At 42.8% G+C, this 142132-nt stretch overlaps 12 protein-coding genes across 18 annotated transcripts; 8 read left to right on the top strand and 4 right to left on the bottom strand.

Annotated features, from left to right (window-relative positions):
- Positions 1 to 12561: 12561 nt before the first annotated feature.
- On the bottom strand, positions 12562 to 20505 carry LOC121500630 (histone H2A type 1-C). Of its 4 annotated transcripts, none has more exons than XR_005990427.1 (3): positions 20045 to 20505; positions 17482 to 17637; positions 12562 to 12805 (listed from the first exon to the last, which is right to left on the bottom strand). XR_005990427.1 is itself a non-coding variant. In XM_041772518.1 (2 exons), the coding sequence occupies exon 1, from the start codon at positions 20439 to 20441 to the stop codon at positions 20049 to 20051; it is 393 nt and encodes a 130-aa protein (XP_041628452.1). In that variant the 5' UTR covers positions 20442 to 20505; the 3' UTR covers positions 12562 to 12805; positions 20045 to 20048. The 4 variants fall into 4 exon arrangements, 1 of the variants encoding a protein (XP_041628452.1); XR_005990426.1 differs by having other exon boundaries at positions 17482 to 17640; positions 19929 to 20504; XR_005990425.1 differs by lacking the exon at positions 17482 to 17637 and having other exon boundaries at positions 19929 to 20504.
- A 239-nt stretch (positions 20506 to 20744) lies between these two features.
- Positions 20745 to 23053, top strand: LOC121499636 (histone H2B type 1-C/E/F/G/I). 2 transcript variants are annotated; one of them, XR_005990194.1, is made up of 3 exons: positions 20745 to 21164; positions 21525 to 21757; positions 22238 to 23053. XR_005990194.1 is itself a non-coding variant. In XM_041770505.1 (2 exons), the coding sequence occupies exon 1, from the start codon at positions 20775 to 20777 to the stop codon at positions 21153 to 21155; it is 381 nt and encodes a 126-aa protein (XP_041626439.1). In that variant the 5' UTR covers positions 20745 to 20774; the 3' UTR covers positions 21156 to 21164; positions 21525 to 23053. The 2 variants fall into 2 exon arrangements, 1 of the variants encoding a protein (XP_041626439.1); XM_041770505.1 differs by having other exon boundaries at positions 21525 to 23053.
- Positions 21641 to 41089, top strand: H1-6 (H1.6 linker histone, cluster member). The gene is made up of 2 exons (XM_041770503.1): positions 21641 to 21757; positions 40131 to 41089. The coding sequence occupies exon 2, from the start codon at positions 40451 to 40453 to the stop codon at positions 41087 to 41089; it is 639 nt and encodes a 212-aa protein (XP_041626437.1). The 5' UTR covers positions 21641 to 21757; positions 40131 to 40450.
- A 1863-nt stretch (positions 41090 to 42952) lies between these two features.
- Positions 42953 to 43841, bottom strand: LOC121499638 (histone H4). The gene has a single exon (XM_041770507.1). The coding sequence runs from the start codon at positions 43265 to 43267 to the stop codon at positions 42956 to 42958; it is 312 nt and encodes a 103-aa protein (XP_041626441.1). The 5' UTR covers positions 43268 to 43841; the 3' UTR covers positions 42953 to 42955.
- Positions 43842 to 48862: 5021 nt separating this feature from the next.
- On the bottom strand, positions 48863 to 56958 carry HFE (homeostatic iron regulator). 3 transcript variants are annotated; one of them, XM_041770500.1, is made up of 7 exons: positions 56307 to 56952; positions 54217 to 54480; positions 53778 to 54077; positions 52744 to 53019; positions 52501 to 52614; positions 51487 to 51519; positions 48863 to 50451 (listed from the first exon to the last, which is right to left on the bottom strand). In XM_041770500.1, the coding sequence occupies exons 1-7, from the start codon at positions 56404 to 56406 to the stop codon at positions 50339 to 50341; spliced, it is 1200 nt and encodes a 399-aa protein (XP_041626434.1). In that variant the 5' UTR covers positions 56407 to 56952; the 3' UTR covers positions 48863 to 50338. The 3 variants fall into 3 exon arrangements, 2 of the variants coding, with proteins under 2 accessions (XP_041626434.1, XP_041626435.1); XR_005990192.1 differs by having other exon boundaries at positions 50344 to 50451; positions 52787 to 53019; positions 56307 to 56955; XM_041770501.1 differs by lacking the exon at positions 48863 to 50451 and having other exon boundaries at positions 51479 to 51519; positions 56177 to 56958.
- Positions 56959 to 62535: 5577 nt separating this feature from the next.
- On the top strand, positions 62536 to 64235 carry LOC121500962 (L-lactate dehydrogenase B chain-like). Its single transcript, XM_041773050.1, has 2 exons — positions 62536 to 62578; positions 63561 to 64235. The coding sequence occupies exons 1-2, from the start codon at positions 62536 to 62538 to the stop codon at positions 64169 to 64171; spliced, it is 654 nt and encodes a 217-aa protein (XP_041628984.1). The 3' UTR covers positions 64172 to 64235.
- A 12015-nt stretch (positions 64236 to 76250) lies between these two features.
- H1-2 (H1.2 linker histone, cluster member) lies at positions 76251 to 78812 on the top strand. The gene has a single exon (XM_041770502.1). The coding sequence runs from the start codon at positions 76543 to 76545 to the stop codon at positions 77182 to 77184; it is 642 nt and encodes a 213-aa protein (XP_041626436.1). The 5' UTR covers positions 76251 to 76542; the 3' UTR covers positions 77185 to 78812.
- An 8202-nt stretch (positions 78813 to 87014) lies between these two features.
- On the top strand, positions 87015 to 87413 carry LOC121499637 (histone H2B type 1-B). Its single transcript, XM_041770506.1, has one exon. It carries the CDS (start codon positions 87015 to 87017, stop codon positions 87393 to 87395), a length of 381 nt encoding a protein of 126 aa, XP_041626440.1. The 3' UTR covers positions 87396 to 87413.
- Positions 87414 to 97678: 10265 nt separating this feature from the next.
- LOC121499635 (histone H2A type 1-B) lies at positions 97679 to 98131 on the top strand. Its single transcript, XM_041770504.1, has one exon. The coding sequence runs from the start codon at positions 97695 to 97697 to the stop codon at positions 98085 to 98087; it is 393 nt and encodes a 130-aa protein (XP_041626438.1). The 5' UTR covers positions 97679 to 97694; the 3' UTR covers positions 98088 to 98131.
- Positions 98132 to 99013: 882 nt separating this feature from the next.
- LOC121499640 (histone H3.1-like) lies at positions 99014 to 104036 on the top strand. Its single transcript, XM_041770509.1, has 2 exons — positions 99014 to 99356; positions 103674 to 104036. Exons 1-2 carry the CDS (start codon positions 99028 to 99030, stop codon positions 103993 to 103995), a joined length of 651 nt encoding a protein of 216 aa, XP_041626443.1. The 5' UTR covers positions 99014 to 99027; the 3' UTR covers positions 103996 to 104036.
- A 3867-nt stretch (positions 104037 to 107903) lies between these two features.
- LOC121499639 (histone H4) lies at positions 107904 to 111694 on the bottom strand. The gene has a single exon (XM_041770508.1). The coding sequence runs from the start codon at positions 110799 to 110801 to the stop codon at positions 110490 to 110492; it is 312 nt and encodes a 103-aa protein (XP_041626442.1). The 5' UTR covers positions 110802 to 111694; the 3' UTR covers positions 107904 to 110489.
- Positions 111695 to 114508: 2814 nt separating this feature from the next.
- Positions 114509 to 115193, top strand: H1-1 (H1.1 linker histone, cluster member). Its single transcript, XM_041772288.1, has one exon. The coding sequence runs from the start codon at positions 114526 to 114528 to the stop codon at positions 115171 to 115173; it is 648 nt and encodes a 215-aa protein (XP_041628222.1). The 5' UTR covers positions 114509 to 114525; the 3' UTR covers positions 115174 to 115193.
- Positions 115194 to 142132: the final 26939 nt, after the last annotated feature.

Consider the following 142132-nt stretch of genomic DNA (forward strand, 5'->3'; position numbering starts at 1 on the left):
TAATATCCACATACAAGAGAGCAGTTGAATGAACTAGGGCATACTTGCAGAATTGAGGAATATGCAGCTACAAAAATGAGTGAGAACGATCCCTATGAAGTAATAAGGAGTAAATTCCAGGATGTATGACTAAATGAAGAAGCCAAGTGCACGAGTATCCACAGTATGATACCCTCCATAAGCGAAAGAAGAGGATATAAGAGTTCACATTTTCTGCTTAGTTATGCAGAAGATAGACAGGAAGGATAAACCAAAAACAAAGGAGATGGGTTATTTATGGGGGAGAGTTAGAAAGGAGTAAAAGAAGGGAGAATGGCAAACAGAGTGGCAAGGATGAGGAGGGAACGGTTTATTGAGTATGTCTGTGCAACTCTGACTCTTACAACTATAGTAAGGTTTCACATACTAGCAAAATAAACTATTAAAAGTGATAGGATTGGGAAAGGAACCCAACACGGAATGTAAGCACTAACAAATGAGCCAAGCTGTATTAACTCAATAACATAATAACACTGAAAGGGTGTAATCTAATAAAAGTGTTTCAGGGATATGGATTAACCATTCTGAAACTACCGATGTGTCTACTAGAATTGACCAACAAAGTAAGTATATTGTAGAAAATGACATGTAGTGTTCTTACTGGTGGAAAGACAAATATTTGGTAGAAATGAATCTTATGGGCCTGGATTAGAACCAGAGGTATATCTACAGTTATATAGGTACAGAGACATAGTGTCTGTGCTGGATTAATATACACATGTATTTCCTTGCTCTGTCAGCTGACAGGGCCCATAAGTAGTGAGACCCTTGCAGCAATCAGCACACCTGATACACAATCTTTGACTTTTAAGCATTATTCTCCAATAGAACCAGGTCTTCTTGGATAACTGATTGATTCCAAGGATGGAGCAGGGAAAATACAGGATGGACCTGGAACATCTTATGGTACCAGAAGACAAGGAAATGTTTTTAAAATATGGAAACGTCATGCCAGCCAGTCTTAAGGAGCAACCAATGGCCAAAACTGGTGCCATTTGAGCAACAAAATAAAAATGGATAATATTGAACTTTTTAATTCCTCAAATAAAATATGTATCCATCAATAAATACAGACATAAAGAGAGGGGATAACTCTGCCCTGTTGCAGATACAGTCTGCAAGTGGATTCTAACATCACTTGGTGAGCATTTAAGGAGCAATAGGATCTTCAGTCTCAAGAGTGTCTTCCCTAAGACACCTTTCAGCTATGAAGCAAAGGTAGAAAGTGTACAGTGGCTAATCTCAGCAGGCATCACCTTCACGAAGTGAGCCAGGTAAACATGACAAGTAATAGGACATATTGACAGTGAAATCCTTGCGTTGAGAAGACACTTCCTCATTTTTGTGATAGTTACTGGCAGAAATGCACAAACTCACTCCAATGATAAAACATCAGACAAACTCAAATCGAGTGGCATTCTTTAGAATAACTATAAATCCTCCTCCAGTGTGAAGGCCATGAAAGACAAGGACAGACTACAGAACTGTTATTAGATTTGCAAATACTGAGGAAAGCAGTAATTTAATTCAGTGTAGGATGCTGAATAAGATCCTGGAACAGAAAAAGGACTGGGGTGGAAAAGTTTGTCAATTTGAAAAAAAGTCTAAAGTTTAGTAAATAATATTGTTCCAATGTCTACTTCCTGTTCTTTTGTTTTATATTGTTTTCTTGCATTTCCTGAATTTTTTGTACAATGGTTATGGAAGTCATTAACTCTAGGGGAAGTCAGTTGAGGGATATAAGGGAATTTTTGTACTAGTTTTGCAACTTTCTTGTAAATCTAAAATTAGTTCAAAATAAAAAGTTTTCTAAACAAGTTTCTCTTCACATTTCATCATGATATAACATTTTTTTCATAGAAAGGGAAAATATGGCTAAATATGACAGAGATTATCTATAGCATTGGAAATGTAGATGATTTTTATTCTTGTGCTCAAGCTTTTATGTTTTTTCAAAGTTTCTACCATAAGCATAGATTACTTTATTATTAGCAAACAACATGTTTCTCTCAAAAATATAATAAATTTTTCTTTTTAATGTCTGCTAAATTTCCCAGACATCCAAGTGATATAGTCTGTACCCTCTTTCTACACTTTATCTGGACTTTCATTCTTTCATTGAAATTATTTCTTTTTATCTAAGATTAATCATATGATAATAGATAATATGCATAGATTATATATATATATATATATATATATATATATATATATATATATATGTGTGTGTGTGTGTGTGTGTGTGTGTGTGTGTGTGTATCCATGAACTTTATGGTTTAATTTGTTCTGGTTTTGAAAAGTATATATAAGAAATCATAGTGTGTTTACTCTTTTGTGTCTTTTTCCCCCCTTGATAGGAACCATCCATCTGAATTACATTGGGACAGAGAGCTTGAGTTTGTTGATTTGCACTGTTTTATATTTCACTGATAAATGTGGCTCAATCTATTTACTTATGTAGCTTGTTGCTCATGAACATTTTCATGGTTGCAAGATGAGGCAAATTTAATTTTCCAAAGATGATTGCAACAGTTTCTCCTAACCCACATTCCCTTCTCCAGCATGTCTTGCCTCTTGTGCTCTCATCAAATCTAATTCTTGGTCCATTGAATCTGAGCTTGTGACAGCTTGCATCAAGAGAGTGTGGAGAAAGTAAGGCCTTGCTCTTGAGCAACACTGGTTGTGCCTTATTTTCTGGAACCCTCAGACTTCCATCTCGAGCTACCTCCATGAGAATGTTGGTGATTTTGGAGCTGCCGGGCCATGAGAAAGCCCAGTTGTGTTGGAGACCGTGTCTGGGTGCTTTGGTCTGCTGTCCTAATATTGGAAACATCCTAGTTCAAGAGCCAGAAATATGAGAGGAGTCCCAGTCCCGGTTATTCCAACTGGCAGTGGTCAAATCTTTTCAGCTGAAGTCCCAAACATCATGGCAACAGGCCAACTCCATTCTGTTCTACCTAAAATCCTGATCCAAAGAATCTGGAGATATAATACAATGGTGGTTGTTTTTAGCAAATTAAGTTTGGGCAGCCCGGGTGGCTCAGTGGTTTAGCGCCACATTCAGCCCAGAGTATGATCTGGAGATCTGGGATCGAGTCCTAAGTCAGGCTCCCTGCACGGAGCCTGCTTCTCCTTCTGCCTGTGTCTCTGCCTCTCTCTCTCTCTCATGAATAAATAAGTAAATAAAATCTTAAAAAATAAAAATAAAGTAAGTTTGAGGTTCTTTATAACTTAAATAGTAATTAGGTTTCAGTTTATGTTCATATGTTTATTAGCAGATCAGGTTTTGTAAAAAAACTATTTTGGGCCATAATCTGCATTAAGAAATACATTTTATATCATTATGCTCACACTCACTTAACTGCATGCATGCATGCCCTAATTGCAAAGCAAAACAAAGTAGTAGGTATGCCTTTTTGATGAAATTTGTTCTGCTACCTTCTCTTCTTCCCTTCCAGGCCCTTCCGTTTCCTTTATCCTCTCTATTCAGTTTCAACAAGGCTGATCACAACCAGCTGAACTGATTTTATCAAGAATGTGTCTCATTCAACAGACTGAAGGAAGCCTGTGTTAGACAGCTGCAGTTTAAGAGGTGGCCTTAAACTATTTTTATACCTTATAAAGTATTTATATATCATGTACATATTTCTCTATATTATGTATTTACATTAATAAGTTCTAAACTCAAATTGTCCATTGGCTCAAGGCTAAATAAATCAATAAAATAAAAACAAAAAATAGGGAAAGAGTAAATCTAATTAATCTAAACTTAATTTGGATGTGGAAGCATATTGAGACTTTAAGAATCTACTTGTTTCAAGATGAAAGCCTGAGAGAGGTTAATGATTTGCCCTCTGGGTTGCCAGCAAGGAAAACCTACGGTATTTGAGTGAGAGAAGGATCATTGTAAAAGGTACAGGTAAAGAGCATTTTGGATCTGGGGATAAGATGAAGGATTGGAATGTCCTTTCTTGGCTTAGAAGAGCTTAAGAATATAAAACATAAATATCTATATATATGCTCTTAAGAGTCAAAACACAGATTCCTTAATCCTCGCAAGATCCCAGCAAATACTCTCTTCTGTCTGGAAAGAAAGATCCTAGAGAAACAATGACTTCAGAAATATTAACTACCTCTTCATTAACCTTGATATTGAACTCATGATCATTTTCCTAATCAATCTCTTCAGCATCTCTTTATTCCATTATGTTACTGGTGTCTTCAGAATGGATGGCTCAATGAACAAGAATAGATTGCATTTCCTCACTTTCCCTAAAGTCTTTATCCATGATACTTCTGATTACTATTTTCTCAGCATCCCTTTACTTCCCTTCTTCACTCCCCCTGAATTATATGCATTGGCTGTTTGTAAATGTGACATCTATGCATTTACACAGACGGTTAATTCCTACATGGTGGCACTTTGGCATAATGGTTAAACAGAACCTTGTATAGTTGTCTACTGCTGCATAACAAATTATCCCAACATTTAGTGGCTTAAAATAATAATAAGCATTTATTATCTCACATAGTTTCCATGGGTCAGGAATTTGGGAGTGACTTAACTAGATAGTTTAGATTTGGGATATCTGGTGAGATGGGAGTCAAGATATTACTGGGGAGTGGAGTCATCTGAAGACTTGACTAGGGCTGGAAGACTCAATTCCCAGATGGTTCATATAGTTCCCATGGGTGTCAAGTCAGTGCAAAGTCCTCAGTTCCTTGGCCTCTCTGTAAGGCTACTCTAGGACTCTCTATATTGCTCCGATCTCCCCAAGTGATCCAAGGGAGAAAAACTGAAATCACAATATCTTTTATGACCTAACTTTAGTAGTCACAATATTAGTTACATAGGTCAGTCTTTCTAGTTTGGGAAGGGAACTATCCAAGTGTGTGCACACCAGAAGGTGAGATTATGAGGGCCATCTTAGAATCTGGCTATCATAGTTCTGGAGACAGATGAATCCATTTCAAATCCCAATCCTATCACTTACTAGGTTTATGACTTAAAGAAATTTATTAAACTCTATTTCTCAATTTTCTCAGGTTTAAATTTGGGATGACAGTAGTATGGTAGATTGTACTATTATTCCCAAATTTTTGCTGCACATTTTGGAGAATTATACATCTCTGCCCATCAATATGGATTTATAATACACCTCCCTATGTGAGGAGTATAATTCCCCACCACATCAACATCGGTCATTACCACATGAGTTGCTTTGCTTGATAAACTATGAAAAGTGACATGTGCCCACTTTCCAGCATAATCATTAACAGTGATAAGATCCCTTTATGTCATGTTCAACCTGGGTCCTTATATGAAGAAAATGTGGAATGGAGCCATGACTGATCCACAAAGAAACACAATGTGAGTTTGAAATAACCTTTGTTATTGTTATGAACTAAGATTCATTATTTGTTGTATAATATGGCAAAAATCTAATTGATTTAACTATTATCTACTCAGTAGGAGTATTGCTAGGATTAGATGAGGTCATTTTTTTGAAGTGCTTTAAAACTGTTTCACACATAGTAAGTAGCCATACGTGTTACTTATGACTATGATTATACAATCCTAATTCACATGAACTGAGTTTATAAGCCATGCTAATTGAGGAAACAAAGGCAGAAGGAAATGTAGATAAGATTAAATGTCCTTACACTCTGCCTTTCTCAAGTATTTGAGGGTTATGGGCTGTAGGTTATCATGCTATTAATTAATTTATAATGAGATACACTTGATATTAAAAATAAATATCAGACGTGTGCTTACTTTCTGGTCAGAAGGCCAAGATACAGATTAGAGGATATTTTTTGAGCATCAAATTATAATAAGGGATGTTTTTATCATACAATGGTCTCTGAATCAATCAGCATCTCCAGTCCAGGGACACTTGTGTACTGTGTTCTCATTTGTGGGAAAGATGTGTTGAACAAGTCATCATTCTTGAACTCTTCTTTTTATAGCTGACCACAAACTTTCCTTTTCTCAGATTTTCTCTCACATGAACTTTCTGGACTTCTAGTAACCACATAAGTAACTTATATAACTTATAGTAACCCAAGGTGTTAAGCTACAAGAGTTTACTTGTCCTTTCTCTCTTCCTGGTAAAATTATTCCAATGATCAGCTCCTTGACCATTTGTAATTTATTATTATTCCTAGTACAGTGAAATGTTATTTTTATATTTTTAAACTTTATTCTTAAGCCTTCTTCTTTGATTTGGGGGTAGGGAAGAAAGCAGGGGGTCCAGTAGGAAATGGAAAGCAATTTGTAAGACTATATACTTAGTTTATGAAGCCCTAGCATAATCCTTGTCAGCTTCACCCATGGTCACCACCAGTAACATTCCCTTCTCTGACATGGACAACTCAGGGTTTTCAATTTTGTTTATTTTCTTCTCCTCCCTCCCCCCACAACAAAATACACACTTTGGTTTCATATAAAGTGCTCCCAATTCATTTCCTGATTAGAATATGGTTCCTAAGCTTTCTCTATGGTGAAATTCTGAGATGTAAGAGATCACAGATGTCACAAAGCCTACCATGTTCTCAAACAGAAAACATGAGCCCTGAGTGGTAAAACTCTATCCTGAAGAAGCATCCATCCTCTGGACTTCCAGCAGCATGAGGACCAGGGCAGGTATTTAGCACTAGAAAATGCTGTAAACACTGCTCTGTACATCAGTCGTTCAAGAAAGAGCAATGTTCATCAGCTGTGTTTGATCAGTTCAGTTAAAAAAGAGAAAAACCACTCTAGGGATTTCATATAGAAGGGATTTACTTGAGATAAGTATATATACAGATGATGAAAGAGTCGAGAAACCAAAAGAAGGGTGAGGAGTAACCCAAAGATAAGCAGCAGCAAGAAGTTGCCACCTCTCCAAGGGCTTCCAGGGACAAAAGGAAGAAGAGGGGATAACTATCACCTGGGTAGGAGTTGGGGCTGGAACAGCACAGGCTGGGGTGGCAGGAGCTGAGACCACCAAAAGAAGGGCCATCTGATGAGACTGAGCCAGTGTACCAATGAGGCTGGAGAAACCCCAGGAATTGAAGAGGGAAAGAGGGGGAAAGTGCCCTGGTCCCACCATTGTGTAGCACCAGTGTCTCCCATTACTCAAATCTACTGGAAACCAGAGAGCAAAGGAGCCTGGGAAATGCAGTTTCCAGTGACACTCAGCTGCAGCAGAGTACACAGGCAGAAATGCAAACAAATAGTTCTGCAATTTTTGATGCCTGAACATATGACCCAATCTGCACCCAACCAGGTCCCCTGTGTGTGAAAACAGAGATGCACTTCCATTTTTCAAGATGCTGAGCCACGAAGACAGTTTCCCCTTGTTTTAAACAGGTGGTGATATATTCCTTGTGATAGGCATTCTCTAAGTTGACCCTCAAAGATCCTTGCCTCTGAAGGTTCATACTCCTGGGTTATCTCAGGTCGTGATCTCAGGATCTGGGATCGAGTCCCACATCAGGCTCCTGCGAAGAGCCTGCTTCTCCCTCTGCCTATGTCTCTACCTCTTTCTCTGTCTGTGTCTCTCTGTATCTGTATGAATAAATAAATAAATCTTTAAAAAAATAAAATCAAATATCTTCTTGCTTTCTTAAAAATGAACGTTTCTCTCAGAAATTCTCTCTCTTAGAATGGCATAGATCACCAAAAAATAAAATAATTAGTAGAGTTTTATTTCTGGCATGCCTTAGTTAAAGACAAAGCCATGGAAGACATTATGAAATTGGTGTAATGACTGAGGCAAATCAAACAAACCTCCAAAGAGACAGACAGTTCTTAGCTCCTTGCGATATTAGAACACTGGTATCATTGTGTCATAAAATAATATGACTTGGGCAAGTTATTTATGTCTCTGTGTCTCGGTCTCCTACAAAATGGGATAAAGATAGCACCTCTATCATAAACTCCTTATGAAAATAAAAATAAGTTAGTGCTTGGCCTATCATGAACATTATAAGCTAATTAATGAAACGAGATAGGAGTTCCATTCCTCACAACCCAACTCTAGTTTGGAGAGCAGTAAATTTGGGTACAGGAACGTTTGTCTGGACCTGAGGCACAGCGTCTGAGTAGATCCCAGCAGCATGGTTCCTGATGATGGAGCCAGAGGACTGCTCTGCACTACTGCTTCACAACACAGATGCCTGCAACCGAAGCCCAAGCTGCGCTCCTTGGAGACTGGGTCCCACTGGAGCATCCACGGAGCCCAGGAGTGGTTGGGTCTATGCATATTTCAACACAGGCCACCTAGGGTAAAACCAAAAAGGTGCTTTTCAAAGGTGCTCCTTGAAAAACAGATGATGCTAAGTGGCAAGGAAAGAGAGATTGAGGGCAGAGGTGGGCAGTAGAAGGGAAGTCTACAGAAATAAATGGAAATTTACAGAAATAGCAGTTGGATCCTAGCTTTCATGAAGGACATTTGGGAAGATAGACACAAGGAGATTTAAATAATGTTTTAAAAGTTAGATCCCAACCCCTTAGTGAAAGCTATCCATTCCTGTCCACTGACTACCACCCCTAAAGGTCATGTGACCCCTACCAGGTCTTCCTATTTGGGGTTCTCATTGGTCCTGTGTCCACTGGCACTGGGGGCCAGAAGGCTGCTGGTTCAGTGTCTGTTCTCATGCCACGTTCAGGGGGCTCATTCCTGGGGAAGGAGGCCCTGTGCCCAAAGGGGCTGTGCTCCAGAAGGGCGCCCACTGTCTGTGCTGTTCCCTCTGCAGAGAAAGCATGAAAGCAGACTTGAATAGAAGAAACATTTTCTGTGTGGGTGTCAGCTGGGAACAGCAGCCTCCCAGCACTTAGGAACACTGGCTGATCCTCCCACAGGGAGAGAAGCAGCCATTGTTCTGGGTTCATTGCCAAGCAACCCGCAGGAGGTCCCTGGGGTCACTGGCTAAACAGCCCTGTTGTGTCCTGGCCATGCCTTGCTCATGGCATTCCTAGTACTGTGGTGACAGTCCATGCTCCCAGAGTCACTACTTGCCAGACTATGGCCACTCTCCCGCTCTGGAACTAGAATGATGTGGGAGCAAAAAGGAAGTGAGGGGTGAGGCAGGTGAGTATCCATCTGAAGAATGTTCTAGATTTCCTCATAGAACTTGGAAGGTAGATATGAAAACTCAGCTGATGAGTAACAATGCAGAAATAGACATGGCAGGCATAGATTGTGGGAGTGTGGGGTTGAAATCAGCCCAGAAGCATGGCAGCTGAGGCAGGACCCTTCCAGGTAGGAAACTAGTGTAGGCCAACAAGTGTGTCCTTCCTGGGCATGAGCAGTGAGCATTCCCGGCAGAGGTGTGTCAGTTGGCATCTCACAGGTGGCTCTCCAGAAGGAAGCAAAACACCCTAATGTGGAGCATGTACTAATTCCCATTGGTAAATAGTGCCACTCTGGCCACCTTCGGGCTACTGAGGATACACTCAATGCAGAGAAGAAAGAAAGGAAGGAAAGATTCCAGATGGCAGGTAGATGGGCCATGGGAGGCTTGAGAAAGTGAAGACGTCAGGGCCGAAATATAACTCAACGTGTGGACGTGTACAGAGCACTGAGTTCTTTAGTGACCACTCACAAGACCAACTGTTTCAGAGCCCTGGTCTCTCCATTCTCAACCTGAATGGACTGAGCTACAGGAAACAGAAGTTTCCTCTGTGGGCTACCCTCGTGAACTCTGTCTTCCCATAGGCCCACCTGCTCAAGACCCTTCATTTTTCTTTTCTTTTTCTTTCTTTTTTTTTTTTTTAAGATTTTATTTATTTATTTATTTGAGAGAGAGAGAGAGAGAGAGAGAGCAAGTAGGGAGAGGAGCAGAGGGAAAAGGGAAAAGCAGACTCCATGCTAGGCACAGAGCTGGACACAAGGCTCGATCTCAGGACCCTACCCGAGATCATGAACTGAGCTGAAACCAAGAATAATTGGCTTAACTGATTGAGCCACCAAGCCACCTTTTTTTTCTTTAAAGATTTTGTTTATTTATTTGAGACAGAGAGAGAAAGCGAGAGTGAGCTGCGGGAGGGGCAGAGGGAGAGGCAGAAGCAGACCCTGCTGCTGAGCAGAGAGCCTGATGTGGGGCTTGATTCCAGGTCCCAGGATCATGACCCGAGTCGAAGGTAGATGTCCAACCGACTGAGCCACCCAGGCACCCAGCACCTTTCTTTCTAATAGCCTCCTGAGTTTTCCTTTTCTCTGTCAAGGTTGCTCAGATACCCAGTCGGGATGAATTCTCCCTATCGAGGGACCAAGGGGAGTGCAGACATGAGTGGGCAGTGTGTGGGGCATCCCTGTCTTGGGAGGCTCTGTTCTTGGAAGGCAGCTCAGCTGAGTTTAAAAGGCCCACCCAGGTAGCCGGGGCTGCTGCTTCAGTCCACGGGAGAGTCCTGGTGGGAGGTGAGTGGGAGCATCTCCTGTCACCTCCACACTGTGTGTCTGTCAGACTCCCTTCTGGGAACCTCTTCCCGGCAGAGGCCCAGCTGCCACCAGAAACAGGTAGTGTTCCAGCTCTGTCAGTCCTTAGCAGAAACCAGCGAATCCTTGGGGGAGTCCCAGCATCCTCTCTACTTTTGCTTTCCTGCTTTCAGAGATAGACAGATGGATCCATCCATGATAGGTAGATAGATAGATCTCCATCAACATAGTTTTGCACATGTTTATATTAGGCTTTACAAGGAACAATATGCTTTTAAAAAAAGATTTACATATTTAAGAGAGAGAGCTTGGGCTCACATGTGTATGTGCAGACAAGTGGTGGGGAGGGGCAGAGGGAGAGGGAGAACCTCCAGCAGGTTCCCCCATAAGAGTGGAGCCTGACCCAGGGTTCCATCCCACCACCCTGAGATCATGACCTGAGCGGACATCAAGAGTCAACCGCTTAACCAACTGCACCACCCAGGCGCCCCTGAACCCTGTGTTTTCTCATATGCCACCTCATTTGATTCATTCTTAAAACTCTGAGAGGTGTTGTCCCATTCCAGAGATGAAAAGTTTAACCCTCAGGTATGGCAGGTCACTTACTCCCAGTCAGACAGGTAGTTATTGGCACAGCTGGAACATGAACCCAAGTAATTCAGCTCCAGATTCCCATGCCTTTCCAGAAGGTATCCCTGCATGTCTGCTGTGTGTAGATGTATCTGTGTGTGTGCAGCTGCATGAACCACTTGGTATATGGATTTGTTATATAGAAGCCTCCTTCTGGGATCCCTGGGTGGCGCAGCGGTTTGGCGCCTGCCTTTGGCCCAGGGCGCGATCCTGGAGACCCGGGATCGAATCCCATATCAGGCTCCCGGTGCATGGAGCCTGCTTCTCCCTCCGCCTGTGTCTCTGCCTCTCTCTCTCTCTCTCTCTGTGACTATCATAAATAAATAAAAATTAAAAAAAAAAAAAAAAGAAGCCTCCTTCTTACAACCCCACCTTATGAAGTCATCAGCTGTTTCTTGACTGACCAGTGTATGCCAGCAAAGTCAGGCACCATGGGGACAGTTGGCCATATGGCAATGCACCAGGCAGCCCCCCGGCCCACAGCACAAGCAGACTTTACAGTGTAGCACAGGTATTTTCAAAACTTGACCTTAGAAACAAACAAATACACAAATAGACAAAACTTGACCTTGATTGAAGAAAAAAGAGCAATAAGGAGACAGATGCAGGGAAATTGGAAGAGTGTGTTTTCTGACTCCTGTGAAGAGGGCAGGAAATGGCCATCTCACTTGGGAGATGTCTTAAGCAGGTAATTGATGAAACTGCCTTCCTGATTCCATGTACCACCTTTTACTTCCTCATAACTGCCTGGAATTTGGGGAATCTGTTATTATTGCAATATATTATCTATGATTCTCACTAAAGAAATGGTGTGGAAAGTTAAATAATCTTATTTGTGCTGTTCTTTTGAGCTTCAAACAATTCATACATGTGTTTTTTTTTTCATTGTCATAGTCTCTTAAGGTATGTATTACCTCCATACTACAGATGAAGAAATCGAGGCTCAAAATTACTAACTTGGTTAAGACAATTTCGTTTCTAAGGCAAAGAACCTGAGTCCAACCCGAAAGTGATTGTTGGCTGTTCACTTTCCACAACCCCAGCAGAATAGGAGGACAATTTCAGTTGTGTCATAAATCAGGGCTTATCACTCTAGCATTGTTTTATGTGCCCACCAACAGGGGACAGGTCACATAAACTAAGATGCATTGACACAGTGCAATACCATAGGACAGCATACAGAAAGCTCCCTGCTTTCACATCTGGAAAGTTCTCCAAGATAATTGTTATGGACAAGAGCAAGTGCAGAATTATGTCTATGGTCTGCTATCTTTTAGCAATGAAGGCAAGGGGGTATGGGGCTTGACTCACATCTGCATGAATTAACAATGGCGGATAAATAAGAAAACGAATGGCTACCTAGTGGGATAAACCAGTGGAGGAGTGGATTCTCATTAAATATATTGTTATCTTGATTTGTTTGAATTCTCTGAATATATTACTTACTCAAAACATCAGACATATTTTGTACTAAAGAGAGCTTCCCTTTAATCATGTTTCTCTCCCCTTCCTCTCCTTATCCCCAAGGCATATGTATGTGTACACACAGAGACATAAACCCAGAAAAGTTTTCAATAGGAAAAAATTTGCAGGTGCAGAAGCAATCAGTGATGTCAGAACACTGGCACCATCCATTCATTTATTGCTGAGAACCGATGAGTTTCACAGACTCGCTTGACCCAGAGATCTCTGTAGTGAGAAGCTCTTGAAACCTAAGGAAAGAGTAGAAACCAAAGTAAATGTAGTTAGGAACTTCTTTCTCAGCCATCCTCAACACATGCAGCAAAATTTACAGACTCGTTTCTGGTATCAGCCCTTCTCAGTTCCTCACAGAGAAACTCCCCATAAAAGGACCCAGGTTCCCAGGGAAGATACTCTCATTTTGCTTTCAGGCAGGGTTGCCTGTTTAGCAAATACAAATGAAAGATGCTTGGTTAAATCTGAGTTTCAGATAAATAATTTTTGTTTTACTATAGTATGTTTCATGCAATATTTTGGAGCACATTTAGTCTAAAACAATTATTTGTTGCTTATTTGCCATTTAGATTTAACTGATCACCCAACATTTTATTCTTTTTAAAAGAGTATTTAATTTTTTTAAAGATTTTATTTATTTATTCATGAGAGACACACAGAGAGGCAGAGACATAGGTAGAGGGAGAAGCAGGCTTCCTGTGGGGAGCGCAATATGGGACACAGTACCAGGACCCCAGGATCACGACCTGAGCCAAAGGTAGATGCTCAACCACTCAGACATTTAGGTGCCCAGAGTATTTATTTTAGAGAGTGAGTGAGTGGGGAGAGGGGCAGAAGGTGAAGGAGGGGTAGAAAATCACTGTGCTGAGTGCTGACCCTGAGATCATGACTTGAGCTGAAATCAAGAGTTGGACACTCCACTGACTGAGCCACCCAGGCGCCCCAAGCATCCTGTATTTTATCTGGCAACCGTATATCCTCGGAGCCACCTGGAGGAAGTTGATTAAGTGCTCTTGAACATGTTAGCCCAGAAGGACAAGGATAGGTACTCCCAATGCTATTGATAGAACTTTCTGGAAGGATAGAAGTGTTCTATATCTTTGCTGTCCAGTAAGGAGCCATCAGCAACTTGAAATGTACTTAGTGCAACTGAAGCCTGAATTTTTAATTGTTTTATTTAAATTGAAAATGTCACATGTGGCTAGTGGCTACTGTATTGGACAGAGCAGCTTTAGGACCAGTTACATACCAGTTACATATCTCCCTCCAAAATGAGCAACTGGAATTTAAGGCAGAGTGATGGTTAACATGGTACACAACCCAGGAATAAACCAAGTCCCTGCAGTTTAGTGATTATTCCCTTTCTGTGCAGATACAAGTTTTGTTGTCAGCACATTCATTCTGGGTATTTACTGAAGATCTATTATATGGGGAGGAGGTGAAGTGCTGGGGTAGAGAGACACAGAGGATAGAATTCTTCAAAAACACCCGGGAAAAGAGCGTGTTAACTGGATAATCTCAGCATTAGAATGTAAAAGCCAGCGAGGTGCCCTTCTGTGCAGAGCAGACATTGTGAGTGGATGAAAAGCACTGATTTTGTCACACACACCAGCTGTATGACTCTTTTCTTTCCACGATTCAAAGCAAACATTTAGTTACCACAGACCAGTTAGCAGTAGCGTATTCAAGAGGATTCTTTTATGCATGATAACAGCCAGCAGAGAACAGGCCCTTAGAAGAATGGAGGGCTTCCAGAGGGTTATCATGAGACATTAAGTCTGGAGAGGTTAGTGCACAAAGCTGGGAAGAGGTTAAGTGTGGAAAGCAAGTGGGCATGTTTCCCCATTTCACTGCATGCCTGGAGACTGCAGAGGGCTAGCAGACAAGGTGTGGACAGCGGTTAGTGGGCAGACAGCTTTCCATAGAAATTCAGATCACTGTGTGCTGGGCTCAGAGAAGGCCTCTCTGGGCTACAATATCCATCCCCTGTTCATTCGGCAGAGTTGAGTGGTCTCCTCGTGCCAGGCCCTCTGCTGTAGACAGAACAGGTCCCTAACTTGTGGAGCAGAGGATGTAATCAGAAAAGGCAAAGGGAAAGGGATCCAATAAATAAATCGTGGGCTATTTTTTAAAGAATCTAAACAGTGATAGTAGAATGTGATCTGAGGTGAGAATTGAACAGAGAGGTTACTTTTTTTATTTTACTTTTTATACTTTCAGTTACAAGCTTACTACATGCTCATTTTTACACTTTACACTCAAATGCTTATAAAAGTTAACAATCTCACCTCATATGACCTTACATGGTGGGGCTTTTGTTTCTAGATGGCAGGCACCCTTTTTTTTTCCAAGTGTCTAATTTTTTTCCCTGTTTGGTTTATTTCATTATTTATTTAGTACTAATTTGTTGTACAAAGGCCAAATGTCTAATAATACATTCAAATACACATCACCAGGAGAATTTTTCAGAAGATTAAAGGCAGTGGCAATTCATCATCCTCAGCAGGCCTACGTATTATTAGTTTCAGTATCCCTTTGTTGCTGTTTTACACAAAACTGAACTACCAGAAAGGTTAACTTTTTTTTCCCCTCAGATGCACTGGCCATTTGAATTTAATAATAGACACCAAATATCCTGTTTGGTCTTTTTTTCTATTATATTGTGTCTTAAATTTCCTTTTAGCCTATGTGGCTCATGTCCTTTCTTACATGGTTTTGTGTTTCCTGCCTTGCTTGATAGCAACATCTACCCCTCAAAACACACACACACACACACACACACACACACACACGTACAAAACTGAGGTTAAAGTGTTTCCTGAAATTTCATCTAATGTTTGCCTTTTGTATTCAGATCTGTAATCTGTCTGGGTAGGTCTATTTCAGACAGGCCTGAAGGTGGAGAAGGAGCTTGCTGGAAGACACATTGGAGCATAGGTATTTCAGAGAATAAGAGTGCCAATGAAAGTGTCTTGAAGCAGCAAAAAGCTTGACAGGAGGGAAGAGACTAGTATGGCTGGAACAGTGAGATGGAGATGAAGTCCAGGACATGGGCAGAGTCCAGAGGTGGTCTTGGGTGGCTCCTCAGGTCATGATAAAGGAATGTGGAGAATAGATCAAGACATATGTTGGGGTGTAGGTGACATGACCTAAGATAGTCTAGATTTGTGGAGATGAAGGGAAGGGGGTGAGGCTCAGTTTTAAAATTTTGGCTCAATCAAATGGCTTTAAGGCTGTGTCACTTCCTGAGCTGGAAAGATAGGAGGAAATAACAGGCTTAGAGACCACAATGTCAACTTCTGTATCTTAGATGTATTCAGGCTGAGAAGAGAGTTCCAAGTGAAGGTGTTAAGTAGAAATGTGTATACACACATTTGCTGTTCGAAGGAGAGGTCGGAGCTGGAGATGTAAACTTGGAACATTACGGCATCTAGCTAGCCTTTGAAATGCACTACTGATGAAATCATCAAGAATAGGAACTAGTGGGGCACCTGGGTGGTTCAGTTTGTTGAGCGCCTGCTTTCGGCTCGGGTCATGATCCCAGGGTCCTGAGATCAAGTCCTAAGATGGAATCCCGGGATGGAGCACCAAGTCAGGTTCCCAGCTGAGCAGGAAGTCTGCTTCTCCTCTCCTTCTGCCCCTCCCCTTGCTTCTTCTCTCTCTCTCTCTCTCTCTCTTTCTCTCTCTCTCCTTCCCTCAAATGAATAGATAAAATCTTACAAAAAAAAAAAAAAGGAACTAGTACCAAAATCCAAGGTTCTAAAATTTAGAGCACATCATTGTCTGACCTTTTGAAATAGGCCTTTAATACAAGAACAATTTGCTGTAGTGCCAAGTCAAGCCCAGTACTTCCAGCTCTGGCTATCTCCAAATGTAGGAGGGAATGGACATGCTCACCTGCCACCACCTGGTGTCCCTGACAATGAGGAATGTGGTCAAGGTTGAAACTCCAACTGGCAGACAAACCACATAGGGCAACGAGTCTGAAGCTTAGCACACTTGCTTCTTTCAGAAGGAACCTCAACTATAATGAGGTACATTACTCCTAAGCCCCTAAGGGATGCTGGTTCTGTCGGCCCTGCCCAGACTACAGTTTAAGCAAACAACTGCAATATAATGTAGTCCAATGAAGTTCTGATTTTTTTTTTTTTAGGAGGGCTACACTAATTTCATGCCTGCAACTTCACTTTATTTTCAAGTTTGCATGCCATATTCTACATATGAGGCCTTATTTCCGATTTCAGTATATGCCTGGGGAATTCTCAGTGAAATTCCTAATAATCTCTAATAATACACACACATTATATTTAACAGGAATATTTGCACTGATAATTACAACTTAGGATCAAAAGACGACAAACCCTTAGATGGTAATGTCATTGACCTGAAAATACATATATAATTTTTATAACTAATTATAAAATATATCATATTCCTAAAAAAAAAACAACCAACCAACCAATTCCAATGATCACAGAAAAATTGTTAGTGACTGTGCGGTGGACAGAGGAAAGGAAATCTGCCTAGATGATTTGGAAATATAAAATGGGATTTTCTAATTGGTAATACTGTATCATACTGATCTGCTTTGTTGGTAATGTCCTATATCACCAGATAATGATTCTGTCTTAGCCTCACGTCTCAGTAAATCCCTGAGATCAACTTTTTGTCCCTGGTGTCCAGGTGTCTTCAGTAATTGGGAGGCCTGGGTTTATCATTCTCAGGAATTTGTCCCAGTTGAGATGATCCTCCCCAGGACCCTTGAGGCATGGCGGGTGGAGACCCGCCCAATAGTTGGAAACCAACTGAAACTACTGAGAGTTTATTGCTCACTGGAGAATTTTCCAAAGACATAACTAGGGCTTTTGGATATAAACAGTGAGGTTTCAAAGTAGAAGGGAAAGAAGCATACTTGAGAAGAGGAGCTAGAAGATCTCTGAGGCGTGTCCTCTGGAGAGCCTTTTGGCTGTAGCTCTTAGGTAAGAGCTGGTCAATTGGCACCTTCTGTGTTTCTTTGAAGCTCCCCAAATAAGGTACCAGTGCAAATTAGATTTTCAGAAGAGATTTTCTACTGGAAAGAGATGTTATTAGCAACCTGTTAGTCTGGTGTCTAATTACCGTCTCCTCTAGAACAAAGTGTTTCCTAATGGCCCAGCCATTGACTCAGCTCAAAATTTACACAATGCCTAATTTTCAAGTGTTTATGGTCTATGTTGACTTAATAAGTTAACAAGATGGGGTCTTTGACTTTAAGGAGGTCTTGTCCAAGATGAAACAAACAAAATTAACACAATGTATTATTCATCAATCATATACAAAGTTTTGTTACTGGAGCCCAGAAAGAATAATTCAAAGTCAAATCTAACTCCTTCCTCCATTCATCACAGAAAATTAGTTTATCAAGTCCTGTAGCTCTTTACCAAACCACCTCCAGATCTGTCCCCTTGATTCAAAAGTGCATTTGCTTTCCCCAGGTTTACAGTGCTAACCCACCGCCAAGATTCACCTTCCTTTCTGTAGATTCCAGGGGGAACCCCGCTCCTCCTTCCCTTAAATTCTTCAGTTTAGTATGCAACCGGTAACATTCTGGTATGTGGACAAAGTTAACGCATCATGTATTGAGTTTTTACTGGTTTCATTCTTTTGACAATAATCTCTTAGGGAGCAGTGTTCACAGACCAGCCAGCGTTAAAGTGCTTGGCTTCCTGACCTTGGGACTTAGACAAATTTTTTATGCTCTGTTCCTGTTTCCTCCTCCTTAAAATCCAGGTAGGGATAGCACCGACTGCTGGAGGGTTGGGTTGCATGAATTTTCTGGAAGCATGAACTGTGCCGGACACAGTAATGCTTAGTAAGTGTTGGCCATTACTCCTGAGTGCCTGCTGAGCCTACTCATTTCATCATGAGGTGAGCGAAGGTGAGCAGGAAGGAAGGAATGTAAGCCCGGGAGGTGGAGGCATCAAGCCCAAGGTCACGCACCTGGTCAGTGCTGGAGCCGGCTTCAAAAGCAATCTGGAAGGTTAATGAAGAGGATTGCTAGGCTTATACAAAGCGATCTGACCTAAGGAGCCATGCTCTCCAGCATACAAGAAATTGAGTGGAATAACCCAGTCGCCTGAGTAGACCCCTAGCCTAGAACGCTGTGAGGCCAGACATCCCCGGAGTGAAGATTTGCAGTCGGGCTACATATAAGAATCGTTAACAGCTAGCTCCAAGGGAAATTCTAACCTGTGGCCACTTCCTGCCACTTTTCCTTCCCCAGACTCACAGACACTAGCCACTTTTTTCCCCTGATGATAGCAAGGCCAAGGAAGGGGAGGCGGGGCTGGGGGCAGGTGGCAGGCGGGAGGGGGAGGAGGAGGAGGGCGGGGGAGGGTGGGGGCTGCCTCCAGACCACTTTACGAGCTGCAATATTTAGAAAGTGGGAGGCGCGTCCAGGGGGGGAGTTTAGGTTTAGATTATCTCCCGGGCTCAAACAGCCTTTGAAAAAGACATGGTTTTTGCTTGGCCTGTCCGAGTCTCTGCGCGCAGAGGGAGGCCGAAACTGCGGCCCACTCATTCTCCAAAGCATCAATCAAGTCATCCTGAAGAAACACTTAGTGAAATTCGACCCTACAGAATAAGACCGTAGGAACTTTTGCACGGCCCCCAGATTGCTACTTTTGGAGCTGGAGCAGCTAAAGTACTACATCCTTGGGCTGCCTTATAAATATAGACATTTGAGCCTCGAAATGTAATTCACTCCAGTTCGTTGACTGTTAGGCACTGATCTAGGCTAAGGGCTTTACGTGGTTTAGTTGGCACAAAAAATGCAATTATGACATCACCAACTTACGCCGATTTAGAGAGGACACACCCGAGAAACTAGCCCCAAATACGATTACCTTGTGAACAGGGAGAAGGTGCAATTCGAATCTGGATCCACTCAGTGTTGTGACCCACCTTATATGAACGCCGAGAAGTCCTTTTTCAGAGGACTTTCACTGCCTTAGGCTTCAGGGATTGTTTTACAACTTACAGGGGCAGAATCTAACTCTTTTACAACTTAGTTAACAAGGGTTGCTTGGAGCCGAAGACGAGGCGTATAAGAGGGTTGGCGTAGGGACATTACCGTGCTACTCGGTTAGTTTGATTTCAAGAGCACCCAAGTTTGCAAGACAAAATTTAGAGGCCGCGGGAAGAGTTCTGCGGTTAAACCACTCCGTCTGATAGGCGTGCATTAGGGAGGTCACCAAGTACATTCAATGGTCAGATGCTAGTCAATTTGCCATTTCCCATTATTGATAGACCAGCATCTTGACCTCTTTCTCGAAACCGGAGAACCCTCTATATCCTACTTTGGCAAAAAGCTGAACTTACCTTTTCCCATTTCCTCCCTTATCTAAAGTGCGGCATTAGCTCTTCCTTTGAATTGGTGGGGGGCTCTGAAAAGAGCCTTTGGGTTTGAAAGCGTTTCCGAAAACTCAGAAGTTTACCAAATCACTTCCCCTTGGCCTTGTGGTGGCTCTCGGTCTTCTTGGGCAGCAGCACGGCCTGGATGTTGGGCAGGACGCCGCCCTGCGCGATGGTCACGCGGCCCAGCAGCTTGTTGAGCTCCTCGTCGTTGCGGATGGCCAGCTGCAGGTGGCGCGGGATGATGCGCGTCTTCTTGTTGTCGCGGGCCGCGTTGCCCGCCAGCTCCAGGATCTCGGCCGTCAGGTACTCCAGCACGGCCGCCAGGTACACCGGCGCGCCCGCCCCGACCCGCTCCGCGTAGTTGCCCTTGCGGAGCAGGCGGTGGACGCGACCAACGGGAAATTGCAGCCCAGCACGAGAAGAACGAGACTTCGCTTTGGCCCGAGCCTTGCCGCCCTGCTTGCCACGTCCAGACATCGTAGACTAGAGGAGACGCCAACACAAGAAAGCTATTTATTTGCCAAACAAACCTAGCAGTGAAGTAGGTAGAAACATGGCTGCTTTTATAGACATTTCCTGGGGAGTAAGTCCGGGTGTCTGATTGGCTAATAGCTAGACTCAGTCAAGTAACCAATAAAAAAGCTCTATTTCCATACCTTATTTGCATAGTTCTGCCCATGGATGACAGCCTCGCTGCTTGTCTTCCAATGAACTAAGACTCTGTCTGCATCCTTCATTAGCATAAAAGCCCTATAAGTAGCAGAGATTCGCTTCCTACTTTCATTTCGCTTCGGACACTGAGGTTTTGATATGCCCGAGCCCGCCAAGTCCGCGCCGGCCCCGAAGAAGGGCTCCAAGAAGGCGGTGACCAAGGCGCAGAAGAAGGACGGCAAGAAGCGCAAGCGCAGCCGCAAGGAGAGCTACTCGGTGTACGTGTACAAGGTGCTGAAGCAGGTGCACCCCGACACGGGCATCTCGTCCAAGGCCATGGGCATCATGAACTCGTTCGTCAACGACATCTTCGAGCGCATCGCGGGCGAGGCGTCGCGCCTGGCGCATTACAACAAGCGCTCGACCATCACGTCCAGGGAGATCCAGACGGCCGTGCGCCTGCTGCTGCCCGGGGAGCTGGCCAAGCACGCCGTGTCCGAGGGCACCAAGGCCGTCACCAAGTACACCAGCTCCAAGTAAACGTGCTAAGTAAGCGTCTCCTTCCCCAAACCCAAAGGCTCTTTTCAGAGCCACCCACCGATCTTATCAAGAGAGCTGTAATTTACACTTAACATAAGTTTTGCATGATGACAGTTGGGGCAAAGTGTCCGGCTCTCATTAGAAAGTCCTTAACACTTGAGAAAATTTGTAGCATTTTCTCTTACTGGTAGGGGGCAGTACAGTGCTGAAGTTGATGTTAATAACTGCCAGAATTTATGTGCCAAACGTTAGGTCCTGTTAGTTACTCTATGCCCCTAGGGTTGATCTCCATTAGAACTCCTGTTAAGAGTTTGCTCAGTTTGTCGTAATTTTGTTAAATCTGACGATACAAATTTACGATCTTTATAGGTGTCTGGTGGCTTAGTCAGGATCGACCTCCTTTGGAAGGCTCCAGCTCAAAATTGCTGGGTAACTTGTCTCCCAGGGAGCTGAAATGGCGGAGGAACGAGGTGGGACGACAGGAAGGACGCCTTTGAACTGGGCACACTCAAGAGTCTCCCAAAAGAGCTTTCACTTAACATATCGCCGGTAGTCTGCAGGCTGGGAAATCCTACTTTAAGCACTTGAGAACTTCGCTCCAGGTAAAGATTTTGAGGTGAACGAAGCCCTTTCTCAACATTTGTATTATCCAAGTCTGGAACACATTTTCAATACTTCTGAGTGAAATTTGCTTTTTCTATTAGAAACGGGAATATAAGGGGAATAAGTTTTGTTACAAAAGAACACAAAGTCTTGTACAATTTTGGGTAAAATGTGTGGCTTAGATTAGCAGGTTACTTAACATAAGGACCTCATGATCTTAAACCAGCAAATTTCATTAATATTTGGGAAGAATCCTAAGGGCTTGCCCGGCACTAGACAGGCTTCCATTGGAACACAGCTCTGATTGCCTAACTTGGAAGAGTTGAGAAATGGTATAGCCCTGGACTAGTTAAGGTGGACGTGATAATGCAGGACAGATAGTTGGAGAGGTTTGTCACACTAGCTCCTCAGCCCAACTGTAAGGTTTCCAGAGTCCTTCAACAACTGAAATTGGATTTTTTTTTCCCCTGTGTGCCTAGCGAACCTGCTCAAGGACTGATGCTCCAGTTCAGGCTGACCCTGACCTAACTGCCAGCTAATCAGGTTATCCAAAAACTGTGCAGATTCACTATTACCAGCCTGACTACAATGTTTTGTTTTTTGTTTGTTTCCTTCTTTTCTCTTTTATAAAAATTCTGGTTTGCCATTTGTTGGATGAGATAATTCTATAGCTTGTTCTCCCTTTTATACAAGCAATGGGCAGGCTAATCATTAACTACTTGATCATTTATTTCTGAAAAATCACCAAGACGTTTACTGAAGTCCTGCCATAGGACTCAACAGAAATGTGTGACCTGGTGAAGTGCCTTGCCCAGTCCTGGGCAGTTTGAATTTTATGCTTATCTGCCTTTGGTTCTTGCATGCTGAAATGTATTCTTGCCCAAATTTGTTTCTTATTTTGGCTCTTATTCTGATGGCACTCTGCCAGTTGGTTACACATTAGTGCTTTTATGTCAGATCGTTAAGCGATTTAGTTGGTGGCAGAGGATAGGCAATCTGAAGTCTAGTTCTTGTGCTGATCTTTTTTAGGTTGATTGTCTTTGGGGATTCTGATATTCTTTAGCATTTGAGAACACATGAGCAGGAAGTAGGTGTTTTTCCTTCTGGCCTTTAATGTGATCCACTGAGTTTGGTGTTTTGTGTTTGTATACTGTATGTAGATTCCTGAAACTGAAGATACTTGCCTCTTTCTTCCTTTCAAAACGATCTTTTCCGTGTTTACTCATTATGTATCCAAATAGTTGTCAATATCTGCAAAAATAAAGTTTCTGCATCAAAAAAAAAGCAAATATAAATTGGCAATCTGTAATAACTTTTGACTTTCATAAAGTGGCTAGGCCTTACAGGAGACTGATGACAGGAAAGAAAAGTTAAACAAATCTCCAACATGCAGGGGCCTGTCTCTTGCTCTGCGGAAGCCTCTAAAGTTTATGATTCAGTAATTCCAAATTATTATCCCTTCAGGCTCTTTAAGTAAGGTTAGAGAGAAGAGAGAAGAAACATGGTATTATAAATCAGATTACTGAGCCATACAAAAAGAGAAGGCTTGGGATCCCTGGGTGGCGCAGCGGTTTGGCGCCTGCCTTTGGCCCAGGGCGCGATCCTGGAGCCCCGGGATCGAATCCCACGTCGGGCTCCCGGTGCATGGAGCCTGCTTCTCCCTCTGGCTATGTCTCTGCCTGTGTCTCTGGCTCTGTCTCTCCTTCTATCTCTCAAGAATAAATAAATAAAATCTTTAAAAAAAAAAACAAAAAGAGAAGGCTTCCAATACTTTTATAAAATAAACACTTAATGGTTTCTAAATCTTAATGTGTTTATTGTGAGAGCTATGGCACTGGAAAGTAGAATTTCCTACAAAACTTAGAAAGATATCAGCAGTTTACTCATATTCTCAGTGTTGGCTGAGAGATCTCTGCTCTTAATTACATCTGTTTCTCAATGATACCTTTGTGTTTTTTAAAATCTGATTAACACACTTAAATCTGGCTCTGTTTTTCCTAACTTTAAGTTTTATTCTGGTTTCGCCATTAGCTCCTCTAACTTCCACAAAGATTGAGAATATTTTTGTTTTATGAATACAAGTCAATTTGAGCAAGTCGTCTATCTCAGCAGGAAATTAGTAAATTGTAATGCAAATTCGTTTTAAATGGCTTTACATAAACACTAAAAACCATGATTTAAAGAGAAATTAGGAGCTAGAGGGTATTATGCTAACTAATCGAGATAAGTCAGTCAGAGAAAGACAAATAGCATATAATGTCACTCTTATGTGCGATTTAAGAAACAAAACATAGGATCATAAGGTGAAAAAAAGAGAGGAAAACCTCTTGACTAGAGAACAAACTGATGGTCACCAGAGGGGAGGTGGAGGATGGGGGAAATAGGTGATGGGGATGAAGGAGGGCACTTGTCATGATGACCACAGGCTGTTGTATTGAACTGCTGTCCCTGGAACTAATATTACACTGTATGTTAATTAACTGGAATTCAATAAAAACTTTAAAAAAAGAGAGAAATTCAAATCAAAATAAAAATTCTCCTGATGCTTTAACTGTGCTACCTCTTTAAATTGTAGCTTAGAGAAAACAGGAAAGTTTAACTGAATTTAATTAGTGGTTTTAGTTGACAGGTTATAGTAATAAGAAACAAAACAGAACTTCTCTATTTTGGAACAACTTAAATTTTTTAGTTCATCGTATATATAATTTCATAGGGAAAAATCATATATTTTAAATTAAGATTACTAATTTTGCTTTAAAAATGGTCTTATGTCCTTTTCTTTGTTATTGTCATGAAATAAGAATAATGTTAGTACCATATTCTAGTTCATACCAGTCTGGGGTTTATTTTCTTTTAAAAAAAACAAAACAACTCATTAACTCGAATTTACTAAATTCCTTTCACTAGGTTTACTAGTTAGAAGAGTTAAAAATCATTTTATTTAAAATTATACTTCTGTATATTATGCATTGAGTTAAATTAAATCACAATAATGTCATTTTTAAAACAGCTAACATTTATAAAGTTGCATGCAAATCATAAAAGCTCAATGTGTCAGCTTTAATGCTGAATTCATAATCCATAGATAACTCTAAGAATTGAGTGCCCAATCTTTGGATACCTGGACAATTTCTAAATTAGAGGATACAAAATATACATCCCTAAAAACAATTTGATCTATGCAAGTCTCATATTTTTACACAGTTTAGAATGTTCCTGAAGAAAAATCCAAGTAGATTTTTACTGTTATGTTTTAACTTTATTCTCTATAACTCAATCTACATAATAGGTCAGAGATGAGAACGTCCCTTTGCTCAAGGCTCAAGAGTTGACATATTTACTTATAGTAGATATGCCTGGGGGTTGTTCATTTGCTTTCCCTTGTATGAAAACCAAGGGGTTTTCTTCAGATGTCTCAGTCAATATAGGGGCAGGAGTCAGGGAAGAATAATAACTCAGAAGAGGAAGAGGAGCAACTAAAGAAAATCTGAGTGGTTAAAATTAACATGACACTTACGAAAATACCTCACATTGAAAATACCTCACATACAATGCGAGAAACAGCCTTTCAAGGTTTCATTACCATCAGTACTATAACAACAATGGTCTAGTCTGATTTCTAAAAATAAAATCAAATATAACCAGCCCTTCATTAAGAATTGGCTATCACAAATCTCCCATACTGTTTGTGTAGCCCCACCATTTTCAGACTTTCTAATCATGTAACAAAAAATAACTCCAGTGATAAACCAGTTCCAAATTTTACAAATCTGTTGATTAGCCCAAAGACTGGACAAATGATTGAATCTTGCCTTCTCTATAATTAATAGAAATTGCAAAAGTGTAAAGTTGGATCAATGCTTCAAACCAAACCTCAAGAACCATGTTAACAAATCACTTTCATGTTATTGTTAAAATATAGGGATTTTTTTCCCCACCTGGTATTGCCTTTACTACTTGTAAATGATAAAACTGAGAGTAAAATAGTTTCAAAAATCTGTATAAAAATATTCTTATTGGATAGATCACATCAGTCCACTCATCTGGTAATAGAAGAGAATTTAAAGTAAAATGTGCTCAAAATAACTTTAACTTAGCATGCCAGTATTTTTGTCTAATCATGATAATGTGTCCATGCCTAAATATTCTCATAAACCCTTATCATTTGAAATTGTACCAAAAGATCCATGTGACTTGGTTTTTCTTCTCTTTTGACATGTTTTGCTTTGGGGCATTCTGATATTGTCAGATATTACCAATGACTAATGTTAACTACACTCTCATAATTGAACAAATGGAAGAAGATGTCCCCAGATACACTTCTATATAATATATCATTAAAGACTATATTAAAGGAGACTTCAAGAAGTGTCAACTTTAGGATGTGAGGGTGATTTGACTGCGACATCTATCACCCCATTGATCACCAGGGTTAATTTGGCTGATATGGCTGGGCAGGGGGGTGTTCTCTTTCTCCCTCACTACTCCATGTATGTCCCTCCTGGATCTGCACATTCAATGAAGGAGGACAACTCTCTGATGGAGGAGGACTGCTCTTTTGTCAAGGGTATAGGTGTAGCTGTGCTTCCCTGCTAGAACTTCTAAACAAGCTCTCAAGGTCCAAGCTTCCAAGATTCCAGACACCTCCAAATGAGGCTCTGCATGTGGTAGTTTGCCTTTCTAAAAAGTTAGATAAAATAAAATATTAAAAAACTCAACTTTATAGCAGTGGTGGAAAGGGACATTATCAGTACTTTTAACTAAAAATATTGCTTTAATGCTCTAGGACAGATGGATATTTAATTCCCACTGCAAACACTTTAAAATCTCACCACTTGGATATACATTCCCATTGAAAACACAATCCTGAGACTCATTAAAACCTCTCCAGAAGTCTGGAAGTAGGAAGCTCTTTCCTAAGTTCTACAGGTCAAGATGAGATCTAGAGTAGACCACATCTTCCTTCTTTGTCCTCTTGTGTTATTGTTTTGTCTTTTTCTCCATTATCAGTCTTTCTAAGGATTAGATTTTGAATTTGCTCTTCCCCAGTATTAAATAAAGTAAATTCCTCAGAGCCTAGACCTCTACACCTTGACTAGAATTTCCTAAACAACGATAGATGCTACATGATTTATTTCTGACTATGGCTCAAGTTACAATTGAAACAATAATTAGGAAAAATGATATTTGTTTAAGTGAAGTAGATCAAAATGACCTTCGAGAACTATTCTTCTAAATAAGACACACCAGGGGTGCCTCTTCACTCAGTCAATTAAGCATCTGTCCTGGGATCAAGTCCCACAGCTGGCTCCCTACTCAGTGGGGTGTCTGCTTCTCCCTCTGCCTGCTGCTCCCTCTGCTTGTGCCCTCTCTCTGTCAAATAAATAAATAAATACAATCTTTAAAAATAAATAAATAAGACATGTAAATTAAATACTTGGAGACTATATGGATTTCAAATACTTCTTAATATATTTGTGATTGTCCTCATAACTTTTTTGACCAAAGTGGGGAGTTGAGCAATTCCAATGTGGGAAATAGTGCAGATATGGCCTTTCCACCCACAGTGGAAATGCTAAGGGTTGGATGAATATATTTTGCAAAGGCAATCTGTCACATGCTCCATAGACAACCTTGAGAGTTTTAAAGAATCACTAACTGTTTTCTTTGAGAATCCTCTTTAGTCTAGCTTAGAATAGATTGTCTATACTAAAAATGATGCACAAATATGATATTCTATTCTTATTCTGCAGGCTTTTTCTCCCCTCTGTTATATAATCACTTTTTTTTTAAACTTTATTGGATGAAATCAATCTATTGTTTGATATCCTTGTACGCAAGAAAACAGTGTGCTAATAATTAACTAAATGTTTTTGAGTTACTGTTTGAAAAACCTCACTCTGAACCAGTAGAGTGGTAATAATTACTTACTAAGGAAAATGGGGTGAGGATTAAATGAAACAGCAGATATAAAATACTTGTCCCAGAAATGGTATCATGACACTAAAATGGCTCCATGATGAAAAAAGTGTCGTCTCTAGAGGATGGACCTTCTAAATTTGACCCCCACCTCACTACTTATTAGCTGTGAGACTGAGGCAAGTCCATGTTTCATGTCTGTGTTCTCATTTGTGTTCTTGAGGATGATGGTAATAGCACCCACCTAGACGTTTGTAAATATTAAAGATCTTGAATGTGTAGAAGGCATTTTGGAGAGTGACTGGCACAATGTAGACACTCAGTGTCTGCTATTTAACAAGTTTAATTTATAACCTTCTTTCTACCTATAGCCCCTAAGGCAGCTGGTGACCGAAGACCCTGGTCAAAGCCAGTTTTTCATAAATCATGGGAATTTCACAAGATGTTTGATATAAAAGGAATGTCAACTGGGGTGCCTGGATGGCTCAGTTGGTTAAGGGGTTGGTATTAACTTGGGTCATGATCTCATGAGTCGTGGGATCCAGCCCTACCTCATGCTCCACAGGGAGTCTGCTTGAGGTCCTCTCTCTCTCTGTCTCTCTCTCTGCCCCAACCCCCCACTTGTGTGTGTGTGTGTGTGTTTCTCTAAAATAAATAAATAAATAAATAAATAAATCTTAAAAAAAAGAAAAAAAGAAAAAAAGAATGTTAACTGATTCCACTGTGTTTACCTTGGTCCAACAGGTTGAAAGAAAATGAATTTTTTCCCCATGCATACTTAATTAACTCTCTAGGCATATTCCTAAAGACATAAAGTCTTCCAGATTTGGAAGGGCGCATGGACTCAGCGATTTGCTAGCTGTCCCAGCAGTCCTCAATTAAAAGGCATTAAATATTAGCTTTTCCAAATTTTCACCCTGTGCCATCCTGGATGACTAAGCATAAAAATAAACTGGGCCGAATACACATCTGCTGGTGACATTTCTAGGCCAAGACATTGCAGGCTCTGATGAAATTTTCTGGCCTCTGACAATAAACTTGACGTATTTTTTTTTTAAAGGTAAAATAAAAACTTTATTTTTCTTATTCTTTTTTTTTTATAAATTAATTTTTATTGGTGTTCAATTTACCAATATACAGAAAAACACCCAGTGCTCATCCCGTCAAGTGTCTGCCTCAGTGCCCGTCACCCATTCCCCCCACCCCCCGCCCACCTCCCCTTCCACCACCCCTAGTTAGTTTCCCAGAGTTAGGAACTTGACGTATTTTCAGGTGTTCTGGGTTCATTACAATTTAGGAAAGAGAGTAAATCTGGGAAAGGAGCTACTTTCTTGCTCTCTTACCTCAGTTCTGAGAGGGGAAAAGTAAGACTTTGGTTGGCTAAGTTGAAGACTTATGTGGCTTTATCATCCCATGAGCAATGTGTATGGTACTTACTACAAGGCCTGTTTCATCATCTTATTATGGGTTTTCATGGTATTACATCTCCCAGCTGTAGGCTTTGGCCAGAAGAAGGAATAATCTGATGGGGCTTATCTCCTTCCATATGCCTAGACAATGACCTGTTGGGGTAAAACCTTGATCTAAACACTTACAGGCCTCAACTTGTTTCCAGACTATATCAAGTTATCCAAGTAAATGAATTGGATTCAAAAGCAACAAGGATAAAACTTTGTTCTTGTTTCTCTTTTCTCCCTCCTCCCCTCTTTTTCGCCTTTATTTTTCTTTTCACTTTTTGCCCCTCTACCATTTATTACTGGCACAAACTCAGGTGAGGGACAGCTTATAAAAATATAAAAATTGGAGCACCTGGGAGCTCAGTTGGTTAAGCGTCTCTTGATCTCAGCTCAGGTGTTGATCCTTGGGTTGTGAGTGCAAGCCCCATGCTGGGCTCCACAATGGGTGTGGAGCATACTTTAAATTTTTTTTTTTAATTTATAAGGATTAAAGATTAAAATGTGCCCCTTTTACTGTTGGACTTGCTTAAATAGTTGGGGTGATAGATATTGGGTGCTAAGTTTAAACACACATACACACATCTGGGCTTCCATGAACTGAACTCAGTTCACGTGCTGGTCTGGAATGGGCCTGAAGGACCTGGCTCTCTTGCCTTCAGGATCCTCCGAACGACAAGAAACACAATTTGAACAGGGGCTTTCCCTGCCCAGTGTCTGGGATCTCCTTCTCCCTCTCTCTTTTTGTGTTCCGGATTGCAGCAGATTTGCACACACCCTGCTCTCCTGGTTCCCTGCCTCCCACTTGTACTGGACCTCCATCTTTTTATTTTTTTCTCCCCTTCCTGCCTAGCAAACTCCAACTTATCATCATCTTGCATATATCTTCTAGCTCACCAATGCCCCCGGGGAGGTTTCTCTGACCGCCCCCTCTCAAGGGTTCGGTGTGATCATTGCTCAGTTTGCAATTATTTGTTAACTACTTAACTAGTTGTCAGGTCCAATAGGCTCTGAGTTTTGATTTGGTCACCACAGCATCCCAGGATCTGTTACCGGGCTCAGCACAGGGTCAGTGGACATATATGACTGAATGAATGAATTCATTGAATAAACTTTTTGAATGCCAACTGTGTACCAAGTTCACATGTGTATATCATGAATAAAATCACAAAATCCCTTTGCCCTGGGAGGTGGGACTATGGGATGATAAAACTGAAAGACATAATGACTCCAGGCAGGAGGCTCCAGTGTATGTGGGGCTTGAAGGCACCTGCATGTGGGGTGGAAGCTGTTATGCCCAGTGTTTGTTGGGGGATAATATTTGCTCATCATTGACTAGGAGACCAGATCTAGGATCAAGGTGCTACTACTACAAATGGCAATGTTGAGTATGCTTCATTAGACGACCCTCAGGTCAAAACAAGGTATGTGATACTTTCTGTTGTAAGAAACAGATTCCTAGTGCTCAGTGGTGAACTACGGTAACAGTTGTCAGCCATTTACATGATATCATATAATATCCTGTCACAAAGGTGATGGGACAGCAGCACAGACTTGCCAGAGAAACAGGGGACTGACTGTAGATGAGCTATGTGGACCAGCAGAAAAGGAGCTGATGGATGCGGAGCAAGTAAGCTCAGGAATCATAAGGTCCAGTTCCCTTTTGGTACCCTCTCCTCTCCTTCCCTATTCCTCTCACCCTTCTGTCCCTTTGGGGGCCCACAGTGGCTTTTCATCAGCCAGTGCCAAGGGCCAGCACAGAGAGAATGAGGACAGAGTTGGGAGGACATAAGTAGGGAAATTCTTCCTTTTCTCCCCCCGCCCCCCTGCCCTGAAGGACCATCCTCTGCCTCTTCCTCCATTCTCAGTGACTGTCTCCTTGGAAAGTCACTGCTATCAGGGAGCTGACATCTCGGCTGCAGAAGACAAACAACAAACAATTGTTATGATACGTCATTATACAGCATGTGAGAAAGGAGTAAACCGGATGGGGAGGGATGGGAGAGAGCAGGGAAAAGTGGCTCAGGCATGGCAGTAAATGCAATTTTTATATTTTCACTAACAAACACGCTTACTCTAACCATAGATGCGGGCCCTGGGATAGCACTTAGTGTGTCCCAGGCACCATTCCAAATGTTTACTCTATGAGCTCAATGAATTCCCCAAAAATAACACATTAGCCAGAAAGCATATAGGGATGAAGTCCTTGCAAGAAGAACCAGTAATGGAGGGAGGAGGTGAAATCGAAGCCCTGTTCTTCTACCTTTGGAGTGTTCTGAGTGCTTATCCCTCCTTTTCTGGTACTCAGGTCAGTGTCTTCATTTTAGTGTGAGCTTGTGAGGTTGTGTGTGAGTGTGAGGACACGGAGGGCTGTGGTTCCCTCTAGCACAGGCTTTGAATCTGGGGCCTTTTCAACAGTGTTTAAGACAACATGTGGCACTCAGCATTGTTGAGATCACTGTACTTGAAGCCACAATAATTCTGCTATGTACTATGGGAACATCAGGAGTCACATCTGGAGTCTGCAGAGTTAGTTGGTCAGTGGTTTGTGGGGGAGACTGCCCCTTACCAGCTAAGGAGAGGCCTGCCTTCCCCTTGCCCACCCCACCACTGCTACCAGCTTCTGCTTCTTAAACTCTACTGGAATGTGACTCCCATCGCACTTTTATAAGTGCATACAAAACAGGCAGCAAAAAATCTTTGTCTTTGTAAATGAAATGATCACCTTGGTGTTAACTTTGTCAAGCATGGGTTATAATTAGGAGTCCTTAGATTTGCCAGGCATGCAAACACTTGCCACAGAAACCCCTGTCTCCCGGCCCAAGTAACATATCAGTCCACAAGTATAAAACGGGATTCTCTACTGAGCAAACCCTGCATACATTTTCTTGCATGGGATTTGGCCACCTGTAGAGGATAAATCAGGTTTGCCTTTGTTTGCTTGTCAAGAGAAGGAGTAAAAGTGCATTTTATAACATCCAAGAAACAGACTAAGCAGTTATTTGGGTACATTTCCATCAGATATGTTTCATTTAACTTATTTAACAGCTATTGGGGATGACCTCATCTGTTAGCAGCCCAGAGGGATGAGCAGCTGAGAGAAGGGTGGCTTCTGGGAACAGTTTCAATGGCTCCGTGTGGGAATAACAAGCTTGAACTGTAACCTGTGGTCCTATAACTGTAACCTCCTTCCTGAGGAAGGACCTTCCTCATCCCTCACAGGCAGTTCAAGCTGAGTGCTCACCCTCAAGCACCCCACCTTAGACAATCTCCACCACCTGGCCTTTGTCACCGTGTCTCCTTTGTGAAAAGCCCTAACCTGACAAATTTCTATTCTCCATGCAAGACTTAGCTCAGGGGTGCCGGCGTTGCTCAGTTGGTTAAGCATCTGCCTTTGGCTCAGGTCATGATCCCAGGGTCCTGGGATTGAGGCCCCAGGAGGGTTCCCTGCTCAGCAGGGACTCTGCTTGTCCCTCCTTTTGCCCCGCCCTCTGCTTTGTGTGGACTCTTTCTTTTTCCCTCTCTCTCTCTCTCTCTCTCTCTCTCTCTCAAATAAATAAAGAAATAAAATATTAAAAAAAAATAAAAAGACTTAGCTCAAATGTAACTTAAAGGACACTAGCTAGACCATATTCATCCTTTACTTAAGAGTATACATAAGACTCCAGCACCAAATGGTATGAGTTTACTACTGAGAGTCACCATCCAACAGCTGTATCACCTGAGAAATGCAACCTTAATTTTCAGTCATCTACACAGCAGAGAGAATGACCTACTAGGTACCTCATAAGGTTGCTGCAAGATTAAATGCATTGGTATCTATAAAGTGCTTAGGACACCGCCTAACATAGAACAAACTCCCTGTGAGATTAGCCATCCTCATTATTGCTGTTGTTCTCAGAGTCAAGTACGATATTAGGTAACTGATGAATTATAGAATTCAATTGATCATTCAGTCTTTCTCTTTTCATAGGAGGAGCAGACAGATCTTAGACATCTTTACCAACCACTGCTCATTGCTAAACATCATTGCATCTCACACATACAGCAACAAGTGATGCTATAAGAAGATAAATGGAAATATTTTTAACAATCATGGAAGGATCAGTAAGAACCTGGCTAATATATTTTTTTCCAAGTATAAAAATGTTGAATGTTTATTGTAGAATTTTGTAAAAAGAGAAATATATAAAGAAAAGGAAAATAACTTAGTATCTCCTTTTAATATATAAATGACAAATATGTATAGGTAAATGTGAATACATATGATACACCTATAGTGCATAAAGTATATTCAGTATCATGCCGTATATGCACATATATGATTTTCTAGGTAATTTACTTAGAAACACAATTTTTAATGGATATATCATTACTCACATAAACAGTCCTCTGTTATTAGCTATTTAGATTGAAAATTATATTTCAAAGTTTTTTTTTTAAGATTTTATTTATTTATTCATGAGAGACACACAGAGAGAGGAGAAACACAGACAGGAGAAGCGGGCTCCCTGCTGGGAGCCCAATGCAGGACTTGATCCCCAGACCTGGGATCACACTCCGGAAGCCATAGGCAGATGCTCAACTGCTAAGCCACCCTGGTGTCCCAGTTTTTCAAAGTTTTTTATTTTTTATTTTTATTTTTTATTTTTTTTATTTATTTTTTTTTCTTTCATTTTTTTTTTCTTTTTTTTTTTTTCAAAGTTTTTTAAAGTAATCTCTACACCCAGTGTGGGGCTTAAACTCATGATCCTGAGATCAAGAGTTACATACCCCTCTGATCAAGCCAACCAGGCACCCTCTGAGTTTCATTTTTATGCATTATAGATCAAACAGATCACATATCTTTTTTAAAAATATGTGATTATCTCTTTAAGATAGACTTCTAGAAATAGAAACACTAAATCACAAGGTCACAACATTTTTTAAGACTCTTAATATAAACATTACCAAATTGCCATCCAGAAGGACCATGCCAATTTATAAACCCAACGTATTATGAAAATCTCTATTTTACAGCACATGTATTTACACTGATAATTTTTTTTAAGCATCAATAGCTTGACAGGCTAAAAAAATTTTTTTAAATGTCATTTCCTTCATTATTAGTGAGGGTACTTTCCCCCCATGTTTTCATTAACCATGATCCCATAAGAAATGAACTGCTGCTCATGATCACAATCATTCCATGGAAAGGCACCATATGTAGAGTAAGCAGGCTTTGAGGTTAAGACCAAAAATTGGTATTTAGCAAGTGCCTCCTCTGTTCAGGACTATACTGGAATAATAAACTACATTTGGTTGTGTGTGTAACTGAACCTACTTTTATCTACATTGTCTCTTACAAGCCTCCTAATGACTCCATGAGAAAGGTGTCTAGTGTCGATTGAAATATGTCCCCCAGAATTCATATGTTGAAGCCCTAATCCCAATGTGATTCTATCTGGGGATAGGCTTTAGCAAGTATTTGAGTTTAAGAAGTTATAAAAGTGAGGTCCTAGTCAAATAAGATTGATGGCCTTAAGAAGAGGAAGAGGGGAAGATAGTTCTGGCATGCATGTAGCAGAGAAAACCCATTTGAGTACAGAGCGAGAAGGCAGCGATAGACTAGGCTAAGAGCTCTCACCAGAATTTGACCATTCTAGCACCCTGATTCCAGATTTCAAGTCTCCAGAGTTATGAGAGAATAAGTGTCTATTGTTTAAGCCACCCAATCTATAGTTTTTTATTCTAGTAGCCTCAACAGACTAAGACAGTGGCATTTGCTGTGACTCACAGACAAGGAAAGGAAAGGAAGAAAACTCAGAGAAATAAAATTATATTTGGCTATGATCACAAGGGTCAGAAACAGGCAAGGTTGGAAGCTTACCCAGTTCTTATTCCAAGGCCAGGGCTCCAGCATGCAGACAACAGAGTCTGAGGGCCAAGAACCACATGTTTCCAGAGCCAGTAGTAAACTAAGACTCGTCATCAGAAGATGGATGTTTAATCTTAAATAAATATGCTATGGCTGCTCATGTTTGAAAATCATTGAACTTCATGCAAAACTCAAATGCAAATTGTGTGCAAAACCACTTTTGCCTACCCAGTGGAAAATGATATAAAGCCTAAAGATATTCTTACAGCATTGGGATTTGTATGTGTGGTAGATAGGCTCTCAAACTGGTCCTAGAGTAGTGCATCAGACAGGCAAATAAACTGGAAAGATATATAGAAAATGTTTTTTTTTTTTACTCTATATTTTTTTAAAGATTTTATTTATTTAGTCATGTGAGACACACAGAGAGAGGTAGAGATATAGGCAGAGGGAGAAGCAAGCTCCCTGTGGGGAGCTTAATGTGGGACTCAATCTCAGTACCCCTAGATCATGACCTGAGCCAAAGGCAGATGCTCACTGAGCCACCAAGGTGTTCCTTTTTACTATATTTTTAAAAGATGTATTTATTTATTTGGGAGAGAGGGAGGGTGGGTGGAGGGCAGAGGAAAGCAGAGAATCTCAAGCAGATTTCGCATTGAGCATGGAGCCTCACCCTGGGCTTGATCTCATGACCCTAAGATACCAACCTGAGCTGAAACCAAGAGTTGGGAGCTTAACTGCCTAAGGCACCCCTAAAATGTATATTCTTTTAAAAATAGAAGAAACATAGGAGATAAAGATGGAAATTGGATTGACTATATGTCCATCCATTCACCCAATAGGTCTGCATAGATGAGCCCCTCCCACACACTAGGCATTGTTCTAGAAGTATTCAGTAATATGCATGGTAGACCAAAATCCCAGGCCCATGAAATTTGCCTGCTCATGGAAAGGTACTATCCACTGAATCAATTTTGAATGTATTGGGCTACCCTTCATAGAAATCCATGTAATAAATAGTGCGTTAACCAGAAAGAGATTTGTTTTTCCCAATTAGCAGGAGAGCTCAGCTGGTTTGTCAAGGTCCGTGGGGGAACTGCCAATTCTACCCAAGCATTCAGGTTTCTTCTAGTATCCTTGCTCTCAATCATGCAGTTTTCATCCTCTGTGTAGTTTTCAACTTCATGGTTCTCTTTAACTCCTTGGGAGGGCAAATCTACACCCCAGGTTGGAAGAAGGGGTAAAAGATCAAGGGGAAATAGGCATGTGCCATCTGAGTCTACCAGATCATTATTGGGAAATTTAAAAAAAAGACTTCCTGCTTTTTTTCTGGTGATTCCATATTCTGTATTAAAGTGCAACAGAAAATTCACTCCAAGTGATAATGCTTGTGTCTCCCTACTTTCAAAGATTGGCTTGTTAGCATCCATGTAGCTTGGGAAAATCATTTCAGTCACCTAGCGATGACATGTTCACAGAAAGGTTTTAGATATAAGTTTATGGTGTTTGCATTATACATATGGGTCACAAATTAAGAAACAGCATGAAATGAGTACCTGTCTTTGTTTACACATAAATAGCTAATAAGAGAGGTCCGAATATCAGGAAGAACAAAAATAGATGACCTGAATGGCTCCTCCAGGGGTTTTCCAGTTTTGCAAATAGCTTTTCTTGGAGGTCTGGCTCTTCCTGTGCTTTCTAATTAGATTGCAGTGGGTTAATTCCTCTGTCTTCTGAGAAGTTTCCAGAACTCCTTCTGAAGGTGTGCTGTTTCATAAGGAGAAGTGGAAACAGACTGAACCAGTCATTCAGGTCCATGTGACTCAACAGAGGACATTTTCCCTGCCCCCTCTCAAAGGGATTTCTCCGTCTTGAAACCTTGAGCAGATTATTGTTTTGGGCACTGATTTTGGTACCAAATAATTGTTGTCATTGTGTATATTTAACTCTTATCTCCCAAATAAGGAAAATGGTAATTTCTTTAGTTTATAGACCAAGTAATATTTATTTCTTTATTTAAAAAATGTCAATTTTATGGAACAGCATCATCTCTGCATTTGATATTTAATACCTGATGATTGTAAAGACAATTTTTACAAACCATGGAATTGTACACATGCCCTTTTTACAAAACAAACAAAATAATTACTCAATAGCTGAACAAATAATCAAAATAGAATGATTCAAAAATGAAGAGATCATTTGAAAAAGAGGTAAGGTTTAGTGTGAAATAATGTTTATTAAACATAAATGAAAACCAAATACAAAGTTCAAAAATAGCTATTGCAAAAAGAGGAAACATATGAAAAAGGGATACGTTTTAAAAGGTAGGCCTAAATCTTAGATACCAGGAAAATCCAAGAAGCCTATAGGGTAGACAGGTTGGTAGGTGAATGTCTGCTAATCTCACTGAACAGAGCGAAAATCTATAGATACTTTTATATTAGTCACACACACATATACATAGAGAAATATAAACATTTTTAAAAGATTTTATTTATTTGATAGAGAGAGAGAGAGAGAGAGAGAATACACACACACACACACACACACACACACACACACACACATATATGAGTGAGGGTAGTGGCAGAGGGAGAGGGAGAAGCAGACTCCCTGCTGAGTAGGGAACCTGACTCCAGGCTCCATCCCAGGACCCTGAGATCATGACCTGAGCTGAAGATAGACATTTAATTGACTGAGCTACCCAGATGCCCCTAAACATTTTTTAAACATTTTTAAAACATTTTTAAAACATTTTTAAACAAATGTTTTAACATTTTTAAACATCTTTTAAAACAATGCACTAGAATGTTAAATTAATATTAAAAATGGGCTGTACAGTTTCCAAGTTTCCATATCATGAGAGAATAAGTTTATTATATTTTAAAAAGAAAACAGTTCTTTTATTTTGTGACTGTTTTCCTTACTTCATTATTCAGAAGTTCAGAAGTTAGGCTAGTGAAAGTTGATCTAAGGAAATGTTTACAGCAGTATTATTTCAATAATGAAAGTTCAAGAAGGTTGACATTCCCACAATAGAAAACTTTCCAAAATAAAATCACAGTATTGCTACACACACACACACAAATGCTATAAAAATGTGATTACATGAACAACAGTTCTGACATATTAAGAGGAAGGAAAAAAGAAAAAAGACCCAGCAGGGGTGATATACATAGCCAGAGCCTTTTGAAGTGAAAGCATCCTGCATCTTAACTCTAAGAACTTTGGCAAGTTTTCTGACTTTTCTGTTACTCAATTTCTTAACTATAAAGTTAGTTTCTATATTTTTTTCATTTTTTGAAGGGGAAAAACTTGGGATGATGATTGACAAAGAGTAATAAGCACTATGTGTGTATGTGTATGGAAGCTCTAAGACTTCTAATGCAAAATATGAATCATGGTTCTTTCTCTGGCTCTTAAATTATGGAATGTAATAACTTTTTTAATTCTTCAATTCTTTGTTACTTTTAAAGCAATGGAATGCTATATTCTGTAAGTCTATAATTATAAGGATCAATCCACTTCACAACCTGGCTCCTAAGTACAAGTACTCAGGGGTCACAGAGGATTAGAAAAACCAAACACATGTTAAAACATAGGGTCCTCGGTAAAACGCACCTGTAACCTGCCTTTGAAGAAAGATTTTTCAAATTTAGGGTCACATTAGTGCATTAGTTGGGAAATCAATCCCACAGTTTGCAACCAGCATTTTAAAAAATAGATTATAATACATCAGAATGCAAGCACTTAAGTTGGTATTGTTTTCTGAATTTTTGTTTCAGGTGTGTATATAAGCATGTGCCCGTGAGACAGAGAGGCAGAGACTTTGCTACCTCACTTTGCAACCAGAAGTTGGAAAGTCTCATCATTTGATATCTGCCTCACAAATATTTCAAACCTACTCTCCTTCCCCACACTGTCTCCTTAGGTGAAGCCCTTGTCTTTCTTTTGAGACTATTACAACAGACTATCAACCTCTGACATTGGCTCCTTTCCAATAATTAGTTTTTATGTGAAAAATCTAAAAAACAAGACAACCACAAGAAAAAAAAATACACAGATCCTCTTCTTTTTTTTTTTTTTTTAATTTTTATTTATTTATGATAGTCACAGAGAGAGAGAGAGAGAGGCAGAGACATAGGCAGAGGGAGAAGCAGGCTCCATGCACCGGGAGCCTGATGTGGGATTCGATCCCGGGTCTCCAGGATCGCGCCCTGGGCCAAAGGCAAGCGCCAAACCACTGCGCCACCCAGGGATCCCCACAGATCCTCTTCTTAAAAACTTCCCCCGCCTGTAGAATAACAAATTTCTCATGCAAACATTTGGGGGTCTCCACAAGATGGTCCTTTTGGGATTTTCCTCTGCTGAAGCCTGAGCTTTGGCCACGTTGCATTGCTCTCTCACTATCCTCCTGGAAGGTCTGGCCATGATGAATAAACTCCCATCTGGATCCCTTACAAAGGCAAGTCCTAGGACAAGCCCAAAGAAGTATCCTGGATCCTGTTCCAATAATTCTTCTCCTGCTTCGGAGGCACATCTGCTAGCCCAGTCCTCCTAGAGATCTGGGTCTCTAGTTCTCACTGAGCACTTCCCGACACCCTTCTTAGAGTTACTGTGTGTGTGTGCTTGGCATTTAGGAGGTGGAGGGGGTTGAAGTGGGGGTGGGGATTGACTTAAGGAAATCGGAAGCAAAATTCAGTTGAGGACACCAGCCACAGAGGTGACCTGATTTGGGCTACAGAGGTATTGTGTGTTAAATCCACGTTACTTACTGCATTCTTGAGGGTGTTTTATCAAGCCATGGGGATGGGGAACCAGGTTTAAATCACAACCCACATGCCTGGAGATTATAGCTTATTAGATTGTGTTTGCCCAAGTAAAGTCGTACTCTGCAGTTTTCTGGCAATTCTACAAGTATCTTTTAAGCACACAGTGAGACATTTAAGAGGTCTGTGTTACTTGCTTCACATACATAAATAATTTTCAATAAAAAATCAGTGTGTGAATAATTTATTTTCTCCACCGATTGCAAGCCAGCTGTTTGGAAAACCACTCAGAAGAGCTAAGGTAAGCCTCGTCCTCAAAATTACTTTTAAATTCACAAGGAAAAGGGGATATTTTCTTCTTCTCCTTAAGGTTGGCTGAAAATTGGGAGACTTATTGTAATTGTTTTGGCCTTCGGGATCATTTCTCATGAAAAAGTGAACAGGCCTGGGAAACCCGAGTCTCCACGGATCATCCAGCAGCAAAGCCTGGGTGATGCTGCCCAGAGGATTTGTGTGGGATCCCATTTTTTGGGGTGAAACAAACACAAACGCTCCTTCCCCGGGGGGCGGGGCGAGGCTGGGGGATGAACCAATCACAGCACGCCCTGCCCTATATAAGGGCTTGAGGTCCTGAGACGTTTCACGCTTTTCAGGGCCTGTGCCCTGGTGCCGTTAGCCTGTCTTCCTGTGATGTGTGAGACGGTTCCAGCGGCTGCAGCTGGCACTGCTTTGGCTTCTATGGAGAATCCTTCAGCCAAGAAGAGAGGAAAAAAACCAAGGGGCATACCAGAGGCCGCCCCCAAGGCCCCAGGCCTCTCTGTGTCCAAGCTGATCATGGAAGCCCTCTCCGTGTCCCAGGAGCGAGCAGGTATGTCCCTGGCCGCGCTCAAGAAGGCGCTGGCGGCCGCCGGCTACGACGTGGAGAAGAACAACAGCCGCATCAAGCTGGGCCTCAAGAGCCTGGTGAGCAAGGGGACCCTGGTGCAGACCAAGGGCACAGGCGCCTCGGGCTCCTTCAGGCTCAGCAAGAAGGCTCTCCTTCCTACACCTGCCAAGGTCAGGGTCAAGAGGCTGCCTTCCACCAAGACCAAGAGGCTGGTCTTGTCCAGGGATTCCAAGTCTCCGAAAGCTGCCAAGACCAACAAAGCCAAGAAGCCCGGGGGGGCAGGCGCACTGAAGGCTGCTTGTAGTGGCAGGAAGGCCAAAGGCGCCAAAGACAAACAGCCCCCGAAGAGCCCAGGCAAGGCCCCCACTGGGAAACCCAAGGCGGCCAAGCCCAGGCTCAACCAGCAGAAGGTCAACCCGCGGAAGGCGGTGTCCAAGAAGTGAGCCAGAGCAAGCCCCCTCAACGAACCCAAAGGCTCTTTTAAGAGCCACTCCCAAGTGCTTTAAAAGCGGCATGGCACTGAACTTGTAGAAGCTTCTATACGGTCACTCATGAGGTCTCTTAGTAAGAAGTAGAAAGGGTCTTCTATTTCAAAGTCCTTTGCCTCGTCGAAAAGTGGGTTGCTGCACACTATAGTTAGAGTAGGGCACATGGCCTTGGATAACCTCCATACTTCTCCGGGCAGACTAATGCTTAAGGTCATGCATGGAGGTCAGCTCTGCCCAAACCAGACTTCTTTCTGAGTGGTTACGTTGCAGTTTGATCTTTTATTTGGTGCTGTTGTACTAAGTAGGGTTTCATAACTGTCTACAACTTTCTGGGGGTCAGTACCTGGGAATCGAATCAACGATTTGGACTGGGGGGTTTTAAGTCATTGAGGGAGTTTTTCATTTGGTAAAAAGTAATACTAAGTTTACAGTTGAAAGCATACTGAAATAACATTCTCATTCCCAAAATACTATAGTTACATTTAAGAAATTGGTTTGATAATAGCTTTAGTCGAATACAATTGTTAATTTTTTTTTTTTAAGATTTTTTTTATCGTGAGAGACAGGCAGAGGTTGAGAAGCAGGCTCCCTGCGGAAACCCCATGTGGGACTCCATCCCAGGACTGAGGGATCATGATCTGAGCCCAAGTCAGACATTCAACCACTGAGTCACCCAGGTGCCCCTAATTCTATGTATTTTATGAAGAGAGTGTGTAGGCTTGTCCAAATTGTGTTCCACAAGCTGAGAAATATTAAGCCTTTATGGAAATATTGCAGCTGCCAAGTTAAGGTCCAAACTGAACTAAATCACAAAAACTATTATTAGGTTCTCCAAGGTCCAAGTTAAAGCATTTCTCATTTTAAGCAAAATTAGTTTTTCTGCTTTCACTTAATTGGGGATTTAGCACTCCTAAAAATTACTATATTAAATTGATGGTGTTAATCTTATTTTGGGCCTTGGGTGTTTGGGGCAACCTTGAACAAAGCCCAACACAAAACTTGTATATGCAATCTTGCATATATAATCGTTAATATACAAGTTTGTACTACAGATAACTCACTAGGGCCTAGCCTTTCTAAACTCATTTATGTAATTGGGCCTCTGACAATGGGAAATGAATAAGCATAGTGGTTTAAGGTTGTATAGAAATCAACCACAGCCCCTGCTTGCTTGGGTATGGAGGCCAGTTTGCTTTCAGGCTGGCAAGGCCTCAAGTCCCGAGTGCAGCGGCCACGCCCACGAGAGGGCTGACCCGACTCCGCCAGGCCGCCCGCAGGTCCCGAGCAGTGCTCCACTCTGTCCAGAACTGGCCCTGCGATCCCGAGTGCCTGGCATTCAGCAGCCTAAAAAAAGTTAAGTTTTTCCTACAGTTCAGTTCCGGGGACAGCTATTCAACCCTTTTTAGCCAACAGAATATTGCCCTCTAACTCCCGCCCTTTCAGCTTCCCTCCCGCGGACACCGGAGTATCATCCAATCATCCCTTGTTCCAAAGTACCTTCGGTGACACGTACCGCCCTGCGTTCTAAACCAATTATTAGCGGGTAAAACTCACCCATTTCTACCCCGAAGCCACTTCACTTTACATAATGGACTTTCTTATAATATTTTGCAAAGAATAACTTTTCTGTGGCGCTATCCCATTATATGCGAACCCCTGCATAAACGTTTACGAGCATACGATGCAGAAATCCTGTACGTAATACGGAGGGAACCTCCATAACCCTGACGATTTATACCAAGCACAACAGCCCCTTAAATAATCTCGTGGGCGGCCCTGAAAAGGGCCTTGGTGTTTACGAAAATGGCGGATGCGGCGCACTCAGCCGCCGAAGCCGTAGAGGGTGCGGCCCTGGCGCTTGAGCGCGTAGACCACGTCCATGGCCGTGACCGTCTTGCGCTTGGCGTGCTCCGTGTAGGTGACGGCGTCCCGGATCACGTTCTCCAGGAACACCTTGAGCACCCCGCGGGTCTCCTCATAGATGAGGCCCGAGATGCGCTTGACGCCGCCGCGCCGGGCCAGCCGCCGGATGGCGGGCTTGGTGATGCCCTGGATGTTGTCGCGCAGCACCTTGCGGTGGCGCTTGGCGCCGCCCTTGCCCAGCCCCTTCCCGCCCTTGCCGCGACCAGACATGGTTGCCGAGAAAGTGACGATTCTGCCGGCGCGCAGCCCTTTAAATAGGATATTTGCGGACCTGATTGAGAACAGCACGCCCTGATGGTTTTCCAAATTAGGTCAGCATGGGGGCGGGACAAGAAGACATCATTACCATCTCGATGTTTTGATTGGCCAGTGCAACCTCACTCTTCGTCGGAGCGTCTTCGCGGACGCACAGGTTATGGCTCTTATTCGGCTGAAAATTTTCTTTCCTGCGGTGTTTCTTCCTCGCGCGTTTGCAAATTTAATGTTTTTACCAGGTAAAGCCGCTGAAAAAAAGAGAACCACTCATCGTTTCTTCTTATTCCCGCCCAATAACTAATAAATTACGTAATTCCTTAGGGGAAAGGATGTAGAGGTAATATGTGAAGGATGGAGGATTTATAGGTCAAGGGACCTTCCCTCTCGTTCTTTTAATATTCCTATTTAACTGTCGCATGTAGAAGGCCTTCTTTATTCTGGACAAAGTGTAAGCTTGGCCATCTAAAAGCTCTGGCTCCACGTTTGGAAACAAAAAAAACGAATAATTGCAAATTAAAAACTTCTTGTTCTCTTTCAGACATTTATTGGGTGACTCCTGTTTCTACAAGTCTGGGAGAGAACCTGGGAACCTAAAGATAAGCTTGGACATCCCTCCCCAAGGACCCTCTTCCAGGCCTGCTGGGCCTTCTTGATCTGCCTGCAATTCCTAATAAGCTCCCCTTTCCTCCTCAACTGATGCCTTTTCAAAATTTCTCTGGGTTTAGAGATGAGAACAAACGTTTTGTTGAGTTGGGGGTTAATTGTAGGGCAGGGCTAATACTTGATTAAGGTCATTACAAAGCCTACAGGGCCCTCCCCTGGAGGGCCTTTGATAAGATTATTGGTGTTTTAAACAAGGCTAATCCCATTAAGTTAAAAATAAAAAAAAAGAATAGATCAGAATTGGATCTGAATGTGATTGGGAGAAGCCCTGTCGAATCAAAATTTTCTCCTTAGCCTCTCACAGCTTTTGAAAATGTCTATGATCAGATTTACTCTAGTTGAAACAAGGTTTAACCTCTGTCCATCCTGGTTAAAGAATAAATGCCTATTTTGGATACTTAAAATGATTCCATGGACCGAGACAGATCACATATTATATATAACCTCCTAATCTTTCAGGTGAAAAGAGAGAAGAGTCCCAGGAGAGGGTAGAAAAGCTCTGAATGGCATATGATTTGTAACACTTCTGGAATTATTAAGTAGTTATACTCTTTTCCAGATTGAGGGTTTTTAGGTTCCTGATTTAACCCTCCCCCCACTGCAAACAGATACTTTATAAGGGGACTTAGCTAGGAAGAAATGTCAAACATTATAGAGAAAAGGTGCTGGGTCTGAGGTTATAAGTAAAACTGAAATCTCAACATGATTTTTAATTCATGGAAAGAAATAAAAATACCACGTATATAATATGATAATCTCATGCAAAAATCTGTGGTGTGAGCCACCCTTGTTAGGCATCCCAGCAAATGCCCTCTGCAACTCAACCAGAGGTTTAGGCCAGCTTTCCCTCAATTTTATTTTGTCCACTCTGTCATTAATAAAACTTCACTTTTATTTTGACACCTTATTCCTTTTTCTATTCCCTTCTCCTGATGTCCTCTTTTATAAATTTTTCTCAATGACATTGACTCAAAAATCACAAATGTCAGGATAGAAATATTTAAAAGGCATACACATACAGATATATATTAAAAATGGATCCTTCCACTCTGGGAAGAGTACAGGTCCTACTTGGTCATAAGGCTTGGCAAAGCTGGTGCTCTCTCTGGAACCTGTAGATCTGGTTTTCTTTTTACCTCCCTCTCACCCTCAAAGAGAACCTGGCTTAAGAGAACCCCATTCATTCAACATGTGAGGTAAGCCTTTCAGCTAGAAACCCTACAAATTGTGGCTAATAGGTCACATCATACATTTGAACGAATAAAACCATGATGTTAATCAAAAGTCTTATAAAAATATGAAATGCCCACAACACCCTCTGCAGCAGACTAACTCAAAGTATCAGAGCTGAGGAATGGTATATGTATATATGATATGATGTATGTACATATGTATGTATGTATAGTATGGTATATATAGAATGGTATATGTATATATTCATATATATATATGGTCAACAAATAATTCTGATACTTGCTCAGTGTTGAGAATTCCCAATATACATCATCACTTTTTTTAAAAAAAATATTTCATTTATTTATTCATGAGAGAGGCAGAGGGAGAAGCAGGCTCTCTGGGAGGACCTGATGAGGGACTGGATCTCAGGATGCTGGGATTATGACCTGAGCCAAAGGCAGACAGACGCTCAACCACTGAGCCACCCAGGTGCCTCTACATCATCACTTTTACATGTGGGAAATCCTAGGGAAGAAATATTTTTTATTTATACAGTTGAAGAAAGGTGTAAGTTCAACCTGACCCAACTTAGTTTCTAGGGCTTTATAAAAACATTATTTTCAAGCATTTGGGGATATCACTCCTGGTCTGGGACAGATGGCTTCCAGCCACTGGCTGATGGATCTTATTGCAATTTAAGGCTTCAATGCATTTCTCTTTTCCATCCACCTAACCTTTTTCTTGGTATGAATACCCATTGCCTTATTCACTTTCCTTAAATTTAATTTTCATTCCCATTGGCATATCTGTGTCCATAACATATACCATATCTTTCCCTACTTGCTCTCCTTCCTGTTCTAGAAAATAGTCTACTTTTTCCTTTCAGTCCAAACATTTTACTGTAAGTTTTTATCCCTTCTACTCCCTGCCGTCTTTGTGTGGTGTGGCCTTGCTCCTATTCTCGGTTTATTTTGACCTATCAAAAGAAAGTTCCTTGGACAGAGAATTTCGGTCAATATCTTTACTTATACATTTATTTGTTTCAAAATATTTATGTGTCTAATTAAATTTGATTTTCAACATTCTCTGGAATGCTTTCTTAATCACATACACAAAGCACAAAAAGTATTTTACACTTGTTTTAATGGTGAAATTAAATGTGATTAATTAATTAATGTGATTCCACACATACCCAAAGGAAAGACCATTAAGTGTTACATCTGTATTTAAAACAGATGCTCCCTCTTGTACATATTGTCAAGACCAAAGGTGGCAGTATCAAAGTTGGTTATTGACTGCTTTTTGAAAATGCCATTGTGGTAACTGTTTAAGGAATAAAGTTCAGGATGCTTATTCAACCCATAAAGTAAGGTTAACCAAGGAGACTTACACTGGGGGTTATACAGATACAGGGACTTACCCACCCCACCCTTACCCCGTCCCACCAAGAGTACACAGAAGACTCCAAAAATCTTTTTTAGACTCTTAGGATCAAAACCTAGACTTTCATATTTAAAAAATAACAATACTTAAAAAACAACAACAACAATAGTTTCTACCCAAATCTGATGAATAAAATGATTCATAGGTGTTTCAAGGCTATTCATACCCAAATTTCTGCCTTAATGGTAAAGAGAATAAATAGAAATTTGAATTTATTCATTAAAAATTTGTTCATTAGGAAAAAAAAATCCTTAAATTAAAAAAATACACCTAAAGAAAACATTTCCACATATTTATGAAAAAGTTATAGGGATATGGCAAATTCTGAAATGTTAAAACAGATTTTCTCCTCACTGCAGCAAATATCAGAGGTGTTGCCACCAGGAGCATTTCAAAGACATGGTAACAATGCTACACAACATGTTTTCTTGACACAGAAACAGGTATTACAGAGTGGTTATGGCCTTGACTCTGAGCCAGATGAGCTAGAATAAAAGTTGAGCACAAGAATTTTCTAGCTGTGTAACTTTCAGCAAGTTATGCAACCTCTCTGTGCTTTCGTTTCCACACTACAAAATAAGGGTAATGAAATAACCATGGTTCTTCACTGGATTCTTCAGAAACAACATACCAAACAAAGGCCTGGTATCTAGTAAGTGGTAATCATTATTTGCTGAAAAAAATAAATAAAATAGTTTTAGAAAACATTCATGCCATGGAAGGCATGCATGCAGGATGTCAAGTCAACCCAGACTTTGTAACAAAACTGTCACACAAATTTATTAATAATGAATCATTAACACTGATTCCAAAAGAGAAACAAAAACATAATGTCCCAAAGTCTACAGAAGGAATCAAAGCCTCAAATATGTCCGTCAATTTGAAAATCTTAAATGTTTAAAGTCACATGTTCTTGAGTTCTGGTCATTATTAGATTAGAGAGTGATTAGAAAAAACTGATAGTTTAAAAATGGTAGCTTATAAGAATTTTCCAGCATTTTAGAGAAGGCCTTATGTTTTCAAATGCGTATGTGAAGAATGTTTTGTGGATCAAGCACACTCAGCCCTTTAAGACTATATTGTTAAAACATAGCCAAGAATTTTTGCTTGTATCTCCCAGCAGATCTTAACCAATGACGGCACCTGAACTTCAAACATTAACAAAGGTTTTCTTCTGTTCTGTTCTCAGCTCAGGTAGCTCAACGGTGCCCTGTGATCGAACTAGCTGGTGACTTGTTTCTTATTTCTTCAAATTCTCAGGGGTTTTTCCCCCACAAAGGATCTCCAGTGCACACCTCTTCTCCATCTACCTCTCTCCGTGCCAAAAACTCGCCCCAGCTCTATTCAGTCACATGACCTCTGTGACACTTTCCACCATAGCCACCAGGTGGCACCCTTCTCTACCGCGTTTTGTTTGTGGGTGGTTTTGCCAGAGGCAAAATAGGATCAAGAATTTAAAATACAGGTCTTTGATTTTTTTTTTTTTAGATTTTATTTATTTATTCATGAGAGAGAGAGAGACAGAGAGAGAGGCAGAGGCATAGGCAGAGGGAGAAGCAGTCCCCCTGAGGAGCCCAATGCAGAACTGACCCCAGGACCCCAGGATCACAACCTGAGCCAAAGGCAGAGGTTCAACCACTGAGCCATCCAGGTGTCCCTGACTTTTTAAATGTAGTTGACCTTAAGCATTGATGAACAAGGGCAGAAAAATTAGGCTAAGAAACACTCAAAGAAAATAGAGCTTTATAACTCCCATTATAAAAAGAAAGGTAACAGGCTACAGTTGCCAATGGTTAGCAAATCTGCCACTGTGAAGACTAGCGCGTTTCTGGAAATCTCAGCCTGTGTGAAAGAAAACCAATATAAAACACACCACCGCCTAATTAATTGTAACATACTCTTAATGAGCTAGAAGAGCAAGGGAAGCTTTTTGGCAATCTGTTCTGAGTACAGAATGATATATAAAGAGAAAGAATTTGGGCACCTGGATGGCTCTGTCAGTTGAGTGTCTGCTTCTGGCTCAGGTCATGATCCCAGGATCCTGGGATCGAGTCCCTCATCAGGCTCCTTGCTCAGCAGGGAGTCTGCATCTCCCTCTCCCTCTCCTCCCTTGCTTGTGTTCTCTCTCTTCCCCACTCACTCTCTTTCAAATAAATCTTTAAAAAAAATAAAATAAAGAGAAAGAATTTGTCAGTGTGTTTGCAGGTAAAATAACCAACATATTACAGCTCCGATGATAATGTTTCTAGAATAAGGAAAAACAATTAATTTAGCTACCAGAGTTTAATGAAGACATTCCATAAAGCAAAATGTAAAAAAATTGGAAACAGTATCAATGTCCCACCAATGACCCAATGATTAGATTGATTAGTCCGTTACATTGATAAGTACATGAGAAAAATCATGCAGGGGCGCTCTGGGCTCTGTGCTGGACATGGAGCCTGCTTAAGATTCTCTCTCTCTCCCTCTACCCATCTCCCCCTCTAAAAAAATGTGCAGTTACACAACAGAATTAATTGTATGTTTATTAAAATATATTTCTTGATTTTATATGTATTTGTTGATTTTAATATAGCAGTACTGAGAGGAAATACACAAATAGTTAATAGGGTTTATCACTAACTAATGGAATGATAGTTTCAATTTAATTCATTTTCAGTTTTTCTACAATAAGCACAAATTACATGTACTTTTCTCCATTCAACTTTAGTAACCTTCTGTTAAGCACACTCAACCCTGTAAGACTACATTGCTAAAACATAGCCAAGAATTTTTGCCTGTATCTCCCAAGAGAACTTAACCAATGTTTTCTTTTTTTAGAAAAAAAAGTTAAAAAAAAATGGTTGAGGTCTCTTTGCCCAAATTCAATACCCACCAAACAAACTGTTGAGCTTTATTTGATCTTTTGAGGCACCTACCCTCCAAGACAGAATGCCTTGTTCCAGAGTTATGCAGATAAATGTACAGAGCAGCATAAAATAATCACATGCCATCTGGGTGTCTATGTTAGTATTCTTTTGAACATGGTCAGATGAATTACTTTTCCAGAATCCAGTAATTCCTGAGCAGCCTGGTTAAAGCAGTTTCTTTTTTTAGATTTTATTTATTTATTTGAGAGAAAAAGAGCACTAGCAGGAAGTTTGATTGGTGTAGGGGCAGAGGGAGAAGCCAACTCACTGCTGAGCGGGAGCCTGATGGGGCTCAAACCAAAGACCCTGAGATCACAGTCTGAGCTGAAAGGCAGATGCTTAAGCACTTAACCGACTGAGCCACCCAGACATCCCGATAGGTTTCTTTTTTTAATATGCACAATTGGGGAAGAGAACCAGACTCTCGGGAACCCCAGGAAGATGCCAGGGTATCTCCAGGCCACTCAGTGGCTCCCATTTTGCCATCTTTAATATGACAGAGGTTGCTCTGTTTCATGGAGGGAAATGCCACCAGGGTTCTGACTCTGGAGGCACCAGCAGAGCAAAAATAGTTCAAGGTCCACCATAACCACTAACTGGCACCACCGATTACCGTCCTGACCCTGGGGCCTAGGACAGATGCCAGACCGAGCAGACGGGTGGTGGCAGACCAGCGAGATCCACATCCTGGAGTTCTCTCACCAGAGACTTTGAAAGGAAATGACTGAGCTTATTTTCTGCTGTTTCCCTCCATCTTGGTCAAGCTCACTGAGCAGTAAAACACTGGGACCACAGAAGAGCCATGTCCCTCCTTTCTCCATTTCCTGGGCACAGTTCAACCGTCTGGATGCAGTGGTGTGTGAGATGGATCAGAGTCAGACTGACGAGCTGGAAATCTGCCTCTAGCCCTGGCAGGCTGTGAGACACTCCGTGCTTCATTTTCTTCATCTGAAAAAAAAAAAAAAAAAAAAAAAAAGGATGATAGTACTGACATCAGAGAATTATTGTAAGAATTATAATGCATGTAGGTGCTCAGAACTCAGTCTGGCAGAAGGTAATTCTATTTATTTATTTATTTACTATTTTTTTAATAATTGTCAGCCACCTTATCATCACCACCATTATCCTCGTGATCATTTTCCTTATCATTTCTTTAGCAGAGAGCAAGTAGGAAATTACTGTGTTATTTCAAGCCTGGCATACCAGAGAGGAATTGTGAATGCATTAATGTAAATCATGAATATGAAGGAATCTATGTGATGCTTTTCCACCAATTAGAAAAAGCCCTCCTCAAGACTCTTCCCACCCACTTTCTGGAAAACTATTATAAATAAACACAGGCATCCACAATGGCTCTTCTGGGAAAGGCGCCTTCTTGGGTTGTGCAGTGCACGGCCTTCATTGCTGTACAATGACCCTTTTCACCCTCTGATGGAAGAGACCACAGGGCTTGGTGACAGGTGAATTACTGGAAAACAGAGAGAAAGAGACAGAGAGAGACAGAAAGAGAAAGAATCAAAAGGAAACGAATGGGCCTAGGAAATGCCTAGATGTGTGTGCAAAATTCTGGTAAGGATATGAGAGTTATGTCCTGAGGAGAAAGTTCATCTCTTTTCTCAAATGTTGAAAGGAACTTGTGAGTCCCCAAAATTTCAGGAGCCCCATTCCAGAGGTAGGAGATGAGATGACATGGGCCTATGGAGCCTGCAGTCATGCAGAAATGAAGGCAGACTCTAGAGGCAGCTCGAGATTCAAGAGAGGCAGTTCTGCCCTGAGCCAGCGCTGGGACTCACTGGCCTGCAGGAACTCAAAAACCTAAGTGGGAGAAACTTCTGAAAGATGAACAAGGAAGGCAGTAAGCAGAGAGTTCCTGGGGCAGCTCCCATTTGTTGGGCATGCTTCTGCCCTGGAGCTGGAGGAATGTCACAGGGGCATTCTCTCTCTGAGTCTCCCCCAGGGGCCTGCAGGCTGTCCCTCACTTACATTCGGCCAGCACGTAGTCACCCATGGCTCCTCCTGTAGAGACAAGAGACAGGAAGGGGCATCACAGGCCGAGCACCTGCTGCCTCATCCCTGGCCTTCGCCCCCCCTCACCCATTCACCGCCACTGGGACCACTGCTGCCTGGACAGCTCCCAGGGCTCCCACAGCCTCACCTCTCACCTTGCTTATTAGCTTCTCCCCGGCTTCCTTGCCTCCCAATCTCACCTCCTGACACTCCTGCTCCAACTGCCGACTCTGTACACCTGACTGTCCCTGTCCTGGCTTCCCAGGGCCCCTCAGCTGCCATCCTGGAGGCCCCCAGAGCTCTGCATGGCTGGCTTCCATCTGTCCCTCTTTCCCCCACACCACAGATGCTCGGGAGGCAGGAAGGCGCCCTGGTGACTGACAGGATGAGGCACAGTCATTTCTCACTTCCCCCTATGCCTCATGCTTGGCCATTTGCATGGTGGCTCCAACTGTGTAGACCTCCTCCCCCTGTTCCCCACTCCTTCTGGAGCAATCCACCTCACGGCCCAGAACACCTTGCCAATCCCCAGCAGAACATGGCCATTCCTTCCTTTGACACCCCAGAGAATATTCTTTGTGTTTACTTGTGCTATGGATCTTGTTGCTCTCTAGATGTGGGTTCTGAGAATAGCAACGATGATGAATTCAACCTTGGAGCCTGAGCACTACTTTATATAGCATCTTACAAAACAGCAGGTGCTCACAAGAAGTTTGTCCACCTTGGAGCTTTCATTCTGGGGAAAAGCATGAATCACAACCACAGCAAGGGTACGGGGAGAGGGTCCTCACCTTTCTGACATGGGCAGAGTATGGCACTCCACTCCTGGGGTGGCAGTGGAACCAGTGTTCCCAAAGAGAAAACGGGGAAGAGGCCTCCCACGGATGCCTGCCAAAGCCACTTTGCCCTCCCCCGTGGCCCCACTTCCTGATGAATTATTATGTCCTGGATTCAGAGGGACCAGGAGACTTCCTCCTCCTCCCTACTCACTTGAAGCCTGCCTCTTTCTTAAGATTCTGAACAGAATTCCAGTAAAAAGGACGATGATGCAAACAGCAATCCCACTGATGATGCCAAAGACCAGCGTGCCGGACATCGGGGCCTCTGAAAGAGCAAAAGCTAGTTCAAGCTGTAACCATGACCCCAGCCTCATGTAGAACCCCCTCACTGTCACGCTAACCCCTCTGGTTCCACCCACAACAGATTTCCTTAGCACCTGGCTCCCAACCATACCCCAACTGGCAGTGAGGGGCTGATCCAGGCCTGGGTGCTCGACCTGGCAGGTGTATCTCTGCTCTTCCCCAGGGGCCACAGCCAAGGCTACCCATCTCTGGTAGGTCCCATCCCCGTTGGGCAGCACATCCTTAGGCTCAACATCCTCGGCATCCAGTGGCTGCCTGTCCTTCAGCCACTTCATGGTGATGTTCTGGGGGTAGAAGTTCAGAGCCTGACACCGGAGGGTGGTCACTGCCGAGGTCACATGATGAGTCATCTTCACCAGAGGGGGCACTGGACAGGAAGGAGGAAGGCTCTAGAGAGGGGAGCTTTCTACCCTTTCCAGGAAGCCTCAAACTTTCACTTCCCCTCCTCTCTGAGTTAAAGGAAGAAGACAACCTTATTCAGACAAAGCTGTAGGAGAGTCACCATTTTGTGCCTAAACCATGTGGCAGGAACCAGCTCTGATGTGGTGCTACAGGGACAAAAGTCAAGACCATCCTCCCGTCCCCTATACAAATGTGTGGACCTGTAGCTCATGGCTTCTGCTCTTTGTCAGTACAGGAAATTGAATCAGATAAAATCACCCTGTAAGTGGATTGGGCTGAGTAAGCCCTATTGGCAAATTCTACTTATTGGTTTCAACCCAATAAGTATTCAGGTGAGAAGGGGCCCCGGAAGATTGGCAGCCTTCAGGGACCATCTCTTCTTTAACCACCAAAGGATTCTCCTACTCTGACTGGTTGTCTCCCTGGGTAATTTCTTGACTTGGCATTAATGTGATAATTGATATCTCTGAATTTCTAAAAGGTGTAAATATGCACAGTATATTTAAATCAAAAGATCACAGATACTTCTTCCTCAGCCACATGTAGGGAGGAAATAAAATGAAAACCATGGCTCTTGGCTGTATCCTCAGACCTCAGGTCCTGCCCAGAGAGTCCCCCCTCGGCACCCCCTCAGCAACCCCTGCCTGGGACCTCGCCCCGCGCCCCCTTCACCACATCAGGAAAGTACAGGGTGGGGAGGGCAGAAGGGCACTTCCTCCATACCTTGCCGGTCTAGAACCCCTCTTCCCAGCTCCAGCAGCTGCCGCAGCTGCTCAGGACAATCCCTCTGCAGGTAGGCCCTGTTCTGTTTGGCCCGAATCTTGTTCACTTCCCACTCCAGCTTGGTGGCCTGGGCCTTGGGCTCCGCTGCTCTCCAGTCCAGCGTCTCAGGGCAGAATTCCAGATGGTTCTGTCCGTCATACCCATACTTCCAGAACCCTGTGGTGCTGTTGTCCTCTTGCACCTCACAGCCCAGGATCACTTGCAGGGTGTGGGACTCCGACGATACCCCGAGCTTCGTTACTGAAACCAAAGGAGGAAGCCCCTGTCTCAGCATGCCCAGGGCCCAAAGGACCGCAGACTGCCTGCTTACTCCCCCAGATGCCTCAAGGTAGAGAAATACTCTGCCCATGTCAGAAAGGTGAGGACCCTCTCCCCGTACCCTTGCTGTGGTTGTGATTGTCCATAATGGTCCAGAAGTCGACGATGAACATGTGATCCCACCCCTTCAGGCTCTGACTCAGCTGTAGCCACAGCTGGCTGGCAGCCCCTGTCCGGACCCACTGGGCACGAGGCTCTGCACGGCGACTCTCGTGACTGTAGGACACGAACAGCTGGTCATCCACGTAGCCCCGGGCCTCAAACAGGGGCAGCCCAAGGTCTGGCACTGAGGCACCCATGAAGAGGTAGCGCAGAGAATGGGATCCTGGGGAGAAGGCAAGAGGACATCTCTATGCACCACACGCAGGGCTGGGAGGCCAAGGGACCACAGCCCTGAGATCAACTCGCTGCACCTGCTGTGTCTGGGCCCACCCCATGTAACCAGAGGTGCAGTGCCTCTCGTCTCTCCACCACAGGCCTGGGTGCCCTTGCCCTGTGCAGCTGTTGTCACCCCCTCAGAACTTCCAGTCTCTGCCCTGCTTTGCACATTTAGGGCAATCTCCCCTGCAGCCAACAAACTCCATAAGATCCTAGAGGGTCTCCAGTGGGGCAGCTGAGCTCAGGAGTTGATGCTCAGGGCAAATTAGATCCAAGTCCAGAGGAATGTGCTATTGGTCCCCACAAGAGAAAAGTATCAGTGGCCCCGAGGTGGCAGTCTCTGCTTCAACTCAACTTGCCGGGTCCACTCAGCTGGCCTAGGGAACACTGCTTCCAGGTGGCACCACCCCTGCTTCCTTCAGATCTCTGTTCTATTGCCAGCCTGAGAGAAGCCTGCCCTAGCTCCCTATCTCACCTGTCCTTACAGCTCCTACTGCTACCTGGTGCTCTGATTCCTTTTATTCGTTTATTGTCATCCCCTGACTAGAATGCAAAATATTAGAGGGCAAGGACTTGGCTCCCTGCTATCTCCCCAGGGCCTGGAACAATGCAACAGAGGCTCTGTATTCCCTTTATACGTGCGAACAAAGAATATTTCTGTTCCACATCCAGTTTATGTGTCAGCCTCTACTGTGGTGTGACATTTAAGAACCACAGCTAGGGAGACCCCCGGTTCTGCCTCCAAAGCCCAGGGTAACCTTGAACAAAATCACCCAAGAGCAGGTCATGCCTCATTCTTGTCATCTAGAAAATGTGGATACACATTCCATCTACCCTCCAAGTGTTGTTCTGTGACTGTGTAAAAAGGTATGTAAGGAGTCGTTGTCAACAGAGATTAGGAACAGTTGGTGGTACTTCATTTTACATCAGAGAACCAGATCGCCTAAATTCTTTCTACCCTGGGGAAGGAACCTAACCAGAGGGCCAGACAACACTAGTAAAATCACCCCAGGACTGGCTCCTGCCTCCCAAATGTTTAGTCGATTTGAACCAGATCACAGATAGGAAGGTGATTTAAACCTGAGTTAAGTGCTCCTTATCATCACGCTGCACCCTCTAGCAAGGGCCTGTTAACTATACGTGGCACGATAAATAGACATAGCAAACCAACACCCCCTCCCCCGCTGAAAAGGAGAACTGTTGCGTTCAGTTCAAAAGTCCAGAAATCACAGATGTTACTTTTTCCAGAGAAAAGAACAACCGCCAGGAGTCCGTGAGGCCAGGGTTGTCGGGAGACCAACCCCACCCCGAGGTCGAAAGGCAAGGCCGGGTGCAGTGCGCACCCGCACCCGGTGCAGCCCAGGCCTGCGGCCCTCCGCCAGCCCGGAGCCCAAACCCCCGGCCGGGCCTAAAGCGTCTTTGCGGAGAACTTCCTGTTTGGGGACGACCCGACCGGGGAAACAAGACAAGGCCAAAAGCGGAACAAGAGCGCCCAGATCCGAGTCTGAGGACCCAGGAATCCGAGCTCAGCTGGCAGGAGAAGCGCACAGATTTGTAGTTAAAGGCGTCGCAGGCGGCGGGTGGGGGCGGGGGCCGCGGAGGGGAGCGCTCCAGGGGAGGGGACCCACAGCCGCGTCTGGCACCTTCGGCGGAGCCCTCCCGGGAGGGTCCGGCAGAGGCCGCGCTACGGCCGCGCGCTCCTCGCGCCCTGGGCGACCCCGGGGGCTCCGCCTGGCGGATTTCGATCTGGTCCCCGCCGCGGCCCGCACTCACGCGGAGGCCGCCGCTGCGCGGCCACGGTCCGCAGCTGGAGCAGCAGGAACAGGAGCAGCAGCAGCAGCAGGCGCCGCGCGCGCCGCGCCCCCGGGCTCATCTCCGCTGCGGCCGCGCGTCCCGAGCTTCCCCGCCTCCGTGCGGCGGCGGCGCGGGCACGGCCAGCAAGTCAGCCTGGGGCCACCGCCCGGGCTGCGGGGATGCCAGGCAAAACTTCCTGGCCAGTGCGATCCTGTTCCGGGCCGTGGGGGAAAAGAGACTCCAGAACTCGAACTCTCCTCAGTCCCAAGCACTTGCTGGTGAAACCTTCCGTGACCCCGCTGTCCCTGGGAAGTATCAGTCCTAAGGGGACGACGTCACTGGTGGAGGAAAGTATACTGCACTTTTTCTGATCTAAATAGTCACATTTCTGATATTCAATATCTAGGAAGTAGGTACTTTAAAAATTCAGTGGTACGTTTTCAAAATTTTTATCTGAAGTTCAATTTGCCAGTCTTGTTATTCAATTTAAAATATGATTTCTGGGTAAACCTTTCATCTTATTCCCACATAAGAAATAATTAAACTCCTAAGTTTAACAGAGTAGAACCTCTTGAAACATCTTTCACAATTCACAAGGTTAAATTAAATTTCACAAACTTAATAACACATTGGAATCACCTAGAAAATCATTAAACTTATTGATGTGCTGCTTTTTACCCTCAGCTACTGATTTAATTGGTGTGCACTGCTACCTGGGGATTGGAATTTTAACCCCTCCCACCCCATGGGCACACACACAGTTTGGGAACTACTGTTTACATACTTCCAAACATATTAACAAATTTAATACATCTGATTTTCCTAAAACCTTTAAATACCTAATAAATCCAATGAGCAATATTTTTGTAAGCATGTATGCCAATTTTGGCCATCTGAGGAAAAAATTCAAACTTGGAAATTGGAGCCTATCTGTAGGGGCATATGAAATGCAATTGGGGAAATGTCCAATACAGTTGACGAGTGGTTGGGGTTGATTGTAATATTCTTTTTTCTTGGTAACAGTTTTATTATCAAGATTTAATTCACATACCATATGATTCATCCACCTAAGGTGTAAAATTCAGTAAGTTTTAGTATTTTCACAAAGGCATATAACTATTACCGCAGTTTTAGAACGTTTTTCATCCTCTCCACAGAGAAATCTTGTGCCTTTTAGACATCACCTCCAAATCCCTCTACCTCTCCCACCCTACCCCAGGCAATCACTAATCTACCATCTCAATAGAATTACTTCCTCTGAATATTTCATACACATGGAATCATAGAATATGTGGTTCTTCACTATTGGCTTATTTAACATATTATTGTCACGTTTCTTTTTCATGCACAATAAAAACTCCATTTCCAGACCCTCTACCATCTCTTGAGGATAGTTGGGGATGGGGGAGGGGGGAGGTCAAACATTCCAGGCTTCTATTCATGTCTTGGTTTGATGGTGACCCTCATCTAGGGACCACCAGGAACACACCCAGAGTCATCTCATTAGAACAAAAGACACTCCTACCACCCAGGAAATTACGAGTATTTCAGGAACCCAATGTCAGGAACTGATTGAGAGTCCAACATATATTTTCTCTTATCTCATAGTGTGGATATTCAGTTGTCCCAGCACCATGTGTCGAAAAGATTATTCTTTCTTTACTGAATTGCTTTGGCACCTTGTCCTAAATCAATTAACTGTAAGCATGAGGATTTCTTTCTAGACTCTCAGTTTTATTTCATTGATCTATATTCCTGAAAGTATGTATATCACAATTAAGGATTCTTGTTCAATGAAGGTTACCATGGGTAAAGTTAATTAACAGCTGATAGAATGGCAGAAAGTTATATATGATGTTGGAAACAGAGGATTAGTAATTAGAAGAGAAAAGGAACTCCTCTAAATCAAGAAGACCAAGGCAGGGGATCCCTGGGTGGCTTAGCGATTAAGCATCTGCCTTTGGCTCAAGGTGTGATCCTGGAGACCTGGGATCAAGTCCCATGTCAGGCTCCCTGCATGGAGCCTGCTTCACCCTCTGCCTCTTTGTCTCTCATGAATAAATAAATAAAATCTTAAAAAAAAAAAAAAAAAAGACCAAGACAGAAATCCCAGATCAGAAATGAGTGAAAAAAATGAACAAGAAATTTACATACAGAAAAATCCAAAGCACTTCGTAAAACTAGGTAATGAAAAGGAATATATCATTTTTGTCTCTTAGGGTGTTACTAATTAGAAAGTTGAATACTGCTCAGTTGTTGTGTGGATGTGGGTGTGCAGACTGAGGCTTCAACTCCATTCCAACCCTTTCTAAAGATTTCCTCAAGTGTATCCCATAAAGGGATATGTCTGTGTATGACCGGAAAGTGCAGGCAGAGTATCCTTCACTGAGAGAGGAAAATGGGTAAAATGAGGACCAGTACCATATGGTATTGGAAGAAACCAAAGACATTAGTTTAGTAAATTAAAAATGCATGCAATGCAAAACAAGGACATTCTCCAGCCAAGGACAGTTCCAACCAAAATTACTCATTTAACAAAGGCAATCTGCAAAGGTGGGGTTGGAGTGGGATACAGTGGCAGAGAGGGATACATAAATAGGTTAAACATACACATACGCACACTCCTTTGTGTATGTGTTCTCGGGAAGAAATAGGGGATCCTGGAGGATTGGGGGCCGGAGCCGTCTACACTTCCTGGACAGCAAGTGGCCAGGGATAAAAGGATATTGGAGACCATAAATGCTGTGTCGCCTGGGTCCCCAGCAGCTGGCAGTGCAGAAGAGATTGACAGCAAGCGCTGCTGTGAGCCTTCTTAGCTTTCCTATCTGACTGGAATAGCTTTTCCAGAGAACGCCAATTCCAGCCATGGCCAAGATGTTTGCTAAAATGGGCACTGGAGCAATGATGTTCATGGAGTCTGATGAAAGCTCTGTTTGAGGTTCCATGGTACTGAATTTGGCTTCTTTTCACACCTCACCAGGGTGTGAGATTCTGGGTCCTTTGTGTCAACCATCTGCTCAGGTGAATAATATGCCAGAGCCACCCTGGGCTACTGACCCTGACAGCCTAGACCTTCACAGCATGTGCTAGTGGTGGCCCCATTCGGGCCTCAGTGCTCAGTGTGCCAGGGGTATGTGGTTTCTTCTCCTAGAGGGATAGTCACATTCATCCAGCACCGACAGGTTCCATTCTTGTTGGGCCAGCACTCTCTCTTGTCTGAGTGCAGGCCTTCCTGGTCCCCTAGCAAGGAATGGTATCAGTGTGGTAGCACAGAGGAAGAACCACAGGGCACCATACCACTGTGTCCTGCCAAGAGGTCCTGTGATAGGTCACATATACTGAAGGGGGTTCGGAAGAGCAGGGGTGGGAGGAAGAATGGGCCCTGGGCCCTCCCTTCTGAGGTATTAGCATGCTCCCCAAGACCAGCAACCACTTGTAGGCTGGCTTCAGCCCCTCACATCTCGGGAGAAACCCTTGTGGATGGCAGACATTGTGGGTTGAAATGCCCCACTAAAATGGTTGAAGTCCTAACTTCCCATACCTGTAAATGTGACCTTCTTTGAAAATAAGACTTTGGGTAGCCTGGGTGGCTCAGGGGTTTAGTGCCACTTTCAGCCTGGGGTGTGATCCTGGAGACCCGGGATCGAGTCCTGCGTCAGGCTCCCTGCATGGACCCTGCTTCTCCTTCTGCCTCTCTCTCTCTCTCTCTCTCTCTCTCTCTCTCTGTGCCTGTCGTGAATAAATAAATAAAATCTTTAGAAAATAAGACTTTTTATAAATGACCAAACTAAGATAAGGGCATTAGGATGGGATCTAATCCAATAGGACTGACATTGACCCAGAGAAGTTCACAGAAGGAAACTGTGAAGACACAGGATACACCTGAGCACAGGCTAGATGCTAGGAGAGGGACAGATTTTCCCTCACATTATGCAGAAGGAACCAATCCTGCTGACACTTTCAATCCAGAATTAAACCCCCAGAACAGTAAATTTCAAATTGTCTAAGTCCTGCTTATCATCTGAGGAGAGAAAAGGAAAAGGAAATACAATTTGCAGAATGCTAACCCTGTAGTAAGGATCAGGCTAGACTATATAGGAGAAACTTACCCTCAATATCCTAAAAAAAATATATTATCCTGGGACACCTGGGTGGCTCAGTCAGTTAAATGCCCGATTCTTGATTTCAGCTCATGATCTCAGAGTCCTGGGATGGAGCCCCGCATCAGGGAGCCTGCTTCTCCTTCTCCTCCTCCCTCTACTGCCCCCCACTCTCTCTCTCAAATAAATGAATTAAATCATATATATATATATATATATATATATATACATACATATATACACATATTATCTCTATTTGCAAATGGGGAGTTGAGGGTCTTGCCCAAATTCACAGAGGCAAAAAACTCTGTGAACTCACAGAAATGAATAATTTTTTTTGCCTTAATAACTACAATAGAACCCTTAGAGAGCAACTATACCAGGTTGGACAGAAGCTATATTTTATTCCACCTCACTCCTGGTTGTTCCTTTGCCACCTTCTGAAGCAAGTGGTCTCAAGCTAGGGTGAATTCCTAGGAAGGCTGGGATTTGTTAGGATAACTTGTTTTTCTGTCTTCCTCTGTACGTTCACACAAGGAAACATGTATTGGGCCCTTTTCTGGTGCCCTTTCACCTGGTGGCTCCCCTGGCTGCTCTCCCGGCCCCCAGTCCTTCAAGCAGGGTCCACAGGATGGTCACTTTCCAGGCCAAGAATGTTTGTTCCTCTCTCTTCTCCTTCCTTTAAACTCCTGCTAAACAGTGAACACAGTGAGCTTGCTCTATATGGTGTAGCACTGTTGCCTCGTATTAAGTACTCAATGAATATGTGTGGATGGAGTAAATGAGCAATGAATGAATGTCCAAGGTCAGACTGTGAAGCCAACTGAAATCCACTTGGAAAGACTTCCTGGCTCTCTATATTCTCAGGGCACCTGGTACATGTGAACACTACAGAATACATTGCATAGATTTACAAGTATATATTAATATGTTACCTCTTGCAGTAGATTCATCACTGCCTGAGACTCTTTTCTTCTTGATAATCCTATTGCTTTGTGGAGTAACCAGCACAGAGCTACACAGTTGCTTCTATCATAACACAGTGTATACATTCCTGAAAGACTTCATAGTCTGAAAAAAAAATTACACTCACTTTCAATAGGGTTCATGGTAAGCTAGGAGGGGGCAGACAATTCGAAACTCTTTAACAGGGGTGCAAAAGGCAGGACTAACTGCTTTCCCCCATATGCTCAGAGTGGATCATTCGTTAACTCAGAACCTTGCACTGATACTCAGTTCAATTAATTGATGGATGATCATTAAATAGACAATTAGATACATTTCCTTTTATTTTTGGTAAGATTTTATTTATTTATTTATTTATTTATTTATTTATTTATTTATTTATTTATTTATTTGAAAGAGAGAGCAAGAGCTTGTGTGAGGGGAGGCACGCCTGGGTGGCTCAGTAGGTGACTCATCTGCCTTCAGTTCAGGTCATGATACCAGAGTCCTGGGATGGAACCCCACGTCGGGCTCCCTGCTCAGCAGTGAGCCTGCTTCTCCCTCTCCCTCCACCTCTTTCCCCTACCCCTCTCCTGCTCAAGCTTGCTTTCTCTCTCTCTCTCAAATAAATACATTTTTCAAAAAACTAAAAGAAGGAATGAATGAGCTCAGGAACACAGAAGGAGAAGCAGACTCCCCACTGAGCAGGGAGCTCAATGCAGGACTCAATCCCAGGGTCCTGGTATCATGACCTGAGCCAAAGGCAGATGCTTAATTAACAGACAGAGCCACCCAGATACCCTTACTTACCTTTCTAAGTAAGATAGAATACTGAGATACCTTTTAAGCAGTATTTTAAGTTCATATGCTTTTGCTTTTTATTTTATATGCCCTAGAGAGACTGTATTTTTTGGTCTGTTAAGGAGCATGTTTACTTTTTCCACTTGGAGGAGCTCTACATAAACATTCATATGCTTAGCATCCCAGGACAAGAGGAAGAGTGCAGGGCAGACAGAATCTGTGAAGAAATAATGTCTAAAAATTTCAAAATTTGGTGAAAAGACATACACTGCATAAAACCCAAGTAAAATGACCAAAGAAACTCATGCCAATCACTTTGTAATTAAAATTCTAGAAAGTAAAGATAAATTGAAGAATCTTAGATGCAGCCAGAAAGAAACAAGGAATGTGGGAACAATGATGATGGTGGGTTGCTCATCTGAAAGAACAGAGGTCAGAAGCGAATGACACACACTTTTGGGGTATTGAAAGAAAAAAAATATTAACTTCAAATCCTTTAGGTAGAACTACCTTCAGGAATGAAGGAAAAATAAAGACATTCTCAGATGTAGGAAAACTAAAAGAATTTTTTGCTAACAAAAATGACTGAGAATGACTAGAGAAAGTTCTTGACACAGAACAGAAATGATAGGGCACTTGGGTGGCTCAGTGGTTGAGCGTCTGCCTTTGGTTCAGTTTGTGATCCCAGGATCCTGGGGTCAAGTCCCTCATCAGGTTCCCCACAGCAAGCCTGCTTCTCCCTCTGTCTGTGTCTCTGCCTCTCTCTCTGTATCTTTCATGAATAAATAAATGAAATCTGAAAGAAAAGAAAAGAAGAAAAGAAAAGAAAAGAAAAGAAAAGAAAAGAAAAGAAAAGAAAAGAAAAAAAGAAAAGAAAAGATACAAGAAGGAATCTTAGAGTACCAGGAAGAAAGAACCAAGAATGGGAAGACCAGAAGTATGGGTAAACACAATAGATTGTATTTCTCGTGAGTTTTCTAAATCATATTTGGTGATTGATACAAAAATTGTAACACAGTTTGATACTCAATACAATATTTTTAAATAGCAAATATAAAAATGAAGGGTCCGTGATTAACATGAGGTAATAGTTCCTAGTAGACTATGAAAAGTCATATACATCGTAAGACCCAAGAGTAGGGATCCCTGGGTGGTGCAGCAGTTTGGCGCCTGCCTTTGGCCCAGGGTGTGATCCTGGAGACCCGGGATCGAATCCCACTTCGGGCTCCCGGTGCATGGAGCCTGCTTCTCTCTCTGCCTCTCTCAATCTCTGTGACTATCATAAATTAAAAAAAAAAAAAAAAGAGTAAACACTGACAAAACTGTATAAAACATACACTCAAATATATTATAAATAAATCAAGATATAATCTTTTTTTAAAAAAAGAACAAAACAAAAGCGATTCCAACCCAGTGGATATTCTTACATATGTTACCTGGAAACTAAGTGGACTACCCAAGCACCGTGTGATTGGAAGTGGGTGTAATCTGGATTCTGCTAGATTTCGCTATCTTATGGCTGAAAAACTTGGCATTCATCCCAGCAGCTGCCATGGATGGATTTTGGGCGAACATGGCGACTCAAGTGTGGCTGTGTGGAGTGGAGTGAATGTGGCAGGTGTTTCTCTTCAGGAACTGAATCCAGAAATGGGAACAGACAACAACAGTGAAAATTGGAAGGAAGTGCATAAGATGGTGGTTGAAAGTGCCTATGAAATCATCAAGCTAAAAGGATATACCAACTGGGCTATTGGATTAAGTGTGGCTGATCTCATTGAATCCATGTTGAAAAATCTCTCCAGGATTCATCCAGTGTCAACAATGGTGAAGGGGATATATGGTATAGAGAACGAAGTCTTCCTGAGTCTTCCTTGTATCCTGAATGCTCGGGGTTTAACCAGTGTGATCAATCAGAAGCTGAAGGATGATGAGGTTGCCCAGCTCAAGAAAAGTGCAGATACCTTGTGGGATATCCAGAAAGACCTAAAAGATCTGTGACTTCTGGCTTCTAGGCTGTAGAAATTTAAAACCATGATGTGATTAACTGTGAGTCTTTAGTTTTTCATCCATATATGTGGATCACGGTTTGCTTTTATCTTCCTAAATATGTGAATCTGTGCTCACAGAATCAAAGCCCATGCTTGCAGTATGAGCCTTGAACAAATAAAATTAACTACCGTAAAAAAAAAAAAAAAATAACCCACAGAATGGTGACGAAAAAAAAAACCAAAAAACAGAGGAAACAAATAATAAACACAGATCTAAACCATCACAGGTCAAAAAATCACCTTAAATAGAAATGGTCTGAATACCTAAATTAAAACAGAAATTGGCAGAGTGGCTAAAAAACACTAGAGTTCTTACCTTTATCTATCTATCTAGAGTTCTTAATTCTTAATTTCTTCTCCTCTGATCAAATTTGCATTTCCCATTTCAGGAAATGTCTCTGCCTTTCATTCCATGGCTAAGGCCGAAATAACTCACATTACTTTCAGTGTCTCTTCCACTGGAATATAAGCTCTACCAAGCCTTTGATTCATAGATATAGATATTATTATGGGTTGAATCATGCCCAGTCCAAAAAAAATTAAAAACATTTTTAAAAAGCTATGTTTGAGTTCTAATTCTTAGCACCTGTGAATGCAATCTTACTCAGAGATAGGGTCTTCACAGAGGTCATCAGGTTAAAATGAGGTCATTAGGGTGGGCCCTAAACCAATATGACTGGTGTCCTTATAAAACAAGGGAAATCGGCACAGAGGCATCCATGCTTGGAGAGAAGAAGAAGACCATCTACAAGTTGAGGAATGCTTGAGGCTGCCAGAAGAGGGACTCCAGGGGCAGATTCTGTTTCTCAGTCCTCAGAAAGAACCAACCCTTTCAACAACTTGGTTCTAGATATCGAGCCTCCAGAATCAGGGACAATACACTTCTGTTGGCTCAATCACCCAGCTCACAGTACTTTGTTACAGCAACAAACTAAAACGAGCTAAAGCTATTAGCTTAAATATTTATGGCACTTGACTCAGTGCTTTACACACAGTAGATACTAGATTAAAAAAAATTGGTTGACATATATAGTAGGAGACACAAGCCTGGGTATTGGTATTCTAGGAGACCAAAGATGAAGGAGCTGGGAGATGTGAGGATGCAGATTCTCTTCCAAAGCCCTATTTTTAGTTTTGTGTTCACCTTTGTAGTTAGCTGTGCCTGATGCCTCTGAGCCCAGACTCTCCCTGACTGAAAATCAACGAAGGAAAACCCTCAGTCTCCTGCCCAGCTGGATTCCAGCAGTTGCCTGGCTGTTGGTGCAGGGAGGTAATGTGGGCATCCAAGTGCCTCTTTCACAGGGTTCTAGTCAATCTACCTATTTCCGGTCTAGCTCACCACCCTGACTACAGAGATACTTGGTGTCTCAAAGACTCATGTTTTTCTAGGCTTCTATTGTGGGGAATTTATTTGTTTCTTATTGGTTTAGTCACCTTGCAGGTGGTGAACACAGCTTTCTCTGGTCTGGCAAGGCATTCATCCATCTGCTCTCTGACTTCCAAAATTACATCTCCAAAATTACATCTCTCATGGGTTGTTTCATCTCCCATTCTCTTCATCTTTTAGGGTTTATGCTTTCTTTGTAAAATCCTTAACTGTAAAAGGGTAGGGTTTGAAGAAGGATCAGAGACTGACAGGTGTCCAGGCATCATGGTTCCTTTAAATAAAAAAAATGCAATGTAATAGTGGTAGAATGAACTGAATTTGCTAGGAACCTTGTATGAGCCTTCTGTATACCTGATCTCATTTCATTTTCAAAGTTATCTTTTCCTCTATCAAGGAGTTGAAAAGGTATGCCCTATTAAATTAAACAGCCAAGTAGCAGTGTCCTGGAGTTCTACTGGATTATAATCAGTAGGAGAAATAGGTGAAGGTGTAAAGGTCCACAACTGGAATGACAATTCAATTTCTTAGTGCAAATGTTATCTAACTGTGAGTCCAAAGACCTGGCTGCTTGTTCCTGTCCTTTTACTATACTGTTTACTGGTATTTTTATTGTACTACGGTACGGCCTCACTTCTAGCCTCTCTGAATCTCAATGTGAAACCACATCTGTTATATGTGGGTAATAATTTCTGATCACCAGTTGATTCCTTATGTGAATGGCCTCTTAGAGCTATTAACAGATATAGACACCAGTAAAGGTAATAATTACCCAGCAGATTAGGCATGAACTGTATGCAATACATTTTGGTTTCGAATGCCATCAGAACTAGTGACAGACTACAGTGTAAAGGTCCAGTTCAGCTGGGAAGAGCTGGAGGTCAATGCAGTGATTATTTCTGTTAATTGTTATCCTTTGGCAGCCCTAAAAACTTTGAGTGAGGAAGTGTCTTTGATATTTAATATCTTCCAACAGAAACTGTCCATATATTTTTTCATGACTGATAAGAAAAGTGACAGAGTCCATGCTTGTTCACTTTGGTGTACAACCTGAGATTTTGTAAACTTCCCCATCATATATCATTCTTGATGAGCATCTGAGTGGGCTTTAAAGTCACGTGAATTATAGTCTACAAGGCAAAATTATATTGTAAAGCCACTTCAACTCTCTAGGTCTTAACTTTCTCTTTCGTAAAAAGATAATAACAGCAGCTATTTCATAAATGATATTGAGAATTAAATTTCAAAAAGCAAATGTATAAATGAAGCCCTCCCCACAGTGTCTAGCATATAATCAAGGCTATACTATGATGATGATAATGATGATATACTTTAAAATATATATTATGTAATATACTATTATATATTCTAATTTAATATTATATAATAAATACCATATACTATATTATTATATATTCTAAAATAATATTATTATATAACATATAATAATAATAATATTGTCAATGATATTGCTGATTTGAGGATGCTATTTCCCACCAGGTAACCGGTCAATATTTTCCTACAGATTGCCTATACTGTGGTTATCTCACTATCAAAAATAATAATTTTTAAAAGATAAAGCATATGCAGTGTCTCTGGGTTGCTGGGGTTCTTATGCCTGATTTGCTACTCACATTTAAGGCACAGTTGACTGGCTTCTCTGAGACTGTTTCCTTGCCTTTGTTTGGCTACACTGGCTGTTCCTCCCTGAGCCTCTGCTCTGCACTGGGCCATGAGCCCTAAAGCACTCCTGCCCATTCTGCTCCTATGTGTTTTCTTCTTTATTCTATACTGTAGGTACTGGGAGCCTAGTTATCTGTATTTCTTCCCCTTAGTAATTGTCTGGGGGCAATGGGTTTCTTGTCCAGGACATTGTATGTCTCTTTATAAAGGAGTACTGACCCCAGAGGTCCTGGCAGATGGCATCCCTACTTGAATGTTCTGGGCCCTTACTCCGTCTCGTCTCACTGCTTCTCAATACTGTCATCGTCACTTGTAAGTAATAATCAGTTCTAACTATCAGAAGACTGCATAGGAATGAGGTTTGAAATCTGGGTAACACAATGTCAACCCAAGGTTAATGATTGATGGCTTTGCTGGGCAGGTGGCCTGAGAGTCCGCAGTCCTGCGGGCGATGTTTTAATCTGGGGCGCCATCTAGTGTCAGTTTTGCAAACAGCACGCTGTATCGAAAATTCCCTTGGGCGTGAAAGGGTGGAGGCCAAAGCCAGCCTGTTTATTAATATCACACGGTTATCCTGCAACAATTCAACCAGCCCTGAACACTTCAAAGGTTAAAAAAAATAACTTTTATAGTCAATACTTTAACACGCTTTAAAATTATTCGTTAGCAATCGGGTGCTTTAAAATCAATTAATGTTCTGCATCTCGAGGGCGTCTTCTGTCAGACTTTGATGAACCCACACTTCGGTGCAGGGTCCTTTGGGGGCTTTACGTGAGGTTCTTGCAGTACAGTCCAGGTGCTGGGTTAATCTTAGGCGCATCGGCAAAGTCACTAATCCTTTCAATACGCAGTGCTTAGTAAATTTATTATTACTCTTATTAGGACTATCATCATGGTCATAACTGATATACTTAACCAGGAATCTCGTAATTTTCTTCCCTACTAGGGAGTAGAAGAGCCAATTCCAGTGTCTGCATCTCTGCACAAGAGTTGTCTTCCTTCTCTCTGGAGTTACTGAACTTTGAAGATAAAAAGAAGTATTTGAATATTTTAAAAGTTGCCCTTGTAAGATTCCTAACCTCCTCCTCCCTCCCCTGGCGAAAATCGACTATTCACCTCTTTAAGGACCATTCTCATCTCTTTTGCACGACCACCATTACCCATGTTTTCTTAGTTAATTTGACCAAATCTTTCCACCATAAGGAAAAGAGCCTGTCCTCCTTACTCTCTTATTCCCTGAGCCCAGTCCAGTGTTGGCCTTCTGAAGGCGTTGATGAATTCTTCCCAAATGAAAGCATCATCCAGCATGATTTCTCTGCACCACTTAGACCAGAGTCCAAGTCACTGTTGGTTTCTCTCATGTTCTTTCCTCCCTGTGGACTTCCTGCAGTGTTAGGGCTACCAGGAGCTCCCGGATCACTATCCATCGACTGGGGATAGTAATTTCTGTTCACCAAAAGGGACAGAAAACTGGTACGTGTATAATGAGATGCTAATAATTACATAAAGGCCTGGAGACAAGAAACATACCTGCCGCTAAGATAAGCATTGGTTGGTTAGGAGCGCCACCTAGTGTCAATTAGAACAAACAGCACCGTGTATTGTAAATTGTTTCTGTCCAGAAGGTGTAAGGTCCAAATAGATGTGCTTGCGTGTGTGAAAAAGACTTCTACCTAAAATTCACTAAACAGAGTAGTAAGTAATTGATAGCTGGGCTGTCTTTTAATTGTATACACTTTATATACCAAAAAACAAGTCTTATCTCCGACTGTAGTTCAGTTGATATTTGTGTGTGCGTGTGTTTAGGAACATGAATTGTACTCAGTCTTCTGGTCTCTCCCAGGAGAAATCTGAATTCCTAATCTCCATTTTCTTACTGATGAAATGATAATGAATGTAAAGGATGTATAGGGTGTTGGTAAAGAAGGAATGAAATTAGTGTATGTAATGCTTGGTCCATACAGAGTGTTCAGTTACCTATTATCTTTATTAGTGTAATTGACACTCTTAAGCCAACCATTTCAGGATGGTGCTGGGTCGTGGTGATAGTAATATATGTATTCTTTTAAAAATAGTATGTATCTATGTATGTATGTATGTATGTATTTAATAGGTACATATCAAATTTTGTACTTATGGCAGATACTATTCTAAGAGCTATATAAATATTAACTTGTTAATTCTCCTGACAACGTACGAATCAGGTACTAATAGTGACATTTATAGATAAGAAGAGTGAAACATAGAGACATTAATTAACTTGTCCAATGGTAAATTTGAACTTGAACCCAGGCATTCCTGCTTCTGAGGCAGTCATTTTGATAAATATATTATGCCACCTCTCTATTTTCTTGGATTATTTTATAAAATTAAGAGGAAATATATGGGGTGCGTGGGTGGTTAAGTGTCTACTGTTGGCTCAGGTCATGATCTTGGGGTCCTGGGATTAAGCTTTTCATTCTCCCTCTGTCCCTGCTCATGCTCTCCCTGTCTCACTTACTCTCTCTCTCTCAAATAAATAAACAAAATCTTAAAAACAAAAGAGGAAGTATAAATGCCAGTACCATTAACCATGGAAAGTATAAGAATCTATGTATTAACTGAAGCATAGCTACAAGCTACAAATCCATAGGTATGTTAATGTAATAAGAATTTGGTCGCAACAAGGATTTCTGTTTAACTTAAGCAGGTTTAGTTTAGTATTTAGTAGTACAAAAAAAAATCAGGGGTGATGGAGTGCTGCCTTGGTCCCTCTTACATACTGGTAACACACAGTTTTCCCTGATAGCCATACCTGCCTGCATTGAAAGTATGCACACACCTAGGATGCAGAGGGCAGACCAGGTGACTATGTGAGTGTCATTATCATCTCTTCCCATAGACTTTTAGGCAAGGTGTGAACTCCAAGAACAGCAATACGGGGCTTAATTCTTAGCGACAGTGATAGTACTGAGTTCTATGCTCACCTACCACTCCCCAACACACAATTGCATGCATGGATATACACTCACGCGCGCGCACACACACACACACACACACACACACACACATATCTCCCTTCTCCCATGTTCTGGCTTCATCTCTTGTTAGAATCTCTTCCTAAATTCTTCCTCAAGATAGCACCTAGCCATGTTATGTTTCAGAGGCTTCCAGGAACAACATCCATAATTGGAAAAAAGTGAAAAAGCTTGCTGGATGGCCTATTCTCACCCTCCTCCAAATTAAGGAGAGTACCAACTTTCTCAGGGTCACACCCAAATAGCAGAATCCCGTGTATGTAACGGAAAGAAATCTCAAATTGGAAGCAACTGTGCGTTCAGCCCAGTCTCAAGAACTATGTGTGTGTTATCTAATTTAATTCTCACTATAGTCCTAGTGGGAGGTGCTATTGCCCTATCACAAAGGAGGATATGGAAGTTGGGAAAGTCTGAGAACATAGCAGGGTCACCCTGCTCCTATGTGGGGGAATTGATATCGGAAACAACACGCTTGCTCCAAAACTACTATCGTCCCACCCTTTTGCACCATGAGCTCAGCCTGTTCTCTACTTGCAGGAGCCTGACAAGTTTCGGGTTAACCTGGGGCTACCAGGATTTCCAACAGGTTAGGGAATGCAGAAGGTTTATGAGTTGTCCTTCCATCATTTATATATGCAATATGATATATAAAATATAATGTACTGTGATATTATATGTGGTATTCTATACTATACACTATACACACAAATCCATAATATACAACATAAATGAATATGATATATGCCATACGTTAATTATATATAATTATAAATATAATTTTGTACTCAATGAATACTACCAAGAAAATATAGATCTACATTATCAAAGTAGTTTAACACCAGCTGTAATTCCTAAAGCAGTTAATATGTCTATATGTGTAATCTTAATAACAAAATTCTGGGGGCCCTACTGATTTTTAAGACTGTAAAGGGATCCCAAAATCTAGAAGTTTGAGAACCACTGCTCTAGGCTGAACTCTGATGTCTTATTTTCCCGACTGGATTGGTAAGGACTTGAAGGCAAAGATGTAATCAGCACAGGAACATTTTAACTTTTTTATTCTTCTCTTCCCCCATTGTTTTGTGTCTTTTCAGATTTTCTATTGCACAGTATGATAATTATGCTTGTCTGTGTCTCCTGAACCCATTATAATTCCTTGAGAGAAGGCACTTTGCTGGGCTAATCTTTGTTTTTATTATCTTTTCTGGTGTCTTTTGCTTAACAGGTACCCTGTGTATGCAAAGCTCACATGTGGCATTAGGATGGGCTAGGAATAAAAACATAGTAATACATCCTAACAAATCTATCAAAACTGGTATATCCTCGTTTCCTCCAAAATAGTCACTCTGTAAGGCTCTATGCTTATTCCAATTAAGGCTATTGCCTAAAATATGTCTGCATCTTGTCCATTATAATTACCTTTATTACAGGCCTAGACTGGAAAGCTATTAAAATGTAAATATTGTCACTATTGACAAATCCTTTTCTTTTGAGGGTGGATTTGACTTTTGAAACAGTTTAAAGTCATTTGAAAACAAGCTTAAAGAATAAGGAAGGCTATGGATGACCTAGTTTCCTATGTCACTTATGTGGTTCTCGTAGTAATTCCAAAATGTTAGGCAAATATATTGGAATGTATAGCTGCATTTGTGATATTCTCTATGCATTTATTAAGCTTCTACTGTGTGCTTCACCACTATGTTCTTTTTCCCTTATGTCTTTTTTTTTTTTAAGATTCTATTTATTTATTCATGAGAGACACACACACACACACAGAGAGAGAGAGAGGCAGAGACACAGACAGAGGGAGAAGCAGGTTCCATGCAGGGACCCCGATGTTGGATTCCAACCTGGGACCTCAGGACCATGCCCTGAGCCTAAGCAGACGCTCAACCACTGAGTCACCCAGGCGTCCCTGTCTTTTTTTTTTTTTTTTTTTAAAGATTTTATTTATTTGTTCATGAGAGACATAGAGAGAGACATAGTCAGAGGGAGAAGCAGGCTCCTCACAGGGAGCCCAATGCTGGACTTGATCCTAGGACCCTGAGATCATCACCTGAGCCAAAGGCAGATGCTCAACCACTGAGCCACCCAGGTGCCCCTCCTCCATGTCTTTTAAGGATGTGTCAGGCAATAAACGTACAGAGCAGTGGTCTCCGCTCTTATGCTGCCCATAGGCTGGTGTGGGAAACCTTTCAGATCAGGTCTGAGTCCCTAATTGTTGCCTATTTGCCTACAGAGACTGGGTTATTTGTCAGAATGGTTTGTGGGGCTGAAGCCAGCTAACAGACGAAGAACTTACAATCTTCTTTAGGCTGTGAATTTCCCAAAGCTCTTTCCTGCATATTTTTTCTCAGGCTGTCCCATATTATCAACCTGGCAGGCAACCAAAGCGTTAACCATTTGCATTCTTGAGCAGGCAAGCCATTGGAGTGGCTGCTATTATTAGCCTCATCTGTTGGTAAGTCAGGAAGAATCAGGTTTTAATCATTCCCCGTTGGGGCCTGTAAGAAGTTTCACTTAAATCAGTTTAGCTGCCTTCAGAAGCAGACAGAACCCTATTCTGGCTCAGTAAAAGGAGGATCCATGCACCTGCTCCAGCAACATCTCTCATTGTTCTTGCATATTTCTCGCTCCTCAAGTCTCTCTCCCCTACATGCTCTGTCCAGCTGCCACTGCTGCCTTTTGGACTTGACATTCAGCTCCAGATACTTAATTTCATTCACCAGCTTTCCAGACTTGAAGAACATGAGAGAACATTAGCCAATCCACAATATTTTGAATGTGTGTAAATACAAGAATACACAATTTATTGCATTGCAATATTTGTGTCCTCAGGTTATTGCTGGCTACCTTGAGGCCATCAGTTTTGAGTGGAAAGACCACACACTCTTGACTTGAATTTTCCCTTAGAGCCAATTTTAATAGGCTTTTTGTTGCTCATAGGCTTGTTCAATCTTATTTCAAAGCCTGAGACTCCATGACACACCTACCAGAATCTAAGGTTACTTTAAAGTTGATGGCCAAAAAGTTTTGTGTCTTCTGATTTTTTGAATGGTTTCTAAAGATCCTGATTTAGAGGACTTAGAACAAACTGACTAACCAGGTGCCAAAGTATAATCTTCAAGAAGTTAAAAACATGTGTCTCATACAAGTACTGTTTACAGAAGGCTCATGTGTGGGACAAAGAATGATGTAAGTCATTAATGAGGGGGCAAGTAAGCAGGATGACAAAGTTGGCTCAAAGCAGGATATAGGAGAATGAAAGATGTATTTAGTTAGGGAAAGAAAAAATAGTGGGAGGCTAAAAACTCAGATACAAACTGGTTAATGATCTATTGGGCAATGCAATCATCACTCTTAGGGTTATCTTCTCTACTGGAGTTTATTTGCCTCTCTACTGGATAAAACCCTTATTAAGTGTATCAATCTTCTACAAGTGAATGTCTAATTTTACATACTATGGACCTAATCAAAGAGTACCTATGAAGTCAGTTACCTTCTCGAAAGCTAGGCTGTCCAGACAATAGCTAAAACTCACAGGTGGCCAGTGAGCACCTGTAAGGTGGCTAGTCTGAAATGACATGTTTTACAAATATGAAGAGATTTGGAAGACTTGCCATTTGAAAAAAAGAAACATAAACTATCTTATTTTTTAAAATATTGATTACATGTTGGAACAGTCATTGTTTGGATATATTGAGTGAAGTAGAATATATATATATTTTTTTCTTTTAAGAAATTTATTTAGAAAAATAACCCTCCACTGCCTGCTCCCCAAAGTAGAATATATTATTAAAACTAAATTCATCTTTTTCTTTTTCTTTTTGCCATTGTGACTACTAGAAAACTCACACATTACATGTGACTCACATTCTATTTTATTGTAGAGCATTCTTAGAGCATCAACTGACCCACAAATGAACCTAGAAAATTTCCTAACGCAGCTTAGAATGACATGAAGAAATATTTTTCCCTTATTTTTAAATTTTAGGTAACTTTTCTCATCACAAGTTACAGGGATCTGGAGAAGGGTTGCTTGTTTCTCTGCCTTCTGGCCTCTACCATGAGGCCAGGAGGTTGGGAGAAAGACTGAGAAGCTGGTGTCCTAATGACTTGAGATCTGGACATCAGATTTGCATGTAGGGAGATGTGTTTTGATTGATTCAACTTGAGTGATCATATTAGAGAACTAAACCACAGTAATCAAATTTATAAGCTGCTGATTTGTAAATCAGGACACCAATTTATAGTGAAGGGAAGTCCAGTGACCTGATAATCGAGACTCTGCACTGCTATTTTCCTGATGGTAAAGTACACTTAACTGAATTTCAGATGCCTGGGGTGGAGGGTGCTGGGTAGAACTCATTGCACAGAGAATCAGAACAAAGTGGCATGTTCTTATTTTATTTTATTATATTGTTACCAAAGTATATTAGCATGGCAAAAGTGCTTTAGTTATTCAAACACTTTCAATAACTTCTTACAATTCTTACACCCAAAGTCACAGTGAGGGATGGCAGGTCTAAAGTGGTTTTCTATGGCTGCTAATTCATCCATCACTAATCTTATTAGGCTGTTAATTCCCAGAGGACATGATCAGGAGTAGACACAATTTCCAAATGTTGAACAAGTGTTATTCAATAAAACCATGGAGTTATCCTTAGTCTAAAAGATGCCTCATTTTTTATCACTGAACTTAAGTTCTACATGTTGATTACAATCTAAGGAAGACATCTTTAATACATATTTTCATGTAGCTGTATATTTGAATGAGAATTTCTGGTAAGTTGTAATACTCCCTTTGTCACTAAATATAAATATGTAATTATACTAAATACATGACTAGTGGGGTATATTCAATTTTTTCAATTGTGGCAACCAAAGGCTGAAATCTGAAGTACCAAACCTTAAAGAAGTAAAGCAAACAAGAATACAATAAGTAGGACCAAAACAACAACGAAAAGAATATGTAAGACCAGCTTTAGAGGGGATGAGAAGAGGCATTCTTATCAACAACAAAGAAATGGCCTGATTCTAGTATTTTCCCTCTATTTCTATTTAAAATTTTGCCATCTGTTTTACTTTACTTCAAACCTATAGTTCATCTTATAAAAGTGTATCACATTAAAGTCAGCTGCTTTACTTCTATCGAGATCTTTGAATTCCCAGAGTGTCCTTCTATACCATAACACAGGTCAGATATTGTTCCTGGGTTACTACCTAGAATTTTCCGGTGCCGAAATTTGTCCCTTTATTGAAACATATAAAAATAAATACATAAATGCTTGTTTTCTTTGAAAACAGATTATCTCAATGTCTATAGCTGCCAAGTCTATTGAGGAATTAAATTATTTATTTATTTATTTATTTGCAGCCTTAGGGGGTCTCCCTTCTCCCTCATTATCTCTATCTTGAGGGTCAGGCCCCCTGCCTTGCACAACCCAGAGGGGAACCGGAGACCTTTTTAAAAACTGCCCAATTTCTCCCCTTTGGAAAAGTGAAAAGTGCCCCGCCCCCATCTGTGAAGAGAAGGATTTGATCAAGAATTTCAGTGTCAAGTCTACGATTTAAGTCTCTAACCCCACCACCACCACCACGATCCAGGCCGCCCCCCAAGGCTTCCGAACCCCCTTTCGCCCGACCCTAACTGCTTTGGGCTGGCCCGGGGATCCTCGTCCCGGTCCACGGGTCCTGTGATCTGTGCGCGGAATTCACAGAGGACCTGTGTTACTTCCCTCGCGAAGAAACAGAATTATCGTGAACACTGAAGTGAAAACCATTTCATTTTTGTCTCCCAGAGAAGGGAAGCATGAGCCCAACCACCCCTGAGAACAAGAAGTTTCAGGGGCAAAGGAGCGAACAGGTAATTTAGAAGAAAAACAGAAAGTGGTCTCCGACCGTCCTGGACTTCCCTCGGAGTTGGGGGACTTGGGGGCGCCTGGGCGCGTTGTCTTGGGGCTTGCGGGAAAAATGAACCGAGAGCACGAAGCCTGAGGCTTCTCGGATCCTTTCCCGACCAAAGCCGGAGAATTTGGTGCGGGGCATTTTCACATATTCCCCCTTTTGTGAAGTGGAACAAACACAACTTAGGCGCACGGCGGCGGCTCGGAGCCTGCCAGCCAGGCGGGCGAGCGGAGCACCAATCAGCGCGCGCCTGCGCTCTATATATATGGCGGCCCGGCCGCGGCGCACCTACCGCGCTTTGCCACTCGTCCCCAGCCCCGGATCCTCAGCATGTCGGAGACCGCGCCCGCCGCGCCCGCCGCCGCCCCCCCGGCGGAGAAGGCCCCCGTGAAGAAGAAGGCTGCCAAGAAGCCTGCGGGGGCGCGCCGCAAGGCGTCCGGGCCCCCGGTGTCCGAGCTCATCACCAAGGCGGTGGCCGCGTCCAAGGAGCGCAGCGGCGTGTCCCTGGCCGCGCTCAAGAAGGCGCTGGCGGCCGCCGGCTACGACGTGGAGAAGAACAACAGCCGCATCAAGCTGGGCCTCAAGAGCCTGGTGAGCAAGGGGACCCTGGTGCAGACCAAGGGCACCGGCGCCTCGGGCTCCTTCAAGCTCAACAAGAAGGCGGCCTCCGGGGAGGCCAAGGCCAAGGCCAAGAAGGCGGGCGCGGCCAAGCCCAAGCGGGCGGTGGGGACGGCCAAGAAGCCCAAGAAGGCAGCGGGGACCGGCACCCCCAAGAAGAGCGCCAAGAAGACCCCGAAGAAGGCCAAGAAGCCCGCCGCGGCCGCCGTCGCCAAGAAGGTGGCCAAGAGCCCCAAGAAGGCGAAGGCGGCCAAGCCCAAGAAGGCGGCCAAGAGTGCGCCTAAGGCCGTGAAGCCCAAGGCAGCCAAGCCCAAGGTTACCAAGCCCAAGAAGGCTGCGCCCAAAAAGAAGTAGGTTGTTGACCGTTTGCTTCTAAAACCCAAAAAGGCTCTTTTCAGAGCCACCACTAATCTCCGAGAAAGAGCTGAGCATTCTGTACTCCGTTTTCTTTAACTCTAAAGGTGCGGTGGGTGGTCGGCTCGGAGGCCATGAGCCGGCGGGAACGGGGCCGGGGAGCGCGTCCCCGGCTCCGCGGTGCCCCGGGCTTCCTCCCAGGAGGGGTGCGGAAGCGCCGTCCGGAGGCGCGCCCTCTCCCGGCAGCCCCGCCCGCCCCGCGCTGCCGAATACCGAGAACCACCATCCATCCCGCCTGCCAGTCTCTGCCTTCACGGATCCCCCGATTGGGTCGGAAAGTCCTTTAAAAGTCCCGCCCTGCTCGCGGGTTGGCCCATCTCGCCGCCCTGGATTTTCGTCGTGAGTTTGTTATTGGGTGGTGTCCGGTCTCCTGGGTACTCGGTTTGTTGTTTCTAGCCGTTTGACTTCTGTCCTTTTCACTTGATGAAGACGGGAATCCGGTACTTGGGGCCCTTGCCGTGTCTGGAATCCTGCCGGTGGGTCCGGTCTGGGGACGGCAGCCGGCCGCGGGGAGGGGGGAGGGGAGGGAGGGGAGGCTCGGACGCCTGAGCCCCGCGCGGTCGTGCTCCAGCCGGTGCGCAGCTGCCCGCAGGCACCCGGCCACCGCGCACCGCTGGGCCATGTCCTTTTGCGCCTCGCGTCCCGTGTCTTCGGACCAAGGCGTGAAGGGTCGCAGCGCAGCAAAAACAACTTTTTGTCGGCCATTTTGTCCTGGTAGCGGGCCACGGAGCTTCATTTCAGGCAGACGCCAGCCTCTGGACACGGAGGCGTTCCGATTGCGTGTCTGTGCGGCCCCAAGTCCCCAGTTTCCACGCGAGGAACCACGTAGGGGGAGACTTGGAAACATAAATATATGCGGGTGCGGGTGTCTGTAATGAAGGGCTCGGGTTTATATTCCCGGTGTTACCTGTGGGTTCTTTTGCAGTGTCCGGCGTTTCTTCCGGGCAAAATCCTGGTCCTGGTCCCGGTTTTACTCTGGTGAACACGATTTTTCCTTTGAGACGAGTTCCAAGGAACAGGGGCTTCTGGAGATTTGCAGCTCAGTTCGTCCATCGCCACAGTGACGGATCTGGTTGTTAATCTAGATAAGGTCTCCCGTTACCCGTGGTGACCACGGGTTTCAGCCCCTCCCAAAAGAATTCGGATACTTTAATGTCCGTTTTCGTACACTAGAAAGACCTCCACTTTTGAGAGCGCAGCGCGCGCGCGCAGACAGCATTTTCCCATGGCTTCTTCCAGCGTTCTCTGTGCTGTTAATTTCACATTTAAAACAACCCAGCCCTCTCTATTTTATTGTAAGCTTAATAAATGTACCCGACCCTAACATTTTTGCCTCCGTACCTCACCCTCATTTGGAGATGCCACCTTTTTATCTTAGGCTAAATTACATGGGTAGGTGAAGTAATTCTTGATTTTCTACTTTGTTCTTTTGATCTTTCTTGGCCATTCCTCAGGTGTGATCACACTCTTAAGGACTGTTCACGGGACTGGTTTAAATGCTGAGAATACATGACCTATAGTATTTATTATATAAGAATTGAATGTTTAATAAACGTGTTAAAACATGACTAATAGCTGATAGAGCTCATTCCCTCGCGTTGCTCTTCTTTTTCAGGATTTCCCAGTTATTCTATTTATTTTGTTTTCCAAATGTAATTTAAGACACTTCCTCCCTCTCACCTCTTCACCCCTCCATTAGACGTAAAAAGCCCTCAGTTTTCATACCTGTGGAGAATGTTTTAAATTTTCTCCGACTATATCTTCCTATTTCTAATTACTTTTATTCCCAGGTATTTTGTCTTTGTTACTGTCGAAATGGCAACCTCTGAGATTTTAGCTTCCTTGAGGACCAGCATCCCATGAAGTACACACTGAAGATACCCAGCTATGGAAAGAATCTATATTTCGTGAATTAACCACCTCTAGAATAGTACTGTCTATAGCCATAACATAAATTAGGAAAAGAGAAACAGGTGAAATCAATTTTAGTAAGTTATTTAACCTAATATATCCAAAATATTCTTGTTCAACATAAAATCAATGTAAAAATATTTGAGATATTTTACATTCTTATTTCTTATAGTATGTCTTTGGAAACTCTTTGCATGCAGTACCTCTATGTTCCTACTGTCCTGTTTCAAGAGGTCAGTTAAGTGCATGTGGCTCATGCCAACCACGTGGACAACAAAACTCTAGAACACTCTCTGGTCCCAAATATTCTGGTCTTCTCTAACCTTATTTCGACTTAAAGCTTGCATGTCACTGTGTCTTAATATATACCGTCTTCTGTGGCCTAAACTTTGGTAAAACATCTTGACCTTTAAGAATGGTTGACTAGTCCGAAGGTCATTGGGCTGATATGAACCACCCAAAATTTTGTTTATAAACTGAAACAGTTACAGAAACTAGGGGGACCTGAAGTCTGGGGAACTGTCTTCTTAGACACTCCTGGAGAAACAAAGAGGTCTGGTGAATAAACAGAGCAGAATGGAGCCCAGAATAAGCAAGAGCAGAGAGGAGTGATGCATGGAGATGTGCTCTCTGGGTTCCTGACATCAGAGTTCTTGGTTCCCCTGAGCCATCTTGACCTCCTGCCACTGGGGCCACCACCTCGCTTGGCTCAGGTTGGGTTGAGTTGTAGCAACCAGGAGACTTAATTAAGACACTCCAAATATAATCACAGTTTGAGCTTACAGTAATGGCATCCTGCGATGGTAATGACATCTGTGTTCCCTTCCCCATTCAAAGACTTTTTCAAGTCCACACTCTATTGGAGTATGTATACTTGCAACTGATCCTAACATCAAATGTCTTACGCAAACATATCTGCATAGGTGACGAGAGCCCTTTACTTTCAAATGAAACTTCCTCACAAACAAATAGAATCGCCCTTCTCTAGTAAAGGTAAAGGGAGAATTCATTCACAGAAAGCTAAAAGTTGTCAAAAAAAAATCTCTAATTTTGCCTAGACCTTAGATACAGTCAGTCTTCACCAATGTTCCTCTGATTTTGTTCCATTCCCTCACAAGCATTCACAAACTTGGCTGGCTTAGGTCTGATACTGTAAGCCATTCATTAGAATCTAATTTGGCTGGGGGCACCTGGGTGGCTCAGTGGTTGAGTGTGTGTCTACCTTTGGCTCAGGCCATGATCCCGGGGTCCCGGGATCAAATTCTGCATCAGGACCCCCATTCTCCCTCTCCCTCTACCTTTGTCTCTGCCTCTCTCTGTCTCTCATGAATAAATAAAATCTTAAAAAAAGAGAGATAATCTAATTTGACTGCTTTTTTCGTAAAGGTCCTTATCTTGACTTTTAGTTTATGATTTCTATAATTTATTTTGACATTATTAATAATCTTATTTATAATATTCTACTTATAATATTGATACAGCAATAATATATTCAAATAATTGCCTGAACATGGGTGGTTAGCTAAAACTGGCAATGAATACTGCATAAACTGCTGAGTGATAATTCAGTAATGACATGATAATTCATGATCTCATGTGATACGTATGACAAAAGTGCTAGTAACACAGAAATTAAAGGCTACTTGTAATGCAGTATACCAAACTTTTTTTTTTTTTTCCCTGCACATACACAGTGCTCTCGTGGCCAAAAAATTAAATATCCTATTACTTCTCATAGGCAAAGTTCTAGGTGCCATTCTATGCCTAGGGAAGTGTAAAAAGTAACTTTGGGTTGAAATTCATGCCAGAGATGAACAGGTTTCGAGAAGCAAGATTATATCATTAGAGGATTTCATAGTGGAGCAGGGATTTAGGTCTCAGTAGGAACATGGATATTGAGAGCTAGCGTTTTCTGAGCTCTAATTTACAATGTATTCAGCTCTCTCCACTTATTACCAAACGCCCTGTCACAGCACTTTGAGGTAGGTGTCATTAATACTAGGGATTGGTGATATTAAGAAGGTAGCTAGGTAGTTTCCAATAAGTAAGCCAGTATAATTATCCTCTGTATGTTGGTTGCTTAATGCTCATACATGGCTTAATGGTCATGCAAGATACTGATATCTTGAACAATATATAGCTCGATAGTAAACCGTGGGGAAGGCGCAAGCAAATACTACTTACTCTGTAGCAGAATCCAGAGTTTCCAAGGAGATGAGTGTTCTGAGCTGGTTGTGAAGCTCAGAGAGCATCCCTAAGATGTGATGTTCCTTCTACTCATCCTACCCACTTCATCTCATACCAGGCCACTGACCAGAGGACTCTGACAACAGAAATTAGCCCAAGCCAGGCCACTGCAACTCTTAATCATTCAGCCTAATCTGTGAGACAGTTTCCCTCGAGGAGCAACTAGATCTAAGAATCCTTTTCCGGGCAATCTTACTGATCAGAAGATATTTAGAGTGTGGGCTTGGTGTGAGATTGCCTGACAATGATATTAATTAGGAGTATGAACTTGGCCAATCAACTAAAATCTCTTAGACTCAAGTTCTTTCTCTGTAAAATGGAGACAGTGAGAGAACCTGAATTTCAGTGTTGTTTTAAGAATCATATAGGGACACCTAGGTAGCTCAGTCCATTGAGAGTCTGACTTGATTTCAGCTTCAGTCTTGATCTTGGCATCCTGAGTTTGAGCCCTGCATTGGACCCCGTGCTGGGCTTGGAGCCTACTTAAAAAAAAAAAAAAAAAAAAGGTAAAGTAGGCTTTTTAAAAGCCAAGGTATATAATAATTCAGGACAACCAGCTCATGTGGTACTTGACCCAAGGAGAACTCTGAATGTTAGCTATTAGACTGACTCCAATGAAAACACGGTTTTATTGTTCCTCTCATGAGGACCTCTTTGAGGGAGGATGATAGTCCAGAATAGATCTATAAACCCTGCATATTGTTCCAGGGAACTCACATTTATATTGAAAGGGTTCAAACTTCTCAGAGTTGAATTTATATTCTTCCCACTAAGCGTTGTCCTCCTGGTATCTCTGATGATCCAAAGCATCATGCAAAGCAAAACTCAGATTGTCCCAGAGCCTAAGTCATCCCAGGGCAGCCCTGGTGGCGCAGCAGTTTGGTGCCGCCTGCAGCCCAGGGTGTGATCCTGGATACCCGGAATCAAGTCCCTAAGTCCGGCTCCCTGCATGGAGCCTGCTTCTCCTTCTGCCTGTTTCTCTGCCTCTCCATGTGTGTGTGTCTCTATGAATAAATAAATAAAAATCTTAAAAAAAAAAAAAAAGTCATCCCAACCCAGTGATTCTCAACTCCTAGGGCTCTCTGCTGAGGTGTGTTAGAACAGGGTGGTAGGAGGGCAGGGGAAGTCACGTGTAATTTAGAAAAGCATAGTTGGTGCTCAGAAGCACATTTACTCTGAAGCTAATGAAACTCAAAAGTTAGGCCCAGTACTTCCAAAGCCCTGAGAGGGGCTCTGTGGAGTGTGTTCACTTGGTCTCTCTTTTTAAAAAAAATTTCAATGTGAAGATATTTACAGCTGATTAAACCTGTTGTTTTTTTGCCACTATATCTTCCCTTTCATTACAATTCACCTTTTGCCTGATTCTGTTGGGTATTAATGAACACACTTGGATTTAGGTAAGAAGAAATTTACTTAATATCTGTTTAGGGATAATGAGATATCAAATTTGCAAATGTACTTAATACAGAGTTCATTCAGTTATTCTAGCCAATTGGATGTAAAAATGGTTTCAAGAAATAAACTCCTGGGAACCCTGGGTGGCGCAGCGGTTTAGCGCCTGCCTTTGGCCCAGGGCGCGATCCTGGAGACCCGGGATCGAATCCCACATCGGGCTCCCGGTGAATGGAGCCTGCTTCTCCCTCCGCCTGTGTCTCTGCGCCTCTCTCTCTCTCTCTCTCTCTCTCTCTCTCTCTCTCTGACTATCATAAATAAATAAAAAATAAAATAAAATAAAATAAATAAAATAAAATAAAATCCCCCCAGATGATTCACATGCACATAAGGTTTGAGAAGCAGGAGTCTAGGCGATTCCAATGCATAGTCTGGGTTAAGGATAACTACAATTAAGAACACATCTTCCCATTAAAAAAAAAAAAAAAAAAAAACTCCTACTGCTCACTGACAAATTTACCTGGATTTCAGGCAGGAAGATGTAGGGCTAAATGTCATATAATGACATCTATGTATTTGTAGCAGCCACACACACTGGCACTAAGTATATAGTACAGATGAATCCAGATTGGAAATGTATAGAGCTGAAAGCTAGTCCATTAAAAATCCTTCCAAAGTTTACAACTCCCATATGAAGAACTTTGACAAAGGATTTCCCAAATTTGAAAACCATCTTAAAAATGACACTACTGGGGTGCCTGGTGGCTCAGTCAGTTTAAACATCAGCCTTCAGCTCAGGTCATGATTCCAGTGGCCTTGGAATTTAGCTCCATGTTAGGCTCCCTGATTAGCAGAGTCTACTTTTCCCTCTCCCTCTAGACCTCCTCCCTGCTCCTGCTCGCTCTCTCTTTCTCTTTCTCTCTCTCTCTCAAATAAATAAAATACTTAAAAAAAAAAAAAAGACACTACCAATAATGTGTTTTGAAGCTGAACTTAGTTCTAAGTTATCAAGAAAACAAAATAAGCTGTGATCAATCACCCTGGAGGAAATACTGCATTCTCTTCTGTTTATATAGAAAATATTCCAAAATAATTTTCAGGTAAAAATCGAATCAGAGTATATAGACAAAAATATAAGAAAATAAACATCGTATTATATTCAAGAATTAATAAACTGCTATTTTTCTGAACTTTCTAATGGCTATGGTTTTATTTGTGTATAATTGGAATTTGGCTCATCTTTCAATTATAAATTAATACCTGCTATCTAGTTTTGTATTTAAAATTTTGAATTGTAATTATTAACAGTTGCCAAGTTGTGTACATTTTAGGCCTCGGAAAACCGTGAACTACTATCAGCTTATTATAATTTTATACTTAGAAAATTAAAGAAATTAACATTTGTCAATGAATTTGTATTTATTAAGAGGGGACATGACTAAGAGAGATGCTTTAGTGTTGCTGTCAGTTATCTCAAATCCCATTGCTTTTAAGATGTATAGACAAAAAAAAACTTTGGATGATAGGCAAGTCTTTTTCTTATTGCAGATATATTTAGTGGGTCTTTGCTGGTGACTAAGGAAGTTAGTTTCTATCACCTGAGCGTCAATCCCTCCTCAGACCAATACAGGATTCTGGAGTCAGGAGACATGACATGTTTTGTGAATTACTGAAAATTTTATGGATTCGATAATGCTGCTAGATTTACCTACAGTATGTTAATTGGACCAAAAGGAGTTACAGGGGATGGTCAGGACCCTCTGGACCCTCAGGACCCTCAGTTTGTAGGACCCTCTACAAACTGCACATAGCTAAATGCTGTTCTAAGTCCAACTCGACAAAAAAGTAACGGGGTTTCAGAGAACTGCATCAGAAATGTTTAAAACTCCCTGAAGCACTATAGTCCAACGAAAGGCTTATTTTGCCTTCCATTCCTTGTACACATGTGAAGCTTTTGTCCTAACTTTTTAAGAAATCAGAAATGCATTCAAGGCACATTAACACAAATGTGCCTAAAAAGGCACCTTTAACGGGGACTGAAGCCGGAGAAAGAACTTCGGGCAAACATTTAAGAGTACCAGAAACATCCATACTCAAACGGTTCTCCTGCCAATTCTACTTCAATAGTTGGAACGCCAGTTACAACCGCTCAAGAGATTGTGGGTGGCCCTGAAAAGAGCCTTTTTCAACTCTAAATTTTTTTTACGCCCTCTCCCCGCGAATGCGGCGCGCCAGCTGGATGTCCTTGGGCATGATGGTGACGCGCTTGGCGTGGATGGCGCACAGGTTGGTGTCCTCGAAGAGCCCCACCAGGTAGGCCTCGCACGCCTCCTGCAGCGCCATGACGGCCGAGCTCTGGAAGCGCAGGTCGGTCTTGAAGTCCTGCGCGATCTCGCGCACCAGGCGCTGGAACGGCAGCTTGCGGATCAGCAGCTCCGTGGACTTCTGGTAGCGCCGGATCTCGCGCAGGGCCACCGTGCCGGGCCGGTAGCGGTGCGGCTTCTTGACGCCGCCGGTGGCCGGCGCGCTCTTGCGGGCCGCCTTGGTGGCCAGCTGCTTGCGCGGGGCCTTGCCGCCCGTCGACTTGCGCGCCGTCTGCTTCGTACGAGCCATAAGACGAAACTAAAGACACACCGACAACCTAGCGGGTAAGAGGCGAAAGATTCCATTATATACAGTAAGAAGCATTCTGATTGGCCTTGTAATTTTTCAAAAGATCTGGGCGCTAAAACCATTGGTCAAACGGTAAGCACATTGATTAATTACCGGAGAATCTGATTGGATAAATTATGCCACCTCTCTTTCTTTTCGGTATGTTTTATACTTTCACTAAGTATAGTATATGCTTAACCAGCCAATTAAGAAATAAACATGTAAAATGTAATTTGTGGTTCTGTTAAGTCTAGGTCGGGCCTGAAATTCTCCAAATTTCTTAGACTCGAAGGTTATTAATCCTGCTGGCCTGCACCCTTCATTGAGTACAATTTTGTCCTGTCTTTTCCCCTACGTTAGTTATTTTGAAGTAAATATCGGTTCGCCTAGATTGCCACTTCCTACTACTTTGGTCATTATAGCTCCCTTTAATACCGAGTTTTTCCCGTGGACTACATGACAGGGACCCTGGGTGTTATCTGGAACATCACACGTAAAGCACCTGGTCTGGTAATGCTAGATACACACAATGACCCCTGAGATAAAATGGTTTTTCGTAAAACTAAAAATTGTAAAAACCTTACGAGGTTGTATTGGTCAAAAAGCAAATTTCCTTTGTACATTTCACTCTACCTTCTTACAGCGAAACGACGTCGGCTATGCCCGTTTATTTGGATCGTAGCGTTAACTTAACCTTATATGTTACACAAAATGTTAAGAACTATCAACATGACATAAATTGGGCTACCAGCCTTTCTTGTGGAAATATGGATGGCTCTGAAAAGAGCCTTGAATTTGCTGTAGTAAAACTGTAAGCAAGTGCCCTCTGTACTAGATTTTACTTCCCTTTGGCCTTATGGTGGCTCTCGCTCTTCTTGGGCAGCAGCACGGCCTGGATGTTGGGCAGGACGCCGTCCTGCGCGATGGTCACGCGGCCCAGCAGCTTGTTGAGCTCCTCGTCGTTGCGGATGGCCAGCTGCAGGTGGCGCGGGATGATGCGCGTCTTCTTGTCGCGGGCCGCGTTGCCCGCCAGCTCCAGGATCTCGGCCGTCAGGTACTCCAGCACGGCCGCCAGGTACACCGGCGCGCCCGCCCCGACCCGCTCCGCGTAGTTGCCCTTGCGGAGCAGGCGGTGGACGCGGCCCACCGGGAACTGGAGCCCGGCCCGCGACGAGCGCGTCTTGGCCTTGGCGCGAGCCTTGCCTCCTTGCTTTCCCCGACCCGATGTTCCAGACAGCGGTGCCTGTATTTCCACACAAACGTACACAGCTCTGCTTGGGGGGGGGGCGGGGGAGGAAAAAAATTTTTATACGCAGCGCAGGGATAACCAACAATCTATCCCATTGGTCAAAATATGTTTGTCTCTGAATCCAATAGGAAGAGAAAACGTGAACCCTTAATTTGCATAAACCCTCCCCTTAGCGAAAGAGTTCTGATTTTACCCAACGAGAAGTGACAATTTTTGATACTTCATTTGCATTGAGGAACTATAAAAGAATGAGCTCCGGACCCTTCACAGCACTAATTGTGACTGCAATTAACGTTTCTTCAACTCTTAGGAAAGAACCATGCCTGAGCCTTCTAAATCTGCTCCGGCCCCGAAGAAGGGCTCCAAGAAAGCTATCACTAAGGCGCAGAAGAAGGACGGAAAGAAGCGCAAGCGCAGCCGCAAGGAGAGCTACTCCATTTATGTATATAAGGTGCTGAAGCAGGTGCACCCCGACACGGGCATCTCGTCCAAGGCCATGGGCATCATGAACTCGTTCGTCAACGACATCTTCGAGCGCATCGCGGGCGAGGCGTCGCGCCTGGCGCATTACAACAAGCGCTCGACCATCACGTCCAGGGAGATCCAGACGGCCGTGCGCCTGCTGCTGCCCGGGGAGCTGGCCAAGCACGCCGTGTCCGAGGGCACCAAGGCCGTCACCAAGTACACCAGCTCCAAGTGAGCGCTCTCCGAGCCACTATCCAACCCAAAGGCTCTTTTCAGAGCCACCCACTTTCTCCAAGAAGAGCTATAACCGCTATTTCGCAGCGGTGTAATTCAACTCTGCTACCATACGTTTGCGTTCTAGAGAGTCTAAAAAATAGGTTATCATTGAGGCAATTGTAGACCCGAGAATGGATTTTGAAAGTCCCATGGTCTTTTTTTTTTTTTTTTAAGAGACTCCTTTTTTTTTTCTTCGTGATAGTCAGAGAGAGGCAGAGACACAGGCAGAGGGAGAAGCAGGCTCCATGCACCGGGAGCCTGACGTGGAATTCGATCTCGGGTCTCCAGGATCCCACCCTGGGCCAAAGGCAGGCGCTAAACCGCTGCGCCACCCAGGGACCCCAGTCCCATGGTCTTTAAAGCGAAATACAGCACTGAGCGTAACGCCCAGCAGGGAACACCCATCTGCTGCGGGCTTGCCCTAAGCTTCAGGATACTTAGGATCCATCCCTTCCCCGTGTCTGCACGCTTCTAAAACATCGGGATTTCCCTGCTGGGTAAAGAAGTGGTTAGAGGTTTTCTGAATAGGGATAGATAATCCAGACTTGGCCTATTGGGAGGAGGCAAGGTCTGGGCGGTAAAAGAGCAGGTAGGGCCATAGATAACCTGGCCCTAAATACCCTAGCCTAAAGCACTGGGTAAACTAGACATAGTCGCCCGTGGTTCCTGTGGGCACCTCTATCGGGTATCCCTCAAGCTCTTTGCGCACAGATAAAATGAATTTGCTCTAGTTTCACATTAGAATTGTTTATCGATGGCAACATTCAATCTAGAGCCGTTTCAGTTTTGTTTGGGTCCCAGGAATCCGAGCTCCCATTTCCTGTTCTGAGTGTCCCTGGCTTTTCTGGAGTGCCAGTAGAAGGGCGGGGAGGATGGCTCTCTCGCTCTGGGAAGGACAAAAAGTTTGAATTTCCCGCTCTTCCTATCGCGCCACTTCATTGGCTGGCAGGGAGGGCCTGGGTTGGAGAGGAAGAGGTGCTGGCTTTTCTTAGCAAACCTTTTTCAATAAACGGAGACTCCAAAGATAATACCTAAAAGACAGAAAATGACGTTGTTTGAGGTAGAGGAGCTAATGGGACAGGTCTAGGTCCCGGGTTGGGGGCGGAGAGGCGGATGAGTAGGACTCAGCTGCAAAATGCCTATGAAAATGAGGAAAACAATGTTTTTCATTGGCTTATGAGCGTTTTATGGAGGTGACATGCAACAGTATGTCTTTGGATGAAGAAATGAAATCCACAGAATTTCCTTAAAAACATCCCTTTATGAAAAAAATGTAAATGATCTTTTCCCAGATTCTACAGGTCAGCCAACCTTTGTATGAGAAGTACTTCCAGTCTCAATAACGACAAATATAGTTGTGAAAGAGAGGGACGCCTGGGTGCCTCTGCGGTTGAGCGTCTGCCTTTGACTCAGGCCTTGATCCTGGAATCTCGGGATCCCTGCGGAGAGTCTGTTTCTCCCTCTGCCTGTGTCTCTGCCTCTCTCGGTGTGTCTCATGAATAAATAAATAAACTCTTAAAAGAGAGAGAGAGAGAGAGAGAGAGACCAGCCTTAAAAATTAATAATTATGAAAAGACCTCCTCCCCCACCCTTTAAATTATTGACTTCAGGGTACAATTTAAGAATCACTGACCCTTATGTTCTTCCCGTGGAGAGCTGAGATCTGGGTGGTAATATTATTTATTTTCTTTAAAATGATCTGATTTAGGGATTATTTTCTCCCCATTTTTTCCTTCAACAGACAGACTTTGGTCTGTCTGCTTGCTTTCTTTTTTCTTCCTCTCTTCTCTCTCTCCCTCCCTGCTCCCCTTCATTCCTAATATTTGAGGCTTTACCTAACAACTCCACCCTTAATTGACAAGTTCAAACTAAACTCGTAAACTAGTTTCGTAAACTCAAACCTAGGCCTTTTTGCCACCTCTGCTGAATACCTGGCTGATCTTTAACAAGTGAACTGAGAATTTAAAGAAATAAATAAAATAAAAAATCAGATGCCTGGACTCTGTGGTAGACCCCAGAGCGATAGGGGGTAGTGGTGAGAAAGCAGAAAAAAAATGCATAAAATCTCTCTGGTTGCATCTAATGAGGCACCAACTTTGGACTCAGCTGAGCCAGAAAGTAAGCCATCAAAGTGAAATTCTACAGGGTTTTATACATACACCCTAATAAACCACCCACGTTTTCTCCACAGTAAAAAAGCAATTGAGGAAAAAAATAACCTCTATTACTTCCCTGATTCTCCTTGCAGCCCCGGGAAGTTTCGCCTGCCTTCCTATCCAGCAAGGATGACCTGGAGGCAGGAACAGCTGAATCTGTGGGGCAGGGAAAGGGGAAGCTGCCCAGGGCTAAGTTCTGGGTGCCAGGAACAGGACAGAGGTCATTGGGGAATACTTTTAATTTGGAAGTTGAGAATTTGGAAAAGAGAAGAGAGATCCACAGGCAGATGGGGGGGGGGGGGGGCAGAAAGTGTTCATGATTTAGGAGGACACTGTTAGAAGTGGAATGCCCTGACCCTGCTTTGTGGCAGGTGATAGGATAAACTTCTCAGGTCTGTCTTTAACATTGCTCAGCAACATTTAATGTCTTTCTTCTTGGCTTTTCATTTCCATTACATAACATACACATTTAAGTGAATTCTTTTTAACTTCCTTGCAAAACCAGATCTGCCCCTTATTTTAAAATAATAAGCACCAACAACAATTTCAAATAAACAAATAAAAATCAACTGTAATTCCAATATCCAGGAATTTTTTGCCATCCATCTTACAGAAATTTTACTTTGTGCAAGTCTATACATATAGATACGTAAATGTCATATGAGATCATACTTTCTCTTATCCTGTAAAATTAATAGAGATCTTGGTACCAGGTGGACAGGGAAACCATGGGCCCTGGAGCCTCCACTTGGCCCTTCCCAACAAGGTCACCAAAGTTTCTTAGTCTTGTCACCAGGAAAAATTCAAGAACAGACTCACAACACAGAGGACGAGGGACACAAGTAGGAAAGTTTATTGATGTTAAAAGTATACTCTTGAGCTCTGAGAGAGGGAGAAAAGAGCTGCTTCTCCCAGATGGGGGTTTCTATTATCAACAGTTGTTAACTATGGGGCGGGATATCTATTATTGGAGGGGGAAGAAGGGTTTCCCACTCTTTCTTCCTAACCTACTCAGGGGTTTCCTGTTGTGGCACCGCCATCTGGGGCCTATCTGGTGCGATACAGCTCCTAGTGGAGTGCTGTCAGGACAGGCTTGGACCTTTGCCATGGCTGGCCATGGCCTCCCACTTGCTGGCCTCTGGGCATCCCCTTAGAGCCTCACTGCCTGCCTATTCTAATAGTACTAAAAAGAGAGCTATTGACAGGGCAACAATCCTCTCAACAACTGATATTTTTCTTTTGATCTGATTTATCTGAAAGGCAGGGCAAAGAGCTGAATAACCAAACATCTAGTCTTATCTTCCTGTGATTCGCCAACCTCTCCTTTGAAGCTCCAGGTCCCTACCCCATTCCTTAGCTAAAGATGGTACACAAGCCCCAATTGCCTTACTGCCTTTGGGTCTCATGTCTTTGAGAGGCTTTCATACATAAGAAATTATATTTGTTTTTCTGCTGTTAATCTGCCCTGTGTCAATGTAACTTTTTTTTTTTTTTTTAATATTTCATTTGTTTATTTGAGGGGGGGGGGAGCACACAAACAGGGGAAGAGGCAGAGGGAGAGGGAGTAGCAGGGTGCTTGCTGAGCAGGCAGCCCAATGTGTTGCAGAGCTCAATCCCAGAACCTTGGAATCATGACCGAAGCCAAAAGCAGACACCCACCTTGCTAAGCCACCCAGGTGCCCCTGTGTCAATGTGATTACTAAACCAGCCAAAGAGCCTAGAAGAGAAGAAGGGAACATTTTTCTATATTACCATTGCTGATTTACAGATGAAAACGAGCCATTTGTTGACTTCTATATATTTGCTAACTTTTTGTCTAGTTGTTCTATCAATTTTTAAGAGGATTATTGATCTGTCTACCTGTAATTGTGGATTTGCCTATTACTCCTTGCAGGTGTACCATTTTTTGCCTCATGTATTTTACAAGGCTGTTATTGGATGCTTACACATTTAGAATTGCTCAGTTTTCTTATCCGGTTGACCCTTTTATCATTCTATAATTCCCCTTTCTGTCTCTAGTAATTTTCTTTGCCGTGGTTTAGTTACCTGATATTAATATAGGCACCCTGATTCCTTGTGTCGATATTTGCAGTTTCTCTTCTACCCTGTCATTTCAACCTGAATGAAGTGAGTTCCTGTAGACAATGCAGAGGAACAATATTTGCCACCCTAAAATATGCCTCTCAGGCATAAGGATTACCTTCAACTTTTTTTTTTTTAATAGCAGACATTTAAAAAAGCTTTGAAAAAGTAGTAGACGTTAGTCTTTTATAAGAGAAATTTACATTACAAGGGAAATCTGCATTTGCAACAGTTTCTCTCTCTGTGCCAGGAAAAGAAGGATGACTAAAACTGAGAACCCACCGGAGAAGGCAAAGACTTAAATCTATCTAACAACCATAGTCTTGTTTTCTGTGCTTTGCCTGGTATCATCCCCAAACTGTCCTCCCTCCACCTGGAACATTTTTTGCCATTAGCTGGAGATGGTATTTAAGGTGGTGGCTTGGGCCATTTGAGGTATTGCTGAGTACTGGGTCTCACCCATATATACAGGAGTTATTGTGTATGTGTGTGTGTTTTAAAGCTCCTCTTTTCTCCTGTTAATCTGTTTTATATTATTGGAGGGGTCTCAGCTAATAATCTAGAAGAGTAGAGGGAAAATTATTTTTCCTCCCCTACCACAGCATCATTTGGAGCATATACTTTAATCTTCACTCGGATGACCTCTGTTTTTTAATGGATGTATTTAGACCACATACATTTAATTCAATTATTGACAACGATGGGGTTCAGAACATACTACCCCCAAAGATGGCACTTTGATGTACTGAATATCTTAAGATAAGAGGAGTTTGGGAAAACGGTAAAGCAGGAAGGTTACTTTGACCTCCTCTCCCTCATCCCTCTTCTTTAAAGGCAGGATTAGAAAAACATTACCAGAAACAGGGAATTTAGGGCTGAGAAGACTATATGAACAAACCTTGTTACTTCTTCACCATTTACTACCTACTGCCCAAAACCCCTGTCTTTTCATTTCTTTAGAAATGGATTTCAGGGGCACCTGCGTGGCTCGATTGGTTAAGCATCTGCCTTTGGCTCAAGTCATGATCCATGGGTCCTGGAATCGAGTCCCACATCAAGGCTCCCTGCTCAGTGGAGAGTTTGCTTCTCCCTCTTCCTCTGTTCATGCTCGCTCACTCTCTCTCTCAAATAAATAAATAAAATCTTAAAAAAAAAAAAAAAAAGAAATGTATTTCCTTGTGTAAAGATATAAAAGCTTCCTACTTTGGTCACTTCTGTAGGCCTTCATTTTTTTAGGAAAGCTTCTTAAAAAATGTAAAAGTTCCAATAACATTTGTATGTTTTTCTCCTGCTAGCTTATCTTTCTCAGTTTAATTATCAGACCCAGCCAGGGACTCTAAAAGGCTTTAAGAGAAATTTTTCTCCCATACATGTTAGGCCTTAACTTTGCCCATTTTACTTTTTATTTACTGGTGAATTTGTTTTTAATTTTTCCTTCACTATTGTTCATTTCTTTTCTTCTTCTTTTTTTTTTTTTAGTTCCTGCTTTCCTGTGGGCTATTTGAATATTTTCTTGAGGCACTTTGAATTTGACTCATCTATTGTCTTTGGAGAGTTTTTTAGTGGTTGTTCTAGGTATTAGATACACATAACATCACGGTACACTGGTATCTACATGTTACCAGTTCAACTGTACAAAGCTTATTCCCTTTTAAAATTTTTTATCCTCTCTTGTTTATAATTATCTGAAATATTTCCTCTATATACATTGAGAACCATATCAGATGTTAGAAATTTAGCTTCTAAACATAATTTAGAAAACTCAATAGGATTGTATTTACCCATATTTCTTTTTTTTTTCTTTCTTCCTTCCTAATGTTCCAAAAAACTTATATCATTTCCTTTCTTTTTTAAGAATTTCCTTTTGCCATTCTTCTATGGATAAATATGCCAACAACAAATTCCACCCTACCTCATTTGAGAATGTTTTTATTTCTCCATCAATTCCTAAAGGACAAGGAATTCAGAGTGACAGTGCCAGTTCTTTTAGCTCTTAAAAAATGTCACATTTCCTTATGATATGTTGTTTCTGATGAGACATCTGCTGTCACTTGAATTTATTTTTCCCTTTTATACATAGGTTTTGTCTTGCTGCTTTCAAGATTTATGTGTGTGTGTTTAGTTTGCATAGGTTTGATTATGATGCATTTTATAGCAAAAATATGTTTTGGTTTATTCTATGTGGGTGTTTGTGTAGGTTCTGAAATTTATAGGTTTAGGTCTTTTGTCAGATTTCAGAATTCTTGGTCATTTTTTCTTCAAATACTTGGATGTGGAGTCTATTTTTAAAGAAATAATATATATTTTTAAGAGGTAAACAACAGGTGGCTCTTAGAATAAATTAATGAGTCAAAAGCATTTATAACTGTAACTCTTGCAGTGTTCATGTGAGTGAGTCTAGGCTTGAACATCTTCAAACCCAGGGTCTTCCAAATGATTCTATTTATAGGGGAGGAACAACTTTTCTCTATACTGGGTCTAAGAATTCATTGGGTTTCCAACTGGGTCTAAGAACTCAACTGACACAGATTAATGGGATAAAAGTGAATAAGTTTTACAGGGCACCTGGGTGGCTCAGTTGATTATGTGTCTACCTTTAGCTCAGGTCATGTTCTCTGGGTCCTAGGATTGAGCCCTGCATCAAGCTTCCTGCTCAGCAGAATCTGCTTCTCTCCTTCTCCCTCTGCCTCTCCACACTGCTTGTTTTCTCACTCTCAAATCAATCTTTAAAATAAGAAAAAAAGGGATCCCTGGGTGGCGCAGCGGTTTGGCGCCTGCCTTTGGCCCAGGGCGCGATCCTGGAGAACCGGGATCGAATCCCACGTCAGGCTCCCGGTGCATGGAGCCAGCTTCTCCCTCCGCCTGTGTCTCTGCCTCTCTCTCTCTCTCTCTCTCTGTGACTATCATAAATAAAAAAAAAAAATAAAATAAGAAAAAAATATACAAGTTTTAATTATTTTTCTTTATATGCACATGGGAGTTTTTGCAAAAAAAAAAAAAAAGAAAATCCAAAGAAGTAGTTAGAATTTAATGCTTACCTAGTGTGTTGGACAAAGTACAGTAAATTATGATAAGGTGACAGGCAAATGGGGCTGGGGCTAGGGTAGTTCATTGTGTGAAGAGACAGGAAGATAGGAGTTTGACAATATTTGCACAGATTTCTCTCAGCCTCAACTTCCTGTCCATGGTGAGAAAGATGACTCTTTCTGGTGTACGGAGGACTTCTTTCACATAGGAATTTCAACTCCTGCTTTTAAGGGTGAAAAAAAAAAGGAGAAAATGAGATTGTCCTCACAGCTGTTCTTTTTCAAATTCTTGTAACTCAAACTAGTCTATATGCCATAGTAGCATACTTGGGGAGGGCATGTTCTGGACTCTTTCACCAATAACCTTAATGCCAGCTGATTTTTTTCAAGTGTATTCAAGTAACATCATACTTTTTTTTATTTATATTCAACAAAGAACAGGTATTTTCTTTCCTTATTTATACAAACCCATATGCGTCAAAGTGTCCTGCACCTGGCAGAAGAGGTGTTACTGGGGACAACTACTTTTTTTCTCATATTTTTGGAAGAATTTACACCATCATCTCCCTCCTCATATCTGCCCTCCACATTATTTTTCAGAGACAAATGCCTAGAATTTGCTGATTTTGAGAACTTGCTATTAGGATCTCATCAAGTTGTTCTACAGAGGAGAGGTCCAGTGTTTGTTGATTTGTGTGACACAGGGCTACCTAGATAACTAGGTTTATTCTCATTCATGATTCAGTGGATATAGATTCTTGATGCTATGACTGTTCGCAGTTCAGCTTCTAGTCTGGGTTTTTGAAACAGCCCTTAATCCTGCCTTCTATTTTGCCTAGTGCTGTACATGTACATACCCACTGCTCCATCCAAAGTGACCTACAATGTATTCAGGAAATTGAATCAGTTCTATCTCCTGGCCCTTGGCTGCTGATATTCCCTTGGCCTTGGATGCATTTGGCCTTTTACTGAAGCATTTATTCTTCTTGTTCCGCTAGCTTTTTCACCTCTTTCAGGTTCGAGCTCAAATGTTACCCTCTTAGTGACACTTGCCCTGATTATCCCTGTATGTCTCATGTATGCCCATTTCCTACTTTTTGTTTGTACCACTCGTCACCAAAAAATGCATCATAGATTTTTACTACATATTTAGCTTATTGTGGGCCTGTCTACACTAGAAGAGCATCACCACAAGGGTACACACAGGATGCTATCTGCTTTTTTCACTGCTGTGCTCCAAGTACCTGGAACACTGGCATGTATATATACAATGACTGAATGTTCAATGTTTATCTCCCTTGTGAATTCTCCTGTCCCTTCTAATTCACAGGGATTACTATTCTCCTCCACATTGCTGCTTCTTCTTCTTCTTCTTCTTCTTATTATTATTATTATTATATTACTATTATTAAAGCCTTCATTTTGGGATGTAGAATGCACAACTCTTTAGAATCCAGACATACAAGCCTTCCCTTTCCAAAAGAGTATCAAGATTTCAAGGCAGAATTTGAGATATCTTTTTATATCTCCATCTGGGGTCTTGCAAAGACACTGAGCCAGGGGTTATTGTTTATCACTGCTGTTGATAGTGAAAATAATGATAAAAAAAATTAAAAGGAGGTTGAATATTGTTACAAGAAAAAATCATAAGAGTGAAAAGACTTAGGAGGCAAAAAAGAAACAGAAGATGAGCACCTTCACACTCCTGCCAGGTTCCCTGGATCAAAAGATGGTTTTCAGACAGAGTTGGTTTATGTACAGATTTTCTTACACATAGGCTCTTGTTCCTTTTACCATCCTGTTTGGGAATCAGAAGATCTTTAAGCTTGAGCCTGCAAAGATTCCTGAAAGAATTATTCCCCTCCATCTGGGCCCCATCTAGTTCTATCTCATGGACTGTAAAAGGAAAAATAGCATTTCTCCCAGCAATCTCTCTTGACAACAGAGGAATTTCCTGACCCAACTAGAATCCTAGTTGGGAAAAGAGAAGGTAGAATTGGGAATGGCACTGGGAATGATGACTTTCCCAGTCAGGAGTTTGCAGTCCTTGGTCTCATTAACTCAGCATGAGCCTGCACAAGGTAAAACAATGGATCTCAGTCTCTATAAATTTTTCAATCTCTAAAATGAAAACAGTGCTCTATATACCTCAGGGTGGTCCCATAAGGCCACAACTGTAAGATAAAGGTCAAAACAGAAAACTTGCTGTCGTAGGTCAGGGGCTGGACAGTCCAGTTCCTGCCTTCAGTTTTCATTGTTCAGATATTTTGAGACATGGGCTCTGACAAAGAATAGTGTGGGGTTTTTTGTTTGTTTGTTTGTTTTAGATTTGCTTATTTATCTGAGAGCAAGCATGGAGGAAAGGAGGAGGGCAGATGGGGCGAGGAGAGCAGAGGGAGACAAAATCTCAAGCCAACTCCACACTGAGAGCAGAGGCCCACCCTGGGGCTCCTGGGGCACAGTCCCACAACCCTAAAATCAGGACCAGAGCCTACACCAAGAGTCCCATGCTTAACCAACTGCGGTACCCAGGAGCCCCGGAAGAATTGTTCCTTTCTTTTCTATTGTGACTTTCAAAAAGTTAAAGCAACTGCTGGCATAGATATACTTCTTAAATGTTATTTATTTTGCAATTTTTGCTTATTCTTTTCCACAATTGATCACAATCCTAGAAAAACGACAGCCAAAAGAGCAATGAGGAACATCACTTCCGCTTCTGATTGCATTTTTAAAAAGTATTATTGAAAGAATTAAACTCAGTTATTAACATTAAAATAAAAGCCTTTTGTAGCATTTAAAAACCTCCCGCTAGACAGAGGGCTTGTATGCAAATGAAGGATGCTGACTCTGATTTTCCATTGGTAATTGAATGTAGCCAATGGGAGACCGGCAAGCAGCCTACCTCCCGTTAGTATAAATACTTCTCTCGCTCTCAGCCCGGCTCTAGATCGCTCGCGTTTTTTCAGAGCGCGTTTCCTTTCTCTTACATTTGCCATGTCTGGGCGCGGGAAGCAGGGCGGCAAGGCTCGCGCCAAGGCCAAGACGCGCTCGTCGCGGGCCGGGCTCCAGTTCCCGGTGGGCCGCGTCCACCGCCTGCTCCGCAAGGGCAACTACTCGGAGCGGGTCGGGGCGGGCGCGCCGGTGTACCTGGCGGCCGTGCTGGAGTACCTGACGGCCGAGATCCTGGAGCTGGCGGGCAACGCGGCCCGCGACAACAAGAAGACGCGCATCATCCCGCGCCACCTGCAGCTGGCCATCCGCAACGACGAGGAGCTCAACAAGCTGCTGGGCCGCGTGACCATCGCGCAGGGCGGCGTCCTGCCCAACATCCAGGCCGTGCTGCTGCCCAAGAAGACCGAGAGCCACCACAAGGCCAAGGGGAAGTAAAACTCCCCCCCCCCCCATGGGCTTTTTCCTAACCAAGAAAGAGTTAACAACCTAAAAAGGCTCTTTTAAGAGCCACCCACATTTTCCATGAAAAGAGCTGGTTCGCTTTTAAGTATTAATCTTTGAAAATCGAAGGTGAACTATCCTCAGTTTTCCTCAGAAACCTTTAGTTCCCGAAAAAAAGCCCATGACGTTCGTTTCGACGGTACTGTTTAGCCATACGAGGTGGGCTAGATTCCAAGTTCAGCAGAAAAGGTACTTATTCGACATAAGTTTGAAATGAAAGTTCTTCGCAAGCATCGTAGCTCACGTTTTCTAAAACAATAATAAAAACAGCGGAAATTTTCATTTGGACGTTTGTAGTTTTAAGATGTTGGGAACCCAAGTTCTCTAGGTCTATAGGTCTAAAGTTGATGGGAACGTTGCACATAACCAGTCACAGACCCTTGATAGTTCGCGCTTGTAAATAAGGGGCATTTTCCCAACTCTCCACAGTATTTGTGCCACACCCAAGAAATAATTTCATTTTAGACGCAGCCCACTTGTATTTTCCCCTAAGCACCTGCAAATTACCTTGATGCCTTCTTTTTTAAAAAAACCATTGGATATTACTATATTGCTTTGCACGACTACCTTACATTTCAGAATAACCTGAAGCTCTCTATGCATGCAGGATTTTTGTACTCGGTGGATATAAGAAGGGGAAACGGTAAATAAATGACGTCAGAATAGCTAGAGTGAGGGGCAGGGTTTAGGATCTCTTCACCAACCCGAAAGCAACTGTTAATCCGGGCACCCGGCACGGAGCTGGGCCAATCGGGGAGGGCGCGGGTAGTTTTTGAATGTTTGGGGGCCCAATAGTTGTCGGCCTGGCTGTATAAAAGAAGGAGGGCTATTCGGTTTTCACCGGTTTTTGGGAAGGTCTTTTTCCGCTCTCAAAATGGCTCGCACGAAGCAGACGGCGCGCAAGTCGACGGGCGGCAAGGCTCCGCGCAAGCAGCTGGCCACCAAGGCGGCCCGCAAGAGCGCGCCGGCCACCGGCGGCGTCAAGAAGCCGCACCGCTACCGGCCCGGCACGGTGGCCCTGCGCGAGATCCGGCGCTACCAGAAGTCCACGGAGCTGCTGATCCGCAAGCTGCCGTTCCAGCGCCTGGTGCGCGAGATCGCGCAGGACTTCAAGACCGACCTGCGCTTCCAGAGCTCGGCCGTCATGGCGCTGCAGGAGGCGTGCGAGGCCTACCTGGTGGGGCTCTTCGAGGACACCAACCTGTGCGCCATCCACGCCAAGCGCGTCACCATCATGCCCAAGGACATCCAGCTGGCGCGCCGCATACGGGGGGAGAGGGCGTAAGTGTTTGGTCAAGGAGCGCCAACTTGAAACCCAAAGGCTCTTTTCAGAGCCACCCACTTAACTCCACAGAAGTGCTGTGATCGCTAGTTAACCAGGACTACACTAAATGTATTAGGAACCAGCTTTTACCTGATCATTGGTATCCCCCCCCCCCCCCCGGCTGAAGGATCATTTTTCAACAACGAAAAGGGCAAAAAGCATTTACGATTTTTTTTTAAGTAAATGAGTGCAGGTTGACTGAAACAGTTGTTTAAACACCAGTGTGGCACGTGGGCTGTCCACTTCAGCGGTTTGGATCTTCCTGGGATCTTTTTAAAACCGCAGATTCTAGAATATAACCTCTAAGAGCCTCTTTGCTCATCGGTGTCCATGATGTTTGGAAAGTGTTCAGATTCTGAATCCAAGTTTGAAAGTATAACAGATATTTACGTGTTTTTAGTATTTATCAGATAAGACTCCTCACCTAAGTTTTACGTTTTTACTTTTTGGTTAGCCTGAAGTGGTCTCATGACTGGTAAGGCTCCAACTTCTTGCATGTTTATAGCTACCTACCCATTCATAAGTGTTGATCAGTTGATGAAGCATAATTTATCAAGTCCCTTTATTTAATACATTATTTGTGGCCCTTCTACAGGTTGGTTGTATGGCTTTATTTCTTACAGGGCCGTGCTACATTATTTTTCATTTTCTCACCTGTAGTTTCCATTCAAGTTTAGGAGTTGTAACCCAATTTTCTTTTATCTTGCTCTTTTTTGGAGTTGGGGATTCAGTATTGGAAAGAAGATGACCCCCCTACCCTAAGAACAGTAGCTGACTTGAAAAAAATAACTTCTTTTGAAGTTTAATTTCCATATTTCACCTCATTGTTTTGGAAAACAATTATTTTCACAATTGCTACCTTTAGCCTTACGAAAGTACAGAATGCTGTAGAACATGACAGACCCCAAATTCCAAAAGTTTTGCTTGTTTGGCTCTCTACACTTTAGCTCTTAAACACCTCAAAGTTTGGGGCCTGTCTGAGATGTCAGTTGATGTACTGTATTAAATCGTGGACAACTCAACAAGAAACACAAAACACAGAAGATTAAACTTGAATTATATAGTTTCCTTGGATTTATTTACATTCCATGATTTTAATAAAGCAACTTTTCCTTTACAACATACTTGCATTTAAAAAAATAAGATTGGACATTTCTGTGTGTTTGTGTGTGTCACTGTGTTATATTTTTGACATTCCACTTTTCCAGACTCTTGTACATGGAACCCTGGCACAGACCCCCTGCTACCCCTCTAAAGGGTCTGTCAGAGACTCCAGGGACCTTGTCTGGAAGTAGGGTGACTGCTCTCCAGCTCTGGGTACCAGCTGAAGTCCAATTCTCTAGGGTTTTCTTATATCTGTGCTGGCTCTTACGTACCTTGTTTGGCTTTTTCCCCCTAATATTTTCTGTATCTGTTAGGAAAAGGGTATTTTAGGTACAGGCCCTGAGAGGATAGCTTTAAAAAAGTAAAAGTACTCATTGGTGTCTGAGGGTTAGATGGCTTGGGGACAGTGGCTCAGAAGGGCTGTTCCTTACCCCACACCTGCCACTCCTTTCCCAGCCAAGGGTCAAGAATCAAGGCTTTACATCTTCATTTACTTGAGCCCCTCAACAGAATAATTGCCCAGTGTCTAGGAAGGTAAATTTAGCACCCTCTTAGAATTTATAACTTTGTTCTCCAGGAGTACTCTGGAAGATGGCAGCACAGAGCAGCATTTAGATGGTAGATTGCCTGCATTCAAATCCCAGTTGTACGAGTTACTGTGCCCTTCTACCCACAGTGATTTCTCCATCAGAAAAATGGGAATACTACCTACCTCAGAACTGTTATTGTGATAACATGAGTTGATTTTTGGACACATAGCATTGTATGAATACTATCAATTTCTCTGAGCTATTATTTTCCCCCCTAAAAAAAATTCTAAGATTTTTTAAATTAAAATACAAATGCAAAATTTAGCTTCTAAATTTCCTTTTCATTTGGCATGACATTGTCACTCAGTTTGGAAATAAAACTTCAGTAGGAATTGTAAAATCAAAGAATGGAAGAAATTCACATTTGCGAAAAAAAATTTACTGAACATATTGAACTGGAGGCTTTTCTAACATTTTAATATCATTGCATTAAACATTTATTACTTTTTATTAGCAGAGTGGCTAAGGTAACGCTGGAGGAAAAAATGGAGTGTTTAATGTACAAACTGTATCTTTGAAATAGCTGTTGCAAGGTCCTCAGTCCCATAGGATTTTTCTCTCCCAGGCACCATAGAGTGATATTAACACAGAGTGAAGTTTGCAGCTAATGCTGTTGGTGTTTAGAACCACGTTTGGTTTGTTACAGACTTTAAGAAGAGAGGAGGAAACCAAAATCAGGGTGCATTTTTCAGAGTTAAAAATTCAGCAGTAACCCTTCCAGTCATCCCAAGAGAAGTGACTTACTAAGCAATGAGTGGTTTAGGGAGACTTAACAGTGGAAAGTCAGTTGAGAGACTGAACTGCATTCCAGCAGTGGCTTCAGAGCAGCCAGAAAGCTGACAGGGTCAATGCTCCCTTGGTCAGTGCATGGGAGTATTTTCAGACAACCATATTTGACATGTCATGTATGAAAAACAAAACAGTCTGTCAATTAATAGGTGAATGGATAAAGGGGCACCGAGGTGGCCCAGTGGTTGAGCATCTGCCTTTGGCTCAGGCGGTGATCCAGGGGTCCTGGTATCAAGTCCCACATTAGGCTCCCTAGAGGGAGCCTGTTTCTCCCTCTGCTTATGTCTCTGTCTCTCATGAATAAATAAAATATTTTGAAAAAAATAAAGAAAATGTGGTATATATAATTGATCCTTGAACAATCAGGGTTTAAACTGGCTGAGCCCACTTATTTGCAGAGTTTTTTCCAATAAATACGACATGCTGCTGTAAACGTTTCTTCCTTATGATTCTTTTGGTAACATTTTCTTTTCTCTGGTTTACTTTATGTAAGAATGCAGCATAGAATACATATATAAACTATGTTAATAGACTTTATTAGGGTAAGGCTTCTATTCAACTATGGTTTTGGTAGTTTAGGGTCCGTCAAAAGTTATATTCGGATTTTCAAGTGTGCAGGGGTCAGCGCCCCAACCCCTGCATAATTCAAGGGTCAACTGTATATACAGGGGAATATTAGCATAAAAAGAGGATGAAATCTTGCTATTCATATGGATGGACTGACAGGGCATATGCTAAATGAAATAAGGTAGATAAAGTCAAATGCCATATGATTTCACTTACGTGTGGAATCTAAAAAAACATAACGAAGAGACAAATACAGAGAACAAATTGGTAGTTGTGGGGGTGGGGGTAACAGGCAAAATAGGTGAAGGTGATTAAAAGGTACAAACTTCCAGTTATCCGACAAATAAGTCACAAGGATGCAAAGTATAGCATAGGGAATATAATTATAATGACTTTGGTAACAGGTGGCAAAAACACTTATGATGAGCATTTCATAATGTATGTAACCTCAATTTACTGCCGCACACCTAAAACTAGTATAATGTATGTCAGCTATACTTCAATTGAAGACAAAAGTAAAAAATCCAGAATTCATCAACGTCTTGTACTTTATTACATGGTGTTATTTAAGACGAACGTTCACTATTATATAGGTATCTGTGTTGTCTATATTGTTGGGAGTTAAAGAAGAGTGACTTTTCTGGTTTTAGACTCTCCTGCGTCTGTTTCCTAAAAATAATCTGTTCTAACAGCCCTTATGTCCAAGGCCTATTTTGGGGTGTCATGTTCTGCTCCCCTTCCTACCCAAGTGGCCCATTTTGCGACGCCAGGTCTTATTTTGGGGTGGCATCTGGGGGTACCCTTCCCAGCTAACAATTACTCCAATGGGGACGAGGAAGTGCAGGACTGTGTTGGAAACTGGAAGCCCCTAATCACATTCTGCTAAGTAAGAAGGGGAGGCTGCAGATGCGAACAGCCCTGGGGTGCGGAACCCGCCGAGCTCGGCGGCGAGCGCCCTGCTCCGTCTCTCACGTGACGGTCCCGGGAGCGCGGCCCGAGGGGGCGGAGCCTGAGGAGGCGGAGCCCGAGGAGGGGCCGAAGCCCCGCTTCCCGCCCGCGCCTTCAGTTCTCAACGAGGTCCGACGCCTGCTTATAATTACTCCCGGCGGAGGCGCAGGCCCAGCGCCGTGAGGTCGTCGCACGCAGCGCTTTGGCCATGTCTGGTCGCGGCAAGGGCGGGAAGGGGCTGGGCAAGGGCGGCGCCAAGCGCCACCGCAAGGTGCTGCGCGACAACATCCAGGGCATCACCAAGCCCGCCATCCGGCGGCTGGCCCGGCGCGGCGGCGTCAAGCGCATCTCGGGCCTCATCTACGAGGAGACCCGCGGGGTGCTCAAGGTGTTCCTGGAGAACGTGATCCGGGACGCCGTCACCTACACGGAGCACGCCAAGCGCAAGACGGTCACGGCCATGGACGTGGTCTACGCGCTCAAGCGCCAGGGCCGCACCCTCTACGGCTTCGGGGGTTAGAAATTTCATCCTGTATTTGCTCTTCAAAGGCCCTTTTTAGGGCCGCCCACGTTTTCTTAAACAGGGCTGTACGCGTATTGATTGATTCGGGCCTTTTGTTGGGGGCCAAGTGTTAATTTCCCCGATTACCTGTCAAGAGCTAGGTACAAGTCCGGGCAACAGGGGCCGCTGGGTGCCCGCCCAACCAATCCGGTAGCCACATAGTGCGTGGCCAGGTTTCGCGCCAGTCAGGACCGGCCCTGGCTTGGGGCGACCAATGAGGAGCCGTCTAGAGCCGCCCGGGCCTGGCGGGAAACGGCCGCCCGCTTACTCCGGGAGGCGGTCACGCCTGCCCTTGTCCGGAAGGAATAGAACCACACCCCGTGCTGCGGCAGGAGGTGGTGTTCCAGTCGCCGCTCAGTCGCCCCTGAGCTCCTTAGTCTGGGGACGTTCGGTAAATGCAAGGTTGCGGGAGGGTGCCCGTCCCACCTCACGGGATGTTAACATGAAGATCCATTGATTGCCAGAGAGAAGCTACGTGTTTGTTCCCAACGCGTTTGCCACCCAGCGACGTCAGGACAGGAGCAGTCCTTGGCCGCCACCGCTCCGCTTGGAGTCCGCCTGTGAGGCCAAGTGTCCTCCCCGCTCTGCAGCCGGTAGCCTTAGATTTTGAGGTATTCCGGCATTTTTAGTCTCCGGCCCCCGGGCGCCAACAAGTCCTTGGCTAAGCAGAATCTGGGAGTTCCCACTTAGGAGATCTGGTCTCCCGACTGCTCGAGTTCCTAAGGCCTCTGGTAGGTGCCAACACGAGGGCTCCAGGGAAGGGCTCCCTCTGGGACTGGCTCAGACTGTCCTGCACCTTCCCCTTCGACCCTTTGCCAGGTCTTCTCTCTTCTGCCTCCTGTAAATGGTTTTTAATGAACCCCTCAGACATCGTCAAAAAGTGTTTTGAAGTATGCCCTCAAACTGATAAAACAACTGTATTTTTTTAATTTTTATTTATTTGTTTATGATAGGCACACAATGAGAGAGAGAGGCAGAGACACAAGCAGGCTCCATGCACCGGGAGCCCGATGTGGGATTCGATCCTGGGTCTCCAGGATCGCGCCCTGGGCCAAAGGCAGGCGCCAAACCACTGTGCCTGCCACCCAGGGATCCCTGCCCTCAAACTGATAAACCAGACAACTGAATAGTCAGCATCTTTGATTTAATGCATCAGAAATATATTGATGGCTGCTAAGAAAATAAGTTAGTCTGCTAACCCTTATCTCTGGCAGGAAGATACTGAGTAGGCTTGTTGGAAAAGATTCTTGAGGTCGGGTTTAGAGAAAAATTTGGAAATTGCCAACATGTAAATAGTAAGACTGAATCAGGTCAATAAGAATTTAAACATCATTTATTGCAGTATATCGTAATAGTAAATGAGTAGAAATGTCAATTGAGAGTGGAAGGAAGCTGGGTAAGTATTACCTATATCCAGGCAATGGTGTCTTAGTTCAGGCTGCTATAACAAACATGCCATAGACTGGCATTAAGTAACAAACTGCTTTCTCAACCGTTCTGGATGCTGGAAGTCCAAGATCAAGGTGCTGGCAGGATGGACAGGACAGTTTCAGACAAGATTTGTGGTCTGGTGAGAACCCAGTTCCTGTTTCATAGACTTGTCCTGCTGTGCCCTCACATGGCAGAGGGAAAGGCCAGAGAGCTTGCTGAAGTGTTATTTATAAAGGGCAGAAATTCCATTCCTGAATGTTGCATGCTCATGATCTAATCACTACCCAGGGGCCCAACCTCTTCCCCACCCCTTTTTTTGGGAAAGATTTTACTTATTCATGGGAGACTGAGGCAGAGACCTAGAGGGAGCAGCAGGCTCCCTGCTGGGAGCCTGATAAGGGACTCAATCCCAGGACCCGGGGATCACAACCTGAGCAAAGGGAGACGCTCAACCACTGAGCCACCCTGGTGCCCCAGGGCCCAACCTCCTGATACCATCATACGGGGTATCAAAATGTCAACATGAATTTATAAGGGATATGCACAGTCCCTAACAAATTGAAAGCTATACAGCCCTACTAAAGAATAGAGAAACTATTCCAGTATGTGCTCTAGAGTACCTATGGCTCATTTCTTGGACCCCTTCTCTTTTCTTGGTCTCACTATTGATGTGTCCTATGTTCTGTGAAATAGTTCACACTCCACAGGAAAACTCTATGGCCTAGCTCTAAGTGTCAGGTCTGCTGGTGGTGACACTAAAGCCTATGATGTGTCTGCTTCTGTATATTTCTCAAACTCCAATGGCTGTTTTTAGGAGGGAGGCTTTAATCACCTCTCAACTTTTATCAGTTTCCTTACATCCACTTCTAGCTTCATAATGAAGCTTGCCACGTGTCCACCTGCATATTTGACATATCTACTTGAATATCTAATGGACATCTCAAACTTGCCTTGTCCAAATTAAGTATCTTAACACCTAAACATGAAATCTGTTCTTCCTCCAGTATTCCGCACCTCAATAAATGGAACTCCATTCTTCCAGGGGCTTAGCTGAGAAAACTTGAAGTTCTGTTTGAGCTCTTTCTCTTATAACTTTAATCCAATCCAGTCAGCTCCATGTTACAAATGAATCAGAGCACCTTTCAAATACATCTTATGCTGCTACTCTGGACAAGTCACAAAAACCTTTTGTCCAGACGACCATGACTCCTAACTAGTCTTTCTATTTCCACTTTCTATAGCCAGTTTTTTCCTCAACCCAGCAATAGGAGTGATTATTTCAGAAGATGTCATGTCCACCCTCAGAACATTCCAGTGGTTTTCCATCTTCATAATAAAAACCAGTGTCTTTATCCCAGTCTACAAGGAAGGTAGCCAGTAATTCCATTTTGCCTGAGTTTGAGGGGTTTCTGGGGATGTGAGACTTTTAGTGCTAAAACTTAGAAAGTCCCAGGCAAACAGGAGGAGTTTGTCATCCTAATGGCTTTACATGATCTGGGCTCTGGCCACCCTCTGATCTCATTTGCTATGGCATTTCTTTGTCTTCACTGACCTTTTTGCTATTCGTGGAACAGACCAAGCATGTTCCAGTCTCAGAGTCTTTGTACTTACTTTTCTGTCTTCATAGAAGTCACTTATCCTGGTGTAGGGGAGAAGGATTTGACTTCTATCCTCTTGGGTTTTGGCGGGCTTAAGAATTAAATTGACATAAAACAGGTTAACAGGAGAAAAGCATACAATTCATTTATATAGTCATATATATAGTCATTGGATACACCAATGTGTTTTCCATGACAAAGGTGCCCTTGTAAGGAAAAGGCCCAAAGAAGTAGTTAAGGCTTGAACAGTTATATACTGAGTTGGATGAAGAGTAGTTAACTGTGAAAACATGACAAGGCAAGGGGGCTTGGACTAGGGTATTGAATTGTGGCAGAGTAACAGGAAGATAAGTGTTAGTTTACAAGGTTTGTTTGTACTGATTTCTCCTGGCACCAACTCCTCATCCAAGGTTTAAAAAAAAAAAAAATATGTTACTTTCCTTCTCATATAAAGATGACATCTTTCATATGGGGAATTATTCTACTGCTTTCAGGAAGAAAAAGGAGAGGTCAGAGTCCCTTCTGGTACCTGTTGTTTTTCAAGGGCCTTTAATCTTTGTGAGTTTTCTTTGTGGCATATTCTGCCACTTGTCACTGGAGGGCTGCAGACTTCATTTCATTCAGACCTCTGCTCAAACACTCTCTTATGAAAGAGAACTTTCCTGACCATCCTATGTAAAATAACAGCCCTTCCTGCTCATTCTTTAAAATAGCCTATGCATCCCCCCCCCCCCCCATATCGATATGTTTGTTTGTTGTTCTGTCTCCCCCAACTGGAATATAATTGATTCTTTGAGAGCAGGGCCTTTGTTTTGTCCCTGAAGTGTTCCTAGCACCTAGAACAGCACTGACAGCTAATAGGTTATCTATGAAGGTTTATTGTGTGGGGGAAAAGAGAAATAAATAGTTTTCCTTCTACTCTTTTAAAATCTTGACTGAGACTTCCCTGTAATAAAAAGACATTAACAGGAGAAAACCAAATTTAACTATGTGTGTATTACAGGAACCCCACAAAGATAGGAGGTTCAAAAAAGTGAGCATAAAAGGAAGCTTTTATATCTGTTAGGCAAAGAAAGAATACATTTCTAAAGAATGAAAAGACAAAGAGCTTCGGCTAGAAGTAGTAAATGGTAAAGAAGTAATAAGGTTTGTTCATATACCTTCTCAGCCCTGAATTTCTCATCTCTGGTGATAAGGATGTTTCTCTTCCTCCTGGTGGAGGAGGCTATCTTTCACATAAAAGATTTATCTTCTGCTTTCAGGGAAAAAAAAAGAAGTGTGTGTGGGGAGGGCAGGATGTGGGGTGGAGGGGGTGTCAGGGTGATTTTCCTGCTTCTGAAGCTTAAACTCCTGGAGTTTAACGTGTTTAATATGCCAAGGTGGCATATTAAGGGACAATATGTCCTGAATCCCACCAGTTGAATGAATACATGCATGAATTTTCTATACAAGACCCTAAGCCCACCCACCAGAGTTCTGCCACAATTGATTATCTACTGTTCCTTGACTTATCACTGCCTGAATGTGTGACAGTATGGCAGTTTTTCCTCTAGATCTGAGGAATGATGCAGAGTGGCAAGTCAGGGAGCATTATCTTTATTCTGAACAAGGCCTTCATGAGTGCTAGGATTGAGGAAGGCTCAGAGGTTTTCTCCCAGGGCAGCAAGCATGTCTCAAATGGGTATGGTACTATCTACAAGGCCATGAATAAAGAAACCAGGCCGACCATAATAGAAGCTAATCATATTTGTTGTAGCAACTACCTCTCCCCTCCTACAGAGAAAATTTGTATCCTAACACCTCTCTACATATACTCTGGATCCAGAACAGGGAATTGTTAGTGGTTTGCTTACAGATATACCCCAAGGCCTACAAGAATATCTTGCACTCTACATGAGGTCAGTTGTTGGGAGCCGCGTGCCAGGAAGGGGTTAATGGATCGAGCAATGGCTCTCTGTTGACTCTTCCAACCCTGGCCCACCTTGTTAAAGGCTTGTGGCTCAAGGACTCATACCATTGCTATCTATTCAAGGGCGCATACTATTGCTATCTATTGTGAAAGGACATGTCTGGAGAACTAAGCTTAAGATATCCTGCTTGATATACAACCCTGCTTTATAAAAGAGTGAATAATACAAATAAAGTTGGCATTGTGGCTGAATCCAGCCATATGTCCCTCCTGCTCCCAATCTGTCTATGTCTTCTTTCTTTTCCTCATTCCCTTACCCTCATCCCTGGACGGTTGTTGCCCCAGCGCACGCGTCAGTAATATCTCTTGAAGGAACACCAGCTAAGGAGAACATAACATGGCCACTTTCTCAACCAGGCCCTTTTGCTCCTCTGGCCATCCAGAATACAGCTCTGACTTCTTTCTCCCCATTGTCAATTTAAATTAAGCCAGGCTAGGTAGTTTTCCCATTCCCCAAGAAATCTTGGAGGACAGTTATCAGGTGGAAAGGGGGACCCAAAAATCTAGGCAGACTTCGGCTGAAGCTGACATACTGAGCCTGCAGTCAGCCTGCGGGCTCTGTCAGACTCACTGTATTTTACTGACACAGTTTATAAACCATAAAACTCATCCACGTTAAGTGTACAATTCATTTTAGTATACTTATTGTACAACCACCCCCACAATCTAATTTAGAACATTTCCATCTCCCTAACTTCCCTTTCTCCTAGAAGTAAAAGTATGACTGATACACGGGCTGTCCTGACAATGAAAAAGGCATTTCTGCGCCATAAACCTGATGTTACTTTCCCCCTGAAATCAGTGCCTTGGGGTTTTTTGGCAGCCTGAATCTGGTTTCTCCCCCGCCCACTTCCAGACTGTTTTTTCGAGACAAATCATTGTTAGTAGCGGAAACTTCAGTACCGTTCTCAGGACCCGATTGGGGGCCACTGGTAAGCCTCTGAGTCTATCTCATAATCCGAAGAATGATACATTTTAAAAATCCCTAAAGGAGGGCTTTGGGATTTCTGGCCAGCCTTCCTTCGCATTCCCCAGCCTGGCTTGTCTGGCGGGGGTGGGGGGGGGGGTGTAGATGTGTAGATCACCTATTCTGATTGGTCGACAAGCACGGATAGGCCTTGCTGATTGGACAGTGTTCCTCTTTGTTCCTAGAAATCACTCAAGTTCCTCAGGCTCTTGGATTCTTTCCCACTTTAGAATTTAGAATTCCCTCGTGCTCGCGGGCAGTGAATGGGGACCCAAGACAAAAATACTGCTCAGCTACGGGAGAGCCTTGGGTGGATGGGTCTACCGGCCGAGATTTACCTTTAAAAATCCTGCAATCCTCCCGGATCCAGTGGAGGGTTTTACTACAGGGGAGGGTTTGTCAAGACAGCCCTCTTTCTGAACAGTTGGGTGGCCCTGAAAAGGGCCTTTGGTTGCAAACTGGGATTTCCTGGAGCTGAACTCACAACTCAGCCGCCGAAGCCGTAGAGGGTGCGGCCCTGGCGCTTGAGCGCGTAGACCACGTCCATGGCCGTGACCGTCTTGCGCTTGGCGTGCTCCGTGTAGGTGACGGCGTCCCGGATCACGTTCTCCAGGAACACCTTGAGCACCCCGCGGGTCTCCTCGTAGATGAGGCCCGAGATGCGCTTGACGCCGCCGCGCCGGGCCAGCCGCCGGATGGCGGGCTTGGTGATGCCCTGGATGTTGTCGCGCAGCACCTTGCGGTGGCGCTTGGCGCCGCCCTTGCCCAGCCCCTTCCCGCCCTTGCCGCGACCAGACATAACTCTCTGAGAAGCAAAGAACAGCAAGTGGGAATTCAAGCCAGAGCGGGTCTTTTTATAACGATGACCCCAGCCCCACCCCTGCAGATGTCGAGACGGAAAGTGCGCAGGCGGGAAATGTGACGCCAGCAGTCCCCTCCCTTAAGCCCTCCTCCAAGCCCGGGGAACTCGGGGCGGGCGGGGGTCAGAACCCGGGTTAACCATTGGTCTTCACTTTAGCTGAACTGCATTGTTCCAATGAAGGAGCTTGTAGTAAAGTCATGTAGGATTCCAAGTGTTTTAAGTAGAATACGTAACGCTAAAGGTTTGTTTCGCAGCGATTTCAGTAACGGCAAAAATACTAACACCAGAGAACTACAATTTGAGCTTATAGTTCATGACAAACCATGTTTTTTAGACATTTTTACACAGCCTATGAAACTATACTATTCCTGTTCGTTCTATAACCCATGCTCAGGAGGCCATATTTGATACTTTTAAAATGCCGGTTGTTTCGTGTCGCTCTTGAAACTTACTGGCTCATTCAGACCTAAGTGAACAGGTACTTTTCCACCTTTAAAAGACCAGTTTGGGGACGCCTGGGTGGCTCAACGGTTGGGCGTCTGCCTTCGGTTCAGGGGGTGATCCGGATCCTGGGATCGAGTCCGGCATCGGAGTCCTGTTGGGGGGGCATATTCTCCCCTGTCTGCCACAGGAGTGGTTAGAATGCTTTTTAAAAAGGGCCAGTTCTATTCCCATGTACTTAGACTGAAGTAGACCTTTGTAAACCCATACCCTTCCTGTTACAAGTACACGGATAAACAGAACGGTTGCCTCAGTTTTTTACAGCCAATTTACTTGAAAACGTGGTGGCTCTGAAAAGAGCCTTTGGGTTTCAAGTTGGCGCTCCTTGACCAAACACTTACGCCCTCTCCCCGCGAATGCGGCGCGCCAGCTGGATGTCCTTGGGCATGATGGTGACGCGCTTGGCGTGGATGGCGCACAGGTTGGTGTCCTCGAAGAGCCCCACCAGGTAGGCCTCGCACGCCTCCTGCAGCGCCATGACGGCCGAGCTCTGGAAGCGCAGGTCGGTCTTGAAGTCCTGCGCGATCTCGCGCACCAGGCGCTGGAACGGCAGCTTGCGGATCAGCAGCTCCGTGGACTTCTGGTAGCGCCGGATCTCGCGCAGGGCCACCGTGCCGGGCCGGTAGCGGTGCGGCTTCTTGACGCCGCCGGTGGCCGGCGCGCTCTTGCGGGCCGCCTTAGTGGCCAGCTGCTTGCGCGGGGCCTTGCCGCCCGTCGACTTGCGCGCCGTCTGTTTCGTGCGAGCCATAACGAAGTGAACAATAAGCACAAGATTGTTCAAAGCACAGACGAATACCTCGTTTTGGCTACTTGCTTATATTTATAGCACATAAAGCGTAGTGATTGGACGATTAAAAAATGCTGATATTATGTTACAAGCCCTGATTGGTCTATCTTTTAACTTTCCAACAATAGCGCAGTTTCATTGGCTACCACGTAATCCTCATCTTTTCAAGCTTTTTGTTCCTTTCTTTCACATCTGATTTTCAGTCTGAGCGCAGTGACTTGAACGTTTTCAAAAAAGTAGTCATTTGTTCAAGACTTTGTTCATATTGTACTCCAAAACTCTATAGTTCTTCATTTCTTGGGGAGAAATTTGAGAAATATTGCCCCCCAATAATGTAGTCTTTATACTCCTTGCTCAATAACACGATATCGGATTACAAATTTCTGAACCCTTTCTCAAAAATGGCACCCCTTTACAACGCTTAAATGAAGGAGCTCCTTTGAAGACCATCTCAACCATAGTTAAAGTATACTGGCGTTTACAGAAATATTTCCAGTAATCAGGCACCAATTTGTTAAATGTTAATCATGTCTTCCAAACTTGGAGCTTTCTGCAACTCCTATTTTAAGCTTAGAGTACATTTTGTCAGGTGTAAAATATCAATGACTCAATTCTCCAGTACCAACCTCTCGAGCCTTGAGGAGCAGGCGTGTACGCGGCCAATCACCTGGATTCTGAGCCACAAGAAGGGCCAACTTCTCACCGCCAAGACCTAATTTTATAGTCCTTAAAATGTTTTTCAAAATTAAAAACATCAAATATAACCCTTTTGTAGCAAGAGTAGGTAGACCAGATTCTACCTTTTCGCTGGTTGAGTGTATACTGATCAGCCTTTAAGAGATTCAGCCATCCTTTCATTTAGGTGGAACGTTCGTATTTTATGTGAAGGCCATCTCATCCAATGGTTGCACAGGAGGCCAGAACCTTAGAAATTCCTGAATCCTGTATTTCCTTTTAAAAAGCTACGTTTAATTACAGTCCTCGGTTATTAGAGTAAGAAAGTTTTGACTTCTGAATGATGTTCACCTACGCCAACCTTACCGTCTTGGAGGATTGGACAGGTCATGCTGTATGCATTTACATATAACATTATACTTGTTATTATCATTGTCCTCCAAACGTCTATCTCCGATTGTTCTCTCCCAAAGTGGTAGTAATTCACATGTGTTGTGAAAACAACAGGAAAATGGGAAGCAAGTGACTGTGGTGGAGGTGTTGGCGGGAAGTAGGCCGCAAGCGGGTGACAAGATTGTTGGGCATGTGAGACTCCGGGAAGCTCGTAGCACTAAGGCCGCGCGGACTCGTTTGAGAACCTGAGGCTCGCAGCGCTGAGAGCGACCGCACCGACCCCGCCTGGCCCGCAAGCGGCTGCGCAGAGCCCGGGGACAGGGCGCCGGTCTCCTCCGCGCCGCGAGACGCGTTTTCTCATGTGTCCGGTTTGCCCCGTTTAGTCACCGGAGTGTTGCCGGTGCCTTAAATGCTTCCGAAAGCCCAAGGAAACTAGAGGACGATTGCCCTAGAAAGTCGCGGGGGGGGGGGCGTCCCGCCAGGACAGCGGCTCTCCCAGCCCCTCACGGCGTGGGGGAGGGGCGCGTGCAGTCCAGCCAGCCCTCCTCTGCCCTCCTGGCAGCTCCGCCGCTGAAGAACCGCACGGCGACACGGAACGGGGCGAGGACTCAGCCCCCGCTGTGGCTGCGCTGGGAGGCCTGGGAAGGACCAGGAAGCCGTGAAGGCGAGTCGTTCTCCGCTCACAGCAGTGTTTCGGTGTGCGCTGCATTTTCCACACGTGCCGCCTGCGCGTGAAGGACGGCGTCAGCGAGCTCCGGCGTCCGCCCGGCCGCGCCTGTGAGCCAGGAAGGGTGGCGGCGTTGAGGGCTGACCCCAGCCCCGCGGACAAGGCCGCCCCAGCTCGTGCGCGCGCGCGCACACACACAGCCCGCTTTCCTGTCCCCCTCCCGCGCCGCCCCACATACGACCTTTCACATTCACCGCGGGTTGGAAGCGGACGCCCCTGACGACGCCTCCCCGAGTTTTTATTTGGCCGCCTCCCTCGCCCCCGGGGTAAGAAGGCTGCTGTGGAAAGCGGGTCGCCCCGCCGCCGCTCCCGCGCTCCGAGCCCGAGCCTTGCCCGCCCGGGACTGCGATCGGAACAAGGCAATCGGCGATCGCGGGGAGCTGCCGCCCAGTCCCTCAGGTGCGGCGCCCGGGGCGGCGACGCCGGGGGCGGCAGGGGGCGCTCGGGGGCGAGGGGCGGGCGCCCGAGAGCACCAATCACAGCACGGCCCCGCCCTATAAATACGCCGCACGGGGGCCTCCGGCGTCTTTCTGCTCCGTCCGGTTCTGGCAGTCACCTCTCCTCGCGCTCCTTTCGCCATGTCTGAGACCGCGCCGCCCGCTCCCGCCACTTCCACTCCCCCTGAGAAGCCTGCGGCCGGCAAGAAAGCCAAGAGACCGGCTAAGTCCGCGGCCGCCGCCAAGAAGAAGTCTACGGGCCCTTCCGTGTCGGAGCTGATTGTCCAGGCCGTGTCGTCGTCCAAGGAGCGCAGCGGCGTGTCCCTGGCCGCGCTCAAGAAGGCGCTGGCGGCCGCCGGCTACGACGTGGAGAAGAACAACAGCCGCATCAAGCTGGGCCTCAAGAGCCTGGTGAGCAAGGGGACCCTGGTGCAGACCAAGGGCACCGGCGCCTCGGGCTCCTTCAAGCTCAACAAGAAGGCGGCCTCCGGGGAGGCCAAGGCCAACCCCGCGAAGGTAACGAAGGCCAAGGTTGCGGGCGCTTCAAAGAAACCCAAGAAGGTCACGGCGGCTGTCAAAAAGGCGGTCAAGACCCCGAAAAAGGCCAAGAAGCCGGCTGTGACTAAGAAGGCTTCCAAGAGCCCCAAGAAGCCCAAGGTGGTGAAGGCGAAGAAGGTCGCCAAGAGCCCCGCCAAAGCCAAGGCCGTGAAGCCCAAGGCGGCCAAGGCCAAAGTGACCAAGCCCAAGACGGCTGCCAAGCCCAAGAAGGCGGCACCCAAGAAGAAGTAAGCGTTGCAGTTGGAACTTGACTTCCAATAACCCAACGGCTCTTTTAAGAGCCACCAACATACTTCAGGGAAAGAGCTTTGATATGAAGTGTGTTCTGGCTCTGGCGTCAATTTCTGCCCCCTTGCGACAGCTGTGCTCGCCCACCCGCCCCACTCCCTGGCCACCGTCCCTTAGGTATCTAAGGGAATTCCATGGTGGCCAAGTGCGCATTCGGGTACTTGGGAACCCCCGACCTGGTTGCGTTCCTGCCAGGTTTTGCCAGAGTCCATAACCTTGCCTTTATGGGAGGATTTGGACACCCCTGCCTACCCCATAGGTCCCACCCCCCAGGCTAGTTCGACATCAGCGCTAATCAATTAAGCTTGACACGAAGCCTCATCCCAGCCTCAGCTGGAAGCATGGGCCCGGTGCACACCTGGCCACTAGCATTCTCTTGGGCGGGGGGTGGGTTCGAGGCCAGGAACCTGGTGTTCCCGGGCGCCCCGAGTGTGGCCTGTTTGGCCACACCCACAAACGCGGCGCGCCAGCTGGAGGTCCTTGGCCTTAATGAGGACGCGCCTGGCCTGGATGGCGCGCAGGTTGGTGTCCTTGAGCCCTATCAGGCAGGCCTGAGTTCCTTGGGCTGCGCTCTGGCAGCTGCAGGTTGGTTTTTGCCGGCGCGGCGCCTTCGCGTGGGTCGAGTCGCAGGCTGCCTGCAAGTTTCTGGCGGTATCAATGGAGTTTGGCTGCAATGAAGTTCAGAGCAGAAGCCCAAAAGCCCTTAACCGGGCTTCTCTGCATATAACGGAACAAAGCTGCCCTGATTGGATAGTTGAAAGACCACTGTACCTAACGAGCGTATTTCATCGGGTGCGGGGGTTTCCATTCTGGAAACTGGCGCTATTAAGTAGGGAAGAACACTTTTACAGAATTGTCCTTTTAGGTTTTTGAAATGTAATTCTGGGATACGGATTTTAATGTCTTTTCATCTTCGAGGAGAAAATGATGTGGCAAGTCAGTGGTACTACTTAACATCGCTCAATTGGTTGTAAGGCCTTACTTTTACATCATGGTCCTACTTGGTTGTAAGGCCTTATTTTTACATCATGGTCCTACAAATTCTTCTATTTTAAAAATGATCTTTTTTCCATTGTCTTGCTGGCCTCCTATCCCATAACACCTGCCAGATAGGTGTAGATTTAACACCTATTTAACACCTATTTAACACCAGATAGTAGAGATTTAACATCTCTACTTCCTCTCCCTTAAATTGGTGTTCATGCTATGAACTCAGTCCTTTATGACCACCTATCCTATACAAGCATCATTGTCCATTTTGGTTTTTGGTTAGGGTTATTTACAAAACAGTGACTTCATACACCCTGAATCTTTTCTCTTGAAACCTTTTGAAAATCTGTTCAAGTCCAATCTTTTTCATGTCCTTCATCTGCAGTAACAAATTATTCACACATTTGCTACTGATAACCATTGACATTGTTTCCATTTACTATTGCTGACCAGGATGCAAGAGTTCCACACTGAAATTGCTAGAGTGTATTTTATATTTCAATTGGTGCTGACATATTCTGGAAATAGTTTCCCCTCATCCAACCACCAAGGTGTGGTCTCAATTTCTGCCAGTGCAAAAGGATATAAAATTATTTCACATTGTCCCTTTGATTAGCATCATCATGGCCACTAATACATACTTTCTTTAGGTTTATTGGTCATTTGATTATGCCCTTCAGAGAATGCAGGCTTTATACTTTTGCTCATTTTTTTCATCAGGCAGTTTCTTTCTTGTCCCATTGTGTTGGGTTGTATACACACACACACACACACACATACATATGAGAATGAACTACTTGTCGCCTGTATTTCAGATAGTTTTCTGATTTTGGCATTTTTTTACTAGATTTTGTTTATGCTGTATTTTCCATTTATAAGTATTATATAAAGTGAGATCTATATAAAGTCCCAAATAATAAATGTTAGAAACTTTTCTTTTAAAGTTTCTAGATTTCCATTCTTGGTTAAGCTGAGCCCAATGCCTCCATTATTCATTCAGCAGCCTAGGTTTTCTTCTAAAAAATGTTGCTTCCTAAAAAATTTTTAGTCTCTAATTTTATGCACTTTTAGAAACCAAGTTTATATTCGCCCAGATGGCCAGTTGTCCTAACACAATTTATTAAATAATCCATCCATTTCTCCCACTGAAGTATGTCCTCTGTTATTAAAGTCTTAAATAATAGGATCTATTTGTGTCCTTTTCTATTGATCTCTCCATATAAGTCATATACCTTTATTAATTTGTATGCCTGTTTCTATTGGGAACTGGAAGACTCCTTTAGGTCTTACTGCTAGGAAGAAGGAAAGGTATTGATATGTTGTATCCAGTGAACTTATCAAATTTCTATAATTCCACTTGTTACTTTTTAAAATAGAGCCCCTTGAGTTTTTCCTAGTCATTAGCAAACTAACTTTATTGCTTCATCTTCCTCAATGTGAACATAAAGCATTTTGTTTCCTTTTTGTATGTATTTGCTGAGACTTTCCAAAGTAAATACTTTAGCAGGAATCTCTTTTTACTTCTTGGTTTTAATTAAGCTATGGTTTGTCCTTTAGGATATCTGTTAATTTTTGGTATCTCCATAATTTTAAATACTTTCACGTTTTCTTTTATTTTCAGAAAATTTTTCAGCTTTTAGATTTTAATATATTGATATGATCGTATGATCTTCTATAAAACTCAATGTGGCTGAAAGAATGAACTAGAAAAAGACGTTTTTCTAAGCCAATCATCTTAAGAGAACCAGGTGTACTGTCGTAGAGCTGGAAGAGAGTGAGTCAGAAATTGAGTCCATGAGATTACCAAGTAGATGAGGGTGTTAGCGACTGGGTCCAAACGCTGCAGATTGACTGAATGGAGTACAGACCTCAGAGTAGCCTCTTGGGTAGGTAGTATGGAGGTGACTGGTAGCTTTGAGAAGAATAGTTTTGGGGTAGATGGTGTTGAATTAAGGTGGAACTATACACTTGGGAATCATTGGTATATGGATGGCATTTAAAGCCATGAACCTGGGTGAGGTCACCCAGGGGATGACTCAGGTAAAAAAGTATAAAGGGAGAAAGTATGGAGTCCTAAGGCTTGGAGCATCAGGGGCAGAGGAGACCTAGTCCTGACTATTTAATCATCAACTATTCTACTTCTTTGTGCTTCCACTTGCTGATGAAAAAGTTGCATTAGGGCAGTGTTTCTCATGGCCTGTCAGGGATAAATTAGAACATATTAGAGCGTGCCACATTGTAGAGGTATATATATGGCTTCCTGGAATTTAGGTTTGGGGCACTTACATTGTTAGGTGTATGTATGTATGTATGTATGTATATTCTAGGTTAGGCATATCTTCTGGGTCATGAAGAAGGATGTATATCTTATTGGGGTCACAATCAAGTCTTAAAACCAGTGGTTAAGGTGCTCCCTTATGGTTTTTCACAATTCCAAGAATCTACTGTTTTGACATTCTAACCACAGAATTAGATCTAACATCTATATAGGACAATAGAGACTTGAAATCCATCTCATTGATTGTCCCAGAGATCTTCCAGAGACAAGTGGTTAAAAGGTGACATACAAATTCTATTATTTAACTAATTGATTTGAGTGTCCTTACCTGTGGGAATTTTTGAAAGACAAGAGAGGCATAGGAGTTCTAGGATTTCCAGGACTGATGAAAGATCAGTGCTGGTCCTTAAAAGTACTGAGGACAAATAATGAGCTTTGCTCTGTAAGTCATACATACAATTGCACATAAATTGGAAAAAGAGAGGAGGGCGAAATCTCGCATCTTGATGCTGCAGATTTTATCATGTCCTATGTGCCCAAAGGAAAAGGGGGAATTTGCAGGGGGTGAATTTGTTCTTTGTCAGATCTTTGACAATGTGTACATGCAAATCTAAGGGGAAAAATTATTCCATGTACAAAAATAGAACTGGGTTAAAATCGAAGTATTAACTACTAAATGGTTGTTCAGTAAAATGGTGGCCTAACAACTATCCACAGCATTCTATCCTGCATATGCTCCATTGTTTATTTCACCAGTCATCTACTGCTGGATTTGAAAAATTTAACAAAAATTACATAGTCATTTTCAAATGGGTTTCCAGGAGCGGGATTTCTATATCAAAGGGTAAAAATCAACATTAAATGCCTAAAGACAGAAATGTTACTGGACTTTGACTATAACTGGTCACCATCTTTTATTTCATTTTATTTTCTAATAAATAGTTTGATACAAAAATCAAAATGACATGAAAAGAAACACACTGAGAAGTCAGGTTCCACATCACTGACCCTAGCCACTCTGTTCCCCTTCCAATGTTTCTTTATGCAAACAGAAACATACATACATATATATATGTATATACTCTTTCTTACCCTTTCACAGGATAACACATACTACTGTTCACTTAGCAGTCTGCCCTGGATCTGTGACTGTAACAGGACAGAGCTCTCCTTCATCTCTTTCCACAGATATGTGATATACAATGTGTAAAGGAACAATGGTTTACTCTGGTTCCAGAGTAAGCTCTGTGTATACATCACAGAGTTGAGCCTTTTGTACAAGAGTTGTAAGATGATAAGTTTTGCTACCTGGGCTTATCTTTATGTAACTGAATGTGTGTGTCAGTATTTTCTTTCACGGTTTTTGGATTTTGGGCAATATTAAGATGGGTATGACAAGACATATCTCATGACAAGAATCAAAGGAATTCACCTGTATTTTCTTCTGGATTTGTTTGGTTTAACATATCAATCTTTAATCTATTTGGAGTTTATCCTAGTATATGCTGTTTTACAAATGACTATCCCATTGTCTCAACACTAATGAAGTCCATCTTTACTCCCAATGGTTAGAAATGCTGTCTTTGGGGCACCTGAGTGGCTCAGTCGGTTGAGCATCCAACTCTTGATTTCAGCTCAGGTCTTTATCTCAGGGTCCTGGGTTTGGGCTCCACCTTGAGCTCTGCACTGGGCATGGAGCCTATTTAAAAAAAAAAAAATGCTGTCTTTATGGTATACAAAATTCCTATGTTGTCTATTTCTGGATTTTCTATTCTGCATCAGTTTGCCTAGGCCTAGCCAAGCACTAGTACCACATCGTTTTAATTGAGCATTGATGATCATGTTATAAAATATGCTAAAGATCATCCATCCTTCCTGCTCTTATTTTCCACTTTTAGGGTGATCACAAGACATTTCTAGCTTCTCAAAGAACTGTGAAATGCTTAGAGCTAGACAAGCTTTGGAAGTCACTGTTTTGTCTGGGAGAGTTCTGGAGGAAGTTCTGAATTCACGCCATGGCATCCCCTCTCAACTAAGAAGGGCCAATTTTATCTTTAGGGCAGTGTGCTACTTTCACCTGAAATTTATGTGAGCCATGTTCCATGCAGATTAAGTGAGAAGAAACTAGAATAACTTTTATGATCTTGGAATCCGTAGGTTTTCTCTTTGAACTAATTTGACTCTTTCCTCTCAATGCTTTAGAGGGGCACCATGCTTCCCTTTCCACATGGGGGATGCTAACTACAAAGGAAACAGAAAAGGTGGCAGGTAAACTATTCTCATTCCTGTGCCCAGGAAGAAGACAAAGTCTGTTTTGTAAGCATCCACTCTCTTCCACACTTACATTGGTTCTGTGTTTTTATTTTATTTTATTTTATTTTTAAACCAACTTTGTGATTTTTATTGATGGGCGACAACTTCTGTACTCCTAGAGATCACTAAACTGTGTACAATTAGAGACGCAGCATTATAGAAGAGTAGACAGCAGAATTAAACAGAGTGACTTAGGGAAATATCAATCTTCATTATTTTGCCCATTTTTCATTACGTGTACACAGAAGCATGAATGCAATTTGAAATCTTTTAATGGCAATAAAGTTTACAATCACCCGTCTATGTGGACTAACATCTTAATTCCAAATATCTGATCTGCAGTGTGTACGTAAGCAGCTTCTCATCGCACAATTATTAAAATGTATTTTTCCTGTTAGGAACCAGCAACTTATTTTTTGTATTTATGTTTCTTTTGAAGTAAGAACTATTTCTTCTGGGATCCCTGGGTGGCGCAGCGGTTTGGCGCCTGCCTTTGGCCCAGGGCGCGATCCTGGAGACCCGGGATCGAATCCCACGTCGGGCTCCCGGTGCATGGAGCCTGCTTCTCCCTCTGCCTGTGTCTCTGCCTCTCTCTCTATCTCTCTGTGACTATCATAAATAAATAAAAATTTAAAAAAAAAAAAAAAAAAAAAGAACTATTTCTTCTTTGATAACTGGCTCATTTTTATCATTATCAAAAACTAAAGGATGGGAAGGAAAGTGTGATGGATTAAAAAATTATTTTTTAAGGAAAGATAAAATTCATTTTCACAAATTTACAAGTGTTGCTGGTGCAGGATTTATTCTACTAAGCAGTTAGACTGGGAATCAAATGCAAGTCCCCCTTCTTACTCAGGAATCAGCATTATTTCAGAAACATGGGTTTTGTGTATTTTCTTAAATCAAGTGACAGTCTGTTTGAACCGAATGATTTTGATTTCGAAGGTAGACGTCAATGTTAGTTCTGTGTTTTTAAAGGATCACTATTTGCTAACTCTTCGAGTGTGCACAAGGTCTGAGCGTGCAAGCCTGGACCCTGCCCCTATAGAACTTAGTGATACTGCCATGCTCTAAAATAAAGCCCAGAGATGTGGAAAGTGACCCAGAAATTTGCACTAGCATATATCCCATGTAGAAAAGGTACCTCTGGCGCACAGGATTCGGTCAATGGCAGTAGCTACTCCCCCCACCCCCCAAATCTTACGGGTTGGTTTTACTCTTTTATTTATAAAGCTGGTACTATGCAAATGATCCTTGCATAGTACCAGCTTTATATGCAGCAAATATTCATTCAGTATTATCACAAAGTGAGTAGCAGTTAAGCTACTCCTAAGCCTACCTCGAAAGCAAACCAGAGATTTTAAAGTTTATTCCGGATGTTTAAAACTCTTCTCATTGACAACATATTCCTTAGAAGATTCCAACCTTCTTTAAACTTTTTAAATCAGGAGATATAACCTATAAAGAGAAAATCATAACAAAACACGACAAAATAGAAATAAAAAGCTCACTGAATGATCACAAAGTGAACATGGGGGCAGCCCTGGTGGCTCAGTGGTTCAGCCTTCAGCCTAGGGCATGATCCTGGAGACCCGGAATCGAGTCCCACGTCAGGCTCCCTGCATGGGGCCTGCCTCTCCCTCTGCCTATGTCTCTGCCTCTCTGTCTCTCTGTGTCTCTCATGAATAAATAAAATAAAATCTTAAAAAAAAAAAGCCAAAGTGAATACAGCTGTACCACCATACAAGTCAAAAAACAAGAACATTCCCCCAACTCTCCCAGTCTGCTTATACCTGCTTCTGGTTACTAACCCCTACCCCTCCCCTAAATAGACCCACTATCCTGATCTCTAACACAGTTTGCCTGTTTTTGAATCCTCTAAAAAATGGAAATCAAACAAAAGGTAGTCTTTTGTACCTGGTATCTTACTCAGGAAATTAGGTTTAACAGATTCATCTGTGTTGCTGTATATAACTGATTAATTTTTATTGTATGATATTCCATTTTATGATATAGCACAATTTAGGTATCTGTTCCACCACTGATAGACATTTGTTTCTTTTTCATGAACATTCTTGCATGTGTGTTTAAGTACATATGTGGACACACATGTGTTAAATATAAATAACAGTGACCCAGTGTTGATCACTGGGTCAAATCCAAAACTTTTTGAAAGTGGTTGTACCAGTTTACATACACTGGAATCAAAAATGAAAATTAAAACCATAGTTATAAACAGGTATGGGTGAACCTCACAAACTTAATATTGAGTAAAATTTAGATGGAAACTCCTGTTCCACATCTTTCTAGGTTTTTTTTTAATTGTTGGTTTTTAGGGGATCCCTGGGTGGCTCAGCGGTTTCATGCCTGCCTTTGGCCCAGGGCGCGATCCTGGAGTCCCGGGATCGAGTCCCGTGTCGGGCTCCTGGCATGGAGCCTGCTTCTCCCTCTGCCTGTGTCTCTGCCCTCTCTCTCTCTCTCTATCTATCTATATATAGATATATAGATATATAGATATGTATAGATATATATATATCTAGGTATATATATATCTATGTCTATCAAATATATCTTTAAAAAAATAATTGTTGGTTTTTATAAATGCTATAAATTGTGGCAGATGCGTAGTGGTACCTCATTGTGACTTTATTTCGCATCTCTTGTCCATTTTTATATTACATTGTGTGCTCATCTGCTTGGGCTGACATAACAAAACACCACAGTCTGGGTGGCTCACACAGAAATTTATAGTCTTACACTTCTGGAACTCCACAACTGATTGTTCACATGGCTGACCTGCAGTCTGCAGCCCCTCTGGAGGAAGAGCAGATCCTGGGTGGCCCAAAGCTCCCGATTATGAATTATACTGTTGGACTGTCCAGTGGTGAAGACCACCAGTAAAGACACTCTTATCAGGCAGGACACTCCAAGGACCTCGAGATCACCTCCTAGAAGCCAAGAGCAAAGGCCAGACCTCTCTTTGGAGAAGGTTAATTTTCTACTACATCCTTCTAGAAACTTCCAACTTACATTGCCACTTGGATGTCCAGGAGGCAACCCAAGCCTGGCATGTCCAACACCAACTGTTCAATCCTCCTGAAGTCCTCTTGCCTGTCCTCAGATGGTCATATACCCTCCTTAATTCGCACCTGGACCTGCTGCAATAGCCTCCCAACTGGTCTTCCTATTTCCACCATCAAAGCCTTCAGTCTGCTCCCAACACAGTGAGCAGGGTGTTCTTTTATGTGCCCAGCTCAAATCCTGCCGACAGCTTCCTCTCGCACTCAGTATAAAACCCAGTGTTCCTACAGGGTCTGACAGCTGGGGCTTTCAAACACTTATTTTTAAAATTCAACTTGGTAGGAACTATTTATCACAGCAAAGACACACAGAAGCAAAACAAGTATTTCATTAAACAATACTTACCCTAACTGCACTTTTTATGTGCTATTTTCTCTACGTTCTGTTCTACCATAAAGAAACAGTTGGCAGCAGCCCATTAAATTGATTTCATGGGGGCACTTGGATGGCTTAGTGGTTGAATGTCTGCCTTCAGCTCAGGCCGTGATCCTGGCATCTTATGATCATGTCCCCGCATCGGGCTTTCCGCAGGAAGCCTGCTTCTCCCTCTGTGACTCTGCCTCTCTGTGTGTGTCTCTCATAAATAAATAAATAAAATATTTTAAAAAATCAACTTCATGAATATGTACAGGTCACACCCAGCATTGCAAAATCCACTGTTCTATACAATCAGATATCTTTGCACCCCCACCCCCAGCAACTCCCATTATCACCCTGACTTCCTCCTGGGGCAGCCCCTTACTTACTCCACACAGAAGTAACAGGCCTCGCAGTTCCCAGGCCCTCAGAGAGCACACACCTGTCATGGGACTTTTGCATCTATCATTCCACCTACCTGGAATGTTTTCCGCAGATATCACAAGGGCTCATCCTCTCATTCTCTTTCAGATCTAACTCCAGTGGCCTCAATGAAGCAACTCCCTTTACCTCGTACATCACTGTCCAGCCTCTCAGGTTTCACCAAGGCTGAAACACCATTCATCCTCCCTAAAACTGATCAGACCTAAAAAATGCCCTCAGTATTAGGTCCTGGAGAGATGACTGGCTTTGCATGGCTCGTCACCCTGACTTTTCTGGCCATCCTCCTCCAGCACAGAGCTGGGGTTGTAGGACCAAACCACCAGAGGACAGCTACCTACAGAACCAGATGCCCTGAAGGATAACCTGCTGTCCAGCCAACAAGATGCAGGGGAGAAAAACTGCCCAGGACTCAAAGGGAGGGAGATTGAGGCTCGGATGCCTACTATAGCACTTCCTGGCCACTGAGCTTTGACAATCTGCTTAATGTCTCAGAGGTCTGGGTTTCTTGGCTACAAACTGGAATTTCATAGCATCTCCTATCTCACAGGAGAAGATCATTTACACAGAATGAGAAACAAGAAGATGGCTCCCAGGAGAGTGGTGGCTACAGACAGCAGTACACTGGAGGCAGCTCATACCACTTGCCAGGGCCAACTGCTAAGCTTTCAGGCATTTTGTGAGCTGCTTATTTAAACTCAATGATTATTAAAAATTAAATTATATACATTTACAACTAAATAGCTTATTTAAAAACCAAAGTTAATAGATATCCCATGTCTCCTGATTATTTTACTAGTATCCTTACTCACAGGGTTGTTAACATCTCTTGTGTGGTGGTGATACTACATTGTGTGCTACTGTGCATTCCTTTGCAACTGACTCCACATTTGGTCACAGGTAGTTTGGAATCCACCATGGTGGGAATGGTTTCACCACAGAAATGAGCCATCACTACAAATTAAAAGGGTTTCATTTCTGTGTGTTTGTGTGTGTGTGTGTGTGTATGTGTGTGTGTGTGTGTGTGTGTGTGTTGATTTTCCTGAAAGCTGCCTATTAAACATTTATCAACATGTGATTACTTTCAGAGAATGTTCTCAATAAATGCCTTTCTCTGGGCTTTCCCTCACCCAAGTCGGGGCAGATCCTATCAGGGCAGGAGTGTTTGTTGGCTCATTCCCTCCATGTCCAGAGTTCCACACTGAACTTTACTGGGTAAAAATCCCAAAGTGGGATGAGTTTCCCAAAGTGGGAATGAGTGTTTAATGAGTAGTAATGTCACTGGAACATTATGTGGCATCTTTGTGAACCATAAGAAAACTTCTTATGGTTCACTGTGACCTGCGGTTCTATAAGGCTTGTCACTTGGTTAGTCTCCCTAACTTCAAATCCATAGTGGTTTTCATGTTGTCGTGAAGGCCAAGGGCTGGAATCCCTTTCTCTACATGTGTTGATTTTAACTCCATTCAAAAATATGAACAAAGGCTCAAAAAACAGTTTGACAGGGAGCTGGGAAGAGTGGATGGTGCAGAAACATCTTTGTGCCCTCTCTTCCCCACAGGCCTGGAAATTTCAGTACAAGCTGCAACTCTGGAAGATAACAGGGCATATTTATACGTGAACATCAGGGAGGCCCGAAGCTCCCTAGAGAAAGGAAATATCCGCCATCCACAGAGTTAAGAGCTCCAGACAGAAGAGAAAGTGGGAGGCAGTTAGTTCAACTAAATCACAACTCACTTTTCAACCAGCAATACAATTTTGCTCCTCATTTTATGGCCATTTTTTCTTTACTTACCTACTTTGATTACTTCTTATAAGTGAGTATGCAAGTAACAAAGACTGAAGAATCCATGACTGCCACCTAGAACTGCCAGTATCCTTGCCTGGGATTCCAGTCTGCACCTTGGTAACGTCATAAGATATAAAGGGTCTTTGATTTTCCAGGTGATGCAAGACACTGAGAGGCAACAGTCCTGAAGCTGGAAACTTCACTACCTCATTACAGAGATTGCTCCTTGCTCTGGAACTGGGGAGCAGTGTTGGTCTCACTGAGATCTCAGGACTCATTCCTCCCCTTGGGACGGTCTGAGAACCAGGGAAGCTGGCCAATACATTCCTCAAAACGGAGCCATCTGTGTCCCTCGTGAAATGTTCACGATGTTTTCATATTATTGCTTGTCAGTAATCTAAGCTCTTCTTCTTTAAAAAAAAATTGTTCAACCTGATTTATAACAAGAAAAAAAATGTTGAGGAGTTGTTTTATAACAAGGCAACATGCATACATATCCTTAATGACAGTAACTGGAATTAAATGTATTCTTTCTAGAAAGCTTAAATGTTCTTCAGCATAAGATAACTACTAACCATTGTTCATTCCTTTTTTTTTTTAAAGACTTTCCGCATTTTTTTAAAGATTTATTTTTATTCATTTATTCATTCATTCATGATAGACATGAGAGAGAGAGAGAGAGAGAGAGGCAGAGACACAGGAGGAGGGAGAAGCAGGCTCCATGCCGGGAGCCCGACGCAGGACTCGATCCCGGGACCCAGGATCAGGCCCTGGACCAAAGGCAGGCGCCAAACTGCTGAGCCACCCAGGGATCCCCACCATTGTTCATTCCAATTCCAACTCAGCCCCTGGAACCACAGATTCCTGAGGGAGCCAGTATTGATCCCTTAGGCCCCAGCTATAAACTCCCCAATTAGAAGAAAGCACACAGAGAGACCATGGTGGCAATCAGCCTGCATCGGCTGCAGAAACAGAAACTAGAGGCAAATCTGGTGTAAGTAAAACAAAGCAATGAACTAACGATTGAAAGATTAAATGAATGAAAGGGGAACTGGGGTGGCTCAATGGGTTAAATATCTTCCTTCCACTCAAGTCATGATCCAGGGTCCTAGGCTTGAGCCCCACATTTGGGTCCCTGCTCAACAGGGAGTCTGCTTCTTCCTCTCCCTCTTCTTCTCCCCCTGCTCATTCTCTCTCTCTCTTCCTTTCTCACTCTCTCTCTTTCTCTCTCAAATAAATAAATAAATAAAATGTTTTTAAAAGAGAAAAATTCAATGAATGAGTGAAAATTATATGTTTTTCATATATTATTTGCAGGCACTATTATGACCAATTCTGAGTAGCTATTCAGTGCTCAGCCTTGTGTTGGGAATTTACATTAAAATTCCTCACTTTTTCTCATCATTACAAGTAGTCTTTTTTTCTGTCTCTTCCTCTTCCTTTTTAAAACAAAGCTATTTCAAAAAGAAAAGATGATGAAATTTATGTCTAAAGACTCTCCATTCCCATGCTGAAGGATTACCACTAAATATTTGGTGTGAATCCTTCTTGAGCTTTTTCATGGATAGATAAAGAAAACGAGAAAAAGAGAATGAATGTGAATAAACATTTTTGTTTTTAAAAGGGCCCAGACTTAGGGCACCTGGGTGGCTCAGTTGGTTAAGCAGCTGACTCTTGATATCAGCTCAAGTCATGATCTCAGGTTCATGGGATCAAGCTCTATGTGGGGCTCCTTGCTCAGCAGTAGTCTGTTGGAGATTCTCTACCTCTCCCTCTCCTTCTTTACCTCCCCCACTCAAATAAATAAATAAATCTTTTTAAAAAATGGGCCCAGTAATCTAAACTCTTCATGGGGTTGCTTGGTGGTCCACACATCCTGCCTGCAGTTGTGAAAGCAGATCCTTCCTCCAGTCTGTGGAGCTCAGTAATACCTTTAGAATTGCTCCTCAACTCATAATGTAAGAAGGCTATCCTAGGGACAGACACGGTCACTCACGGCCTGCAGGAGCTCATCTTTACACAGTACAGGATCGTTTGAACCCATATATATATTCATTTCATGGTGCTCCATCTCCATCCTGAGCTTCCAGCAGTTTCCATCCACCCTGGCACTCCCCTTCCTCTAGCCCACCTTCGTCTCTCATCCAACATATTCACTGATGTATCAAAGGCCTTCCCAACAGCACCTAGAACATCTACAACCCACTCCAGGAGGCATGAAGGGGCACATTTTAAAAGGTAAAACTCAGAATGAGATCTGCAGCCAAAGGGACCCTTCTTAGAGACAATAAGCTCATTTTTCTAGACTGGAGGTGAAACGAGTGACAAATTAACGAGCGTTAAGGTGCAGGGCTTCAAGAGGGCAATGTCTGGAAACCCCAAAGGAAGTACTCACCTGGAACATAGGGAAGAAATGATGGGATGAATTATCAGTGTGTTCCCAAACTTGCCCACCAGAGGGCAGCTGTGGCAAGCTGACCAGAAACTAGAGGCTGCTGGGCAGCAGGCTTTTGAGAACATCCTCCTGTTCCCTGTTCCTAAATGTACAGGAAAAAAGGATATGCACTTTAAAAACAAACAAACAAATATATATGTTATATATTTATATTTTTATATTTATATATAAATTATATTTTTATATTTATATTACTATACTTACTATATTTTATTATTACATATTTATATATTTTATATATATATTCAGGACAAAATGAAGAACTATATGTACTTTTCTACATTAAATTCTAATTTTTATACATTTGTTTAGATTAAATCTGTGACTATATTTTCCATCGTCTGTCAGGCTACATCACCACTTTTGTTTTTGGCTTGTTTCACTTAACCAAATATTTTTATTAGATGACTGTGTATTCATGATAATCACTGATTCTGCTGCACAATTCCCCAAATTTGTTGGTCTGAATAAACTTACAGTCATTCCTGTTTTGTCAGAAGGAAATAACAGAATATTTTGGCCACCCTAACTAATTTTATAATTAATATATTCCTGATACTGTCTCCTTTCAAATTGGTTTCAGAATATGTATGGATATGGACTTTTATGAAACTTTCATCATATGACTATACTGATTCTATCAGAATTTCTTCATTTATGAAGCTATTAGGTACATATGACTTAGATTACCACGTAACTTTAAAATGGTTACCAGGGAGATCTGTGGGTGGCTCAGCGGTTTAGCGTCTGCCTTTGGCCCAGGGCGTGATCCTGGAGTCCCGGGATCGAGTCCCATGTCGGGTTCCCTGTATGGAGCCTACTTCTCCCTCTGCCTGTGTCTCTGCCTCTCCCTCCCTCTCTCTGTGAATCTCATAAACAAATAAATAAAATCTAAAAAAAAATGGTTATCAGATATGAAATGCTCCCCTCAAGCTTGTTTAAATTTTATTATACACAAGTATATTTGTTATATACAAGTGTTATTTTATACAGGTATGTAAAACAAAAGAACAGACATGTTCTTTTGCCTGCATGGATGCAGGCAGCTGAAGAAGCCCCCTTTTTTCTCCCATGTCTTTAATAGAACTAATGGATGTCTTTAATAGAACTAATATTTAATCAGATTTCTCTGTTGGCTAGATTTGCTAGGCTAAATATTAAAAATTCCCAAGCAAATGCATTTTCCCCTTATGCCCTACTGTCATCCAAAGAAAATATAAGGGCCTCCCATGTCATAAATGAAATTTTGCTCTTGTTAACCAATTTAGCTTTTAAGTGAGATCAAGGTTTGTGAGATATTATTTGGATTCTTACATAACTCACAAAGGCAATAGCTGGTCTGAGAACTCACACTTCAGCTGAACTCAGAAAGCTTATTAAGCTGATGTTTCTGTCTTCCAGCTCCTAAAACAAACAAAACCCTCCCAGTGGTTAAGACAAAACTCTCACCACCTTGTGTCCCATATTCCAGCAGGATATAATGGCAAATAAATCTAATTCCACATTGGCAGAGTTCCTACCAATGGCTTGGATTTTCTCCATCAAAGGTCCTGTAGTCAAAGGAATGTCTGATACAGTGACCAAACAGAAATGAGGGGTGGGAGGAGTCTGTCACAGCCAGTGTGAGAGGCAGGGAGAAGATGGATGACAAACCCCAGCCACAATGCCAGGAGACACCCCCTCAAGAAGCAACACTCTGGGAGGGTTCCAAATGGGTGAGGGCTGGGGCCCAGTCAGGCAGAGGGCATTTCCTTCCCATACCCCCCGCCCTGAGGGCCCCCACAGGCACCGCGGGTGTGTGGCTGGTGAAGGGCGTGATGCTCAGCACCCAGGGCCCCAGAGGTGGAGGCACCCAGCAAATGTGGAGAGGACTGCCAGAAGGTGATGGTTTGGAGTGACCAGAAAGGAACAGGATGAGGATGTAAAGCTTTATGCGATTATCTGGTCCCAGGACTTCCAGAGAAGCCAGTTCCAATGGTCTCCTGGGGATGTGGGTTCTTAAACTTCTTTTGCAGGAGACATTTCTGGGACACCTTTGCCTAGTCGGCACCAGGCAACCTGCAACCCGACACTACATCATTCTCCCCCTTCCCCTGCTTTGCATTGGATTTGTCCAGACAGCAATGATACAGTCCTAGGGCCCTGGATACAGGCCCGAAAGCTCCTCACACGTACTGTATGGATGGAGGCTTGTGTGGTATGTCCTGTGAGACTGACCACACTGCCTTGCACCCCTGCATGGATGCAGGCAGCTGAAGAATATCGTTTGTGAGACTCGGGCTGCATAACTGACCTCAGGAGCCTGGTTAATTCACATTATCTGGCCTCCAGGTCAGAACTGCCCCTTCTGTTCTGAACACCAGGAGCTACAAATCTTATCTCACGTCCCCTCCTGCTCCAAGGCAGGGCTGACCTCCCAGGATGAAATCAGAGAGGGGAGGCAGACACACACAGCCCAGTCTCCTTGAAAATACAGCTTTCTCCAAATTACATGCTAGGGAACACATGTTTAGATTCAGACCCCATCATTTGCCCTGTGAATAGGGCCCTTCTAGGGATGGTCAGTTGAAAGTCTCACCAGAGGGAGGAGCTGCATCCAGGCCTCTCCATCTGGCCACCAGCCTGGCTGCTCCCATCTGCTTCCCAGCTGATGAGGTTGGATATTCTAAGTACGTGATTTGATGTAACTTTGCCTTATTCTCCTTTACTACTTACTATTGCTCTCATCTATGTACAGATTTCCCTTTTTCTTCTGTTTCTATTATATTTTTATAGTATCAATAAAGTGGTTTTTCTCCTTTGAAACTGAGATTATAGCTACGGTGAATCTTTTGTTCAGAACAGACACAACACCTTCTAACTCCTCACGCAGTGGAAAGAAAACAATATGATAAAATGATTCGATGCCCAGGAAGTCAACTGCAGTCAGTAAAAGCAGAGTAACTTAAAATATGACACGTTGACAGAGGTTGTGTTAAATATAATTTATAAGCAGTGCTTTCTTTGCCTACTAACTACACAGTACCATAAAATATTTACATATCTTTAAACACGTGTAACACCAACTTTTAGATGGTACACCTGGTATAACTCTGTTCTCTGCTTAGTTTCCTAGGTCATCATATTAGGCATAGTGGCCTAAGAATTTCTGCTTATAACATTAAAAAGCATGAGGAAAAACAGAGGACATATGTGGACAGAGAAGGGGATAGAAAGAGGATGGCAAGGAAATGCAGGAAAGAGAAGGGAGAAGGCAAAACAAGAGGTCAGGGATGAACTCCATCTAGAACAGGAAAGTGGAAGAAGGGGTTGCATATACTGGAAGTCCCACAGGAGACTGATGTATGACATTGACATGGAAACTGGGTGAGCTATAGGGCAACAGGGAGTGGTAGGGCCTTGGGGAGTCATGGAGCACACTAACATGCAAATTGTTGCAGACACCATATCCACACACAGGGTGTCTGTCCCGGGTACCAGCACCATACCCCTCTACACACCACCAAATAGACAAGGTCTCAATCCCTGGTAGAAGGCTTCAGCATTAAAGGTGTTACACTAGTAAATTATCCATTCAGGCAAAAAATATTTACTGTGCATCTACTATGAACTAAGTACTGTACTGGATACAAACACAAATGTCTTAATCTCTACAGAACTTAATTTCTTCATCAATAAAATGGAGATGTCAACCTCTGATTTAATGCATCATCCTCAGCCAATCCTCTGTGCCTGTGGTCAGTAGAGCCTCTCCTCAATTTCTCTAACCAGTTCCTCCAGGCTCTGGTGGGTGCTGCCATGACCCGAGGACCCATCCTGATCCTGACTCCAGGGCCCAGCTCCCCCAGCTGCCTGCCTTCCCTCCCCTGTGGAGCCTGCTCTCAGTCTGCTCTGTTTATCCCCCTCCGCTTTGCCTGCCATATACGTACATAAAGGCCTTGACCTTGTTATCCACCACCAAGATAGGAGAATCTAAAATTTCCCCCAGAGCACTGAGCTGCTGAGAGAACCAAAGAAGCAGATTGCAACTGGGTCTGAAAAAGATATCAGAGAAGACTTCTCTGTGAATCCAGTGGGGGTGACCACCATCCAGTGGTTTCTGGGAGACGTGGCCCCTTCCATCCATGGCTCATCCATCTTCAGCTTATGGTTCCTAACAATGCCCTGCAGTTGGTCTCCAATCACGAGTCAGAAGAGAACAAGGGTACGGAGTACTATAAAGTGAGATGGTTACAGGTTGAGTCTGGAAAGGCACACATCACCTTTGCTCACCTACAAGCCAGAACTCAGTCTGTCAGCCATACAAACTGACTAGAAGACCTTACCAGGAGTCTGATCTTGAGTCCAGGGAAAACAGGAAAGAGACTGTAGATATGTAATAGTCTCTGCCACAGACGCCTGGCTATTACTATGCCTGGCCCATTTCCCTCTCATGCCATGGTGGCAGGGCCAGCAGCATCTATCCCTGGACTGAGTTAGTGCTGCATTAAGACACTAACAAACCAATGCCAAACACCTGTGGCATTAAGCAGACTGTTAAAATGATGTGCAAGTCAAATGCTTCTGATGATTAGAATCATGACAATGAAAGGAATGTAGTAACTGAGGTAATTTTTGTTACTACTTTTTGGACGAACTTCACTGTAGTCCCTTATATACATATAACCAATGACACAGAATTTAAACATACAATTTGGTGAGTTTTGGCAACTGTCTATGTTCCCATGTTGCTCCCACCCTAACCAAGACACAAAATATTTCTATCAATTCAAGAAGTTCCCTTATGCTCCTCTGAAGTTCAATTTAGTAAGACCTAAACAAATGGGAGACACTGTATTCATGGATTGGAATGCTTAAGACTGTCAAGATGTCAGGGCACCTAGGTGGTCGGCTGAGCATCTGACTCTCGATTTAGGCTCAGGTATGATCTCACAGTCATGTCAGGCTCCGATCTAGGCTTAAAGCCTCCTTAAGTTTCTCTCTCTCCGTCTCCCTCTGCCACTCTCCCTGCTTGTGGTCTCTCTCTGACTGTCAAATAAATAAATAAATAAATAAAATCTTTAAAGAAAGGAAAAGAAGATCTAACAGCTGTAAATATTTATGGTCCTAACTTGGGAGCAGCCAAGTATATATCAACTAATAACAAACTTAAAGAAACTCATTGGTAATAATACAATAATAGTAGGGAACTTCAAGGGCATCTGGGTAGTTTAGTTGGGTGAGTATCTGACTCTTGATTTTTGACTCAGGTCATGATCTCAGGGTTGTGAGATAAACCTCTGCATCCAGCTCCATGCTCAGTGAAGAGTCTGCTTAAGATTTTTTTCTCTCTCTCTCTCTCTCACTCTCACTCTCACTTTCACTCTCACTCTCACTGTCTTTCTCTCACCCTCTGCCCCTTCTCCCATCCTCAGCCCTGGCTAGCACATGCTTGTGGTCTCTCTCTCTAAAAAAATAAGATCTTTTAAAAAATAGACTTTAATACCCCACTCGCAGCAATGGACAGATAATCTAAGTAGAAGATCAACAAGAAAACAAGGGCTTTGAATAACACAGGGGACCAGATCAACCTCACAGATGTATTCAGAACATTTCATCCTAAAGCAGCAGATACAGATTCGTTTCTGGTGCACATGGAACATTCTCCAGAAAAGATCACACACCGGGGCACAAATCAGCCCTGAGCCAGTACAAAAAGACTGAGAATATGCCATGCATATTTTCAGACCACAATGCGATAAAACTTGAAGTCAAGCATAAGAAAAAATGTGGAAGGACCACAAATGCATGGAGGCTAAAGAGCATCCTACTAAAGAATTAATAGGTCAGCCAGGAAATTAAAGAAGAATTTTTAAAATTCATGGAAGCAAATGAAAAGGAAAACAGGAAATTCAAAATCTTTGGGATGCAGCAGAGGCAGTGCTAAGAAGGAAGTACATAGCAATACAGATCTTCCTCAAGAAGCAAAAGTCTCAAATACACAACCTAACCTTACACCTAAAGGACCAGGAAAAGGAGTAGCAAATAAAGTCTAAATCCAGCAGAAGATGAGAAATAATAAAAGATCAGAGCAGAAATAAATGATACAGAAATCAAACAGAACAGATCAACAAAACTAGGAGTTAGTGCTTTGAAAGAATTTAAACAATTGATAAATTCCCATCCAGACTTATCAAAGAGGAAAGAGAAAGAACCCATATAAATAAAATCATGAATGAAAGAGGAGAGATTGGGATCCCTGGGTGGCGCAGCGGTTTGGTGCCTGCCTTTGGCCCAGGGCGCAATCCTGGAGACCCGGGATCGAATCCCACATCGGGCTCCCGGTGCATGGAGCCTGCTTCTCCCTCTGCCTGTGTCTCTGCCTCTCTCTCTCTCTCTGTATCTCTGATGAATAATAATAAAAAAAAAAAAATCTAAAAAAAAAAAAAAAGGAAGAGGAGAGATCACAACTACCAAAAAAAAAAAAAAAATACAATTGTAAGAGATTATGAGCAATTATATGCCAACAAATAAAGCAATCTGAAAGAAATGGATACATTCCTAGAAACACATAAACTACCAAAATTGAAACAGAAAGAAACAGAAAATCTGAACAGACCCATAACCAGCAAAAAACTGAATCAGGAATTTAAAATCTCCCGATGAATAAGAGCCCAAGGATGGATAGTTTCCCAGAGGAATTCTACCAAACATTTAAAGAAGTCCTAATACCTTTTCTTCTGAAATTGTTCCAAAAAATAGAAATGGAAAGAAAACTTCTGAACTCATTCTATGAGGCCAGCATTACCTTGATCTCCAAACCAAAGAGCCTACTGAAAAGGAGAATTACAGACCAAGATCCCTGATGAACATGGATGTCAAAATACTCACCACAATACTAATCAGTAGGATCCAACAACCAAGTGGGATTTAATTCCTGGGCTACAGGGGTAGGGTAGTTCAACATCCACAAGTCAATCAACATGATATATACCACATTACTAAAAGAAAGGATAAAAACCATATGATCCTCTCAATAGATGCATAAAAAGCATTTGACAAACTATAGCATCCTTTCTTAATAAAAACTTTCAACAAAGTAGGGGTAGAGGGAACATCATTAAGGCCACATGTAAAAGACCCACAGCTAATATCACTCTCAATAGGGAAAGAGAGCTTTTCCCCTAAGGTCAGACATATGACAAGGGTGTCCACTCTCACAACTGTTATTTAACACAGTACTGGAAGTCCTAGACTCAGCAAATCAGACAAGAAATAACAAAAAATAACAAGCAAAGAAATCCAAATCTGTAAAGAAGTCAAACTTTCACTCTTCACAGATGACATGATCCTCTACATAGAAAGCCCAAAAGATGCCACAAAAAAGCTGCTAGAACTGATACAAGAATTCAGCAAAGTTGCAGGATATAAAAACTCACAGAAGGTTGATGCGTTTCTATACACAAACAATGAAGCACCAGAAAGAGAAATTCAAGGAATTGATCCTATTTACAATTGCACCAAAAATCATAAGATACCTAGGAATAAACCTAACAAAAGAGGTAAAAGATCTGTACTCTGAAAACTATTTAAAAAAAAAAAAGAAATTGAGGAAGACACAAAGGAATGGAAAAACATCCCATGCCCATGGACTGGAAGAACAGATACTATTAAAATATCTATACTACCCAAAGCAATCTACATATTCAATGCAATCCCAAGCAAAACTACAGCAGCATTTTTCACAAAGCTGGTGTTGTTTTAGAACAATTCTAAAATTTGTTTGGAACCAAAAAAGACATCAAACAGCCAAAGTAATATTGAAAAGAAAACCCGGAGGCTCACAATTCCAAATTCAAGCTCTACTACAAAGCTGTGATCATCAAGACAGTATGGTACTGGCACAAAAACAGGCACATAGATCAATGGAACAGAATAGAGAACCCAGAAATGGACCCTCAATGTCATGGTCAACTAATCTTCCACAAAGCAGTAAAGAATAATATCCAGTGAAAAAAAAAAGACAGTCTTTTCAACGAATGGTGCTGGGAAAATTGGACAGCCACGTGCAGAAGCATGAAACTGGATAGCTCCCTTACACCAAACACAAAAATTAATTCAAAATGGATGAAAGACCTAAATGTGAGACAGGAATCCATCAAAACCCTGGAGAAGAACATAGACAGCAACCTCCCTGACTTCAGCTCCAGCAGCTTCTTGTTAGACACGTCTTCAGAGTCAAGGGGAAAAAAAATGCAAAAATGAACTACTGGGACTTCATCAGGGCAAAAGGCTTTTGCACAGCAAAGGAAACAATCAACAAAGCTAAAAGGCAACCTATGGAATGGGAGAAGATATTTGCAAATGATGTATCAGATAAAGGGCTAGTATCCAAAATCTATAAAGAACTTATCAAACGTTACACCCCAAAAATAAAAAATCCAGTCAAGAAATGGGCAGAAGAACAGACATTTATCCCAAGAAGACATACAGATGGCAAACAGACACCTGGAAAAATGCTCAGTATCACTCAGCATCAGGGAAATACAAATCAAAACCAATGAGATGCCACCTCACACCAGTCAGAAAGGCTCAACTTAACAACTCAGGAAACAACAGATGTTGGGTTAGGATGTGGAGAAAGGGAAAAAGTAGTGTCCTCTTACACTGCTGGTAGGAATGCAAGAGGATACAGCCACTCTGGAAAACAGTATGGAGGTTCCTCAAAAAGTTAAAAATAGAGCTACCCTAGCAATCACACAACTAGGTATTTATCCAGAGGATACAAACATAGTAATCCTAAGGGGATCTGCACCCCAGTGTTCATAGCAGCAATGTCCACAAGAGCCATGAACAGAGCTACGGAAAGAGCTCAGATGTCCATCAATAGCTGAATATAAAGAAGATGTGGTCTATATATACACAATGGAATATTACTCAGCCATCAAAAAGAATGAATCTTGCCACTTGCAATGACATAGATGGAACCTTATGCTAGGCAAAAAATCAGTCAGAGAAAGACAAATACCATATGATTTCACTCACATGTGGAATTTAAGAAACAAAACAGATGAACATAGGGGCTGGCAAGGGAAGGAAAAAAAAAGATACAAACAGAAGAAGGCAAACCATAGGAGATGCTAAACTCTAGGGAAAAAAAAGAGGGTTGCTGGAGGAGATAGGTAACTGGGTGATGGGCATTAAGAAGGGCATGTGATGTAATGAGCACTGAGTGTTATATGCAACTGATGAATCACTAAATTCTACCTCTGAAACTAGAAATATACTATATGTTAGCTCACTTGAATTTATTTTTTTAAAGATTTGTTTATTTATTCATGAGAGACAGAGAGAGAGGCAGAGACACAGACAGAGGGAGAAGCAGGCTCCTCACAGGGAGCCCGATGTGGGACTCAATCCCAGGACCCCGGGACCATGCCCTGAACCAAAGGCAGATGCTCAACCACTGAGCCATCCAGGCATCCCAGCTAACTTGAATTTATTTTTTTTTTAAATTTTTTTTAATTTTTTATTTATTTATGATAGTCACAGAGAGAGAGAGAGAGGCAGAGACACAGGCGGAGGGAGAAGCAGGCTCCATGCACCGGGAGCCCGACGTGGGATTCGATCCCGGGTCTCCAGGATCGCGCCCTGGGCCAAAGGCAGGCGCCAAACCGCTGCGCCACCCAGGGATCCCGCTAACTTGAATTTAAATTAAAAATAAATAAGTTAAACTGTCAAGATGTCAATTCTCTCCAGATTGATATAATAGCTTTAATATAATCCTAGTAAAAAATACAGCTGGTGCTTTTGTTGGGGGAGAGGGGTGGTTATCACAACTGGCAATCTGATTCTAAATTTACATGGAAATGCCAAAGGCCAGAGAACCAAATCAATCTTTAAAACAAGGAAAACAGTCCAAGGACTTACTACCATCGAATTTTAACATTTCATTGAAAAGCTGTAGTAATCAATACCGTAAGTCAGTATGTGCTGGCATAAGGATAGACAGATCAATGGAACAGCACTGAGTACCCAGCACAGAGTACCACAGATCCAAACATCCACAGTCAACTGATCTTGACAAAGGTGCCAGGGCTAGCTAGTCAAGAGGGAAAGAACAATCTTTTCAACCAATGGTTCTCAAACAACTAGATAGCCTTTGTGGGGTGGGGGGTGGGGGAAATAACATCAAGCCTTACACAAAAATTAACACCAAGTGGATCACAGATTTAAATGTAAAAACCAAAATCACAAAACTTCTAAAAGAAAACACAGAAGAAAATCCTTAATACCTCAAAATAGGCAGAGATTTCTTAAAAATACACAAAAACCATAACCATGAATGATAAAATGACAAATTTACCTCATCAAAAGTAAAAATCCCTGTCCTTCAAAAAGCAGTTAAGACAATGAAAAGATACATCACAAGTGTTTATAATACATATATCTGACAAAGGACTGGTACCCAGAAAATATAAAGAACCTTACCACTCAAAAAATAAGAAGACAAACAAGCAAAAAGAAAGTGTAAGTTTTCAAAAGACATGTCACAAAAAATGTACAAATGGCCAAAACATGTTAAACATTATTAGTAATTGTGTAAATACAAATCAAAACCACAATGAGATACCATTTCACACCTAATAGAATGCTTAAAATGAACAACACTGATTGATGTTAGCAAAGGTCTGGAAGAACCAGTACTCTTACACCATGCTGGAAAAAAGAGTTTGGCTGTTTCTTATAAAATTAAACAAACAATTATACATCCCAGGAATGCCACCCAACAGAAATGAAAACACGTCTACACCATGACTTGCATACAAACGTCTCAATCAGTTTTTTTTCACAATGCCATAAATTAGACAGAACCCAAATGTCCATCAACAGGTGGACTGGATAAACAATTGTATTATATCCATAATACAAAAGATGGCAATAAAAGGGAACACATGCAATGACATGGATGAATCCCAAAAGCATATTGAGAAAAAGAGACCAGATACAAGAATATGTGATTTAAATTCCATTCATATGAAACCCTGGGAATGGGAAAACTAATAGCAGAAAGCATATCAGTGGGTGGTTAGGCCCCCAGGTGCGGGTCTGGGAGATGGGGGACCTGTATAAAGGGGCATAGGGAAACTACGTTGATGGAAATGTTCTGTATCTGGATTATGGTGAAACATTGGTATATAAAATTCATTATATCATACAATTAATATAAGTGCATTTTGTGCAAATTATTCTTCAATAAACTTTATTTTTTATTAAGAATATTACCGGCTGGAAAAGGGGCAGGCGACGATTATTATCAGGTTAATTAAGCACAGTTAGAACTTAAAAAGTACTATTAACCAACTCATAATTATATATGGAAATTAAAGAGGAGAAATTATGGTGTAATTAATTAAAAACAACCTCCAAAGAGAAACAAAGGCAAAACTGAACTACTGGGACTTCATCAAGATAAAAATCTTTTGCACAGCAATGGAAACAGTCGATAAAACCAAGACAACTGACAGAATGGGAGGAGATATTTGCAAATGTCTTATCAGATAAAGGGCTAGTATCCAAATTTATGAAGAACTTATCAAACGCAACACCCAAAAAAATAATAAATCTAGTCAAGAATGGGCAGAAGACATGAACAGACATTTCTCCCAAGAAGACATACAGATGGCAAACACACACCTGAAAAAATGCTCAGTATCACTCGGCATCAGGGAAATACAAATCAAAACCACAATGAGATACCACCTCACACCAGTCAGAATGGCTCAGCAAATCAGGAAACAACAGATGTTGGGTGAGGATGCGGAGAAAAGGGAAAAGTAGTGCCCTCTTACACTGCTGGTGGGAATGCAAGCTGGTACAGCCACTCTGGAAAACAGTATGGAGGTTCCTCAAAAAGTTAAAAATAGAGCTACCCTACAACCCAGCTAGGGTAATACACCCAAAGGATACAAACATAGTCATCTGAAGGGCAGCTGCACCCCAATGTTCATAGCAGCAATATCCACAAGAGTCAAACTATGGAAAGAGCCCAGATGTCCATCAACTGATGAATGGATAAAGAAGATGTGGTATATATATATATAATGGAATACTATTCAGCCATCAAAAAGAGAAATCTTGCCATTTTCAACAATACGGATGTAACTAGAGGGTATTTTGCTAAGTGAAATAAGTCAGAGAAAGACAATTATCATGATTTCACTCATGTGGAATGTAGGAAACAAAACAGAGAATCATAGAGGAAGGAAGGGAAAAATAAAACAAGACAAAATCAGAAGGAGACAAAACATAAGAGGCTCTTAATCATAGGAAACAAATTGAGGGTTGTTAGAAGGGAGAGGGTTAAGGGGATAGAGTAACTGGGTGATGTAAAAAAAAAACATTGGGTCTTAGGTGCAACTGATGAATCACTGAATTCTACCCCTGAAACTAATAATACGCTATATTACTTAACTGAATTATTTTTAAAGATTTTGTTTGTTTGTTTGTTTGTTTGTTTATGAGAGACCCAGAGAGAGGCAGAGATACAGGCAGAGGGAGAAGCAGGCTCCTCGTGGTAAGCCTGATGTGGAACTCGATCCCAGGACCTTGGGATCATGACCTGAGAGCCAAAGGCAAATGCTCAACCACTGAGCCACTCAGGTGTCCCTACTTAACTGAATTAAATGAAATAAGAAAAAAGAAAAAATAAAAACAAATAAAAACATCAACACTTAATGGTAAGATTCCACATACTAGACCAAGTCAATGGGAAGATCTGGAGATCAGGAATCCCCCTTCACTCTTTTGCTCTCCCCACTGAACACATATATTGGGCTCAGCTACTGAAGTAGCTGAACAACTGGGGTACAAGTACTTTTCTAGCTGAATCCTGGGTTATGTCACAGTGATATGGACAATCTCTGACTATGCCACATCAGCCTTCCCTGTTGATGGTGTGGTTCTGAGGACCCAGCAGGTCCTTTGTTGGCAGAACTCTTATTTCCCCAACAGAAGAGAGCTCTGATTCAGAAATAAATGAGGAAATCAGTACGATAAAAGAGAAAGCCTAGAGACAGCGCCAATACATACCATACAATAGCAACAATTCTAAAATTTGGTGGAGAAAGGCAGAGAACTCAGGCTGAGTAATTGGCTTTCATACAGAATCAATAAAAAATTATAGTTCTACCCCACACAAAAAGTTCCAGATCTAGTA

The sequence above is a fragment of the Vulpes lagopus genome, chromosome 10, assembly GCF_018345385.1.
Source record: "Vulpes lagopus strain Blue_001 chromosome 10, ASM1834538v1, whole genome shotgun sequence".
Taxonomy (NCBI): Eukaryota; Metazoa; Chordata; class Mammalia; order Carnivora; family Canidae; genus Vulpes; species Vulpes lagopus.

Bases quoted from the DNA above. Each gene is read 5' to 3' on its own strand.
- LOC121500630 (XM_041772518.1), bottom strand. From the start codon at position 20,441: ATGTCTGGACGTGGCAAGCAGGGCGGCAAGGCTCGGGCCAAAGCGAAG.
- LOC121499636 (XM_041770505.1), top strand. From the start codon at position 20,775: ATGCCCGAGCCCGCCAAGTCCGCGCCGGCCCCGAAGAAGGGCTCCAAG.
- H1-6 (XM_041770503.1), top strand. From the start codon at position 40,451: ATGTGTGAGACGGTTCCAGCGGCTGCAGCTGGCACTGCTTTGGCTTCT.
- LOC121499638 (XM_041770507.1), bottom strand. From the start codon at position 43,267: ATGTCTGGTCGCGGCAAGGGCGGGAAGGGGCTGGGCAAGGGCGGCGCC.
- HFE (XM_041770500.1), bottom strand. From the start codon at position 56,406: ATGAGCCCGGGGGCGCGGCGCGCGCGGCGCCTGCTGCTGCTGCTGCTC. The intron at 52,615-52,743 runs GTATGGTTGGGA...TTGCTCTTTCAG, and splicing joins GCCCCTCACTGCCAGTTGGG to AGGCCCCGATGTCCGGCACG. The intron at 50,452-51,486 runs GTAAGTGAGGGA...TTTTTTTTTCAG, and splicing joins TGACTACGTGCTGGCCGAAT to ATGAAGAAAATGAAGCACGG.
- LOC121500962 (XM_041773050.1), top strand. From the start codon at position 62,536: ATGCAGCCAGAAAGAAACAAGGAATGTGGGAACAATGATGATG. The intron at 62,579-63,560 runs GTGGGTTGCTCA...TTTTAAAAAAAG, and splicing joins ATGTGGGAACAATGATGATG to AACAAAACAAAAGCGATTCC.
- H1-2 (XM_041770502.1), top strand. From the start codon at position 76,543: ATGTCGGAGACCGCGCCCGCCGCGCCCGCCGCCGCCCCCCCGGCGGAG.
- LOC121499637 (XM_041770506.1), top strand. From the start codon at position 87,015: ATGCCTGAGCCTTCTAAATCTGCTCCGGCCCCGAAGAAGGGCTCCAAG.
- LOC121499635 (XM_041770504.1), top strand. From the start codon at position 97,695: ATGTCTGGGCGCGGGAAGCAGGGCGGCAAGGCTCGCGCCAAGGCCAAG.
- LOC121499640 (XM_041770509.1), top strand. From the start codon at position 99,028: ATGGCTCGCACGAAGCAGACGGCGCGCAAGTCGACGGGCGGCAAGGCT. The intron at 99,357-103,673 runs GTGCGCCATCCA...CGTCGCACGCAG, and splicing joins CTCTTCGAGGACACCAACCT to CGCTTTGGCCATGTCTGGTC.
- LOC121499639 (XM_041770508.1), bottom strand. From the start codon at position 110,801: ATGTCTGGTCGCGGCAAGGGCGGGAAGGGGCTGGGCAAGGGCGGCGCC.
- H1-1 (XM_041772288.1), top strand. From the start codon at position 114,526: ATGTCTGAGACCGCGCCGCCCGCTCCCGCCACTTCCACTCCCCCTGAG.